General features: G+C 34.8%; 1 protein-coding gene across 1 annotated transcript; it reads right to left on the reverse strand.

Annotated features, from left to right (window-relative positions):
- Positions 1 to 27,079: 27,079 nt before the first annotated feature.
- On the reverse strand, positions 27,080 to 82,594 carry LOC126753235 (mucin-2). Its single transcript, XM_050464493.1, has 6 exons — positions 82,368 to 82,594; positions 31,394 to 31,709; positions 31,094 to 31,331; positions 30,872 to 31,034; positions 28,510 to 30,812; positions 27,080 to 28,230 (listed from the first exon to the last, which is right to left on the reverse strand). Exons 1-6 carry the CDS (start codon positions 82,452 to 82,454, stop codon positions 27,564 to 27,566), a joined length of 3,774 nt encoding a protein of 1,257 aa, XP_050320450.1. The 5' UTR covers positions 82,455 to 82,594; the 3' UTR covers positions 27,080 to 27,563.
- Between the last annotated feature and the right edge of the window lie 35,533 nt (positions 82,595 to 118,127).

The following is a 118,127-nucleotide window of genomic DNA, read 5'->3' on the forward strand; positions in this document are numbered from 1 at the left end:
GCTGCAATCACAACAGACAGCCGAACGATTTTCTACTCGGCTTGCACTTTCTCTGAGAGCACTCGTCAACAACTCGGTATAAGGGAACTGTGGGACGGCATTTCAAATCCCTTACGTACAGCTGCAACCGAAACCATTGGTTTTCGGAAAGTGCAAAAGAACAGCTGGTACGACGAGGAGTGCCGTGTCGCAGCGGAGAGAAAACAGGCTGCCTACCTCGCAACGTTACGATCGACCACTACACGTGCGGGATGGGATAGATACCGAGAGTTGAAGAGGGAAGCGAGACGCATTTATAGACAGAAGAAGAAAGAGGCTGAAATGCGTGAGTACGAAGAGCTTGATAAGCTGGCCGACAGGGGTAATGCTCGAAAATTCTACGAAAAAATGCGGCGGCTTACAGAAGGTTTCAAGACCGGAGCATACTCTTGTAGAACCCCCAAAGGTGATCTAGTCACTGATGCCCAGAGCATACTTAAATTATGGAGGGAACACTTCTCCAGCCTGCTGAATGGCAGTGAACGCACAACACTAGGAGAAGGAGAACCCGATTCCCCAATCGATGACGATGGAGCAGACGTTCCATTACCCGACCATGAAGAAGTTCGAATAGCAATTGCCCGCCTCAAAAACAACAAAGCGGCAGGGGCCGATGGACTACCGGCCGAGCTATTCAAACACGGCGGCGAAGAACTAATAGGGTTGCATCAGCTTCTTTGTAAAATATGGTCGGACGAAAGCATGCCCAACGATTGGAATTTAAGTGTGCTATGCCCAATCCATAAAAAAGGAGACCCCACAATCTGCGCCAACTACCGTGGGATTAGCCTCCTGAATATCGCATATAAGGTTCTATCGAGCGTATCGTGTGAAAGATTAAAGCCCACCGTCAACAAACACCGTCTGGAAAATCAACAACCGACCAGATATTCACCATGCGAAAAAAAAATCGACACACACCACCTCTTTGTCGATTTCAAAGCTGCTTTCGACAGCACGAAAATGCCTTTATGCCGCGAAATTTGGTATCCCCGCAAAACTAATACGGCTGTGTAAATATGACGCTGAGCAACACAAAAGCTCCGTCAGGATCGGGAAGGACCTCTCGATACCAAACGAGGTTTCAGACTGCTTCTGGAGAAAATAGTTCGAGCTGCAGAACTAAACAGAGAAGGTACCATCTTCTATAAGAGTATACAGCTGCTGGCGTATGCCGACGATATTGATATCATCGGCCTCAACACCCGCGCCGTTAGTTCTGCTTTCTCCAGGCTGGACAAGGAAGCACAGAAAATGGGTCTGGCAGTGAACGAGGGCAAAACGAAATATCTCCTGTCATCAAACAAACAGCACTCGCGACTTGGCTCTCACGTCACTGTTGACAGTCATAACTTTGAAGTTGTAGATAATTTCGTCTACTTAGGAACCAGTATTAACACCACGAACAATGTCAGCCTGGAAATCCAACGCAGGATTGCTCTTGCCAACAGGTGCTACTTCGGACTGAGTAGGCAATTGAAAAGTATAAGTCGCTCATAATTCCCGTCCTGCTATATGGTGCAGAGGCTTGGGCGATGACAGCAACCGATGAGTCGACGTTACGAGTTTTCGAGAGAAAAATTCTGCGAAAGATTTATGGTCCTTTGCGCATTGGCACACGGCGAATCGCATTCGATGGAACGATGAGGTGTACGAGATATACGACGACATTGACATAGTTCAGCGAATTAAAAGACAGCGGCTACGCTGGCTAGGTCATGTTGTCCGGATGGATGAAAACACTCCAGCTCTGAAAGTATTCGACGCAGTACCCGCCGGGGGAAGCAGAGGAAGAGGAAGACCTCCACTCAGTGGGAAGGACCAAGTGGAGAAGGACCTGGCTTCGCTTGGAATATCCAATTGGCACCACGTAGCGAAAAGAAGAAACGACTGGCGCGCTGTTGTTAACTCGGCTATAATCGCGTAAGCGGTGTCTACGCCAATTAAGAAGAAGAAGAATATATTTTATTTACCCCATGATGACTCAATTCAAAATAAGCCTATTTCCGCGGGTGCGCGTTCTCAAGAAAAGAGATAGGGGCAAATCTCTTTGTCTCTCTCTCTCACCGCGTTGAAGCTACAGCACTGAGCCAGAGAACATAAAACAATTATATGACATGGTGCTGGTTCGAAGCGAACATTTGTAAAATTTCAACCAGGAAACTTACCTCACAATGATGGAATTAATCCCGTGAAATATCAACATTGTTTTGGTTTTAACAGAAAGGAATCTGTAGAATTACAGTTTTGTTAGCATGATCAACGAAGGAATATGGCTGAAAAATAAGATTTTGAAGTGTAAAAACCCAAAACTTGTGGTCGTTAGAGTCATCGAAACAATCTTCCATCTCAAAGCCGTGGGGACTTCTACACATTTTCTGGATACACTCCGCTCATTGACACGGTCATGCAAAAACGTTTCAATTTGAGTCAGCTGTTACCACAATTTAACCTAAACTTAGAAGACGTTTTGGCAAAATCTTGCCAAGAACCAAAGAACTGCAAAAACGGAAGCTCAAAGCAAAAGCGCTTTGGCAACAACAATGGAAGATGCAAATGACTACGAGAATGCAAGTGCTTTCTGCTTTAGAAACCCTCAACGATATATACACGACGGTTCATACCCTTCTTCACGTACTTTTCACTTTGCCATCCTCAAAAACGTTCAGCGCTAGAACGATTATTTTCTTCTTTGCGCCGAATCACTTGGCTCTTTGCTCTGAACAACGACGCTCCAGAAAAGATTGGATGGCTTAGCACTCCTCAACATAAACTACGACATTGCCGTGGAACCAGAAGAAGTAATAGAAAGATTTAGTAAAATGAGCAAACACCGAACCAATATGCTGTAAAATAAATGTTAAAATATGTATCAAAAATAAAAATATAGTCTACAGCTACACATTTCAAAAATCAAATACAAAATTTTATTACCCAGAAATGTGTCTGCGAATCGCTGCGAAGTTGCAACGAATTCACTTAATTTCTAGAGCGGTAGGTCAAACGTAAACGATGATAATCGAATCGCGCTTAACTGCTGACTGTCACGAAAGTTTTGCTATGTGCATATTTAGTGGGAAAGGTAGCTCGTCTACACGCTACGACCAAGTGCGGGCGTCTGAAGAAAGCAATGGCTCAGAAGCTGTCATCTTTGGCCAATAGGAGAAAATTTTTTTCCATCATAACAAAGCCACGCACACACGCATCGTTAGTGATTCACCAGAAGCTCCATGAGCTTGGCAGGAAGGTTCCTATGCATCCATCTTCTAGTTCGCACTCCATATATAGCACCTGTTCTTGGATGTGATAAATAATTTTGGTAAAAAATTTTCAAGAGGAGCTTGTGAAAATTGACAGTCTCCGTCTTTTGCTAATATGAACGATGATTTCTGTGAAAGTGGCGTTATAAAACTACTTTCAAAAGGACAACAAATCATCGAACAAAACGTGCTTACATTAGGTCATCAAACTAATATATATTGATATTTTTTGTTGGAAGTTATGTCAGAACATATGAAAAATCATTCCTGATTTCTATGCTATTTTAAAGTTGTGAGATAGAGGTTTTTAACCCCTAACTAATGAGCACAGTTTTTTTTTTTTCAAAAACTGATACTATTTGGAAGTCCTCGACTTTAAGGCATTGAAAGGTCTGCTCTAAAGAATTTATGCTATGAAATGATATCGAAAAATATATTATATAAGCCAACTTTTATTTGAGTTAGTATTTCTGTTACATAATTATTATAATTTTTCTTTCAAAAAAGTAAACACAATTTAATGTAAATGATTTTAAAATATAATATATATATTTTTTATTTTAATTTATTTTTCACAATTTGTTTCTAACTTTCCGTCTCATGTCGTCAAACTGTTTAAATATGCGCCTTCATCGCTTTATAATTACTTGTTGCCACAACAAAAATGGCCGGAAGTGAAATTTAATACATTAAAAAACGAAAACAACAACAGCAAACACAACAAAATACCAAACAGAAGCCAAAATTAAAACTTTGCCATAAAACTTATGCCATTAGTGTCATTAGAGTACAACAACAGCAAAAAAATATTCACGCAAACAACGACAAAGACGCGTGTCCCCCCCAAGGGGAAATAAAGAAATTAACATACCACCGAAGACTACGCAAACACGAAAAAACGGTTTCTCCCCACAAAATTTTTTGCACTTTTCCTTGTTGTTGTTGTGAGTCTAGACCAGATCGTTAAACACAAAAACCATACTGAAGGTGTAATCCACCTCACATTCTTCTTTGTCTGCCCAAGCAACGGAAATAAGTGTTGTGGTAGAAGTCAACAGCATTCTGCTCAACTTAACTGCGCTCCTAGCCCACATCAAATATTTAGCTGTCAACGTTTTGCCCTAATTTCCGGTAATCGTGTAAGGGACGCGCGCGCTCAAATAAAATGTGAGAGGGGGACGGGTGAAAAAAGAAATGCGAAAAGTTTATCTTTATTATTATTTCGACATGAACAGCCTATGAGCACAGCAGGGAGGCAGAAAAAAATGTAAATAGCGCAAATGCCACAAAAGAGGCGTGAGAGAGTTGGAATTATACTTGACTTCAGAGTAAGGGAAGATTTTGTTACCTCCTTTTTTAAATTTTAGCTTAAAGTGGTTCGAACTCTTAATTTAGTTTCATTTGTATCTTTCTTTATTGCCTTAAATCTCTGTTATTTACTAGAATTTCCTGATTTTTATCTTCCGTTTTGATTACAAAGTTATTGAGTTCATTTCAATTTAATTTACAGTTTTTTACAGTCCTTTCATAGCTTCTCTCTAGTTAGGTTTTGAATTCAGTAGTTTGAGCTTACGTTCGGTTGGAATTAACGACTTGATCTGATAACCTGAAGATATCGTGCATGCGCATCTTCAGCGGTCAGTGAAGATGACATAAAGTCGGCTGACCGCTATGGCCGTGAACTGTGTGAGAAACAGGTCAGAGTGGCGTTCGTCCCAGAGGTCATCAACAGCTCGCACGTTATTGACAAGGATTACAGTGCTATTAACCTCTCGTTGCTTATGTTGAAAACGCTGGATCCTTAAATCACGGAATACCATGGTACAAGATATTAAAGGTTCAGCATGTCCACAGCAAAGGCAGTTTGGAAGTTTATCGATATTGAACGAAACAATGTGCGGTTGGAGGCAATTATTAGAACTCCTAAGAAATTTGTGATCTTTTTTTGTGACAAAACAGTAACAGAATGATTGAAGTAGTGCGCCTGCACTACAATTGGTTAACACAGATTAACACTTACCAAACCAAATGGGATTAGATCGCCGAAAAAACAGCCCTTGGTCGGATGAAACCCGAATCAATTCCGGTGCGTAGAACCGGCTGTCGTTGGAATTGCACTACAATTAGTCAATATGGGCAACTCACAAAATGGAGTTCTGTCTCTCTTACTCTGTATCTAGATGGTAAATGAAAAATAATTCGAAGAATGTCCAGTAATAGCCAATATGGATGACTTTGCTCTCATAGTTAAAAAAAAATGTACTATATACCGTCTATAAGCTGCGTTCTAGCGCTGGATCTGGGGATCTCGCTCGAGCTTAGCAAGCATTGGTTATCAGCCAACACATATGCGGTTGGGAAATCATAATACCTCAATAATTATATAGATTGGGGTAGGTCGTATATTTGATCCAAAATGGGCCGACCTCACTTGGACAGATATATATGTATGTAGCTCCAACGCCGGAAAATCGAAAAACCGACTCACTTACAATCCGATAAAATTAGGAAAGTGCACTACGGTTTCATAACGTCAGGTCAATTTTGATGAGAGATACCACCTATTCCCAATTGGTCCCTAGCATAAGGCTTCCTTCCTTACTATCTCTTCAATGTTTGGCTTCCATGATATCTTCCAATCAAGAATTAATCCAAGTGCTTCAACATGTCCATCAGTTTGGAAAATAGAGCCTTCCAATTAGAGGAGAGGAATATCCTAGTAAAAAAATATTACTCTTAATAATTAATTAATCTATGAGATTCTATTTTAACTCAAATAATCACTATGTCAATTTATTTTTCTTTATGTGGGCTGATATATTGAGATCCACAAACTAGCTTAATGGACGCATTGACTTCTACTTCTGCCTACTACATACTCAGATCATGCATGAATATAAAGCCACTTTTTAGATTTAATAAAATTTAAAGATTTTTTGTTGCGAGACTTGCCCTAGCATGTTCTTACAGTCTGTCTGTATCGTGTTCATTAAATAGTAAACTTCATTATATTTAGTGCTCATTTAATTTTTTTTTTTAATTAAGCAAAATAAGAAGTGCGTATTGAAAGCTTACACAAAGCTTACAAAATGTGTAAGAATATGTGTGCTTCTTCAAAATTAACAGTGCCTGTATTTTACTAGGGGTGGCTAAAACGTATTTGCATCAATCTCATTTAGTTTTACAGCTATTCAGTGAGTGTGCTAAAGTATAAATTCACTTTACATAGTAAAGAGTTTCAACTCAGATGGAGTTTAATTGAGTTTAATTCCAGGGGCCTGCAAACGGAAGAATTTATTCTATAGCCAATCAGCTGACCATAACCTAAACTAAAATTGACATTTAAAACGTCTTCAGCTAATAAAAGTAAACTATCGACCGGTACTTATTTCCATATAATGAGGCAAATGAAGTCTTCTTGTACTAAAAACTCGAGTTTATTGGTCATTCGGTTATGAACATTAAACATATGGAGTTTATGGAAAAATGTCGATTTAACTATATATAAAATGTTATTCCATAAATTCTCAAATATATTTATAGAAATACTAGAGGACCCGTAGCTTTGTGGCTGATACATAGATAATTACTTACCGTCTATGTATATGATTTCTATTGGTTGGATTATAACTATTAGTTAATGAGATATAGCATTTTTGTGAAGCAACTTGTGTTTGTTTACAAAAAAAGTGGATCATAAAACATTTCGTGTGTTAATAAAGCATTGCCTATTTGGGGAAAATACTGTTGAATTTGGGCTCAGGGAAATCCACCGTTGAAAAGATATTTGCTAAGCTGGAAACAGCCGAAATGAGCAAAGTAGGTGCCTCGCAAGTTCATAATCCAACAAAAACAACGAATAACTGATTCTGAGAAGTGTTTAAGTGCTCTCTATTCGGAATAAAGCCGAAATTGTTCGTCAGTGATAGAAATATAGCTCCATCATTTATCACTGGAGTCCAATCGACAGTCATTCTAGTGGAGTGCCCATGATAAACCGGTTCTCAGGCGTGAAAAAACGAAAAAGGCGGCTGGAAAGGTTATGACATCAGTCTTTTGGAATGCACGTGGAATTTCATATATACGACTGAATACTGAGCACCTATAATCTATATTCATGTATTTGGTTGCAGTTCTTTTCTTTTTTATATTATTTTTGAACAACTCTGTTTAAATTGTACCTATATTCAAACGATCTCCTAATATCAGAATACCAAAACTTATGATTTAAAATACAATTTTTGTATTTATGAGTTGTATTAAATTTTGACATAAAGAGACAAAAGGTATCATATGTCCTTACCCTGGTTCTAAGCTACTTCCCCACCAATTTTCAGCCAAACCGGTTCAGCCGTTCTTGAGCTATAAATGGTGTAACTAACAACAACTTTCTTTTATATAATATATATAGATATTTTCTTAAACAGAAAACTTAAATTAAACTTATGAGCGAAATTCGGTCATAAACTTATCTTACTGCATGGTTTTCTAGGGTTCAATACGTAATATGTAATAGACATTTTGGCATTCTCCATTGAACAGGCGTATGAATCACGTCACTACCAGTGTAACCTTTATAGACACTACATTTTGTAGCAAAAATAACTTTTCGTTTGGATCGCAGATTTGCCATCTGAACAGAGACCAGAAGATGTCGTCCAGCTCAAAAATCAAATAGAAATAGACAATAACAAAATCAAAATTGTGTCTAGCTGTTATGCTATTTTCGTTCAGTTTTGTTTGGCATTTCATTATGAAAAGACAACGTTTGCAAATCGTTGAACTTTATTTCGAAAATTCACGTTCTATAAAGAATGTGTTTCGAGCGCTTCGCTCAACTTACGGTCAATATAATCGACCTATTGAGCATACCATTCGCAATACCATCACCCATTTTGAGACCCAGCATATATTATTTGATAAAATTACCAAACGATTAGACCATGTGTCGCTGTAAAAAAAAAGCAAAAAGCATCAGAGTGACCTTACGAAAACCGGGAGAGTCAATTTTCGCAGCAACTCGGACGAACATATGGAACAATTTGACGCATTTAACTATCTATAATCTTATTATTTAATAAATTCTTAAATATATTAGTAAAAAACTAAGCCGCGCGAAGTAAAAAACGAAACTCGCTTTGGGCTTTTGAAATGTTCCAAGAAAATCCGAAACTTTCGAGCCAAATTTTGTGCAGCGATGAGACAAGTTTCAGTCTTAATTTTGAAGGACACTTCGGTGAGCAGATAACGATTTTGCCATTCGATTTACTACCGTTAGACTTTTTCCTATGGGAATATGAAAAGTCTTAAGTCTATGTATGTCGCTTCTATTCAGGCCTTGGAGCAAAAAATCACGCTTTTCATTTGCCAGTTACAGGATGGACCATCTGAGACGTAGCCGCGACCAACATTTGAAAGAGATAATCTTCACAAAATAAACACCAAAATTTACCATTAAATATGAATTTTCTCTGTTTATTCTTTAAAAAAAAAGTAGAGATACTATAAATATATCACCGTTTATATTATGTGCCTAATTGGGATACCCTCAAATATTTATGATTCCGAGATTCATGTATCTGCTACTTGGAATCTAAGGTAAATGAAATCAAATAATGATGGCTTTGAAATACAGATTCAAAAATAAATGTTTTTTAGAGTTTCTTTAAATTTTCAATGTTTTGATTACTTCAAGCTCTGTCATTATGGCTTGAAAAAAAGCTTTGCTAATAATTTACGAAAATTATTTCAACCCTCCTAAAATAACACATCAATAATATCTGTACTCGAAGCTTTAAAAGATAATACATACCGGCATACATACATATATACAAGTATATACGCTCAGCTCTATATATGCATATATGATATTTTATATAAAATAAACGTAGAGTTTGTACACAAGCCATAAATATGCGCTTCGTTTGCGAGGAGCTCAGAACGTCTTTAATTATACAAGACTTCAGCGTAAAATGTTTTTGATATTTTATGCGACGCTTTTATGTTTCTTTTTCGTGAACTTCCTCCTTGTCGCTATGTCCTTGACCAAAGCTGTGCACGCACAAATTTAAGCTTAACTATTTTTTATTCACTTTTCTTTTTACATTTGTTTCCCTAATTAATGTGTAAATTAGATAAAAGAATTCGCAGCATACTTTAAGACTGCTTGACTGGTGAAAGTGAGACGGAGATAAAATAAAAAAGTTTTTTTTGTAAGAGCGAAGAGTGGTGAGTGGGAATGAAGAAAATAGAAGAAAACCAAAAATAATTTAAAATATAACATAAATAAGAAAAAGAAAATATATACCATAAGAGAAAAATTGAGAGTCCAAAATAATTAAACACGTTAAAGAAGGTCCAGCAGTCAGTCGACGCAGCGAAGCTCCGCTGCCGCAAAGGAAGAAGAGGAAGAACATAGGGAAATGCGAAAAATCTGCACTAATTGCAAATTCAATTGTGTTGAGAAAGCTGTCAACTCTACAACAACAACAACATTACGAGTTAACAATCACTACAACAACAACTGGTTGGGATAAACAGTTACAGGGAAAAAATTATTAAATTACAAAAACATAAATTTAATATGACAACAATTGCAATAATACCAACAACAACAACATTATGAGCCAAACAACGACCACAACAACAACAACCAAAACTAACCTGCTTAGGGAGTACCGTCATAAAAAAAATAATTACATTACTACAACAAAAATTTTATACAACAAAAACTACAATACCAAAAATTTTGACAACAACAACAATAACTATTTCTGAAGTTTTTTTATGAAAAAATATAAAATACAACAATTAGTACATACTTCTAATACAACAACAATAACAACAACTACAAGCAACTGTAACAACAACAAAAACTACAGAAACAGCTTCGAAGCACATTCACAAGGGAAAGAAAAAATAATAAATTACAACAACTTTACAGGAATTTAATATATCAACAACTACAACAACAAGCCAACAACTGTAATTACAACAACAATTCTATTTCTGATGAACAAGTGTATGAAAAACAAAAATATCAACCATTGTACATAATTTCAATACAACAACAACAACAACAAAACCAAGAACTACAACAACCACAGCAACGAACATTGTTTGGAAAATGTAACCATATGGAAAACAAAAAAATTTAATTACAACAAATTTTCTTAAATTTTCTTACAACAACAACAACTCGGTCATACAACAAAAAATAAATAAATAGAAATGAGCAACCGCATGCTTCGCAACAAAATAATAATTAAAGCAAGCTTTAGAACTTTCCACCCAACAACAACATGCTGTATTGTTTCGTTATCAGAAACAACAAACACCGCCAACGACACGTCGTGAATACGTGAAAAATCTGCGGAGAACCGCAGCGCGAGACAACACAAAAACAACAACAATAATTGCAGAGCATACACTGACAAAACCAGCAAACAACAACAACAAATAGCAACAATAGTAACAACAAAAACAACAACAACAAATAACAACCAAACAACAACAATAGCAACTGATTGCATCATTGACAATAGCACTAGCACTTTGGGAGATAACATACTTATTGTCATGTAGCATGCAACACTAAACCGACCAAGCGAAACAAATAACGTTGCAGCAGCAATGTGAAGTGCAAAACCACAACTACTAACAAACAACAGTTAAAACACATATGTACATATATAGCAATAATGATGCAAGTTGCTGTGGCAGCAACAGGAAATGCCACACATAATCTGGGCAGCGTTGCACACATAATCAGTGCAGTTCACAATGCCACGAGGGCCTCCAAATGGCAGACAGACACACAGAGAGAGGCAGCATACTTGTAATTCTATGCTGTGGATAGAATATATGTATATGTACATATGTATTTGTATATGGCTGTGTGTTTGCATGAGGCAGGCTGCCACTGTTGCCAAGCATCAAACTTTGTCACTTCGTCAGTGGTGCGCTCGGTGTCTTGCGCACCAACTTCACTTACTTACCGCACGTACTTAATGCCACATACATATATTGCATGTTGGCGTTGCATGCCACATACACCGGCAATAATGTCGCACCGGCACCGGTATGGTTTTTGAAAAATTTATTGTGAATTATGTGAGTGACAGCGTCATCGACGGTGAACCGTTGCCAAGCAGCTTGCAACAAGAATGAAATGCAGCAACAACAACAACAAGGCACTGGCGACCTGTAACGTGGCAGTCGCGCATACAATAGCGAAGCGCTGTGCAACAATAATATGCATGTATGCAAACTCGCCTTGCATTATGCATCACCTAACTCACACACACACACATGCTTACGTTTGTGCAACGCTAACAAGCAAGCGGTATTTGCATTAAGAATTTATTGTGAAATTTACTATGCGCACACACACACACACTCATATGCATGCTGACTGTCGCTGTGTTGATGACTCACAGCATAGTGCGCCTGCAAATATGCAATGCAAAGTACACTTGCCACATTTTGCCAAACAGCGTAACACCGGCTTTTTAATTTTCTCAAAAGCGGAGTACCTTTGCTGGAACGTCTGACAGTGCTTATGCAACGGCACGCAGGCGATCAGAAGTGTGAGTGTACTCCCGCACACACACACACATCCAAATATATGCACATGCATTATATATGCGCAGCATATATGGTTAGAGGCTGCAGCTCTTAGCCGTCGAGGTAGCATAATTAAAGTGCGGCTTTCTTTCGCACACCTTTACCAGCATCTACTTGTATGTATTTGTGTGTGTGTATATGCCTGTGTTCTACACTCAAACAATGGCGTAGCATATTTTCACTTTGCTTTAGGTTGTCTGCGTTCCCTTCGCATAGTTTCAGTTAAAGTTTGTAGTCTAAAATAATGAATTAAAATTTGCGACAGCGCAAAAGTTTGGTTTGCGTAGAATTTTTATGTTTTTATGAGTTTGTGAAAATAGCAAAGATATATGCGCACGAAAGTATACTATTTTTTGCACACCGCCGAAGCAACGAAATGAAAAGTAATTTTAGAAGTGGCGGAGAACTTCAAAATATGTAGGCCAAGTGCGAGGGAGTAGCGTATAAATTACAAGAAGATCACGTCTAGCTCATGGTTTTTACATTTTAACTGGACAAAAAAGTTTTTGGAACCATTTTGAGACTCATTGCGTTATCATCGGCTTTTTAATCTCAAGTAATATGAAATTTGCCAGTGTAAGTTTTCTCTGAAACCCTCAAGCATGCTTCACAAATCTACTGTCTGTCACTTCATTGTATAATTTTTATGTGGCCTTCTTGCGTTCAAAATTCTCCAAAAATAATCGTTAATAATATGTATGTATATATGAAAATACCGAAGCAATGTTTTCCTTTAGTATATACATATGTATATGTACATATCTTTTACTTCCAAATAATAATTAGTGTTTAGCTACTTATTTTAGGGACTAAATTTTTCGGGATCCCGAAATACATACGAGCAAATATTTCTAAATTTTCAAATTTGGTTTTACAAAATACAATGTTTTCAACAATGAAATTTCAACAAATAAGTGAAATTACATATCGGGATCCCGAAAAAATATTAAAATTTTGTTTGTTTTTGTAATTTTAATGAAAAATTAAAATTACTTTAAATGTTTAATCATTATTTTTTTATTTTAAGAACTAAATTTTTCGGGATCCCGAAGTACATACTAGTACATATTTCTAAATTTTCAAATTTACTTTAGGCGTTTACATATTGTATACGAGTTTTTAACAATAAAACTTCGACAAATCAGCGACACTACATCTCGGGATCCCGAAAATAAATGTTAAATTTTTTTGTTTTTATAATTTTAAAAATGCTCATATCTTCATAAACTAAAAATTATTAATTTGAACCTTTAATTGTTTGAATATTCGACAAATAAGCGACATTACATATCGGGATCCCGAAAAGAAATTTTAAAAGTTTGTATGTTTTTGCAATTTTAAATAAACTCATATCTTTCTAGACTAAAAATTATGAATTTGAACAATTAAGTGTTTGAATATGCGACAAATAAGCTACATTACATATCGGGATCCGAAAATATATTAATATTTTTTTTATAATTTTAAAGGTGCTCAAAGCTTCATAGCCCAAAAATTAATAATTTGAGCCTTTAAGTGTTTGAAAATTCGACAAATAAGCGACATTACATATCGGAATCCCGAAAAGAAATGTTAAATTTTTGTTTGTTTTTGCAATTTTAAAGATACTCATATCTTTCTAGACTAAACATTATGAATTTGAACCATTAATTGTTTGAATATTCGACAAATAAGCGACATTACATATCGGAATCCCGAAAAGAAATGTTAAAATTTTGTTTGTTTTACAAATTAAAGTATGCTCATATCTTTCTAGATTAGAAATTATTACTTTGAGTCCTTAACTGTTTGAATTTTCGACAAACAAACGACATTACATATCGGAATCCCGAAAACAAATGTCAAATTTTTATTTGTTTTTGCAATTTTAAAGATACTTATATCTTTCTAGACTAAAAATTATTAATTTGAGCAGTTAAATGTTTCAATATTCGAAAAATAAGCGACCTTACATATCAGGATCCCGAAAAGAAATATTAAATTTTTGTTTTTCTTTTTGTAATCTTAAAGATTTTCATAACTTCATAAACAAAAAATTATTAATTTGAGCCTTCAAGTTTTTAATATTCAATATTTAAACATATTTAGTTAAGTTTCCACTTTCGGGATCCCGTCAAAAAATTTAAAAATTGTCATATTTCAAATTACGTAATTCAAAATCGCTATAATTATATAATTATTTTTATATTTTGAGAAACAAATGTTTCGGGATCCCGAAATAAATACTTTTAAACAAAATGTTGAAATTTGTTGAAGCCATTTTATAGCACTTATACATACATGTAAGTGTTAAAACACTGAAACTTCTTCACCAACTATATGTCGCTTATTTTCTGGATCCCGAAAAAATTGAAAACTTTTTTTAAATATTTTTTTTAAATAAAATAGTTTTTCTTAACTTTGGTAAATAAAAATTGTTGTGTTTCGCCTTATAATTTTAACTCTTATACAAATCGCTTTTATTTCATAATTCATTATACAAGTACTTATGTTATGTGTTAGTATGTACATATGTATGTATGTGTGTAGGTTAGAATCCCGAAAGATAAATTTAAGAATACCTGCTTTTCTTATGTTTTAATTTTAAAACTGATATTTATTTCAAATACAAATTTCACATTTCTGTTCTCAAGATCAAAAATGTGTAGTCCCGAAAATTTGTAATTTTTTTCGGAATTCTGAAACTCGGATTGAATTTTTTTTATAATTTAGTTTCTAAAATATGTTCTCAAGATCAAAAATATGTAATCCCTAAAATTTGAAATTTTTTCCGGAATTCTGTAACTCGGGAACTGACTTTTTTAGTTTTAGTTTCCAAAAAATATTTTTCTATCAAAGTTTTTATGCACAAGTAGCTAATTTAAATTAAGCCCAACATAGCAAAAAGAAATTTTCTTATTTTAAATTCAAACTGTTTAGCCCAAAATTTTAAATTTTATATCAGCATCCCGAAATCTGATAATTGACTTTTTTCTCTGTTTTATTATTATTAATTTATTATCTAAAGTATCTTTATATCTAGATATAAATATCAAATTTTACCAAAATTGCTGCTTTGGGCATGAGAAATTAGGTTGCACATCTTAATGATCCATTAAAAATTTCACAAACGTACTAATATTTCCATTCACATCATTGCTTCATGCAACACTAATTGCATATTCTTTTGCAATACTTTGATTTCATCCAACATTACATTCAATTAAATACTTAAGCATCTTTTCGACCCCAAAAGTGCACGCACACTCTACTTCACCGGACATTGAAACAGATTTCATAACATTTCAACTGTCATTTGCGCTGTCACATACCTTTCACCTCCCGCACCAATCAGTTCACATTTATTGTAAGTGGCAGTAAGTATATGCTTTTCAAGTGAACCAAGCTAAATGGAGCGCAATTTTCGCAAAGAGAGCGGCAGTGTGTGTGTGTGTGTCTTCCTGACTAAAAGTACATTTTATCATGCTCAATGTGTTGCCACATTTAATAGTGTTGGCAACATTGTTTGCACAGTCATTCATTCATATAAATTTACTTCTACGATGCGGCTAGTACCGTTACAACTAACTTTAACTAACCAATTGCGCAAGCGAAAGCGCTTTGATGGCGTAACTAAGTTGAACGGAGAGTATACATGCATATATACATATGTATATACATATATATATATATATATATATATATATATATGTATATAAAAAACCAAAACGATATATATACTTGCTAGTTGTCAGTTATAAGCAAAATTTTTTCACTGCTTGTTAGTTTGTTGGCTGCCATGTCGTATACGTAACCAACGAACCGACTAAATGTCCATACAATTGTGCGGAAGCTACTTACTACCTGATAATTGGCAAATGTACAATTCTCCACAGAAATAAAATGAACTGTGCACTTCCACATCTATATAAATATATATATACATACATACATATATACAGTGTGTCTCTGTGTATGCCTGTGTATCACTTCCGTGATTTGGTACGAGGTCGCCAAGTGTCAACAGCAGGTGTGGCAAGCGTGCCAGTAAATTGAAAGTAACCACGACAGGTCTCTTAGGACTCTAGATGACGCTATTGCTGCCCATCTGGCCCATCCGGTTGTCTGCGCAAAGTCCCATTTCATATTATCACCACTATTTCGTATGTTCGGAATGGATAATTTATTTGCGAGAGTTCAAGTGTTTATTGCTGTTGAGTGTACTTTCGCATAGTTACAGCCGTACATTCACACAACTTAGTTTGTTCGTGTAGTGTTCTTAGTTTTTGGCAATGCTTTTGCAAGTATTGATATTCTTGCCACAGATTGTTTGAGCGTAAATGGGGCACCAGAGACTTGGCATGATTCAATTATGCGCATAAGGAAGCACTTAATTGATGCTCTAAAGGTAAAAGGAAGGTAGACAAGTTCGTTAAAAGGAAGCATATTGCTATGTAATTTATTTTTACAAGCGAGCTATTAGAAATATCAGTAATGACTCTCTTAATGGACTCTTTGTGGTATTTTTGTGTCTACTTGTATTTGTTGTAATTATATGCTTATTAAAAGCATTGTGAATAGTTTCAAATATAATTTTTTTGAGAACAATATTTAGCATAAATTTCAAAAAATATCGTTAAATTTTTTAAAATCCAGATACGTTCCACAAAGATTAATTTCAGTTCATTGCTTATGACATGCATTGTGAATACTTTCATGATTATTTTTTTCAAAACATGGAAATATTGCATAAAACTAGAATTATTTTTTTTGAATCCACATTCATTCCACAAATAATACTTAGCATTCACTGGAATTTAGTAAAACTGTTCAGTAAAGTAAAATATATTATTAAACATTACGATCCACATACGATCCACAATTTAAAATGTGTGGATTAAGTAAAGAAAGTGATGAAAATATCAAAAATTTAACTATATAACACATTTTCAGTCACACGTTGTATGTTTATTATTTATGTTTCACATAATTCACAAAATATTATATACAAAATATATATGTAGTTTTACTAATTTAAAGTTTTTACAATATCGGAAAAGTTTTCTTTTTATTTAAGAATTATAGTACAGTTCGCATGTTCCGCCGCAATTCTTTATACATAAGTCCATACATATGTACATTCTTTAGAAGAAAAGTAAAAGTCTCAATAATATAAATTTAAATGCACAAAAATATTGTACAAATGTACATTGATATTAACTATTTACTTATTAATACCCATCACCGCGAAGAAGTTGTTATATTAAGTGGAACTTATTGAAAATTTTCAGCTTAGCTCAGAACTTTATATTTCATTATTATATTTATTATTTTTGACATGGCAAGAATTTGTATTTCAATTAAATTTTGCTTTTAAAATATGGCAAATTTCGACAAATAAAAATTAAGAATTACGGCAAAGGATTAAATTTAAAACATATTAATTGAGTTACCAATTTGTACCTATTATAAATATAAAATTTTAAGTTAAGATCCACACACGTTCCACATACTTTCCACATAAAATATTCAATTACAATGTTTATATACTGCGAGAATTATAATTAGGTGAAAAAATTAAGTTCCACATAAATTCCACAAATATGTATATGTAAGTGATTTCACATTGTTGTTCTAATAGTATTTGCTTTTATATGTTCATTTGGTACTATATATTAAACTATAGGTCTCATTTCTATAAGGTGGCCCAAAATGCGTTCCACATAAATTTCACAAATATAAATGACTGCATAAATTTGTTCTAGAAGTTTTTGAAAAAAAATGTAATACAAATATATATATATGTATATGTATTCCACGACTCTTTCCACTACTCACTAGTCAGTCAACAATAGGTTGACACGTTCCATTTTCATCCAATTTGCTGCTCATGCAATCTCATTGCGTGTGCATGCAGAAAATTGCATTCCACACATCTTGCGCAACGAAGCGGCAATTGCAGCAGTGTAACAGAAACCAAAAAACAAACTAGTAGTGCACAACCATGCAAGAAAAGGTGGCAACATATTGTTGGAAGAAAAGAAAAAGAAATGTTGACACTGCACGCTGCTACAGAGAATGGAGCGCCAACGCTTGGCAGAGGAATAGCAGCTACCAGAAGCAACCAGCCACAGTAACCGTTAGCGATGAGTCCTTATGGTGCGTGATGCAATGCAAAAGCAGTAACTACTTGCGACGCCTTGCATTTTTCCTCTTTTTCTTGTTGTGCAATCAGTGCAACCAAGCGCTGGCAAAACGACGCCAAGTTGATATCCGACAATGAAATGAACGCGTGGGACAAGTAGCACATGGGTCGTGTCGTCTAATTAACTTTATTGCTAGCTTACGAGACCGTACTTAACGAAAAGTGGTTTGAAGGAATAAAAATAGTTATTTAACATATGTATTTATGTATATACTTGCGTTTGGAAGTAAGAAATTATATAATACTTGTATATTTATAGAACTGGCAATTTGATTCTTAAGACTGAGGTTCTGGAGGAAAAAACTACAAATAATTATGTTGGAAATAGTATTTACTTTAAGTGCCAAATATGATAAAAACTCTTTACTAATGAAAATAAAAATTCAAAGCTTACGTTCCACACAGGATCCAAGTTTAGAAATTTGAAAATTTTATTGCCATTGGATGTTAAATGCTCAAACTATCATTCAAGTGCGCTAATTTCACTTTGTAACATCATAAAAATCCGTTACCACTTACGTTCCACAAACCAGACTTCTAAGACTTAAAAAGTGTACATATATTTAATACAGAATATAGAAGAGCAATGATAAAATCTAACTTAATCAAAATTTTTATTAAACATTTAAGTCAGGTTCCACAAATAAATATTTACTTTATTTATTTAATATTTATTTTATTTCATTTTGGTGTAGTAAATCTAAATATGTTATTTAATAGCATGCTAATAAATCGGTTGAGTTTTTAATAAATACGGAATAATACGAAGGTGAGATACGTCCCACATTTTTTTTTCGCCCCAGTTGTTAAAAATTAGTGATTTCTCTTACAATTATAAATATTAGTGGGTTGTGTGTACTTTTGTCGAACAATTTTTTACATACGTTCTACAAAGAACTTCACCACTGATTTCTCTCTACCACTAACTCAAAAGTGTTGCTATAGTAATCACTTAATAACAAATATATGAAATTGCTTTTTCCGTTTTCTTATCTACTACGAGTACCATTCATTATGGTGTGCAAAGATCCCAAAGATGCACATCGCTTACTGCTTACATCAACCTTTCACCATCCCACACACAAACTTTTCTAATTAAGTGTATGCCAGTGGAATTTGCGTAGCGAATAAGAAATGCGTTAAACAAAAACAAAAAAATGGCATACACACCACAAACTAGCTGCCACCAGCGCAATTTATTGGCAGTGGAACGTAAGAACTTTTCCACTTTCTTGGGCACAATTACACAAGTACATTTGTGGGTGGGTGTGCATTGCAAGCAGTCACCAATTTAGTGCTTTTTCGTTGGCACTCTAATGCCATTTCATCGTTAATAATATTTACTTGTAGCTACGCGCAAATTTACACATACATATGTATGTAAGTATGTGCGACACGGTGTATGAGCTTGTGGTGGTATGCTTCACCAACACAATTGCAATCGTACTACACGTATGTAAGTGCATTTGTTAGCAAGTATTTGCAACATTACATGCCTTTTTTTATTCAACCTTTTTTCTCGTTGTTGTTACTATTACTGCTTTCCTTCCACAACTCTGTTCACTTTGCTTAGAGCTTTCGCAATTAGACACACCCGAGCACACATGCTCTACATATACTGCCGAACCCCCTCTGAAAGCATATATGTGCACTCCCTGCCTCACATATACATATATATTTGCTATGTAAGTATGTATATGTGGGTCTTAAGTGTTTTGCCAAGTTTGTGGCATAAGTTTGTTAATGTACTTTTTTTGTCCACTCTTACTTACCACAACATTTTCAACTACAAGTGTTGGTAGTTTTTATTTCATTCCAACTTGTGGCACATGTAGTACTTAATAATAATTATTTCGAGTTCTTTGCGGCATTTCTTGCTCACTTAATTGGGGTATCAAATGTCTTGACAACGAGGCGACCTCCATGTAAGTAAGGAATGCTCGGAGAGTATTTAGTGTGTTAGGGCGCGTGGTGAAAGGGGGATAGTACGGGAAATATAATTGAATACTATTGAGAATGTTTTTTATAAAATATTCAAGTTGCACACTATTAAAAATTGTGGAACGTATTTAAAAAGTTACGCATAGCAAAAGAAAGTATTGATTTTTATGCTTTTCTTAGGTTTATTAACTAAAGTAAGGCATTATATTATTTAAAAAATGTGGACCATATGTATGTGGCGTGAAAATAATATCCTCTATAACTATATAGAGATACAGCATGAGAAACAGAGAACTACTTTTTTGAAGACTTTATGATACTTTACTGTATAAAGTAGATGTGGCAAATATGTGGAATGTAATTAATTTACTTATTAAGTGATAAATTAAAATGTAGATTAAGCCTTAATATGTAGTTGAAATTTTACTATATAATGTTATTGTGGAAAGTAAGCTGCTTTTATTAATTCTTAAAAGAAAAACAGTTATATTAAAGAATTAGTTGAGGATATTACTATTTTTTGAAACCTAAATGTATTAATATTTTTTAACAGAATATAGGGCATGACAAAATAAGTAATGCACAATGCTGTTATTAAGACACTATACTATTCATTTTTGATGTGAAATTACGTTATTGGACATTAAGCAAACTTAAAGCGTCAAAATCAAAAAAAAAAAATGTATATTGCTATAGTGAAGGGAATTTATTATATTATATATTTACTATACCAGGATAACCCCGATTTTATACACTAAACTTTATGGTTATGTGGATACTTATGGTACTAAACCAAAACTAGTTCAATTAAGGAGTAATGTTGAATAATGTGGCTATAAGAATATATAGTATTTACTTATACGATATTTATTCTTCAGAAAATCTCAAAAATTTCAAAATAAAGTATAATACTCGACTGCTGGGATAATAAATTCTAATGTTTGTACAATATTATAATTTAAAAATTCACCACTAATTGAGAAAAATTGATTTTCATATGAAAACTCTAGCGGTCCAGTGAGTATTTAAGTGTGGAATGTATTTTCAAAATGTAATGAAAGTTGATATAAAGAGTAGTAAGAAAAATTATAATGAAAATAAAGTTATTTGCGAAAAACTAAAAAAAAAGTTGTGGAACATATGTGGAACTTAAGTATAAAATATTAAATTTGTTTAAATCACATACATATATGAGTAACATTTTAAATAATGTTCACAAAATGTTTGTGTATTAAGCAAGAAAGTGTATGTGGAATCTAATTTCGACTTTTTGAAGTTTAATAAATTTTTAAATATATTTGTAAACTCATACAGGGGGATGGCAATAATATTTGATATACCATATGATATTTAGAATTATTTGATCTTCTGATACCTCTGATAGTTATATGTACATATGTATGTACATATGTATGTATGTTTATCACATCATTATTCAGTGAAGGCTCTGTTTAACGTCCGCTCTCTTAAGGGGACATCATCCGGCCGGTCCCAATGTCTTTTAATATTTATTAAAGATAATCCGTTAACTGGACAGAAATGCTCGTTCCACCAGTTTTAGCCAATAACCGATTTCAATATACTATAATCCAACTTTATATGCTTATTCTTCAAAACAATACATTTACGTTTAGGCATTTTTATTGCAATTACGTACCGTTTGCTCGGGTTCAAAGTCTTTTGAAGCTAGAAAAATATTTATATAATTAAAGAATTACGAAATATTTTCGAAAATTTTAAAGAAAAGGGTGTGGAATGTATGTGGAACTTAAGTACAAATTTTAAATTCTTCGCACTTTTTAATTTTTTAAATGGCTTTGAATATATTATAATAATGTTGCAACATTAAGTGAAACCTTATACTATTTCATTTAATTATAGTGTATGGACTCTCACTTATACTCGTACGTATGTATGTACATATGTAAATATCATTATGCGAAGAGTAATTTCTTACCAAAATACCTTTCAAACTTTAATCCCGCTTAACAATGCATGTTCTCTACGCACAAACAGCAAATATTTTGCAAAATTGTGTGGAACGTATGTGGAACTTAAGTATAAAATTTCAAAATTGTCAAAATCGCGCACAGGTATATCGGTTTTGACAAATTTGGCGAAAAATAATCACTAATCTTCAAGAAAAGTGTATGTGGAACATAACATTTTCGATTATATTCATGTCTGCTGATTTTAAAAATTATTGTACACGGTTGTATGTAATATACGAGTATGTTCCAAGGTTTTATGTCATCAAAATAAAAAAGTATGCTGAATGCTAACAATTTATTAAAATTAAAAAATAATTTCCATTTGCGTAAATTTAGCGCACTTGCGTGACGCACAGCTTATGCTGTCCTCTGAGCTCCTCAAATTTGTTGTATTTATTTTCCCCATGACAAAGTGTTATCTATTATCCCTGTGGTTAGCTCAAAGTTGCAGTGGCAGACATTTAATCGCTTTAATGAATTTCTAGCTACTCTTAAATAATGTCTATTTGAACTTGCAACATTTTGGCAGCAAGTTTCAGTACCAGAAGATGCTTGCACTGTGGCAGTGGAATAAAATTTGCGGTAAATGACAAAATTAAAAATTCATTAAGGTGCAAATGAACGCACACCAGCTTGTGTATATACAAAGTTATCTGTATATTTTATATATATAATGATAAAGTGGAAATGCGTTGCAAGAACCTCTTAAGGAGAACTTGAATTATGAAAGACCGATTTGCATGGCTTATTAGCATAGCAGAAACTGAAATGGTGGCAAGCAGCTAATGAAGAATAAGAAAGTAGTTTACTAAGAAACCGGCGCACAAGGCGACACAGCCGTTGTGGCAGCTGAGTTTCACACAAATATGTGCAACGCCCATTTGCCGGTGAAATATTTCACCTCTTGCACTCGGCGCACCGCGATGTCACATTATTTATGGCAAACCACGCATTTAAATGCAAATCTTACCGCAACCAACTGAGCGTTGTCTCAAACGCGTACTCCAGCGGCCACCGTCTGCGTATTTCCTGCCACACATACAAATACAAGCGCGCACGCAAATAAACTTTGCGGCAAGTATTTTAAAGTCAGCGCGCACTCCAGCGCCACATCCTTGCGACAGACGGCTTTGTCTTGCGCCACAAGGTTAGCGGCGCGCCCAGAATGTCTGCGGTTTCAAAGCATTTGTTGCGCGTATGCACCTGCATACAGTTGTGTGTTTGAATGTGGTTGCGTGCGAGCGCACATTACCGCCCCAAATCGGAAGACAACCGCATGTTGCCACAAGCGTCTAAACTTTTCTTGTTGCAGCTCACCTCAGTAAGCTGCAATCTCCGCGGCGCGCGCTTGTCTCAGCCGCTTAACGACACACCGTGTTTCCTTAATTTTTCTTTAGTTTACGCTTTGCGTTATTAGCCGCCTTGCGGTGTGTGCGCCGTTGCATGAAGTTCATCTTAGTGATTTCCGCTCTCGTGTCGCTGCGTTTAGCTGCGTCATTCATCTCAACTCTTCCTGGCAGTCGCGCAACCCTCACTTCGTTTGCCTGAACTTTTGTTCAGAGTTTACACTTAATTAGCGTTGCAACTTGGCCGCGCGTTGCAATGCAAATGCAAAAGTCCGTCGCGCGGCATAAAATTTGCGAATGCAAAATGCAAATGTAATTGCAATGGAAATGAAGTCGGAAATGGCAAGATTTTCCAATGATGTGCGCACTGTTGCTGTTGTTGTTGTTGCTGCCGCGCTAGTTTGTCGCCTGCGTTGTCCGCTGTGACGCGGCGTGTTTGCTTTTGTTCTTCATTGCTCTGGTCATTTCGTTAGCACAATGCTTTTAAGCTAATTTCCCTTTATGTTATTCGCTTTTAGTTTTCATTCCTCCTCCTCCGCTTCAACTTTTTCCAACATATTCATACAGCTAGCGACATATTTTTAATATTTTTCTTTTTATTGCCTGCAAACTGCACTTTTAATTAGTTCAAGAATTTATTGCGTTGTTCAAACAAATTCTCTAATTAAATATTCACTGTAATTTCGTGGAAAGTTGTGGAAGTGAATGGGTAAAAGAAAAGGCTTTAAAGCAAGAAAAGCGCGTTCGTCTGAGCTTTGAAATTTTAACGTGACGAGCTTGCGAAGACATTAAATTGTATCTCCGAGATGGCTTGAGAGGGCTACATGGAAGCCGGCGTGAAAATTGGACGATGGGTGTGGCACAGCCTACTTTGAAGGTAAAATGACATATCTCGGGACCCGACAAACCGATTTAGTATGATATATTCTTCTTATATTCCTATGCCACAATGTGAAAATGGACGAAATCGGTCAACAACCACGCTACTTTCCATATAGCACAATTTTAAATTCCATTTGATTCTTTGACTTTCTAGCACACAAATCAAGAACCAATTATTATAACGGAATGAAACTTTGCACGAATAATGTCTTTAGGTACCGAATATGTGGACCCCAGTATGTATGGTTGACTTTTGATCGAAAATATCGGTCAATGCGCGAGATACTAGCACATAACTGAAATTCCTTCTCTGTCAAAAGTATGTCTGTGTATCAAAAATGGGTTGAATCGGGTCTATACTTAATTAGCCCCGATATACCAAATACTTATATATAATTTTCGAACTTCCAGGTGACTTTGTGCCTCACAAACCGGCCAATATGTGAGTTATCTCAATGAAAATGAGAGAGCGTATTTTACTCAGTGTATCTCTGTGCCTAAAATAAACAAATTTGAGCGAAAACGTGACCTAGCCCCTAAATATCAATATCAGAATTGTCGAACATCCGGCTGACTTTACTGTATATGATTAGTTTTTTAGTATTTGTTATGTTAATAGTATGTGGTATTAGGGAAAATAGATAAAATCGGGTCGATTCTACCCCAACTCCCATATAATACATATAATGATTTTAGTTTTTCTAACAAGCCGCATGTGTCTGTCTGTATATATAAAATTACTTAAATTCTTCTACATCTTCCCTGGCTTTGGCTTTTGCAAGTTGCGAGAGTATAAAATGTTCGGTTGTACACGAACTTCGAATTTCCTTACTTGTTATGAATAGCTTCGTGCAAACGACGCATACACTCAAATAGTATTCCTTGTTTACAGTATGGTCGGTTGGAAGGTGTTCAGAGAGTACTACACCTCGATAATCGAAGAAAACTGATTTTTTTTTATTTCTACCTGATTTGGCGTGGTTTTTTTGGCTTCGGATCACCTTTCACACGATACTCGGCTGATTGATCGTCTGTTTCCGGGTCGTTAGCATGGATTCAAGACTCATCGCCACTAATAATACGTTTCATGACATCCTAGTAGAAAGCATTGTTTCACAGAAGTTAACGCGACGCTATTTTTCAATAAAATTTAGTGATTTTGGAACCAACTCTATTTTCACTCTTCCAAACAACACACTTACTCGCCACAAATAATTATCACTGAAACCCTTTTCCAACATTCTGAACGCATTGGCGCCAGCAATTTGATTCCGCACACAATATTAAGTGGAACTTCTTTCTTGAATAATTTAACTCATCAATAAAATTAAAAAAATCGCGGAATGCACTTTATGTACATCAGAAAGACAAGCCTTTACTAAACACTAATGATTATTTCGTTGTCAGCTTTTGCACAGATATCGCTGAGAGTCATACTAACCCAGAAAAAAAAAATATTTCGACATATGGGTTTCCGAGCGAAATTTAAATTGAAAAGTCTTACTATTTTTTGCCCACAGAAAAATAATTTTATACTATTATGTTACACTAGTTTACAATAATTTGGAATTTATGATATTGGAGGTTGTTTCTTGATAATTTTGGGTTGCTATAGCGAATACAATAGTAAAAATTTCATAATACATTGTTAATATTCATAATAAATTGTAGTAGCCAAGAGGTGTACGGGTCCAATCACCACCATTTACTAAAATTAAAAAAGTAGCTGTAGGTAATGGGAAGTTTTTGAACTCAAAATTGTAATCAGGACACCACAAATACCGCACAGAGCTTTTAGCACATCTATCTCAAAGCTTTTACTTAAGGTTTGTTGAGTAGTGTTATCATTGAGCGGTCAGAACCAATGCATACAAGTCAACTTATGGAGCTGTTGAACTACAGGAAGTGTTTCGCTGCCTTCTTTACGTAATTAAATTTATTTGAGGTATTCATTTATATAAAACCGGATTACGCGCGTATGGAGGATCTCACATTTTAGACAAAAAATTGTGCCTCTCTTACGTTTTTAGTCTTTTAAAAAATATCGAAAACACTCACAACTTTAAATTTTAAAAGTACTTTTATTTATTAATTTTATTTCAATACAAAATAAAAAATAAACTAATTTCTTTTTACAAAATTCGTAAGTACATTATTCGAAACTATCAAATATAAAAAAAAATACAAAAAATACAATACGACTTAAATCTTCAATATTAATTATAATACATACAAAAAATTAAATATTTTTTCGCTTAAATGGTTCACATTACTTCAGTTATTATAAACATAATCCATAAAGTATTTAAATTTATCAATATAAAAATTTTTTATAATTGTAATTCGTTTTATTTCACACTAAGCGAGCTAAAATTTTTAAAAAGTATTTCTAGTTTAATTTCTAACTTTTTTTTAGTTTTAAAAATATTTCAAATTAATTTAAAATTAAAAATTATTTAAATTTTTTATAAATTGTACAAATTATTTATGCTTTTTCTGCCTAAAACAAATTTTTAGTAGTACATTTAGTGCTTATAAACTTTTCATATTATTGCTATGAATAAACTTAAGCTAAAATTAAATTAGAAATAACTTAAACCGATGTTATTCCTCACTGATTTTATATGTGTATATTTATATAAAATTGAAATTTAAAATAATTTTTTTTTTAATATTTAAATTTACTTTTTTTTAATATTTAAATTATATTTAGTTTTAATATAAAATATTTTCTTTAGTTTTATATTTTTTTTATTAAAAATTATTTCTACTATTTAACTTCAAATATGTATATAAAGATTTGCGGAAGTAATGTCACTGCTTCTCCCTTAATGTGAAAGCAGCTCCTATTAATTGCGTAACCTAATTTTCGTCCTACATTAATTGTTGTCATTCAGAAATTGCTTAAACTGTCAGGCAATTACTCAGTAATGACAGCTAACAACCAATGAACAAGAACTGGTTTGTGGAATAAAATAGAAACATAAACTTAGGTTTTAAACGCCAACGAGGTGAAGATACCTGGTAGCCCGGTTATTAAAACTCACGCAATTAAGATGACTAAATACTTTTGTCTAAATTTCCTAACTAAAACTGTTCCGAGGCAAATTTTTTTCTCCTTCCCTTCCTAGTTTCGTTTTTCTGCTTTTCATTTCTTTGTCTTCCTTTTCTTTTACTTTGTCTCTTTTCCTTTACCTCAAGCTTTGCACAAAGCGCAAAGGCAAACGCAGAAATCTCGCACTAATTGAGTTATGCCATTCGAAGCTTCTTTCTCTTGGTCACCTCACCAATCCACTCACTTGACTTTCACATGTAGTCCACCCTTGACGACCGCTTCGGCTGGCGGAAACCTTCGCGCCTGACTAATGTCGCTCTTTCTACGTATGCCAGCGAAAAAGCCGCCACCACGTCGTGGCGCCGTAACAACACTCGGACGCATGGATGTTGTCGGCACCACCGGGTCGCTTACGGCATCCTCCACAACCTCTGCTAGGCCGGCCACACCAGCCGTACCATGCAGCACTTCTGGCACAACTTCCACCTGACCGGTGCCCTCAGCCAACGGCAATTGATCATTGCCGCTGCTACTACGCGCTTCAGCTTCCTCATCCACGGCCGGACGGTATGTGCGTATGCCCGAGTTGGAACGTACGGGCAGCAATGTGACCAATTGTGGTGCCGTTTCCGTTGTGGTATCCGCCGCAAACTGTGATGACTTCAACATTTCCTCGTATTTATTTGGGTCGATGACCTCCACCTCGGCCTCACCCACAACTGGTATGGCCGCACCGATGCCCTCAGAGGATGTGTCTTCCATGAAACTGGACATGGGCTTGATGAATGGCTCTTGTCGTCGTAGCGGAAGTTCAATGAAATGTTCGTCGGTTGTTGCTGTTGGCATAACTGTTGGTGCTTTTGTTGTTGTCGGCGTCGCAATTGTTGTTGTTGTAGTTATGGCTGGCCTCGTGCGCAATGTTGGCATTGTCGTTGCTGTGCTTGCTGTTGTTGTCGTAGTTGTCATTCGTCTCGTTGTTGTTGCTGTTGATGTCCAAGGCATTTTGGTTGCGGTCGCTGGTACTGCCGTTATTGTGCCTCTTCTAGTTGTGGGCATCCAATACACTGTGGTCATTGTTGCCGGTTTGTCTCTAAACGCTAATGGACGTGCTGTGGAGGTGGTGGTGGTTGCGGTTGTTACTGCCGTTGTGTTTGCCAATTTGCTTCTGTTGTTGCTCGTGACCTGCGTGTGTTTGAGCTTATTCTGTGAGAATGGCGGCACTTTTGTTTGTACCATGGGCGTAATGCCCAACTTGGATGCGAGCGTATCGAAGATAAGCGAAATATCTTGTATGTTGGTCGCATTATTTATGCGTGTCTTGATGTCATTAAGCGTGAAGTTATCCTCCGTATTACCGCCCACATCCTCGGAAATCCACGCCTGCAGCGTCTTATTGAATACTTTACGCATGTTGCCCGTATGGCCGAAGCTATTGGTCGCTGAACTATTCACGAATTCCCATTTCGATTGTGAAGGAAAGAGATTGGAGTCATCAAGTATGGTCGGTGGTTTCTGGTTGTATGTGGGTCTAGGGCGATTCCAATTTGTCACTGGCGGCTTGAGTGTGGGGCTAAAGAGTGTTGGCGGTGTGGTTGGCGTTGTAGTTGTTGGTGTTGTTGTGGGTGTAGGACGCCCAGTTATGCTGTCGATATTACGCGTTTGATTTTTTGCCTGATTGCGCTTCAGTATGAGTTCTTTAATATTTAAGAAAGTGGGTTTTGCTGTTGTTGCAATTTCCTCAATAACGTCCACCCCTGGTTTTTCAACACTATCAGTTTCAACCGAGGCTGGTTCACTCGCCACTGCCGTAACTGGTATGGTGGTTTCTTGTACTTCCTCCTCCTGCACCTCCTCATTCGGCACCACTTTAGATTCAGGCTCGGTCTCCATCTCTTCCACATTTTCCTCTGGTTCAATACGCGACTCGATTGGCTCTACTGCCGGTTTCGTCGTGTTGCGTGCACTTTCTTTTGGTAAGTTCAACAAACCCATAAAGAATTCACCAATTGTGTCGGCCAACTCGGAATTAGCACTCGACTCGATGCGATTAATGTTCGGTGTGCTGACTTTCGGTCTAAATGTCGAGGTTGTGACACCCTCCAAGGCGAATTGCTGCAGCAACGTTGGAATTTCGGTCTCACTCTCATTATCGGCATCACTAGCCACGACCTCGGTGTTAGGTTTCGACTTCTCTTGACCAGTCGCCAACTCCAACTCGTGCTTCTTAACGATCACACCGCCGCCGAGATGCTCAAACTTCTCATTGCTCTCAATCGGCACTTTATCCATGCCCGGTATGAGCGGTTTAAATGGCGGTATGAGGACATCGTCGATTAGTGGCACCGGCAATGGATGTGGCTTCACATGTGCGCCTGCACCTAAACGTTCTATATCTTCAGTGCCAGGCATGAACACCGGATTACCGAAACTGTGATAGAATAACATATCTTGTGGATTCGTAGCTTCTGCGCTGATTTCCGGTTTTCGCACAGCGGTACCAAAGTAACCGGAAGCGTATGGATTGAAGGCGGACGGTGTCGGCGGTGAGGGGTTGTCCGGTATAAACGGCAACTCCATTTCATCATTTCGTCGCATTGGTAGATCAGGTCTGTAGGCCGGTGCGAGTGGTGCCACGGGCATTGGCTTGTCTACATTAGCAAGTGTTTTCGTGGGAAAGGCCGGCGGGGGTCCAGGCAACAGTTCAGGCACTTCACGATGTATCGGACGCCAAGGTTGTGTATCGAGCACAGGCACGGAAGCAAAGAGGTTAGCATCCAACTTCGGCACACTCAAAGCAATGGACGGTGTAGTCATCGGTGGCAAACTGAATTGTTGTTTCGGCGAAAAAGCGGTAGGAGGTGGATATGTTAGCGGTAGAATGGTTGCGGGTTTTGCGGTTGTACTTGTTGTTGTTGTGGTAGACGTAGTAGTTGTAGTGGGTGGTGGAGTTGGTGGTGGTGTAGTTGTAGTTGTGGTAGTCGTGGTGCTGCTGGTGCTTGTTGTAGTCGGTTTTCGTGTCGTAGTTGTTGTTGTGGTAGTCGTACTAGTGGTCGTGGTCGAAGTGGTGCGTGTAGTTTTAACAGTGCTAGTGCCACGCGTAGTACTTGTCGATGTTGCGGCAGAAGTCGTTGGTGAAGGCTGATTCTGTGGTATGATGGTCGTAAGTTTTTCTATCGATGGTTTCTTCGGCTTGACGCGCAATGCAAATGGTGTAACCGCCTTCGGTGGTAAGCTGGTGTATGCCTTGGTCGGCGTCACCTTCTTGCGTGAGATATCGGCATCGGTTTTAGTAATTTCGAATGAACCCTCGAAGGAACCTTGTATAACTGGCGCATTCTCGACATCGACATCGGGTTCATCATCGACTGAGTGTGGACGATGTGTAGTACGTGGTTTAACGGTGGTAGCTGGCTTCGAGAGTAGAGTTGGCGCATTGGGTTTCTTCATTAGACGCTTCTCCAGCTGTGACTGACTAGTGGGCTGCTGCACCTGGTAATTATGAGCTCATGAATTATAAAGTACAGTTTGAGAAATCAAATAATACTTACAGCATCCTTGAAGAGCGACGCAGCACGCACAACTGACTCATCCAGTATACGTTTGATTTCCACCGACTCGGCATCTATACGCAGCGAGCGATAAAGCGACTTAGCTGCGGTGGTTTCCAGAAAGAGTGATTCCTTGATGTAGTCCTCAACGCTATGTATATTTCTACAATAAACTTTGAGTTTTAGTCTTATTCGGTATATGGGTAATAGTTTTCTACTCACTGTGGCAATTTTCTCACATCCAAAAATGTGCGAAAAGACACCTTTATCAGCGGTCCCTCACCAAAGCCCCACGTGTCCACACGCAACGGCTGCAAACCGTTATCCATCAGCGAACGTTCAATGAAACGTTTATAAAATTCGATTTTCTGCTTATAAGTCGTCGTATGATTATACTTTAAACCCGTCGAGAAGAGGTCACCCTTCGCTATGCGAAACGAACCCTCGAAACCCAACACAGCTGTAAGATTGAGAATATATCATTTGTTAACTTTTCGCTTTAATTAAGGCCAAACTACTTACGATCCTCCATATTCGCTTTCACCGAACTAAAGTAGAACGCCAGTCCGGCTATTGAGATCACGGCGAGTAGCACAATAAACACTGCGGTCGTGAGTATGATGGAGAATGAACGCGGCTTCTGGTAGTGTGTATGCGTTTTGGCGGAGAATGTTGAGGGCGCTATATTGCGTCCATCACGCCATATGCCCCACGCATTATAACTGTATTGACTATTTAGACTGTGTTCGTTCGTGTACGAAGGTTGTTTGTTCATATGGTAGTAGGCCCCAAGTGTCGAGCGACGTCCCAATGTGTTTTGGTAGGTGTAATCGTTGGACTGTAAATAGAGAAAGGAAGTTATTATACGGGTTATAGTTATCATATTTATTAAAGAACTGGGTTATAAGAGTCTTTGAAACATCTAATTAAATAATACCTTATAACTTTTTATGGTTTTACCTACAATCTTCAAAATTTAAGTTTTTTCCCTTTTCTAAAATTTTATTTTGTTCTCACTTTTAAGGCTCTCAAACTAAGCCTATTTTCACCTTCCCAAATACTTTCCAACATCTTTAATCCTGCTATCTTCAAAGAACTATGGGTCTCATTGGCAAGCTGAAACGCAAAAGGTGAGCTTTTGAAGATAGTGAAGCTTTTTGTATGCTTCATGTAGTTCATTAGTGTGAAGATTTTGTAGGACGTTAAAAGCTAATTAAGCTTTATAAGATTTAAAAAGTTTAATAAGAAGTTCCTTTACAAACTCTAACTCTTAGGAGAGAGCTTTTTAAGGTCTTCGTAACATAACATTTTTGAAAAAGCTCAGAAGGTGAGCTATAAGAAGATTTATAAGCTTCAAGCTAAAGATTTTTATAAACCTTTAACTTTTGACAGGTGTTTTTTAAGGCCTAAAATAGCTCATTATGGTCGAAGGTGTTCGAGATGTTAACTTTTTGAGAATTATGTACTCTATAGAGGTATTTTTATAACCTTTAAGCTTAAGTTAGAAGCTTTTAAAGTCTTCCTGATCTAAAATTGCTTGGAAAGACTCAGAAAGTGAGTTAAATAAAATTATTGAGCTTAAAACAGAAGCTTTTTCTTTATAATCGGTGTGCAACTTTTTAGGGAAAACAAGCTCCATCTATGGCCGGAACTGATCGGAGAGTACATTTTATATAACTTTTGATTTATGAGCTTTATTTCAGATTGATCTTTTATTTCTTGAAAAACCTCAAAAGCTTAGACATACAAGATGTGTGAGCTTTAAAATGAAGCAGTTTATTTACATTCAGCTTTGCTAAGAAGCTTTTAAAAAGTTAACAATGGCCGGAGCTGCTCAGATAGTAAGCTTTTTAAGTTGTATAACACCATATAAACTTGTTTAAGTTATAAAAGTTTTTAACAACATGAGAAAATACTTGTGATCATAAATTCCCGCAGGATAAGCAGTACGAGATTTCTAAGTTTTATGACGGAGCTTTTCTATACTTTAAGCTTTACTCTGAAGCTTTATCGTTAAGCTTTTCATGATCTTCGGGAGCTAATTATGCTCTAAAAAGCTTTGAACGTGGGCTTTGTAGCTTTTGGGAGTTTTATACCGCAGCTTTTATAAAATTTAAGCCATTAGAGATATAAGTATTCTCTATAGATGTATATACTTTGTCAGCCTTAAACCGCAGCTTTCATAGAATGTAGTTTTTAGTGTGAAGCTTTTTAAGTCATTCATCCTCTGAAAATAAGCGTTATAAAACTTGTGAGCTTTATTCGGGGGCGTATTTGTATACTGTGCCTACATGTACTTCAAAAGCCTTGAAGATCGTTCTTGTATGCTTTATTTGGCTCAAAGTATACTGAAGGGCATTATACCGATGATACTACTCTGGATGATAAATCTCTAAAAAATTACCGGTTTTTAGAATCATCGAAGATGATAGTGCTATTTTCCGAGCTTACATGATCGCGAAAGCTTTTTATACAAGGCAATATCAGAAGCGTCCAATCTTACTTTGTCTCTTCATACAACTACATGACACGAAAAGCAATGAAAGTGATCAAGATGCATCAGCAACAATGAAAATTCCAACCAAAGTCCCTCCTTGCACGCAGCGCTGTTATAGCCTGCGATTTTCTGCATCAACAATTAACAGCAAGCGATTATCAGATACCAGTTATGTGGCAACGCCTAGTTAATTAAAGCTCTACAAGCGGCAAAATTTCAAGTGGGCTTGAACAGCATGCAGCGCCGACGCCGACGCCAACGCCCAAACTACAAAATTAATATCTGACAGGTACTGCAGATGCCAGCGACAGCATGTGATTACACACATATATGTGTGTGTATGTATATAATAGTGCTTATAGTGTATATTGTTAGTGCTTGCAGTTAGTCAGCCAATTTGTAATCCGACACATGCCAATGCCAATGCTAGTCAACTGATTAACAATTAACCAGTTTTCGTCTGGCAGACAATGATGTCCCGGGGGACAGCACGGGCACACACACCCAATTACAGCGAAATGAGCGCAAGATAATGCTGGGTTGAGAGGTAATGGCGGCAAAAATAACTATTCGAGTCGGTGGCACTGTATAGGTAAATATATGTATATATATAGACAGATATAGATATACATATATATGAAAGGCACAAAACTTCATCTCGATTAGCTGCTGCCGACTACACGACTGACTAGCTATTTGATAGACACTGCATACCAACTAAATTGGCAGCATTGTAATTATAGAAATTTGCCTAAAACCCCTCCGTGTGCATTTGTGTATCAACATGTGGCATACAGCTACATGTTCATGTGTTTGTTTGTGCCACTTTGTAGTGAGACCTTCAAAACTGTTTCAAGTGCAGTCAATGCCACAGCCAAACTATACGTTGAATTGGATATGCTTTGCAGCTAAAATGAGCGCATGCTAAAAGGATTCCATTGAACTCGCCGGCCGGAGGCAACAAAAGGCTGGCAAACACCAAAAAAAAAAGCTAAAAGTAACATTAAAATCATCAGTCGTTAATGGTGTTGCCATTAAAATAAATTACTCGCTTCTAACTATATGCTATGGTTGCTAGGCGTACAGCCACACACACACTAATGCAAAATGTAGCTGTGTGCTTTTATAACTGTAGAGATATTGTTGTGTGGCAAGCAGCAAATGCAACAGCTTCCTGCATTTAATGGAATTTAATACTTTGTAATACTTAGCAGCACTTTAGAGCGGGCCCTCAAGTATGTAGAGCATACATGCACAACTACAACTACATACGTGTATATACCATAGAAGTGGCACAAACATTTTTCCCAGCATTTTTATACCCTGAAAAGGTGTATTAAGGTTGCCACGAAATTTGTAACAGACTGAAGAAAACACAGAGGTCCTAAAATGTGTGTTCTATACATAGTTAAATGATCAGCGTGACAAGCTGAGCCGGTATAGTCAAGTCCAATACGTCCAACCGCCTGTATTTACTCGAGTTAGTAGCTACTTTTTTAAGATATCGAGCTGAAATTTTGCACACGTCTACAGATCAGACCACTAAATCATATAGCTGCCATACAAACTGAACGATCAAAATAATGTCTTTATATGGAAAACTGTTTCATTTGATGAGATATATTCACAAGCTTTAGCATATGTTATAGTTTCAAGCAATAATGCAATCTCCGAAAAAATTGTTCAGATCGGTTCACTGTAGCATATAGCTATCATACAAATTGTCCTGTCAAAATCAAGTTCTTGTAAAGAAAACTTTTTATTTGATGAGAGATTTTCATGAAATTTGACACAGATGACATTTCAAGGCAACGCTAAAATTTCCGAAGAAATTGTTCAAATCGGACCACTAAATCATATAGCTGTCATACAAACTGACAGATTATGACAAAGGTTTTGTATGAAAAACTTATTTATTTGACCAGTTATCTCCAATAAATTTGGCACGGATAACTTTCCCAAGCAGCGTTATAATCTATGGATAAATTGTTCAGATGGGATCACTATAACATATAGCTGCCATACAAACTGACAGATTATGACAAAGGTTTTGTATGAAAAACTTATTTATTTGACAAATTATCTACACTAAATTTGGCACAGATTATTCTTCTAGACAGCGCTATAATCTCTGGATAAATTGATCAGATCGGTCTACTATAGCATAGAGCTGCCAAACAAACTGTCCGGTCAAAAACAAGTTTTTGTATGGGAAACTTTTTTACTTGATGAGATATTTTCATAAAATTTGGCATAGATCATTGCCCAAAGCACAGTTATAATCTCCTAATATATTGCTTGAATCGAACTACTATAGCATATGCATAGCTGCCATACAAACTGACCGTTCAAAATCAGGCTCTTGTATGGGAAACTTTTTTATTTGATGATATCTCTTCACGAAATTTGGCGTGTATTAGTTTCGACTTCAATCCTATAATATCCATGAAAAATTATTTATATCGGATCACTATAGCACATAGCTGCCATGCAAACTGACCAGTCAAAATCATCAAAAATATATTTTTATACCCTTTTATGTTTTAAGAAATGCAGCTGTGAAGGGTATTACAGTTTCAGTGTAGCCGTGCAACCAAAGTCAACTTTTTTCATGTTTACATACAATTATATCAGCGCTGTTTAAATGCCACCAACATGTTAGCGCCGTTAATAGCTTCCTTTTAGCCTCTTATAAATATGTTTGTGTGTTCATACATGTGTGTGTGTGTGTGGAGTTCCGCTGCCCGCACAAGGCTGTCATAAAGTATTTGCAGCCATACTTATAAGCTCGTGATATCAGTTGCATAGCTCAACTCAATTAAATTGCTTTCAACTGTAAGCGTACATACCACACATTGTTGCAACAAAGCGCGCGCGACTCACAGCAGGAAATATATAAATGCGCATATTTAACTTCAATTCATGCGCATTCAATAAATGTATTTTTTTTCACATAAATGTCCTTTGAGGCACAGCAATTGCTTGCCACTACTGCAACCTGCACTTTCTGCTAAACATATCAATTCATCGCTTATAACGAAAGTGTTTACTTTGCGCTATAAAACTTTTCTTCAATTTTTTCCTTCGCATATCACATCATCTGCTTAAAACCAAGAGTATGAGTCAGCGCCACACACTGCTTATCTACTGCTCTAGCTCTTAGTCACACTCTCTTATGGTTACCCGCCGCTTCTAAGTGGCTCAAACCATTCTCAAGCAGCTGAAATCTTCTTTTAGCCACACTTCACACAGACCGGTGTTGCTTTCGCTCTTTGTTGCCTTAGTTCATTGAACTGTTTGCCGTCTGCCTGTCAGTTGTCAGATTTATCACTCAAGCAGCCATCAATTCTTTTGCTCCCAGTGTCCAAGTAGACTGCCTGCTTTGTGTGTTATTATTCGCATTGGTATGTGTGTGTGTTTGCCTAAAGGGAGTGAGTGTTAACATCTATATTTGCAGCACTGGTCTTTTTGAGTCATACGAGGGTTACCATGTATTTTAATGAAATGTTTCCAAATATTAAAATTTCGAAGATATGAATTTTATTGCTGCAAAAAAATAACTGCCTTATAATATAAACCTTCATAAATAAATTTAATTCGGCGGCAACCTTTTTCAAAAAAAAAATTCTTAAAGTAAATTTTTTTAATTAAGTGGCAACCCTATCCAAAAAAATTTGTTTTTCATGCAATTGATCATTCCACTGCAAACATGTCTAGCTTCAAATAAAAAATAAACTGTTAAATATGGCAACCCTGCTCAAAGATTTGGTTTATTTACTCTCTTCTCACTTTTTCAGGCTTATAAAATCGTTGTCAAATATTTATAATTTTCGCCTAAAACTAAAAGCTTTTTTAGTGGCAACCCTATCAAAATTTTGTTAATATAGGAAATTCGCACATGTTTGTATATCTGAACAGTATTTTGTAAGCTTCCTATGATATTATAAGAATGCCTAATTTTGAGCATATATTATATACTGATGTCAACCTCTAATAAAATTAATAAAAATTTAAGATTTTAAAATTTGTTTGACAATGACTCAAGAAAAGTTTGATCTTAAATTTTCTATAAGGTTTTATTTTAAGTGCTTATTTTTTATATTTACAACTGGCAACCCTATTTGTAAAAGATTGGCAACAATTGGCAACTCTCTTTTTCGAATTGTTTTGCATTATTATTCATCTTATCCATGGTCGTTTTCCTTTTTTACACTTTTTTATATAATTTAGTTTTTTTATATTGACAGTTGGCAAGCTTTTTTCTATTTTATTGTGCTATGTTGAAAACGTATCACCCATAATTTTCCGCATACCCATAGAACAAATGTTCTGTTTTTTTCTACATTTAGTCTTTTTTATATTACAAATTTTAAACAGTCTGGCAACGCTAAATTAAGTATTATTTTGTTAAAAACTAACCTTTTTATAATACTTTCCAAAATATCCTTCCTTGCATTTAATAAAATAAGAAAATTTGTATTGGTGGCAACCTTATTAGAAATTTCAAACAGTCTGGCAACGCGAAATAAAATATTATTTTCCAAAACTAAAAAATGGTCTACGAAAATTAACCTTTAAAAATATAATTTCTCGTGAATTTTGTGAAAACTTTTCGTAGACCAGGTCACATAAAATACTTTCGAAACATCTTTAATTGCACTTAATAAAATAAGAAAATTTATATTAGTGGCAACCCTATTAGAAATAAGTTTGCTTTAAAACCATAAAGACTCAGCTGAGTTTAGGTATCTTATGTAAATACACATGTTAATATATACAATATTACCGACTGTGTTTGCATATGTACATACATATGTATGTACATATTATGTATGTAATTATTATTCACTATGCTCACATATGGCAACCCTACTCCTTCACATTTCTGGAATTATGAATTTTTAAAAAAGAAAACTTAAAAAGAAAAGTGAATTATAATTATTTTTTTTTAGGAGCAGGTGGCAACGCTAAAAAAAGTTTTTTTAAGGAGTTTTAAATTTTAATTTTGAGCAGGAATTATAAAAACGTTTTTTTATTTACATTCCAAACATGCATTATTTTGAAGATATTTAAATTTTTTAGAAAATATGGCAACTCTATCTCACATTTCTAGAATTCTAAATTTTTAAAACAGAAAACTTGTCTATTTAACAATTTTCTTTTTCGATAGCAAACGGAATTAAATCTTTTTTTTTTGGGAACAGATGGCAACACTAAAATTATTGTTATTTTGTAAGGAATTTTTAATTTTAATTTTGAGCAGGATATATTGAAATATTATTTAGATTTATATTTCAAACAGTCATGATTTTGAAAAGATTTAAATTTTTTTTAGAAAATTTGGCAACTCTAAAAAAATAAGTTTTTATTTTCAAATATTCTTAAGTTCACTTCGGTGCACGCATTGCATTTTTTATTTTTATTTAAGTTTATTTTGAATAGTTTTAATATTTTAGAAAATATGGCAACTCTATAAAAATAAGTTATCTTTCTTCAGAGATTTTTATTCCCTCCGGTTCATTTATTGCAAAAAAAAAATTATTTTTTTTTATATTTTAATTTTATTTTGAAGACAGTCACCCACGTATCTTCAACATACGCCAGCGCCATGCAAATATCGATAGTTCTTAATCTTTGTTTGCTTTGCATCGTTTTCATATTACTTCTCCGTATCTTTTGCATACCGGTCTTTGATTTTCTTTTCGAGACGCTTCACTAATGCCGCAAATCCCAACACACACATGCCTATATGCAAGTGGTCGTTTGTTGCGAGTTCTTCTGTGGCATGCTGCCATGTTTATTTCCCTTCCATTCGGCGTTTTTCACACTTTTTATTCCAAATGTTTGCCGATATTACTTTCATGTCGCCTCATACTCAGCTGTTGACGAAACATCAAACCGCTTGTTGTCAGAACGCTCGCTCCGCTGCACGTTTACTCCGCTTTTTTTCGATTGATGTTTGCTTGAACGTTTTTTCTTTCGTATTTCTGCTTGTTTACACGTTCTATTGTCGGCGGCAACAATTGTGGGCCTTTACCGGTCGTTTTGTAGTTCTTTTCTGCTCTTAATTTTTGTTTGTTTCTGTTTCCATATCGTTTGGTGTGTAGCATGTTGCAGGTGTTTTGATTTCCATTTTCTAATAATATTTACAACTGCATTGCTACAACTCAATATATTTATATTTACTTGAAATCGGCATGAAACGTTTACCTAGGCTGAGTGCAGCAGAAAGGATATGGTGGTTGATCTCTGTTTGTGTGCCTCAAATACTGTCCAATATGACAACATGTTTGCTTAACAAGAATGCACACGGGTATGTTAATGGCTAAATGCACAAACATATTTGTGTTCATATAGTTTTTAATGAACTCAGTTTACGTGTATAATCTTTTGATTTTATTTTTAGTTCAACACAGATAAGATTGGAAGTATGTTGAACTTAATATTTCCATATCTCTTAAGATACAACAATTGCAGCAGAGTGAGATGTTGGGCAAAATGTTCATGAAAATCTCAAAAATATGTTAACAGTTGCAGAAGTTTTGACAATTTGAGTAGCAACGCTGATATTTCAGTGGCATCTCTCATCTTATACCACCAGTATTAACTACCAATAATTTTCTCAAATATTTTTTTAACCGAATCAACATAATAACATTTTAGAAGCTTTCAAAGTTTTTTTCGAAAGCTTATCATGTCCATAACTACTGTGAAATGTAAGGATCATCTGAGCTCATAAGATTATTAAAAAGGTACATATATCAGAGATTCGTCAATGGCTAGTAGACGAATTTAAAAGTTATCGAGTTAAGGTTAGGTTCTAGTGTCTGCTTAACTTTCGAAAGTGCACTAAGTATTTAATACTCTGCTTATGGCTCTTAACCCAGAAGTCACATGCTGCAAAGCATAATAAGTTTACTGATGGTTTATGGTCTGACAACTTTTTTCTTTCAAACAATATCGGCCGTAACTTTGGCGTCAGACTTCAATTACCATTGGAATCGCGGCTACTGAAACGTTGAAATATTGCAGAAGTGTTTAGCGGAGTCTACTATATCACATGAGCAAGTAAGGTACCGCACAGTTATTTAAAAATCAGAATTCATTCAAAAAATCGCGTGAAATCACCGGGAACTTACCTCAGGCACCACCTTTGTTAATGATGATAACATCCAGATAGTTGAAGAAACAGTGGTCATATTGGCATCAGAGAAGTAGCAGCTGGTTAATGTTTTGGGTGGAAAGCGTGTCGGTGCTTGGCCCATACTAAAAGAACTGAATTTTCTACAAACACGACTTCATGTAGAGGTCGCAAAAGATATGCTTGAAATCGTAGCTGAGGAACCTAAGTTTGTCACGCATCATTACTGCTGACGATTCGTAGGTTTAATAATATGATATCAAAACTGTCTAAAAATGTCATTAATGTTGCTAATAAAGTGAGCAGAAACCGTAAAAAACATAATTCGTTGAAGGCTCAGAAGGCCCAGGCTTATAAGAAGTAGATGAAAAATTAAAAATTAAGAAATGAATTAAGCGTTGGCATACTAGTAATGACTAAGAAGCCAACCATGAAAGTGATAATAAAAATTTGTATTCATGAAATGTTTTTCTTTCAGTCCGAAGCAAATTATTCAGTTCAGGTCAGATTGGACATTTCAGAGCTATCTGGCTCTACGCAAATAGATAATGTTATTTGATACTAGTAGAATTCGGAATTTTTTTTTTAAATTATACAAGTAAACATTTATTTTAATAAAGAAGGGATTAGACCTGCTTTTATCAAAAAAATATCCCTCTAAAAACTATAATCATTCCTGAGTAGTGACTTAAAATCAAACTCAATTTAAAATAAAAGATAAACTTTCATCTTTCTCTCAAACTGTCGTTACCTCAAAACCATTTCAATTATATATTTGAGTGTATAATCAACACTGGTAGATTATTGAACTTTGAAACCAGAACACCCATTGTGAAATAAACATTAAAGCTTCCTTTTTATGGCGCGGCAACAAACATTTTATTTTTCTGCCCTACAACCAATAAAGTACAGCGTAGTGCTCAAAAGTCAAATAATAAAGTGACCCCAAAAAAAAAGTGAGTCCAAAGAAGAAGGGAAGGAAAAAATAGGCGAAATATTTTTGGTTAGTCACTCGATAATAATTTTGAATTTTGAGCAAAGTTATTTCAAAATTTCAAAGTACTGAGCCTCTGAGAGTATGTGTATAACAGCGGTGAAAGCACAATAGATCTTGGATCGCAGTGCAAATCTCGATAAAATTTCATTATATTATTTTCCAAAATTAAGTAATCATAATAAAGTTTCGAAGTGTTCAAAGTTAACTTAAAAAACGTACAAGTATTCAAAGAAATAATAACAAATCTTAAAAGTGATTATAGTTTTTTTAATATATTAAAAAATACTTTTATATGAAACAATTCTCTAATTTCCCTTTCTTCTCTTCAATACAATAGCTATAAATTAAACACATAGTCACGCTTATAATATTCTCTTATAGCTCACAGCAATCTCTTAGCCACATATGTATTTGCTAAGAGAGCACTCACACAGATCACTTGCTCCCTCTTACAGAAGCGAAGCGAAAGAGCGAAAGATAATCACTTATTGCCGTAAAGAGCATATAGTTAGCATAGCTTTGCGTTAGCCACCGCTTAGTAACGCAAAGTAAACAATTTCTTCTGACACAAAAAAATCACAAAGACTCTAAAAAATAGAAAAACATAACAGCATCGATGGTTATGTTAATAACTATTTTGCATTAAGCCACTGCTACTAAATTAAGCTAACTGTAACAATAGAACGCTGACAATTAGTAATACAAACCGTGTCAGTAACCTTCATTTTATTTTTTTCGCGTATTTTTGTATGAAGAAGTTGTAAATATCAAATTCCATAATATTTATTGTTATAATAAGAACTTTATGAGGTGTGATTTCAAGAATAAATGAAATAAGCGCTTTATCTACATAAGCGCATAGTAAATATTATGAAATGTGATGTAATTGATTTGGTTAGGTTGTTTCGATCGACATTTTGAGCTGAAATAAGTGATTCTAACTATATAGACTTAATTGATTGTTCTTGCTAGAAAGCTGTAAAAAGCTGTAGTTTTTTTTAGAAATATTTATAGTTTGCATAATTTGTACTTAAATTTAAAATTTCTACTACAATAATCTTTGGATTTCCTGCCACAAAAAGAAAGATTACAATTTTTGAGTTTTAATTCAAGTCTATCAGATAAGATTTTGAAGAAATTTTGGTGTCTTATTTGCAATCATAATGACTGGATTATAGATATCAACTTAGCTAGAAAATTAGTTGCAAGATTTTATACAGTCATCAAAGAAAAGCTGAATTTTGTTCATTTCATCTCCTTCAAAGAAATCCCCTCCCGCTGCAATACACTTATGCCAATGAATTGGCAATTGGAAGAATCCTCCATCGTGATGGCCATCAGAGCCTTCTTCGATTCAGCTTTTATATCATCAATTGAGTCAAAACGGTAACCTCGGAGTGGTCATGTGTATTTGCTGAATAACCAGAAGTTACACGAAGGTAAATCCGGCGAATGCAGTAGTTGCGGCACGATTTTAGTTAAAAATGTGGTGGATTCAGACATAATAAAAAGCGAAGAATTCACTTTTAGAGCCTCCCAAAACGACGCGTATCTCAATAACTAATGAAATTTTGGCGTGGAATTTAGCATTGATGTCACTAACAGTACTACCAATTTACAGAAAAAAAATACCGATTCGAAAAACACGCGAAGTGTAACTTAAAAATTTCTATTTGATCACGGTATTATATCCTCAAAAAACTTCTGTAATTGATAGCAGTATTACCTATGACTTGTAGACAGTCGAACCAAAAAGGGAGGCCACTTAAGCTTTTGCATCCACTTGTGAATTTCAAAATACCGATTTGTTTTGCTTCAGTATCTACATATTAGAATCTTTTTCCCAAAATTTGAAGTTTTTCTGGCAAATTAATAGTTTTGGAGATATGTATGAGGGTATTTGTGAGAACTTTTTACTTTAGTATAATCGGCTTCGAAACTTTAAAAGCGTTGTTCTCGAAACGCGGTTTCAGAGTCGGTGAAGAAAATTTCTCCCAAACGGTTGCACCGCTCAACTCGAATTTTTCGCGTGCCCTTAAAACTCTCTAAAGGCTAAATTTTTTCACAAAAACGGTTTTATAGGAACTCTCCACTTTTCCAAAAATTAAAATGTGACAGTTCCTTCAGCCTTTCCTGAATTCATTCATTGATTTTGTTTTGGGTTTTGGATTTGAGATAATTTTAAATAGAAAAATCTCTCTCATCGCTTGACGCCGTGTTTCGAAGCTCTTTCTTGAGGCCGACTACGTCATCAAATTGTTCGAAATGAGTCAAAAATTAGTATTATTGATCACAGAACAACACAAAGGAGACAATTAGACCATATTTGTCTTCGATTCAACATTTCTGTGCTCGATTAAGTTGCGCTGTGTTCTCCTGTAAAGAAGTACGCAGATGAAAGTAATAACCAAGTTAACGAGGTAAATTAAGTAAGAAAGACTATCTTATAAAAGTGGTATAATCGCTTACCAATATATTGCGAATATCAATATCAACTAAACTAGTGTAGCTAAATTATACCTTTTTTTTGTTCGATAATACCATTTTCCCAAATTTTGGGAGATCCCTTTCTTCTGTTGCTATTTTATACTAGTCCAAGCAATTTTTCCAATTTTTGTTCGATTTTACCAATTTTCAAAATTTAATGAACGGCTTTCTATTTATAATACCAGTTTTACTTGTTTATACCAGTTTTTGGTTGATTCGACTAATTTTTGAAATTTTGGGGGATCGCTTCCTATTATATTATACCATATATTCTTATTGATGCCATTTCTTCGATTCGACTAATATTCTAAGTTTAAATGAGTCGTTTTCGATTTGGTTATGCCAATTTAACTTATACGCGATTATACCAGTCTGAGTTTTATACCAGTTTGGTTCGATTCCACTAAGTTTAATTTTTTTGTTGATTCATTCACTTTTATCTTGCTGTTCAATTATACCAGTCTAGTTATTTTATACCAGTTTTTTGTTTAATTCCACTACTTTTCAAAACTCAGATTATTCACTTAATTTTATGTTGCTATTCGATTATACCAGTCTACCCAATTTATACCAGTTATTTTTCTATTCCACCTAATGCCAATTTTTTCGTTTCGTCTAACATTCAAAGTTTAAATGAGTCGTTTTCGATTTGATTATGCCAGTTTAACCTTTACGCGATTATACCTGTCTGAGTTTTATACCAGTTTTGTTCGATTCCACTAAGTTTAAATTTTTTGTTGATTCATTCACTTTTATGTTGCTGTTCTATTATACCAGTCTAGTTCTTTTATACCAGTTTTTTGTTCAGTTCCACTACTTTTCAAAATTCTAATTATTCACTTAATTTTATGTTGCTATTCGATTATACCAGTCTACCTAATTTATACCAGTTATTTTTCTATTCCACCCATTTTCCAAATTTATGCTTATATACAATTTTGTAAAATAATTTGATGCAACGTAATTTAACCCACCGCTAAGAATCCAGCTTTATATCATGGTTAGTAACTTCCGAATTTTTTTGCTAGAATTCCTAAGTGCAATTTTAACTGACGTTTTAATAAGAAATCGGTAGCTAGTAACCATGCCAGAATAATACATATGTATTTATGTTCTGTTATTTGATTAAAAAAACATTCTATTGTATACCGTTACTTCCAACGCTTTTACAAATATTACCGTAGTAAAATATTTAAATCGCGCTTTTATAACACGCTCAAAATGAGTGACTTTTATTATGCAAATTTATTTTTTGTGTGAAAAAAATGTTAAAATGTTTGTTGCAACTGACTGACAGCTGCAACAATGTTGCCCAAATGTGGCATATAAAATATACGCGCGTGAAGTGAGCAACAATTGCATTGCTGAAGTGTCAAACAAACTTTTATTAATTTCTTGCCAACCTGAGCGAGCAAATCCACACATAGACACATATGTATGTATATACGGAATACAGACACATATACAAAAATACGCACACATAAACACGAAATTTTACCGCTTATGCGTCTTTGCGACAACTTTTGTCAAAATGACGAGCTGCAGCATTTGATACATATCTTTTTTCATTTTACGACTCAATTTTTTGCCAAAAAACCAACAAAAGCCAACAACAAAAACAACAAAAAATGCATGTGTCATAAACGTGTGTATTTTGACAGCAATTCAACTGCATTGCGTTGCACGATTTTTTCGGGACACAAAACTTTTTCCAATAGCACGCTGCCACACACACACACACACACATACATATGCATACATGTACGCTTAAGCGCCACACTGTCGCTTTTGCGCTGCGATTTGCTTATGCAGCTCAGCGCAGCTTGAGATGCGCAACCGTATTTACTTTTTTCTGAACTGCAACAACAACCACACTCATGCATATATGCAACTTGTATGCAAGAGAGTGTGGCAGCAACACACTTGAAAGTCATAAAAAAGAACTTGTTGAGTAAAAACTCAACAACGAGCTGCTTGGCAAGCTGAGTGCCAAAAAAGAACGGCAAAAAAATTTGCCTTTTTAATGCTGCATGCAACACCGACAAATGTTGCACTGGCACTAGCAACATTTTTATGACGTTTTCAATGCAAAAAAAAACGACGCATATTATTTGTTGCATGAATAGAAGTGGTGTGTCAAAAGAAGCTGCATATCACATAAACACACACATATACAACCATAGGTGGACACTTGCATACATTTAGTGCTTTCAAATATGCATGCGCATGCGGTTATGCAGTTTTCTTTGCCTTAAGTTGTGTCTGTTGCAAGCAAAAGTTGACATATCGTTGACATATGAAAAATCGCTTTTCTGTCGACGTCAAACACACACACACTCACGTATATTTTTTCATTGCTAGCTTGAAAAATATAGCAAGACTTGCAGGAAGTACTCATGCAGGCGTGTGTTGCAAGCACAGTTGAAGGAGTTGTTGATGCACAAAATAAGCAAAGCAACACTTTTTGCAGCAATTACTTGCTACACGCACACATATGAACCATTTGAGGCGCTGCAACATATACGCACATATGCAACGACATACATAAAAACTGTAGTTTAGTGCGCCTGTATTGGTTTATCAGCCACAAAATACAATAACAACAACATGCACAACAAAAACAGCATCCATAAAAGCAAAGCCCCAGCACTCAACACGCTCCTGTTGTGGCAGTCTTTTTCAATTTAGCCATGCTACCCTCTTAAACACTATTTGACTTCTGCTTTATTTTCTTGCTACTTTTTATTATTTCTTATCAATTGCGGTAGATGCAAAAAAGACGACAACAACAACAACGCAAACAAATTGCAAATAAACGCAGATACACAGAGATACAGAGAGATAGTGTGTTGCTGCGGGAAAAAATAAAGCAAATACCATTTGCGACGACAAATTTTCACTATGCTGCTTGCTGCCGTCATTTAATAGTTTTTCACACAAATACACACACACACACAAAACTCAAATCACACACTCACATTCCAAAAGAAACAGCCAATGCAAATGCAAAGTGTTGTTTGATTTTCTGTTACCAGCATCTTTCTCATCCTCTGCCTGCACCGCCTCTGCTGCTGCTGCGTATTTTTTGCTGCTTTGCTCTGCCGACAACCTACATAATCTATCTGGCATTTCCGCTATCCGCTTCACTTCACATCACATCACATTACATTGCTTTGGCATTTTTGCAGCAGCAAAAGGACGCAAATATTTTTTGGTTTGCCCGCACCCTACCTCCGGCGCGCCAGCAGCTCGTTGCTGGTAATTTTAATCTGTGACTCCTTCGACTCACTTAGCCATACATGTGTATACACCTATGCTGTGTCGACTCTGCTTTGCTCTTATCCCATTACACTGATGCTGTGACTCTTTAAGTGGTTTTTGCAGATTCGTGTGACCACAAAAAGGCTATAAATGAGTACAGCATGATAGCTAGATGAATAGCAAATGGCAATATTTAGATGGAATATTTGTGCAGGGTGTTCTAATAGCGTTAGTTTACCTCTAGAGCAGTTTACTGAATATACAAGCAGTTATCTGGTCAAATAAAATATTTTGTTTAGTTTTCCATACAAGGACGTGATTTTTTTCCATACAAGGTTGATTTTTTTCGTTTGTATGGCAACCATAGCCTATAGTGATCTAATCTGAACAATTTATTTAAAATTGTACCATTGCTTACGTAACAAACTTTCTGCAGATAACTCATCAAATGAAGAAGCGTTCCATACAAACACTTTATTCCGATCGTTCAGTTTGTATGGCAGCTATATGCTATAGTGGTTAAAAATCGGCAATTCCGTCAAATGAACAGCTCTTTGGAGATAGAAGAGCGTTTGTAAAATTTGAGATCAATATTTTAAAAATTGAGAGACTAATAAGTTACAAAAAATATTATTTGTGTTCCTTATATGTTTCATTCTGTGTGTTACATACTTCGTAATAAGCCTAACACAACCTGTTTAGATTTCTGAAAAAAACGTCAGTGAATTTGACAAAACGTTATTAGCTTAGAAGTTCGGGCGTTTATACCCGTAACTCAAGAGCTTACAATAGATTAACAATTGAAAAGCATATACATTAATATTATTAACATTTTTGTCATTTTGAAACTTTTTGTCAAATCTTAACTGTCAAAAAATCATAAAGTCAAAATAGAAATTAAATTCAATTTTTGAATCTACTTTCGACAAACTTATGAAAGTACTGAAATAGAGACGTTAAAAACATTACACGAAAATGTCAAAAACGACAACTGAAGTGTAGTCCGTCACACATGATTCTCTTTCTATTAGTTAATCAAATTACTCGAATCAATTTCTCAAAAAAAGTAGATAAAACTGTCAAAAAATGGCACTAAATTGTCAAAAACGACATAGTTTCAGTATAGAATATCGCAGATAGCTTATGATACCTATCATCATTTCAAATGCAAAAAAAAGCTTTATTCCATATCAAAATTGCGGGAAAGTCCAGACGAAAAATTAAAAAAAATGCAATAAATTTTCAAAAAACTACATTTTGCGTGACAAAAAATATATGTTTGTCAAAAAAATGGCATCTTCAGAATTGATTGGTATAATGATGGCTACATTATTTTTCATATTTGTTCCAGCCTTAAAATTTTGTCTTTAAGTTTTATTTCCTTTTTTCTTTCATATATGTTCCAAACAAATTGGCAAAGTGGCCAAGAATGTCAAATATGACAATAAATCATTCATTCAATATTGCCAAGAAGGTATCTGGCTTAACACGTTGGCTGCCAGCGTATCACGTAATGACGTAATTGGCACTTGGGAGTAGATTTTTGTCCTAGTCAAAGATGATGCAGTGGCATCCAACGTATTAAGAGCCGTTCTGCAATTTTTCATGTTATAAAAAAAATCGTTAGGTTATGCTTAATTTCTTGTCAAAGAATGTGCCGAACTTTCGCCAATTATTTTTAGATATATAGGGTAATTTTCGAGGTTTTTCTTCAGTTGGAATAAGAAGTTGTTATAAGTATTTACAGTGAGAAACAGTCAACGATAGTTTAGCTGGAGTCCTTTGTTAAAATAACACAATTTTTTAACGTTAAGTTAAGTTGAGTTAAGTTAAGTTTAGTTAAGTTAAGTAAAGTTAAGTTTAGTGAAGTTAAGTCAATTTAAGTTAAGTTAAGTTAAGTTAAGTTCAGTTAAGTTAAGTTAAGTTAAGTTAAGTTAAGTTAAGTTAAGTTAAGTTAAGTTAAGTTAAGTTAAGTTAAGTTAAGTTAAGTTAAGTTAAGTTAAGTTAAGTTAAGTGAAGTTAAGTTAAGTGAAGTTAAGGTAAGTTAAGTTTAGTTTAGTTAAGTTAAGTTAAGTTAAGTTAAGTTAAGTTAAGTTAAGTTAAGTTTAGTTTAGTTTAGTTAAGTTAAGTTAAGTTAAGTTACGTTAAGTTAAGTTAAGTTAAGTTAAGTTAAGTTAAGTTTAGTTAAGTTAAGTTAAGTTAAGTTAAGTAAGTTAAGTTAAGTTAAGTTAAGTTAAGTTAAAGTTAAGTTGAGTTACTAAAGTTAAGTTAAGTTGAATTAATTAAGTTTAGCTCCATATGAGAAGTGACTCCATATACAGTGACTTCGGATGTATAACAGATAGTCAGTACTGCTCCAAGGTCTGCATAGACTGGTGGTAATACTACAAATGTCTGCTATAAATTTGAGACTATATTTGATCAGCTCAAAATATAAATAAGTGTATTGGTTGGGTCTTATGGCAACTCAACTGACTAAGTAGTTATAAAAAATTGAATAAAAAATAGCTGTTCGGCCGATAGATGTCGCTTTTGCTCTCTTTCGAACAAAAGCACAATATTTTGATCACCTTCAGCAATTGTGTAGCCACATTAAACCAAATCACGACTGAGTTTTATATTGCACTAAGTTCCTATTTTAGCATTTTAATACAATAAACTGAAGTCTCTCGTCTAAAAACTTCCCACAGAAGTTGTATACAGAGCTATAAATATCAATTACAAATGTGAGTTTACTTAACAAAAAAATATTTTTCATATATACAAATGTATGTATATTTACCTACGCTAATGCTCTATTTATCTACCCACAGCTGTATATCAATTTATAAATATACACGTGTTAACTTAAAAAAGCATCTACCGTGAGCATCAACACCATAGCTACTCATTAATACCTGGATCTAGAGGCCAATTTGTAGACACTAATGCACGAAGCATTCACACAGCGCCCCAACCATTTGCATACCTTACCTTGTGCTACGCGCCACATCACCACCGACTGCCACTTGCGCGCCCCTCATCACTTCAATACACAACATTTGCAGCACGCTGGTACTTCAGAGAAGCTGCGCGCCTTCATCTTATTTACAATGCTGTAACTGATATGGATCGCATTGCTTTTGTTGCTTAGCATATTTTCACCTTTGGGGCATAACACAACACAGGCGCATGTAAGCAGCGTATAATAAGTGACTCCGCACACAGCTTAGGCAGCTCTATTAAGAACAGAAGTATGTGGGTAAGCAAATAAGTGCGCAAATGAGTGTGTAAGAGGGGAGGCGGGGTGTCGCTTTAACGAAACGGCGGCAGCGTTGGCAGATGAGAAGCCAACAACATCATCAGATATAACTAAAACGTGCCACACGTTTATACCCTGTACACGGGCATACTAAGTTCGTCACAGGTAAAAATCAATAGCGTCGCGAGCTGCGTGGATTTCGCCTGACGGATGACTGTCCATGCCTGTCCATCTATTTATACGCGAAATAATTTCTCAGTTTTTGAGATATCGATTTGAAATTTCCTAAATGTTCTTTTTTTACCAAGGGGCTGCTCATGCAATGAAATCGCCGATATCGAACGACTATAGCGTATAACCGTCACACAAACCGACAATTTCAAATCAAGTCCTTGTAAGGAAAACTTTTGTAGTTGACGAGATACCTGCCATGAAATTTGACACAGATTTTTGATTTAGGCAATGGTACAATACCCGAAGAAATTGTTTTGATCGAACCACTATAGCATATAGCTGCCATACAAAACGATAGTTTAAAATCAAGTCCTTGTAAGGAAAACTTTCGTATTTGACGAGATATCGCCATGAAATTTGACATAGATGATTTTTCTAAGAAATGTTGCAAATTTCCGAAGAAATTTTTTTGATCGGATGACTATAGCATATAGCGGCCATACAAACTGACCAAACAAAATGGAGTTCTTGTATGGAAAACTCTTTTCTTTGAAAGGATATCTTCATGAAAATTGGGACAGATTGGTTTTCCTACGGAGTAGTTCAATCTCCGTAGAAATTGTTATTATCGGATCACTATAGCATATAGCTGACATACAAGCTGACCCATTAAAGTCTGGTAAGGAACATTTTGTATAATATTTGTGAAGGGTATTATAGTTTCGGTGCAGTCGAAGTTAATATATATTTTTTTGTTTTTATTTATTTTTTTTTAAATTGACTTTTCTCCGCATTTCTTTAATTCTGCTTCTTCATATACCTTGTGTTCAGGCGCTGGACCCTCAAGGCTACTTTTCTGTATGCGAAATGCAATGAGTAATTTAGCGTTGTGGCGCGTTCTAGCTGGCGCAAATTGTGTTTTTGTTGCTGCTTTTATTATTTTTTATTGTTGTTATTGTTGTTTTCGTATGATTTTGCCTTTCTATATTTCGTTTTTGCTTTTCGGTGTGCTTTAGGTGGAATCCACTTTTGTAAGCTACTTTTTGGTGTTCGACGTTGTTTTATTTTCAGGTATTTTTTGTTGTTTTTGTAAATTTTTAATGCATTCCTCACACTTCACGCTTGATTTTCGAATTTTTCATGCCACAAAGGCAGCCCTGCGTTGGCTACTTTGTATAGCTCCTCCTATAGATGTGTGTTTATCTGCTTTTGCATGTGTGTTTGTGCTCGCATACACTCACGCTCCGTGTAAAATACGAAAATTAACTTTAATTTGATATTTGCCTTTGGCAATTTTCAATTTGTTTATGCTAGAAATTCACGCCTCAGCGCACTGGCAAGCGGCTGATGAGTATCAACATCAACGGGCGGTTGGAAAACGCACCCTCAACGGCACCGGCGACCAAACAAAGCCGAGTCGGTCCAACCATTTGCCGCCTACCCACCTTGGGCCGCCTTGCCTGCTTTGTTGTGCGCTTGCGGTATCCACATGTCTGTCTGACTGGAGTCGGTTACGTCTGCCTTTACCGCGGTGTATCTGTCTCCGGGTTGATTTGCGTGTGTTGCTGCGTTGGTGTGTCTACCTCAATGTCTGTATGCGTCGATGTGTCTGTCTGCTTGCGGTTTGCTGTGCGACACCATAGCGCCTAGAGTTCGTGGCACCACTTGAATGTCGCCTTTATGTGCGTCACGCCGAGCATAAATAGGAAATTCGCACTGATGTTTAATGCTGATTTGAACGAGTGTGCAAGCTGAGCCAGTCAGGGGAGTTCAGGAGGCGGGCGCACTGGCGGACTGACGGGCATTCTAACAGGCAGACGTGTGTAGCTAACTGCGAGCTGCTCTATCAGTCGTGTGCCGTTGACGCTGCCGCTGCTATCAACGCGCCACTGAAGCACTGAACACGCTCACGCCGCCACCGTCAGCATCTCGACTTCTCTCGGCCTAGCGTTGTGTCACGCTGCGCCGCGGCTTAAGTGTACCTCTTCAGCTTTGCAGCATTACTTCATCTTTCAGCGATTTTCGTGTGATTTTGTGTGGCGTTTGATTTGTGTCGTCCGCTTATAAAGCGATTATGCTGATTTGATGTTGTTGAAAATTTCTAAATACAACTTGCCTCCGTGGATGCCACATAAATCTCTTTATGCGTACAAAAATGTGCGCTTAAATATTTATAAGTGTGCGTGTGCCGGCTACGTGTTGGCAATTTGCATGCAAAATATGCTTAATACTCGCTAACAACAACAACAACACCAATACATATGCACACATACAAAATTGTATACATCCTCCTACCAATACACACTCAACTCGCATTAAGGAGGCACTCGAAATGCATGTACGTTTCATGAGAGGCCACGTTTTTGTATGTCAAATGCGGATTTTCCGTTATCATCTCATGCGAATTTTTTTCTAAGAAAATTAAATTGGATTTTTAGGTATTTTGTGCGCAACTCAAGCGCTTTTGTATCCGAAAAGCTGTGATTTTATGCAGATTTGCACTTGTTGAACAAGATTTCACAGCGAAATCGCAAGCACAATATTTAGCAGCAAAATCTAATCATATATTCGACTATATTATCACATAACTGTGTAAATTTATAATTTGTGAAATGCGTGAAAAGTATGATAATATTTTCAATACGTATCTATATATTCTTCATTTCTAGATTTTTATATTAAAATAATCTAAGGACCTCTGATGAGCTCACAATGAGAAATATGAAAATCCGTTTCTCAAAAAGAGACAAATTATTCCACTACCAGGTTATTAGATTTCTTAAAATTCTATTGCTAGAAGAATATTCGACTCAACAGAGAGTTCGCTGTAAAGAGGAGAAGTGATGCTATGCGCTCTAAGACGACCATCGTTCCGTTCACGAGACGTAGGTTCCTGACCGACCTCAGCAACCTTACCCTTGGGAGCACAGAAGTAGAGATGACCAACATGGTCAAATATCTTGGGGTCACGCTGGATTCCCCTTTGGCGGTGGAAGAAGTATGTTGACCTGCCAATGGTAAATCTTGGGGCTGCAAATCACCTGCATCGTTAGGTGGTTATTCATCATGATCGTGTGGCCGATAATCATGAATGGGGTGGTGGCTTGGGCCTCAAAAGCTGCGCAGACTTCGGTAGGGCTTCAACTATCGAAGCTGCGACGACTCGTGTATCCGCATGTTGGGTGCAATGAGCACTTGTTTGACGGCACCAATTGAAGTCATACTTGAGTTCAAACACACACTGCTACAAATGACAGCAAAAGGGTGTGGCAGAGGTAAAGTAATCTTGTCCCAGCGGAGTATTGTAATACCATTGACCCTTCTTCCAAGGGACAGTATTAACAAAATATTCAATGCATAGAGATAAACCTCCAACGCAACTATCGCAACGAACGTATAACCATATTTAGCGATAGTCAAGCGGCACTTGAAGCAATCTCTGCCTATGAGCTCAAATCGCTACTGATGAAGGAGTGTAGAGAACGGCCGAATAGTCTCTTGCCGTAGAGATGTGAGTTCTTACTAGATATTGTCCAATAGGCGTTCATTCTGTAAAGCTAATAATCCGTGTCGGACGAGATTTCAAGTAAAGTCTTATATGGAGGAAGTTGAGGGAAAAACTTCTTTGCACTTTTCTCGGGTCTACGTAACCAGAAGGGACCCGGAGTTTTCTTCGTCCAAGGACTATCAACTCGGCAAAATTCTGCTGCTAAACCTAAAAATAACATATTAGCCTAACCCTCTCCTAATCATTGAGACATAGTATTACCTTCGAAATTATCAAGTTGTTACATCAAAACAGAACTCCTTCTAAACACCCTGTAGCGATAGACAACATCGCCAGATCTCCTTAGAAGCTATAACTAGCAATAAGCAAAGAGCCAGCGTTTTCTTCGTGATTCAACGAAATCATCAGACTACAATTTTGTTTGTTCTATAGTAATGAATGCCATTCAACTAAAAGAAAATATAAAATATTTCATATTCAATCGTTTGGTTCATTCATAGAAGAGACAATAGTACAAAAATTACGACCGAGGAAGTTATGCATAACAAAATATATATAATTTTTTGACACTGACTTTTTACAACAGCCGCATTGTGTGGTTTCATACACCTTTACTTATAGCTTAAACTACTTGACCTTAGACCGTCATCAGTAGGCAGCCACATCTTTGGATCTTCAACGTCAACATTAAGCGAAAATCCAGCAAATCGCTATATTCAAAATGTAACTAAAAGCTGAGTGCCGTATCATATACTGGAGTCTCTCACGTTACCTAGGGTTTGTTATATGATCGCCGCGACTAAACTACAACTTATTGCCATAAGTAGGTCGCTCACAATCACGAATCTACAAGATAAAAGGTAGCATTCTTAACTACCCCGAAGTCGTTAAGAAAATTTGTATGAAATCAGCATTCCCTTATGCCAAAAATTGAGAAATTGGTGACCACTTTCCTTAGTCACCATAACCAAACATAATTATTTTCCGACCTCCGGTTCACTTTATAGTATATCGCATCTATTGGTTGGTCGTAATGTAAAAAATCTTGAGAAAGTACGGAAAGAATATCTTTTTAACAACAATCTATCCTCTTGCCTAATGGAATCATAGCAATACTTCCCCTAGCTAAAATAAAGTTTTGTAAACACCTGAAAGTATTTCTCCGCGTTTGTTCGTTTACGAGAGTATAAAAGTTCGATTACGCCCGAACTTATGCCTTCTTTACTTGTTTTTATCTTTTTAATAAATTTTCCTTCAAATTTTTTGAGGACCTCAAAGTAACCAACCATATTAAGTTCCAACTTAATTAAAATTAATAGCAGAACCCATCTTCGTTTCCAACTTTCGCTTCTAGTTCTGAAACGATCAACATAGCAGCGGAGATAGCACTTCACCTTGATCTTCCTTGGTCGTTTTAGAGTCGTTTCATTCTGCTCTTATCCGTCTAGAGGTTAAAAGGCTTCTGATCAAGCATTGTACAGCAGGATCAACGCCTATTGACTAGATACAATCCAGAATAGATTCCGTATAGACGTTGTTGAACGCTCCAGAAATGTCCAGGACTGCTCCAAGATCGTATTCCTTATTTTGGAGAGACTTTTCGATATTAAATACCAGTGTATGGAGTGCAGTCTCTACTGATCTGGCCTTCGTATATGCGTTCTGCGTCTTGGACAAAATTCTAGGAGGCGCTGCGGCCCTAATGTCTGCTGGAGGGAAGTTAAGCTTATATGCATCTTTTGAGAAGGTTGGTTGTCCGTACTTGCCTTTGCTATGAAAACTACCCTAGCCTCTCTCCATTGGTATGGCACATAGGTGAGCTTCAACCATCCCTTAAAAATACCCGTTAGCCATGGCATGGATAGATAGAGCGCATTCTGTGGCATTGCTGGAATGATTCCGTCCGTACCGGGGAATTTGTATGGGTCAAATGATTGCCGATTCTATTTTATCCTTCGTAAAGATGTGTTTGGAATGTTTACTGCACCAATATCTTCGTAGCTAAGACTTACCGCGTCCTTGCAGCCTGAAAAGTGCACACTGACTAGGTTTTCCAATGAGTCATGGCAGTTATCCGTCCACTCTCCGCTAATTATGCGAACCAGGCTAGGCGGAGCTTTTGGATAATAGATTCCTCTAAATCTCACCACCTACTGGGTCTTTCCACTACAACACTTTTCCAGGATTCTCGCTTTGTCCTGCGCGCCAAGTAGTGTAATTCCTTAGAAGCTTTTTATATTCGTTCCATCGTAGACTTAAACATTTTAGACTATTCTAAAGCCAGTTGTATTGTATTAAGTATTTACCTTAATCTTTCGCAATTCCTATCATTCCTTTGCGCTGAAAACAACTCTACATCGAGTAATGCAATGAGTGCGGCAACTTCATCGTGTCTCAATTAAAATACTTCACACTTCTTTAAGTAAATTACAACTATAACAAGCGCGCACTTAAAAAATTTCCAACACTAAATAAAAACATGACAGCAGCGCTTAAGCGCTTTTTTGCGCAATTTTCTCAAGCTTTCATTGAGCTTTCATGCATTTCTTTTTTTGTATTTTTTTGTGTGCTTTTGCAATGCCATGCTTCATTAACGCTTGCTGCATTTACTTTTTTCTCAGCTGTTGCTTATCTACAAAGTCAACGCAGTGCCTCAGCGCCACATAACCCGCATATTGTGTGTGTGTGTGTGTAAATGGAAAAAGTGTAAAGTAAAAAAGTGCTAAAAAGCGTCCGACAGCAAAGAAGCCAGTGAAGCGTGTTGCAAACAATGAAAATCCAAAGCATTTGCGCGTTCGCCGCTTAAGACAGACATAATAACAATTAAATTAAAAACGCTTAAAAGGCATTAAATAGCAATTGCAACAAAAACAACAACTGCAGCAACAGCAAGAAGTACAACACAAACGCAACAACAGCAGCAACAACCGAAACAATGACCATAAGCAAGCATAAGCTGCCTGAAACAGCGGCTAAAGCAAGCGTAAGCGTGTAAAAACCAACAATTACAACAACAAAAACACTAAGCATTAATGCAGAAATCTTATCGAAGTTTAGCTGCGGCAAGTGCGCCCTTCATGTGTCTGTGTGTGTGTGTGTGTGTGTACAGCTGCAGCCATCTAAATATGCACACTAAGAAGATAGTGGTGCCACGCTGCAACTTGTTGGCTTCGCTGCCACCCTTAACCACTTCATACACCACTTTTTACACAACGCATACCCACCACTCTCCCCACCCACCATTTTGCTTTGTCTTTAAGTGCAATAGACACAGCGCCTCACGAGCAGAAAAGTTGCAGTTCCTGCACTTAACCAAAGTTATTGAAGCTCTAAAAGCAACTTTAGCACTTCAGCTGTCGTTGTTGTTGTACGAAGCTGCTGCGTGCGTTGCATGCACACAAGTGGCTCTCAGTGCTTTTATGTTTAATATACAATTTTTTTTTCTTCACTTTAACTACACTGTTGCATAGTCATTTTATCTGCCGTCTTCGGTTGCTGCTTGGCTAGAGTTGGTGGCATTTTCTTAATGGTCTATTGGCTGGTTGACTGCTGCTGCTATTGCCGCTCCTTGCTTGCTTACTCCTTTCAGCTGCCGCACCCCGACCACCACTTTGTCGTCCACATTGGCTTTCATACTGTTAGTTGGTGCCTTTATTTGATTTTTATTGCTTTATAATTGAATCTTCGAACGGCAGCTGCATTATGGCGCACTGAGTGCCGGCAGCAGCCGCTTGGGTGTGTGTGCGACGGTCTCTGGGTGCATAAGTCTAAGGGGCTGACTTGCGTATATAGGCAAATTGCACGTACGCTGATTATGAGCGGAAATGGTTTGCAGTTTTCATACTAAATTTTATATGCTACGATGCGGCGCTTCACTTCTGCAGCGCATCGCATCTCACTAGAATATTGCGAGACGGAAGTAAAGCGAAATTATTGTAGAACAAGTCTGCAAGATAGAATCACTTGACCAAGCTAATCGCAGCCTGCTAGCAAATTATATAGAGGAAAGAAATCGACTGTGTGTTTATAAAGTTATTTTCATAGATTTGCTTACAGAGTGAATGAGCTCGAGGATATAGAGCTTTTTGATATGACTTCCAGCTTCTCTTAATACGAAATTTTTTTGAGAAATACCACTCAATAAAGAAATATAGATATATCTAATATGAATATGAATATAGATATATATGAATATGAAAATATGTTGGAAAAGAGTCGTCAAAGACTACACATTTTTGTTGAGATCACTTCGGAAAAGTTAGGAAGAAAGTTTCTTGAAGATATTCTGTATTTTTCATATGTAGAGCCAGTTCCCGCCTTGTTCCATTAGGTTGTAATTCAGAAAATTAAATCTAATGAAAGATTTTTGGTCGAATGTGTCCTCCGATTATATTGAAAGATAGTTTTAGTTCTACGAGATTTTATGGAACTAAATGTTGTTCCACACACCTCTCTAGTTAGTAGAAAAACACGATCTAGGGGAACACTGCAAATTATTGGGATCTATATTCTGCGAAGTACCTATAAGCATATGTACAGTTAACAGAAGGAACATGAAGAGAAGAACATCGAAAAATCTTTAATTCTGTTTGAAAAGCTCTACGGAAGCTCAGAGTCTGGAAAAGCTTAATGTATGGTTATTTTTGGCTTGAAGCTACGACAAGCGGAAATAAATGCAATTATTCGACTACTAAGTTCTTAAAAAGTGAGTTCTCTTAGCTAAAGCTTTTCTAGAACTACGGAAAAGTTAAACAAAATTTTTTATTTATATTATTGAGCTTTTTTGGTATGACTCCGAGCTTTTTTGATAAAAAACTTTTCTTAAAGAACACCTTTCTTTAAATAAAAGGAACTATAATTTTTGGATTATTTTTCGATGAAAACAGAATTTAGTAAATCGAAAACCTTAAACTCCAAAATACTTTAAGAGCTTTTTAAAAGATTTTTTACGGTTTTTAAAAACTCTATTTATTTTTGTTTTTTAAAATTCTTAGGAGGAAAGTGAAAACTTAAAATTTCAAAGGAATTTATTAGCTTTTGCGAGCTCGTTTAGAAATTGTTTGTTTTTTTAAAAGCTTTTTTTCGATCAAGATCGATTTTGATCAAGGGAAAACCTCAAGCTTCAAAATACGTTAAGAGCTTTTTTTTAGGAGCTTCCTTCCAGTTTATGAAAGCTTTATTTTTTTCATGAAGATGGAGTTTGACAAAGCGCAAACTTAAAATTTCAAGAAACTTTAGCAGTTTCTAAGAGCTTTTTTTATAGTTTTCTTTCTTCCATGTAGATCAAGTTTAATAAAGCAAAACTTTAAACATCAGAAAACCTTACAAGCTTTTTAAAAGCTTTAATACAGTTTTTAAGAGATTTCTTTTTTCCATAGAGATCGAGTTTGACAAAGCACAAACATAAAGTTTCGAAATACTTAAGAGCTTTTTAAGAGGTTTTCTCACTTTTTAAAGACTTTATTTTTTCCATGAAGATCATGTTAGACAAATCACAAACTTCAAATTTCAAGGAACTTTACAGGATTTTCAAGAGTTTTTTTTACAGTTTTCAAGATCAAATTTAATAAAGCGAAAACTTAAAACTCCAAAAAAATTTTCGAGCGAGAAAAAGCTTTTTTGCAGTTTTAAAAGCTTTGTTATTTATTTATTTTTTTTTTTTTGAAGAAACTGAAAACTTACAATTTTAAAGAACTTTTCTAGCCTCTGCAGAGCATTTTTACTGTTTTTAAAAGCTTTATTCTTTCTATGAAGATCAAAGTGATAAAATGAATTTATCTGGTTTGATTATATGAGCTTTTATGATGTATTAAAAGCTTTCCTTCACCTACTTGTGCTTAAAGTGAGATGTTTTTCATATTGAATGCATTTTAAAGTATGTTCAAGTTCTGTGTTGATTTTCATTTTTTAAACGATCTAATTTTCGAATAAAACAAAAATCTCAGATACATACACCTAAACGAACTTTTTAACTAACAAAAAGCGTTCTGAATTTCGTAGCATATTCAAATCAAAAACATTATTTTAAGTAACTTTAAACAGCCCAATTTTTGGTTAAATCCGTCACTTCCAATCAATTCTTCAACTCATTTTTATTTCAACACTTTCATTTCTTATTAATATTTTTTCATTTTTTCCAAATAAATAACCCCCTAACAAGCGCAAAGCCACTCGCAAACAGTGATTGCCACTGCCAGCAGCGCCAGCAATCAGTGCAGTCAACCGCCACTGCCACCACCACAAGCACAGGTGACAGGAAACATTAAATGCTACTTGCAATGAAAGCAGTGCCAACGATAGTTGACTCCTGACTGCGGATGCTTACCGCTTGACTTTCATGTGGCGACAAATAGAGCCCGCCACCAACTAGAAATTCAATCAAACGCAAAGCTATGACCCCAAAAGCAACAAAGCGACAGCAGTAAAAGCTCAACAGCAATGCTACAAAAGCGCGATTGTTGCTGTATGTGTGCGAGTATATTTGTATATGTATGTGAGTGCAGGTAACTGTAAGATACGAGTGCTTTGCCGAAAATACGAGCACGGTGCTGCCACGGGCAACATAGCTGCCAGCATTCAGTGCGCATCGCTGGCCCACCAGGTTCATTTCGTGTGCGATTCAGGTTCAATGCAATTTGTGAAGCTGCAGCAAGTAAGCTGGCGTTGTTGTTGGTTTTATTTCGTTCTAGTGGTTACATAGACCAACAGCGAGGCAGACAGAGAGATAGACAGTCGGTTGGTGTGTTGGTGGTATAAACAAATTTTTTAAGCCAAAAAACACTTGGCGACAATTTTTTCCAACAAATGGAAATGTTGCAAAACAACAACAAAATCAGAACAATATTTGTATTTGTATTTGCATTGAGCGACGTTGAATGAAATATAAAAACGCAAATGCGGTAACACATAACGGTAAAATGTGAAAGAGAAGAAGAAAGGCAAAAGCAGACATGTTAGCAGACGTATACAGGCAAGTCAGACTAGCATACAGCGACAGACAGCCGAAACAAATGGTTTAAACTCATACATACAAGCCGCACAAACACTTTCTCACACACACACATATACACCTGCAGCATTAAACCTGCTGCAAACTTGACAAAAATGCATGTGAGAGCGGTAGAAAAGTATTTCAGACAGCTGGCTGCAGCCGAAGTTATCTGCTACACGCTCTTTTGCTAAGCTACTCAACACCTTTTGCATATTAAATGCCAAGCTCAAAGGCAAATACACCCACACATCTCCACATAGCTAGCTACACTTACAAGTGCAAGCACGAAAAACTATTGAGCGAAAGGATTAAGTGAAGCTGCATGTAATTGTGGCAAAAAAGAAATTGAAAACGGACAGCTTTTATGTGCACGAGATTGATATGGCGGCTCAGACAAGCACGTACTGCTTGATAGTTATGTTTGTAAGCGTGTATATATGTATGTATGTATTTTTTGTAAGTGTGCATACATAATAGTTGAGTGGTAGACGTCTGCAGCTCAATTGTCTGCGCTTGAATGGAAAGGAAGTTGAATTCGAATGGTTGAAAGACTGATTTAAGCAGGTACTTATAACTCCTTCAAGCCAGCGAACTTATTAATAAGGTTTGAATGTATTGGAAGCTTTCATAGAAATTATTATAAATATTTAATCAAATTATTTATTATTTAATAAAAATAACGTTTGTACAACTTTAGTGAGTAGGGGTCAAATGAGATTGTTGATTTTTCACCTGCGGACATATTAAAACTGTTTATCTAGCTGAAGTTTTCAATATCTTTAAATACTTTTCTGGAAACTGTTACTACTTTATTTTTCATAATTGATTTATTGCCCAGCCTTCCTCCTATAGAGACGATCATTGACTGTTTGACTGCTATATTGATAGGGACTTCTATAATAAAAGTGAAACCATTGTTTTTGTATTAAATGTAATATTGGAAATTTAGATCCGTTTTGTTCGATAACTTATTGCGATTTTAAAGACAATTTTATAAGAATCTCCCAACCAGCTCCCAGGGTTTCTGGCAAGTCACTATCGATGTGTGTGACCATGCGTTATCCTGACTCCTTTCTTATTTCCGGAATCTGGCCGAATCTATGCAATTTCTTCCTTCTGATGATCCAAATATTGACCATAGAGGACTAGCTCACAGTAGATGGTTCCCTGCCAATCCCGTTGAAAACACAGCAAACCGTTCTTGACGGTCAAACCTGTCTTGTCCACATTTTTGGTCGGCTCACCGTGGTCCTCTTCAAAAATGGATCGATTTTGTTGCGATTTGGCAGCGATCTGCAGATGGAAATTCGGTTCATGAAAGTTCTCGGTGTTAAATCGAGAGCACCCCACATAACAAGAATTCTTTTCTATGCATACTTATAAACTCTTGGCCTATTATTAAAGGTTCCAAGCGACTTTTATGCAACATTTAACTTCTGATTAAGCGGACTGTCGGTCTAGATAATCTTAAATTTTTATCAATATTTTAAAATTACCAAAACTCCTAAGATAACCTTATACCTTCATCAAATCCGATTTACTCTTGTAATTATTCCACCGAAGGATTCATAAACCTTCAACCATTCCTTTTCTAGTTAGAAATTACAATTATTGGTCATTTGATTCACCGAAATAGCGCATTCAATGTTTGAAACTTTTTTTACTTTTATGCGGTTTGAGAGCTTTAGTGCGCTAAAAATCTCTTTTAGAGCACGGTTCGAGATTTCTTTCTAACGAGCACAACATTGTTCTTAGGTCTTTAAGGCATACTCGAGTTACAAGACACAGACAATGAAAATCGTTCATTGACGGTAAGAACGAATAGGTTTTTAGCTACTTGCTGGACAATATACGCAGTAAGTATCAAGAAACATTTAGTTCTTTTAGCTAAAATTAATGCCTAAAATTAATGTCTGCAATTACTTGCTTACCTTGCTTTACTCCTTCATTTTATTTTAATTGCATTTATTTGGAAGGGAAAAGATGCGATTAAGCTTAGCTTTGACAGCTTACAAAGTCTGAAGTAACATCATTTATTATATATATGTATATCGAATATCATAATGTTCATTTTGACAACAAGGCACATACAAATATCAGTAGTGAACTGGAAGTAACATCGGCTATAAGACCGAGTACTTTATTCTGGTAGCATATAAAGCAGGAGCTCTAGGAGTTCACTTCAAACTGCTGATTGCGGTCTCCTTTGTGAAGTATCGTAATCTCTGTGGTTTAAACTCCAATATGGGAAGAAGCTGATCCAAGCAACAAGGTACAGCAGATATTTTAGTCAGCTGTGACACCTTAACAAAGTGCTAAGTGTGTTCATTCCACACTCTCAATCGGTATAAAATAATGCTTAACATTTTTGGGGCGCTGATTAATATACCTATGTTAACATGTTTTGGTCCGCATCGTGGGATTAGGCTGTTAACACGGCAGGTACCTAGATTAAAATCACACTGAATGTTCCTCTAGAACGTGTGAGCTTTCTGGACTCACCTTAAAAATAAATCTGATCAGATTGTTTATGTTTTTTGACTTTGAAATTTTATTTGTTATCTTTATTTTCTTTGAGAAACATCTCTGAATAATGAAATGTAATAGATTTTGTGACTGTCACTTACAGAATAGCTATATAAGCAGATGTTGAATAATCTGGAAGCTTGGCTGCTTTGAAGCAATATCCTCTCAGGGAAAAATTTCATAAAGAAGTAGAGTAGAGTAGTAATTTTGCAATAACTATGTTTAATTATACTGGAAAGCGATTGTCATACTAAAAACAAACTAACTGGAAGAGGTCATTGAGTTACTGTTGACAAATCCTTTGCCCTTAGAGATCAAACTATACAAGTATCGACTCATGCTTCAGTACTCTTTGGTCTAGGACCTCATTTTTTTACCTCGTCCACTGAACATTGTTAAGTATTAAATCAGCTACAGAAAGAACGATCAAATATCATTTTTTCAATGTCCTTAAAAGGTTTTGATGCTTTACCGGAGTAGTAGTAAGTAGTATCTTCTAAATTAAGTTTTTCTTTCATTACCGACAGTTTCAATTCGAGTTTATATTAGACTTGAGTCAATGTATAAAAATTTATAAAAACACACAAGCAACTTCCATGTTACATAACAATAACTAAGCATATAAAATTTACTTGCAGAAAGGAAAATATTTTTCAAATTTAATATGCAATTATGTAATGCAACAAAGCAGAGAAAAAGATATTGCGAAACCAATTAAAAAAAAAAATAAATAGAGAAAAACTTTGCATACACCAAGGCGCTAAACCGCGCCAGCTCACTGAAGAGCTGTCAATGGCAGCAAGCGAAGGCAAATTTACAACTCGCAAAAATAAATAAGTAAATACAAAGCAAAAACCGAAAAGGAAAAAGAAAAGGAGAAAAACGCAAAACGAATAAAGAAATTGTGTAACTACTTGTTATATGATACTCACACATACACACACGCAAAAACACGCAATCTAACACACTTGCTAGCTGCTTGCGTAAGTGGCATATGTTAAGTTGCAAAGTACGCTGTAATAACAACAAAGTGCAATAATGTTGCAACACCAAACTCTTTGCCACACAAAAACACACAAACAAACAACAAAAAACATAGCAAAAAGAAACAGTAAAAACACGAATACACAAAACGCCAAACACTTGTTAGCAGCAGCAAAAACAACTGCAACAAAAGCAACAACAACAACAGCATATCCGCAAGTAAGTAAGTGATATGGAAAAAGTAATAAAGCAAGTTCTATTCAAAAGGCGAAAAAACACAATTTGTTGTCGCTGTTGTTGTTGGCCATGTTAATGTGGCATACACATATATGTGAACTTTGTTTATGTGTGTTTGCAACTACGTGCATATAATGTTGCCGCTTGAAGTGTTGCACATGGAAAAAGGCCAATAAATAAACAGCACTGTTTAGCAGTTTATTGCATAACAACAACAACAACAGCAGCAACATATAAAACGCCAACTGCACAATTTACAATTGACACTGCAGTTTCTAAAGTAACGCAACAACAATATAGTTGCGAAAAATAATAAAACAACAACAATTGTAAAAGTTGCAAATGAAAACATGCGTAAATTGTGAGCGATAACACAGGCAACAACAACAACAAAAATGCCGGTGGCAGTAAAAGGCGTTGCAACAACAAAATAGCTGTCAATATATTGCTGCAACACTTACGTATAAACATATATTTAAGTCTTTTAGGGGAAAAATTGCAGTGATGCTGCACCGTAGTACCGTAATACCGTAATATGTGGCAGGAAGTGGTATTTTTGTTTTACAGTAATTAAAATCAAAATGTATTAATACAAGTAATGTATATGAATATTCAAAAAGTTTATAAATGGTCTAAAAATCAGTAAAATATATTTGGGTTCTATGAGAATACCTTTAAATTCTGTCTCCCTCCCGAAAATAGTGATGTTAGTTATAGTTATCACCGGTCCATAAGGTTTTCTTCACTGTGAGGAGACACAATAGGCAGGTTTGTTGAATTTCGCTCGGAACGAAAGTCACCTTAACGAAAAGTCCACCAACTGCTTGCCTTCCAATTAAAACTTTTTTCGTTGGTCTTACGTGAGGTTTCAAATCCGATTCCCAACTTGCTGAACTTTGCTCAGTATGAAACTCATCCAGCTTGGAAGAAAAGTCTTCCAATTTATTGCCTTCCAATTAAATCTTTTTGCATTGATCATACATGTGGTTTTCGATCCTGGTTCTCAATTTCAACAATATTTATGTGGTTTGCCAAAAGATTGCGCAACTTGATTATTATACCATTCTTCTTATATTCTAAACATATGTTGGAAGTCTACTGTTGATGTTGTTATTCTAATGGTTATCTAGCCCCCGTTAAGGCGGAAAGTTTCACATAAGTTGTCATCGTTGTTATCCAACGGTAGGCCCAGGAAACGTGCTGTTTCGACGGAGTCGTTCCATAGGGAGGTCGACGTCAGATGTGTTGGGTTAGCTGGGCATACAAGGAAGTGGTTAGAGTCATGCGAAGACTTGTCGCCTGCGGGGCATACTGTATATTTGATAAGTCGGGGTCGGTCGGTTAATAAGGCTGCAACAGAATCTAGAACGAGGATGCGCAAGGGTCTCCCTCGATTCTCGCGGTAACTCACGCTTATCGTCCGCAGTGGGTAATGGTTTGACTCCAAATTCATTCACTGAGTAGGAGTGAAGGTGTTTATGGCTCCAATGTAAATGGTGGTCAGTATATATCTGAAGTTAGTAGCGTACGAAATCTGGTCGGCCTTCTGTCTTATGTCGTCGATATTTTTGAGGAGGGACCTCTTGCTGCTTCTAAGAGGCGGTTCCGCTTCAAGCAGGTGACTGCAGGGATGATTTCTATGAAAGCACCCCAGCAGAAACAGCTTGAAGAGGAGTTCACTATGCTGCTTAATTGGGAGCATGCAGGACACACTGTACAAATGTTCGATAAGAGACATCATGACAATTGGCATGTCTGTAACTTCTTGGTCTGCGTTTCACTGCATCCTACTGCATATATTTAAAAGCAGGGAAATTAGTTTTCATATGAATTGATCTGAAGAGATGATGCTTGAGTGCTACGAAAAGGTCGTTGCTGTAACCTATTGTTACTGATTATGAAAAATTTATCAACCACAAAAACCCTAGAAGTCACATGTGAAAACTGACCAAGCAGCCAAATTAACAACAAACCCGAAAATCCATGCGCCAAAGTAATGCTCTATATTTGGTGGAATTCAAAAGGGTGAGTTGTATTATGAGCTTCTAAAACCGGATGAAACCATTAATGACTAAGAAGAACTCATCAAATGGAAGCGTGTGTTTGCCGAGAGACTACCGAAATTCACGAGAATGCACCAGGCAATATTTTTCCGTTATAACAACGCTCGACCTCAAGCAGCAAAAATGGTTAAAAACTATTTGAGAATCGGCGGCTAAAAAATTTTACCTCACCAGCCTCATATCACAGACCACTTCTCTTCTCATTACCATTTCGTACCGGTCGATGCAGAACGCACTTACTGAAATGAAATTCGCATCAAATTAGAGAATCAAAAATTGGCTTGATCCATTCTTAGACGTTCGGAGATGAGGAGAAGATACAACAAATTATATAGCCACAAATGGGCACTACTTTGAGTAATAGTATTGTGCATTTTCAGATTTTATAAGGAAAATGTAGTAACTTCTCTTATCGAAATGTTGACTGTACCATATAATAGTTGATCTGTAAAAGTGGCGTCAAAAATCATTAGTGACTTCCAAGCTCCTTTTTTCTTAACATTGCTCTCAATATATCCATCTCTTCCTCTCTCTCTCTTGCGCAAATTCGCACCTTTTCTTGTTCATCTCTTTCTATCTCTCTCTTTTTTGCAATTTTCACTTTTTCTCTTAATACATATCTATCTATACATATCTCTATCTCCCTGTAATGTGAGTTATGATTATGCTAGGCGCTATTGAGGCAGTGCCCTACATAATCGTATATAGTGATCCAAGGATCTTATTGCATAGTTATATGTATGTACACATAATCGTATATCTGTCTCTCTTTCCATAGTATTTTATCTGTTGCTCTCTTACTCTTTGAATATTATTCTAATTAGATATATGTAAATAACTGTCTATTTTTCAATATTTCTATCTCCCTTTCTGTCTTTATGTAGAATAAATCCATATATATCTGTCTCTGCTCCTCTCAACAAATTCATTCCTATATATAGCTGCATCCGTCTGTCTCTTTCTTTTTCTTAACCCATTAGTTGCCAAGCGGTTTTAACAAAATTCTTCACCGGTCACCAGTTTTGAATAAATTCTTCTAATTTGCAAACCCTATATTTCTCCTTCTCTCTTCCAACATTCGTTTTCTCATTTCATTATACTCCCTCATAGCACCCTGTCTTCCATAAATAATTTAAATACGTATAAATTTCAATACAAAAATTAAAACTTTGTTCAACTGCCATCTGCTTGTAATCCTTTAACTCTTTTTTGAAAAGAGTTTGCACCAACTCTAATCCTAATCGACGCTGTGCTGGTCCCTCTTTTGCGCCAACAAAGTTTTTTCCCACCAAAGCAAGTAAAATAACACGTCTAAAACTACCAGGAAAGAAAGTTGGCAAACTACAACTTTTTGTCAATTGCTTTTATTTGCCACTTTTATTTATTTTTAATTCTTCCGACAGCTGCCAGCTTAAACATAAAAAAATTGCCAATAAAAGACCGTTAGTTGGGGCATCAAAATTGCATATACCCGACGTCTGCATATTTTAAATGGATTGTGTGTGTGCGGCACCCACTTTGTCCGTCACTTTTATCCAGCGCTGCAATTTTTATTTTCTCTATTTCTTGCTGCTTTCATATTTTTCACCAACAAATAACGGTAAAAGGAGCTACTAATGTCGGCGATGTCAGGCTTTGAGCGCGCAGCTGAGTTCTGTCAGAAGCTGGCGGTATTTGTCATAGAAACTGCCGCCCCTGAATAGCCGGGTGAACAGGCTAGGTCGCGTGAAATAAGAGCAAAAGCGGAGCATCAACAGCGAGTACCGTGACGTGCAAAACTACAACAGCACGCTAGCAGACAGCCGCAGGAAACGTACTCGTCTACGGAAACGGTTGAGGAACTGCGACAGCCAACGGCAACGGAATGTCACATTCTCGATGCAGAGAATCGGTGAAGTCGCCTGGCTTTTGCTGACTTTCTTTTTTTACCGCCAATTCATTGCAATTGCACTTCATTCTGCGCATTCGTGCTATTTAACCAATGCTGTCACATTATTTAATATTCGCAAATTCGCGTACGATTTTAAAAGAATTATAGAGACACAAGGAAGAAAAGCATAAAGCTACTCACATTCATAGTTATACTATAAGTGTATGGAAGCAATGCCTTCCAGTGCCTTTTGTGCAATGAGTAAGCCAATGACTATCCTCACTCAGTTATTTTATTCATGAATTTATGAATGAGCTTTTGTCTGGTCGTATTTACTAACGCGAAGTCTGCAAAGTATTATGTATGTTTGCGGTGCTGCTGGCAATATTTTCACGTCTCACTCGCTGACGTCTGCATATTTTTGCTTTATAGAAATATTTTTTAATTTTCTCAAGTACATTTCATTGCGCTTTTCCACACTCTTTCACTAATCCAGGTGCAAATGAAGGCGCGACATGTTGAGCCGCTTAAGTGTTGCTGATGCTTACGGCTTGAAGTGTTTCACAAGTTCAACTGTTTGTACTTGGCTGATGCAACTTTAAAATGGCATTTTTTAGACGCGCAAATGTTGGTGTTTTTGGACTGCTTAACCTTTCGTTCGTTTGGAGGATGAGGAAAGTTCCCTGAGTGTCATTCACTTAACAGTGGCCAGAAACGATTCTTTTACATATGACTTCAGAAGCTCGCGACTTCCGGGCTTAAACCAAGTATAGTCAGGGTATCCACAGAACATCCATTTGAAAGCGTACTAAAGTGAGAAGGCCAACCATCTCGTCCCTGGGCTTGGGACCCGCCACGTAAAAAACCCGCTTCCAATGAAAAGAATAAAAAACCTTTTGTTTGAAGCTATTCCTTTTAATGACAACGTGAATTGATAATGAAATTCATTTTGTTTGCTTTTTAATTGTAATTATTATTTGCAATTTCTTTATAAAAAAAAGTGTTATATCGAAATCCATACATTGAGTTCTGAGTTGTTCGAGTTCTATACTTTAGTACACAATTGCTGTAGCAGTTGAAGTTCGGAAGCCCGGACTCTCAAATAGTACTTCGAATTTTCTTAGTTTGTTGACAAAAATGGTGACGGCATAACCTATGGTATTAATATCTACTCTGTATTCTTTTCTGAAAATATCAAAGAATGTCGCTTAGCGATTCGTAGATGAGAATATAGGTTACTTGCAGTAAAAAACCCAGAAAGATCAGAGTAATTTTCTCTAGACATACATATGCCATGAAATATCCATTATATGGGAAGATTAATACGAATAATCCAAATTTCACCTTTCCAACACAGAAGAAAATGATGACTACTACAAATAATCTAGTAGTTTTGAGCTTGAACTCATTGAAGACTTTCAACGAGAATAATGACATTAAGTATACTCTCCAACTAATTTTTTATCGGTTACAATAACAGTTAAAATAACGTGTAGCAACTTGTATGGATAACTCAGAATGAAAACTGAGTTTCTTTGCAATATAAATATTACTTATCTCGAGCTGCATCTCAGCGGTACAATATCAACGACAGCAGTTTCAGTAAACCTTGTTTGGATTAGATCTATATCACCCATACACCAACAAACGAGTTCATTGGCACTACAAAAAGAAATCGAAAACTGTTAAATTGTACAAACTGAACTGAGGTTTGCGTTAGGTTTGATCGTAGAACTAAGCCTCATCTCAAAGGTAATGCAGGATCACACTGGGAAAGCTTTGAACGGTGGTAGTTTGTGATTCTTAAATCAACTAGATTTCCTTCAACAGACACTTAAGGATCGATGAACTGTTCCCAGCCTACCGAAAATGTGGTGAAACAGCTAATAACAGTTCCCGTCATTTCGCTAAATTTGCTTAAGATGTTTTCGAGATTTTTAAAACTCCGTCTGTCAAAAGAGGGAAAAAATTTTATTGATTACCTTAAAAAAGGAAGAACTATCAACAGCGACTATTTCATAGCGTTATTGAGCCGTTTGAAGAACGAAATTGCCAAAACACAGCCCATTCTGAAAAAAATGAAAGGGCTGTTTCACCAAAAAATTACACCGTGCCTCACAAGTCAGTGAAAACGACGCCGAAGTCCATGAATTGACCTTCGAATTGCTTCCGGAATCTTCAGATATGGCCCCCAGCGACTATTTTATGTTCCCAGACTCCAAATTAATACTGGGGAGAAATTTTCGTTGAATGAAGAGGTGATCGCTCAAACTGAAGCCTATTTTGAGGCAAAGCACAAGTCGTACTACAAAAATGGTATCGAAAAGTTGGAGGGTCGCAATAATCCTAGCAGGGAACTAAGTTGAATGGAAAACCGAATTTGGCTCATAGGCCGGGAGTATGAAATTGATTTTTTGCAATAGAAGAAGACCTCTTACATTCCGCTCTGCGCTTTGCAGCCGTACAAGTTTTAGTTTTTGACAAACTTCCGGAAGGTTTATAGATCCAAAGCTAGTTCTTTAAACTAAATTAGGACGTTGCTACATTCTTACTACTGCCAAACACATATGAGTGTTGAGTGAAGAGCTCCTTGCACTTCCTTCTGTCAGTCGGCTGTATTTTTTCTTTTCTTCGTCGAAGAAAAGCCAAACAAACATCTTTTAATATCTCATATCTAAAAATATTTTAAATCTACTGACAACAACCACAAAAAACCTCATATATTAGCTTTTCGTCATTTTACTCCTCAGCACCAATGCTCTGTGTGTTGTCTGAGAAAGTAAGCTTACATAAAAAATATAAAAAGTTTATAGATTTGACTTACTTACATATATATGCATATGTAATATAGAGATATATAATATAGAGTGTGCTAGCCCTTGTGTCAAGTAGCCAAAATAGTGGCAGCAAAAGCCATTCAAACCGAGAACGCAGGGTTGAGAGTTAATTTTTGCTTTAGCTGCTGTGAATTGGCGTTGCCACACATATCCTTACCCCTACACACATGCATAGTAAAAAGCCAAAAGCTGTAATGTACTATAGGACTTGTTTATTTATTATTTAGTGGGTGAGTGCACCAACATATCATAATGAGGTGAAAAATATATGTAATGTTGTTGGCTGGCGAAAAGTTTTCATGCAAGGGCTTGCTTTTGCAGGTTAATGGTATATGCTTGTGTAAACCTATATAAATGTATGTGTGTGTAGGGCACTTCCTTTACAAGTAATTTCATTTTTATTTGCCTCTCTTACTTTCTTATCTCTTAATCTTGTCTTCTGCTTTTGGTATTTCCTTTAAGCGCTTCCTTAGCTTGCACTACCTTTAGTAGTGTAATCCCTCACAGTGTACTTTAGCAGTTTCTCCTGTTTGGCCGCCAGTTAATTAGACATGCTGTTGTAGTTACTTGAGTGCACTTTTACTCGTAAAGCTAATGATGGTGCAGTGTTGCAATTTAGGGTGCGGAATCACAGTAGAAAGTGGTAGATATCCTATGCGCTGCTCTATATACATATATTCAAAGCTTATTCTCTTAGAAACTATTTTGTTTTTGTTGTTTTTTTTTTTTTTTGAACCCAAATTGAGTTGCGTAATGCGCTTTGATTGATATTTTTAGCTCACTTTCAAGCAAAAAAACATTGGTGTACTATCTATATTTCACATGATTTGTAGAGAAACAATTTTTTTGAAAAAGATTTGATTTGCAGAATGCGATTTTACCACATATTTACGCGTTATATGTGTTCTTGCTGTCCATAGAATTCAACATAGTTTTTAGCAAAATATTTTCTGAGTAGAATTTTTTTTTTTTGTATTTTTTAAAATATACTAACCCATCCAAAAACTTCAAAAACCTATTTTATTTAAACTATTAATGAAAAGAGTTTGCAATTTAAGTTTTTTCAGGCATTATTGTGTTAAAATATGGTGCGACTACTCAGTATGCTCTCAAAAAAATAGTTTTCTTAAATCTTTAATTTTGAAGTGAAAGAATGCGGTTTTATTCATAGTTTTGATAATTTGTAGCACACATCTAGGCAAACAATTGATTTTCCTACCATCAGAGTTTCGTACGGTTTTAAGCAAAATGTTTTCTGAGTGGCTTCCTATTGAATTTTTTTGACACCTATTTTTCAGAATATGTTAACTATACAAAGACTTCAAAAACAGTTTTTATACAGTCTTTTAATGCAAGGTGTTCGAAAATAAATATTAATTTAAAACTGCCCTACATACATATATAAATTCGAAGTTGTATTTTCTTGTTATAAAAGGTGTTTTTGAAGAAGATGTGAGGTGCTGTATTGCTTTTATAATTCTTTTTTTTTTCAATACGTTGCATACATTTAGGCGAAAAACCTATTTTTAGCAGTCTACTTGAGTTTCAATCTAATTTTTGTAAAATGTTTACTTAGTACAATCCTTATGTATTTTTATGGCACGTAGTTTTCTAGTACACCTTAGCCTTCTAATGATCCCAGAAATGTATTTTTTAAAAACTTTCAACGAAAAGGGTTGGAAAATTTACTTTACTTTAGCGCATTAATAGATTAATTACTTGTTAAAATTGTTTTAAAAGCAATATTTTCGTTCAATTTTTGAATGTTCTCAAAACCGATGCTTTTGAAGTTTGCTGCATACATTTAGGCGAAAAATTTTTTTTGCTACCTATAGAGTTTCCAATGGATTTCTGGAATATATTAACCTAGTACAATCCATATATTTTTTTATGGCACAAAACTCTCCATAGGATGTTAACCCTCTAATGAAATGTGATATCAGAAATGTGTTTATTAAAAACATTCCTTGAAAAAGGTTGAAAAATTAACTTCAATTTGGAGCGTTAATATGTTAACTACTTGTTAAGAAATACTTTTGAAGGCAATCTGAGTGGATCAATGTGCTTAAATCGATGATTTTGAGGTTTGTTGCATACATTTAGGCGTTCTATCTATAAAGTTTCTTATTGATTTTTGGAAAATGTTTACTTAGCACAAAGCTTATGTATGTTTATGGCACATATGGCTCACTAGAAGACGTTAACCCTCTAATGATCACAGAAATGTATTTTTTACGAACTTCCAAAGAAAAGGTTTGGAAAATTCAATTTAATTTGGAGCATTAATAAGTTAGTTACTTGTTAAAATTTTGTTTTTTGAAAGGAATCTGAGTTTCCGAATGCCCTTAAGCCAAAGTTTTTGAGGTTTGTTGCATACATTTAGGCATTGTATATGCCTTCACTCTGTGTAGAGTTTCTTAAAAACAATTTTTTCTGAGTATATTCCTAACATATTTGATAATGCACGTTTACTGAAAATAAATTAACTCTCCACCGACCTCCGACATTTTTTTTGAACGGACCTTCATTGTAAAGTGTTTGAAAATTAAAATTTTATTGAGCACATTATTGAACAAATGTGTTAAGGGAATATCTCCATATACACTCGAGCGAGTTATTGCTACTTATGAAAAAATTAAGTCAATTTTAGTAGTACTTTCAACGATTTGTTGAGATTTGTTGCATACATTTAGGCGAATTAATTTTTGTTTTCTGTCTATAATGTTTCGCTTAGTTTGTAGCAGTAGCAATTTATGGTATTTATTAAACTTTTATTAATAAATACAAATTTTATGCTGAATGTGCTTTAATCAATTTTTTGCGATTTGTTGCATACGTTTAGGCGAAAATTAAATTTATACTGTCTGTAGCGTCTCAGATATTGTGTAGTGGTATCCCTTCTAGATAAATTCCTAGCAAATTTTTGTAGACCATAATTCGCTTGAATACTTTAACCCTCTAAAGAGCACATAATATATTTGTTACAGATATTCAATAAAAAGTATTAGAAATTAGTTTTGTTTAGAATATACTTATATTCACAGAGCGCGAAATTAATTTTTTTACAGTTAAACTTTTATTCTTTGTGCTTTCACCTAAACTTTTGAGATTTGTTGCATACACTCAGGCGAAATTATAGTTTCTACAACCTTTAGAGTTTCAGTCATTTTTAGAGAGATTTTTGCTAAAAGCGTCTGTAGTGATTCTTTATAGCGCATCGTTTTAAGAACATTTTAATCCTCTAAAGCACACAAAATTATATTTTTTTTACGGATTTTCAATGAAAATAGCTGAAAATTTAACTCTAATTTAGGGCGTTAATAGGTAAAAATGTTCTTAGAATTCTTTTATTCCCAGAATTCCATAGCAAATAATTCTCAAATACTGAAATTTTCACAAAAATGTAGTTGTTGTTGTAAAAAAATTGGCAACTAGGCCTCTAAATATTCGTTCATATGTACAAAATACAAGAATTTGGTGTTGTTGTAAAAAAATTGTTATAGTTTCAAAAATATGGCAACTATGCTTCTAACACCTCTTTCATAAATACAAAATATTTTTTTATTTTGATTTTTAACTTGCTACTTTCAGTGAAAAATTGCTTGCTTTCCTTAATTCTGAACTTTTCTTAATTTAAGTTCTATTTCCATGCAACCCTGTCGCCCTTCTTCACCCTAACCTCGTTTTCAGCGCGCTATCATTTGCTTATCAGTTTGTCATTTACTTTCAATACACCATTGAGCGCGCCTTTACAACTCATTACATAGTAAAGTATATATGCAACACTTTGTGGCAACAACGCAGCAGTTGCTTAATGTTATTCATAGCAAGCGTGGGCGTTGCCACATTGGCTTTTCAATTTATTTTCAAACACATACTTTACTTATCGGCGCAGCATTGTTGTACAAACAACAAAAGTGCGGGCAAACAATGAGCTACCAACACACAACAACAACAACAATATTAACTTTCAATTCTTTCAAATAATCGTTAACGCCAACGCTTGGCTGTGCGGCACAACCCATCCTTTTTCTATTGTGTCGCGCTTTTTGGCCTGCTGCTGCAGCTTCTTGTTCTTCCTCTTCGTCTTCTTCTTCTTCTTTCCTCTGCTCTCCATGTGTCACATTGTATAAGCGTTTAAGCGCCGCTGTTGCCATATAACTTCTTGGGAACGAGAAATCAAGCATGCAAAATGTTTTGTAAATTCCGCGTACATTGTATGTGTAAGTGAGTTTGTGTGTGAGGTTGTGTGCGTGCCTTTGTGCCGGGTTTCGGCAGCATTAAAAGCGCAGCGCCAACAACAAGTGCAACCTATGCAACACTGGCAACGTCAAAATGTCACACTATATAAAAGGCAACTGTGTTGCATGCAACATGCGTACATTTATATATGTATATGCAGCGTAGCGTTGCAAGTAAAGACATCAGCAGCGGAAGTCCATACAAAGCGTCTGCCACATAAGTGGTTTCCGATGCAACAAACTCATGAAGTGGCAGTAGTGCAAGCACAACAACAACAAATGGAGCAGAAATGCAGCATGCAACACAGACACAGGCAAAATGATAACAATAATAATAATAATCAGAAAGCGAAATGTGAGTAACAACAACAACAACAAAAATAACAATAACAACAAAAGCGCATTTGTTGTAAGTAAAACTTGCGTTGCAACAGTGGAGTGGCAACATCAATGTCACATAACCAGCAGCTACCAGTGACAGCAGTAACTACAATATGAACTCGCTCTACATTCATATGCAAATTATGCGCAGCAGCAGCAGCAACAATAACCACAACAACGCAAGATTTACTTGTGCAACTTGAATGAAAATTGAAAAGGCGCCACATGCAACTGCAACATTAACCGGAGCGGGGCACACAAGCAAGTATATAAGTAACGTTATACATATGTATTTACATATATGTATATGTGTGTGCCGGAAGTCGCCTGCAGATAAAGCAAACAATGCGCTGAAGCTGTGCAACATGCGCATACTAAGTACGCTCCCGATAAGAGCTGGCGACGTGCGGGTTGCTGCCGTCGACTTGTGCTGTGCTCGGCTGTGTGACATTTGCTGGCTTTTTGACTTTTTCCGCATTTTGCCGCTTCAACTGCAGCAGCAGCTAGCGCATGTTGCACGGACGCAAGCTGTGCAACATCTTCAACTTCAACTTCATTTCTTAATTTTCTTGTTGCTTGCTGTTTGCTTGCTTTTTAAATATGTCTTTGCTATTTTTGTTGTTGTTGTTTTTTGTTTCTGTTTTTTTTTGTTGTTTTTTATTTTTGTTGCTTCTGCATACTCTTGCTTGCCTCTCGCTGCATGCAAATAAAGCTGTATGTTGGCTTGTTGTGATCTTATATGATTATCTTTAAGCATTTTTTTTTTGTTTTTGTTGCTGTTTCAATGCCCACATGCTGTTTTGATAACATTTGTTGTTTTATATTTTCGTTTGCTGCTCGTTTGCTATTGCATTTCTTTAGTTGTTTGTGCTGTTTATAAGAAAATCATATTTTTGTTGTTGTTGTTATTTGAAAATTTCATAATAAATATTATTTGTATTTCCTCATTTACTCCAACTCTTGTCTTTACTTGCTTTGATTACGTAAACAATGCGGGAGAGCGTAGACTTAAATGCATAGCATACTTTAAGGCGCATTGATATCATATTTCTAAAATTCGCTAAACATGAAATTAGCTTTAAACTACGTTTGTGAATTAAAAAATATTTTATCTTTGGACTAGAAGTAATTTCAAGCTGAAAATTCTGCCTCACCGCCAGACACCTATTTATCGGAGGTCGTCCAGGAGCTCGACTAGGGGAACAAAGGAATTCAATATGTTTCAAAATGAAACGCTGATTATTGAAGTACATTAAATTTTGTAATTGTGTATATTTTTGTCTATTTATTTTATTAAATGCTTCTTCAAAAAAATTACAACGAAAACCGTTCTTTTGACTTATAAGTGCACATTACCTCTTAATTAAGCCCTAATTGCCGCTCAGTCATCATCGCATCTGCTTTCATACTTGAATAAAATAACGGAAAGAATTTTATTTTACTGCGCTAATAAAATTAGCTTTGATTGTGTGTATAAATATGCCAGATAATGAGCTATTCAACTAACCGTAGCACACTGCAAGGCAATTTCCATAGTTTTACCCTTGTTATGCTTAATTACTGCATCGCTTTTGTTAGCTTTGTTGATTAAAAAATTCTCTATATTGTGTAGTCGAAAAAGTCTTTTCGTTTTTGTCAATAGATGCCGTTGCAGTCGTAAATCTCCAGTGCTATCAATCACATTAAGTTATACCATATAGTGTTGGCAAGGTGAGATCATAAGCTTCATTTAACCAAAAAATAAATAAATTCGGGGAAATTGAAAAAAGTTACAGCTGTTCAAAAATGAAGAAAAATAAAGAAGAAATTCTCTATATTTTGCAATTTTTGTATAAAAAAGAGAAGAATGCCACGCAAGGCACCAATGAAATTTGTGAAATTTACGGAGACGATGCTGTATCAGCAATGGCTCGCTCGCTTCTGTTCTGGAAATTTCGATGTGAGAGAGGCACCTCGTTCTGATCGACCTATCGTAGAAAAAGTCGATGAAATTTTGGAAAAGGTTTGGCTTGTCTCTGAAAAATTTAATGGGCCGAATTAACATCTGCGAATTTTTGCTGAAACGAACCGAAATCGAACGAAAGTGGATCAAATACGACAATAATGTGCGAAAGAGATCATCAAGGTCCAAGCATGCTGAAGCTCAACAAATAGTCGCGAGGCCAGGATTGATGCCCTGAAAGGTTATGCTGAGTGTTTGGTGGGACTGGAAAGGAATCATCCACTATGAGCTGGATCAGTCTGGTCGAACGATTGATTCTACATTTTACTGACAACAACTGATGAGATTGACACAGGCAATCGAAAAAAACGGCCAGAACTGATCAACAGAAAGGGCTTCGTCTTCTTTCAAGACAACGCTAGTCCACACATATCATTGATGACTCGACAAAAACTGGGAGAGCTTGGCTGGGAAGTTTTGATGCATCCACCATATAGTCCTGAGCTTGCACCATCGGACTACTATTTATGGTCAATGCAGATCTCCCTTAATGGATTAAAGTTGGCTTCAAGAGAATCCTGCGAAAATTACTTGCAGCAGTTTTTCGCGGAAAAACCAGAAAAGTTTTACACTGATGGAATAATGTCTTTAGCGGAAAAAAGTGAAAAAGTAGTCAACCAAAATGATAAATATTTGGTTCATTAAAGTTTATTATAAATACAAAAAAAATCAATTGAAGTTTTATTTGAAATACAAAAGGACTTTTTCGACTACCCAATATATGTAAGTATTAATGTTGCTTCGTGACTCTAGATTTAACCGGAAAAGTTAGAGAAATCCAAATTTTTTGATGTTTCAAAAATAAAATAAAAACAGAAAACGGAAGTAAAAATACAAAATGGTGATCGGAAAGTGCTCTCAGTATCCAAATTAAATATATTAAAAAATAGAGTCGACATCGAACTTTAAACTCAGCAAAATATATAATAAAAAAAAATTTGAGCGGAACAGCCTGAAAAAACCCTTTCTGAAATCGGCCTGGATTGCTCTAGTTTATAAATGCATATATTTTATATAAAGAAAAGAAAAAATGGAAAAAAGAAAATATATGAAATATGTATGATAAAGTATTAGTATTCATATGATCTACTAAACCCTTTTCTCAAATTGGTCCTGAAAATATTACAATATCTTTTTAAACTACTCAACATATGCCCGCATGTGGTTACTCATACGCAGTGGCGCCTTCGCTGCCTATAAACAAAAACACCGAAAACGCCTCAATTGTATGAAGCAACAAAATTTTTACGAGCCAAACCATTATTCCGCTTACTTTTGTTTAATAAAAGCTTTCGATATAAAATAGTTTAGCACCCTTGCCAAAGGGGTGGCTTCGAAAACTATTACTGGCATTACTGGGTTTTTTGCTTGCGCCATTATTTCACTCTCACGCTCGGCAAACGCCTTTATTAGCTGATTTATACACTTGCTGGAGTGTTGGTGAAATATGTGAAATGCTTAAGTGGTTATCGGAAAAGTGTTAAGATTGACTTTTATTGGCACTTACGGCGCACGGCGCACCAGCAGCACAGCCCGCTAGGGTAGGAAGTGGTGCGAGCATAGAACAGAGCGAAGCAAATACTCCGGAACTATTATTTAGTGCGAGTGAGATGCGTTGGAGTGAGTGTAGAAATTTATATACATACATACATTTGTATATTTGTATATGCATTACATTGTAGTTGTTGCCTGCTACAGTGTGGATAATAAAAGGAAAGTGCGAGTTATTGAGCTGCTAAGCAGTCGTGAGCTATTAAACAAATGTGCCATGATTGGCGTGGGGTCAATTTTATACGGGAACTAAATATAAATAAGCTGCTGGCGAAAAGTGCACTAAATTTATTTATTGAGTAAGAAGTTAACACATTATTTGGCTCCGGGAGCATTAAAGGCGGCGAGTAGAATATGCATATAGTGCTAATATATTTAGTAGGATATCGCTTATGAGCCTACTATAAGCTTTTATGGCAGTAAATGTGGAGAGAATAATAAAATGAGACGAAGTTACATAGTCCTTCTCTAAAGTGGGAAGAAATGAGTTAAAGGAGGGGAAAGCAGGTTTATACCTCTTTTCGCTTTCATATTTTATAATTTTTCGAAACATTTCAATTCTTTATTAAATTTTTGTTCTAAAAATAACTTTAAAAATATTAATTTACCAACATTCGAATTCAAAAAAATTTAATTTTTGTAATTTAGAAAAAAAAGATATAAAAATAAATATAATTAAAAAACAAAATAAAATTTTAAACATTTGGAATTTGTAGAAACATTTGAATTGAATTAATTTTTTTTATTTAATTTTTAATTTTTTTTAAATTAATTTATTTTAATTAAATGTTTGATTTTTTAAACAAATTTAAATTATTTTTATGTATTATTTTTATGTTATTCTTAATCCTTGTTAATTTTTTTTAAATTTTCGCAGAGTTTAAGTTCTTCATCGAACTTTGGTTTTTGAAAATGTTTAATAAAATATAATTATAACAATAATTAGCAAAATTTTTCATTCTAAAAAATTCTAAAAAAAAGTTTGTATTTTAGAAATAAAAATGTGAAAATAAAAAAGTAAAAACAAAAAAATTTAAACAATTAGAATATGTGCACATATTTTAATTATTTTTTTTTTAATTTCATATATAATTTTTTTTATATACATATACATATAATGTTGATTTTTTAATTTTTTAAATCAATTTGATTGTTTCAATATTTTTATTTTAACCCTTTTTAATGTTTTTTTTTTATTTTTTACAGAATTAAATTTTTTCACTCAGCTTTGAGTTAGAAAATTTTCAATAAAATATAATTATATTTGAAAAAATTTATTTTTGTAATTTAGGAATAGAGAAAAATAAAAATAATTATAATTAAAAAAGAAAAAATTTCAACAATTATAACATGTACAAATATCAAAATTGAATTATTTTTTTTCATTTTTAATTTTTTTTTAATATTTTTATTCTTTATCTTTTGTTAATGTTTTTTAAGTTTTCAAAGAATTTAATATTTTTACTCAGCTTTGGTATTAGAAAATTTTCAATAAAGCATAATTATACTAATAGAAAATTTTTGAAAACCAAAAAATAAAATTTGAGAAAATAAATTAAAAATTTGGAGGAACTTTTTTTAACATTAAAATAATTAAAAAATTAACAAACTTATAATTTTTAACTGTATTAAAGTGTTTATTCAGCTTTGGAAATAACCATATTTCTATGAAAGAATAAAAATTAGAAAATTTATATGTGAAAAATTTTATTATCAAAAAACAAAAACAAATAAACTAAAAAATTATAAATAAAATGTATAGAACTTAGTATTCATAAAAACAAATTTTCCGAATATTTTAATATGAGTATTAATACTAGATTTTAATTTTTTTTAATTTTTGTTTTTTAGTTTCTTATTTATTTTAAAATTTTCTAGCTTATTTATTTATTTTTATTGATTTATTTGTAATTTTTATTCTCATTTCACAAAATGTACAAATACTAAATTTTAATTAATTTTTTTTGGTATTTTTTAGTTTTTTTTATTTATTTTTGTTGTTATTATTATTTTTTAATTACATGTTTCTTAATTTTTGTCCTCATTTTACAAAATGTATAAGTGCCATATTTTCTTAATTTTTTTAGTTTATTAATTAATTTTTTTCTTTAATTATTTTTTTAAATTTGAAATTTCTTAATTTTTGTTCTCATTTCAGAAAATGTATGAATATTTAATTTTATTATTATTTATTTTTTAATTTTTTTTTTATTGCTTTTTGTTTTTTTGTTTTGTTATTATTATTATTTTTTAATTTCATGTTTCTTAATTTTTGTTCTCATCTTAGAAAACGTATAAGGACTACATTTTATAAATTTTATTTTTAATTTTTTTAGATTTTTGTGTGTTTATTTTTGTTTTTTTTTTTTAGTTTATTAATATTTATTCTCATTTTATAGAATATTTATAATTTTCCTGAAGCTTCTGTTTTTGATCTTAAATATTATCCCTCATCCATAAATTAACAGATAAACCAAAATTAACCAATTTAAACTGAATATACTCACCACAGCGCGACCCGCCGGCGTACGATAGATATCACTGGCGCCCGAGAGGCTCTGAAAATATTTCTTTGTGCCGTAAACGGTATCCATTTTCGCGCTCCTTATGTAGTCCGCCGTGTTTGTGAATGATGAGGTGATATATAACAACAACAAAATATAACTCACTCTTGAAATTTCAATACACTAGTGAACACTGAACGCCTCCTTATTATTTTCAAAAAAATTCAATAGTAATCACTTGCAGCACAGTATTTTAAATTCCAAACGGATTTCGAAAATTTTCACATAAATAATATTTGTTTTTGCACTGACAAACAAGATCACATATGCATGTAGATGAGCATCAGCGCTGGCCAGTGGCGGTGAGCGGCATATTGCTAAGTGGATGCCGGCAATTTCATTTTCATAACGTGCGTCACTCACACCGTCTCTCGTGCAACATATCAGCAATGGCGCTGAAGTGACACCTGAGTCGCAGTTGCAAACGTCGCGCAGGTGTATGCGTCACTGTGTGTTCCTCTGTGTGTGTGTGTTATGGCGCGTGGAACTGTATTGATAGCATCAACTAATGAATGCAGCGCAGCAAAAAAATCGAAAAAAGTTGAAAAAGTGCAGCTGCTGCTGTTCACGCTTAATATGCGTAATGAAATTGAGCTGGCAATGGTTGTTGTTATTCTTGTTCTTGTTGTTTTTGTTATCACTTGCACGCGCACGGTTTTGTTGCTGCCACACTGCTCTGGGTTCTGTTGCCAACCGGCAGCGTTTCGGCTTGTAAGTTTGCTTGTTCCGTTGGTTTGTTGTTTGGTGGAGTTGTTACTGTTGTTGTTGTCGTTTTTGCTTGCAGCATTAACATCAGTGTTGGTTGTCGGCGTTATGACGTTCGCTGATGATGAGCGATGAGCTGCCGCCGTTGGCTCTGTTTTTCAGCAACTTGGTGGATTTGCTGTTGCAGGTGAGGGCTTTTCACAAATTTTCTGTAAAAAAAAATTAATAAAGTTTGTTAATTTAAAGTAGTGATAGTGAGTTTAAATTTAATTTAAATTTTTCTTATACATATGTATATTTTGTTGTATGAACTTTTATAATTTTGAATATGAGGAAAGTTCACATTAACCTCACAATTGACAAAATTATAGCGTAACTTATATAAGAGTCGGGAATTGCAATTAATCTCCCATTTAAGCACATTTTTTGGTCAGAAACAGAGAAAGCGAATACTTCTAATCTCTACCTCCTTTAATTTTAAAGAACTTAATTGGCAATTTTTTCCTCATACTACTTATAATCAATTCTAACTCCTCTCCTACAGTCTTGCTCTCCAGAACAGAGCTACTTTTGTTCATATATGAAATATGCATATCAAAATTAAATCATAACGGACTTTAACACAAATCTTTATTATTGACATCAAAATAGTCTAATTGGTATAAGCTCGACAAGAATGGTCTACTTTCTTCTCTTTCGGCAGATATGGCCTTCTTACTTTCAGCGAAAATTTTAAGTTTTCGGTCTGACGCAATTCACTAGCAATGTTTCGCTCATCACCAGCAATGATCCATTTGATGAATCTAACAGTCCTCAGTAGTCCTCAGCTATATTGTCTAGCACCTCTTATGCGACCTCTAATAGACATTTTTGCAAAATATTTAACTCTTTTGATACGTGTCTTCGTATCAGTGATATACAAATAGCAGGGGATCTCAAAAACTCTTGTGAATCGTCTCAACGCCTTTTGGTTAATCATTTTGGTATGGAGGGAATCATTAACCAAAACGCGTTGAATCGGTTCGCAAGAGATTTTGAGATCTCTCGCTATCACCTTGATGCCAACACGAACATATCTATTGAGGTAGCTCTAAATGCCTTATGAACCATATGTATAAGGCATAAAATATGACAACAGCAATATAAAATTGCTTGTCTGAAAAATCGTCACTAAAATGAAAATAATTTAAGTGTCATTAAAAGGAAATTCAGTACTATACTTCATAGACTCCCACAACTTTATTCATTTTAAGGTCATAATATTATTTTGTACAATAGTAATTTTAAGAATTTCTACTTTCATTATCATCAAAGGAAATAAAGCAAAGTTGTAAAGTATATTTAGTATTCATAATATAATGTCCTGTTTTCTTTATTTTCCACGATAATCTAATATTTCTAAATTCAATAAGCCTTAGAGCCATGTACACATGTTCACTCAAGTGAGAAAAATTTTCTGAGCGCCATTCACTTGGAAGTGGCCAGAAGCGATTATTTGTTGAAACAATTTTAACGAATTCTATAACAATAATTAGTGAACCTAATAAGCTTTAGATGAGGTAACATCCAACAACCGACAGGTTCATATAACTCAAACTAGTCCCAGTTCAAATATTTACAAGGAACGTCAGCTGAGCAATATTTCAGCAAGCTAATATTTATGCTAGCAACAGCAATCTGAATTCACACATAAAGGTAACTGAGTTGACTTAAAATCGTGCCCATTTTTCGTGAAATTCTTTTGGTGCATGGTGCTTTGGCTCTTCACAGTTTTTCTGTGGAAAATCAAAAAAGTTAGTGATCTTCTATTGCCTTCTGTACGTATATTTTTCTTAATTTTTCCAATTCTTTGAGGCTTTTTGTACTACAGATTGCACCAAGAATAACTTCTAAAACATACCGAAGAGACTCATCTGACAGAGCTGGATGGCCAATTATCTGATCTGCTGCCAATGTTTTCTTCTTAAATATCATTTGCATGGCGATAAATACCAATTGTCTGCCAAAAATTAGGATTTTCGGTTTTTAGCTCTTCTTAAAGTTCACTGTTGGATTGAGTTCAACTCCAGATATACTACATATATACTACTGTGAGCAATAAATAGAAGGACTTATGTAAAGTAATCTCCCTTGGTCCCAATACACTTGTGCTAACGTTTTATCCAATCCTGGAAGCAATTGTTAAAATCAATTTCCGGAATAGCCTTCAATGTGCGGCACGTAGTTGCGGCACAATATTGGTTGAAAATGAACGGTGCATTATCCTGGTTCAAAAACCAAGAATTGTCGGCCCATAATTTCGGCCTCTTTTTACGAATAACTTTCCACAAACAACGCATATCACTCAAATAGAAATTTTTATTGACACTTTGACCAGTCGGAAGGAATTCGCAGTGCACCACATCTCGATAATCGAAGAAATTTGCCAACATATCCTTAACATTTATGACCTGTTTTGACGTGGTTTTTCCGGCTTCGGCTCACCTTTCCTACGATATTCGGCCGATCATCTTTTTTCGGGTCGTCAACATAAATCCAAGACTCATCGCCAGTAATAATACCTTTCATGACATCCTGGTAGTCGGAAAGCATTGTTTCATCAACGTTAATGCGACACTGTTTTTCGAAAAAATTGAGGGATTTTGGATCGTGCCCTTAATTTTCTTAAGCCTAAATGACCTTTCAAAATGGTTCCTTGCTCATTTCGATATTCCTACCATTCCATAAAGAGCTGTGACTGTTGATCGTCGATTAACATTTTCAACATTTTACATCTGCTGGAAAAGACAATGCACCTTCCCTAACCTTTCTCTTGAAAACACTCAAATCCCTCATACTAATACTTTAAGAATGCTTGTACATAAAGTTTCTAGAGTGTAAAAACTCGATTTAGTTTAATCTATTAAAAACAAATCGTAAAATCAAAAAGCCATCTGCCATCATAAAATGCTTGAATATTATTAATCAACTTCATATGACTTTGACCCTGCAACTCATAAAAGTGAAAAGTCATGCTCACTGGGTGACGTTGAAATCGTCAATAATAGGCACGCTCTTCAAGTTTCAAAAAAAAAAAAAAAACCATCAATGCAGAGCAATATATCCAGCTATTCAATGACGCAGTAGAAAAGTAAAAACCGAAGTGTAAATTATATACACCAACGGATCCAAATCAGACAGCCACACTTCGTTTGCGCAAAAACTGCATATTCATCATTAGTGACCGAATATCTTTTGTGGTGGATTTTAAAAGTCTCAAAATGAACCCGATAATTCTTTGCAAACAATTTTTTTTGAGACTGTTTTAATAAGATCTCGAAGTACTTAGCATAGAACAAGAGTATAATAAATGAAAAATAAATTTTCATAATTATGCGGTCAATATGACCTACGACCACAATCAAAGGGTTAAAAACATTTTCAATGAAAATAAAAATCTTGAAGCTATTCGAAACTACTTTAGAGATAAATAGCGGTACCGTGACCTACAGCTGATTTTTCCATTACATCGTGTTTAAACCATTATTTCTTGCCTTCTTAGACAACTAAATATATAAAAAAAACCGAACTGATTTATTTATTTCAGACATACTATAGATATATTGTATTCGAGTGGCCATGAGTCTACAACAATTTTTCAGCAACAACAACAAATATTGGAAATTAAATTGAACTTAAGCACTTGAGGATTGCCACCCGCTACGTATTATATTTACTTAATTGACAAGTCACTTTATTTAGCCCGCAATTTACGAACAGAGAACTTGTTTCTTTTCTACAACAATTGGAAATACGATATGCGCAACAACAAATGGGAATGGTTAGATAAATTGCAAGTCAGCGGGTCTAAAGGCCAGACAAGTAGTCAAGCCGCGCACAAAGTCAAACTGACTGACAATGCCAATATCACAGCGCCACAGCGAAGAAAAGTGGACAATCCTGTATATGCAACAAACAAGCGGCCGCAAGGAGTGGAGGCAATGAAAAGCTGCATGCGCAAAATGAAATAAAATAAATTAAAAGCAGAAATGCTGCAGGGAAATTCTCACTTTTCGGCGAAAACTTTAGCGGCAACAAAAATAAACAGCAACAACGACAAGCAAACAAGCACAATGCAACGCGCAAAGTCCAAGTCCAAGTCTAAAGCGCACAAACGAACGCGTCACCCGCTTGGCGACAAATAAATGGGCGAAGCAGGAAAAGTGAACAACAAGCCCGTGGAAGCGACCAGCAGCTTGCCAACAAGCAACACGGGGAGTTTTACCAAATTCCGCTGCCACGACGGCCTCTGCCCGCCTTTCTTTGTTGTTTGCAACAAAGTTGAGAACGAGTTTTGTGCGCGACAAGCGCTAGCAACAAAAAGTTGCAAGGAGAATAGTGAAAATTTTCGGTGCAAAAAAAACAGAAAATAAATTGTACATTCAAACAGCCAACAGCTTGCAATGCAATATGGACTATGGACACAATGATAGCAACAAAGATTAGCGCTTCGTAAGACAACTTTACAACAAAGCAGCGCTGCTTAGTTACAAAGACGCCTTTCTTGCCGTTTTCTTAGACGGAGGAAATGCAGCTAACAGCCGCTAGCAACAGACAGTTAGTGGAAATTGGAGCAGAAGAGATGAAGACTACTTAGCAGCGGGCGACAATGAGGCACAACAACAAAAGCAATGTGCGGGCAGTAGAGATAAAGTTGTGTGATTAGCCAGCGGCTAATGGAGTAAAAGGAAATGGAATGTGTTGGCAAAGTGTATAAAAATGTAAGAAATGTGAAAAAAGTGAAAAAAGTGAAAAATAATATACAGCTAGTTAAGCTAATATGAATGTGCATAAAGTTGGCAACACTGTGTTTTGTTGCTGACAAAACTTACATTACACACCGAAACTCCTTGCTTTGAATAAAACTTTAAAGCAGATTCATTACTAATGGTTTGTTACTTGATTTTTCTCGGCTCTCACTTCATTCGTGCTTCTAAATAAAAATCATCGGACGGTAAATACGGTGATGAGACGAATTATGGCAACTCCGCCCTCAACAAATTCTACCACGGCGCCATTGCAGAGTATCATATGATGAGGTGAATTCTTTTTACGTTCACCATGAGCAAAACCAAGCAAATCAAATGATAGCAAAGACACAGCGTCAGCGGCGAGACGACCTATTGCTACAGAATTCAACGTTATCCGGAGACGCTCCTCACGTGCTTTTCAGCGAAACAGCAACTGGCCTTCCTGTCACATCCTGGCAGTCACACAACTCAAATTCCCTGAGTCCAGAGCTCAACGATTCTGAGCTCTGGTGCATTCGAGTGGAGGTACAGCTTGGGTCGCGAAACATCAGAAATGACAACACCATGTACAAGGCAGACGTTGGTGCCTTGAAGCCAGAAGTACAAAAAGAGGGCTACGATAAGTATACCTATGTAAAAACAAATCTCATTCAACGTTGCACCAATTCAGTTTAACACCAATTGTACAAGCTTTTAACAGAGCTTGAACTTGGGCATCGGAAGCCTAGCTAGCTTCGCATCAGAAGAGCTTCTTTGTAGTAAATAGTTGGCGCTGCTGCCTGATATCGTGTGCAGAATCCTCAAGGCTCCGAATAACAGTACGCTTGAGCAGCTAACCGAAGCTGCAGACAGTGACATGGAAAATCAGACCAGCTTTCAAGTCATGTCAACCAGCATCCAGGCTCTTCCAGCACATGTGGCATTCACATCACAGAATTTAAACTCTATGCAACGACCATCTACCAGTTACTCTCAACCTTGGTCTTCGTCGAGCATTCACATGGCCCATCATCATCGCTGACATTTAATCTACGATCATTGGCGCTGACTTCATCGTACACTATGGCCTACTGATAGATCTCAAAGCAGATCAAGTAATCGACGCGCTAACATCACTCACAACGGCTGGAGAACTTGCTAAAATCACAGAATATGGTATTTCGACAGTGGATCAGCAAGCCCTCTTTAACACGCTTACTGATAACAGGTATGACGAGCTTCTAATTTGGTCAAAGTGTAAATAGCTATATCGCTCAGTTCAGCTTGCTTTGTAAGTAAGGTGTATGTATGTGCTTATTGATCTTAAGTTACTGTCAAGAGCTACTGGGTTTTAATTGACATTCATTTAACTGACATTCATAACTTTCCGGTTCTTATATAAGTTTTATAAAGCAAGGGAACATCGAACTCCAGAAATATGTAGTTATTTGTTTCAAATCACGTACATTGAATTATTAAATGGACTAAGTGATTTTCTTTCATAGCTGCATCAGGTATTCAGTTGAAAAATATTATTACTCAATCAAATTAGTACTATTTATTAATCGACTAAATTAATGTAGTCACTTTATTTATTCACAAAATTAATTGAGTAAATTTGTTAATACATTAAATGGATATTGTTAATGCTTTCATTGGCTTCATTAATACTATTTATTAGTCGACTAAATTAATGTAGTCAATTTATTTATTCTCAATATTTATTGAGCAAATTAGTTAATAAATTAAATTGATATTGCTAAAGTTTTAATTGACTAAATTAATATAGTTTACTAATTGACTATTATTGCACTCGATTTATTAATAATCATAATTCATTAAATTAACAATACTAATACGAGGTGTGTGAAGCAACGTTTATCGGTGGTACAAAATGTTCACAGAAGGCCGAGAAGATGTGAACGACGAAGAGCGTGCCGGACGCCCGAGCACTTCAACAACAGACGAAAAAACTAATGAAGTGGAGAAAATGGTATTGGCCAATCGTCGAATCACCGTTAGAGAAGATGCTGAGGACCTAAACATATCGATTGGCAAGATCCGCCAGAAACGCCAGGATTTTTGGAAGAACAAAAATTGGCTTTTGCACCACGATAACGCCCCTGCTCACACATCGTTGCTTGTGCGCGACTTCTTGGCCAAAAACAACACACTAATGATGCCGCAGCCTCCGTATTCCCCAGATCTGGGCTCCTGTGACTTTTTCTTGTTCCCTTAACTGAAGAGGACCATGAAAGGACAACGTTACGCTTCTCTTGACGAGATAAAGACGGCATCCAAGGAAGAACTGAGGAAGTAAAAAAAAAATGATTTTTTGAAGTGCTTCGAAGATTGGAAAAACCGTTGGCACAAGTGTATAATATCTCATGGGGATTACTTTGAAGGGGACAAAATTGATATTCATGAATAAATAAATAATTTTTGAAAAAACACAATATTAGCGATACTTTTTGAACACACCTCGTACATATGTTATAAGACTCATTTAATGTAGTTACCTTGTAAAAAAACAACAGAACTCAGAAAATATCGAATCATTCGTTTCAAATTACAAAGCTAATTGGTTTTCTTTCGTAGTTAAATTAAGTGACCAATAGAAAATATTATTTAGCAATTTACTCAACTAAAAATTAAATCACAAAATTAATATTGTTAATTTGTTATTTGTTAATCGACAAAATTAATATTACTTTTTAATTAATTGAACTAATGTTGTCAACTTACTTATTGACTACATTGAAAATTAAGATTATGTAATATTTTAAATTTTTAATAAAATACGCTATTATTATTTATAAATTGACTCAATTAGTGAACTCAATTTATTAATGGGCTAAATTAAAAATAATATTGTCAATTTTCTTACCCATTAGTTATTATTATCACCTCGCTAATTGACTCAATTAATGTACTCGATTTATTAATTGACTAAATTAAAATTAATATTGTAAAATTGTCAGCTCATTAAGTTAATATTATTAATAAGCAAATTTACTCAATTAAACTAATTAACTTTCTAAATGACTAAATTGAAAATAAAATTTTAAAATTTTTAACTCAATAAGTTAATATTATAAATTTATTAATTGATTCAATTAAGGTAGTTAACTAACTAATTGACTAAATTCATAACTTTCCCTTTTAATTAATGATATTAGCTAATTCGTCTTTAACATTTAACAAAAAAAAAACTTTCTAACTAAACTAATACTCGAAAATTCATATCCAAATTAATTCCGACAAACATTTTTAAATTTCTGAAATTTAATTATGAAGGCAGAAGTTGATTGATTACAACAAGAAATTATCTTTGTAACTTTACACCATTTATGGTAATTTATAAACTCTGTTAATTTTCTAAGCACAATCAACTAAAAAAAGCTTACGGAAATATTATTACCATCACTCCACTTAGTTTTGCAGGCAATTAATGAAAAATTCTTCAATTAATGCGAGAAAATTTATGATTTTATTATTTATTGCCATATTACTCTTGTCAAAGTGGCGCCGCATTTAATTTAACACATATTTGTGTCACTAGCAAGCTGCCAAAAAAGTTCAATGAAAAACAAAGAGTATTACGACAGGTGTGGCAACTAATTTTACTACAACTTTCTAACAAAATTCTTACTCAATCACATTTTATTTATTTATATTATGAGATGAAATTCTAGGAATTGCAAAAAAAATAAATTTTTTTCTTTATTGCAGTTGGCTTCAACTTCTTTTAGCAACATACATAGTTAATAATTGTCAAAACTTTCATCAGGCAGCTTAGCGGCACAGTGGCAAGTTCATAACGCTTTTGAATGTCTTCAAATTTATTGATATTTTACTCAATATATCACTGAGAAGCCAGCGTCAATAATTGGAAATTTTAAACGTTGATAACTCCATTAGTTTGCAGCATAATTGCCTGAGTGCCACGGCGTTGCCGCTTAGCAGACTTGCTGACCACAAAGCGTACACCAAGTGACTGTGGCGTTAATTGTCGCGCTGGCACTTTGATATTTCTTGCAATCGAGCATAAACATATCCAAATATGTTGTTGTGTATTGGTAGCGCCACTGAGGCAAACATTACTGTCAACAACACAATTGTGGCTACATCATTAACAGCAGCGCTTGCCACAACAAACCAAACGCCATATTATCCACTTTGATAGTCAGTCAGCCGATGTTGTTGCCACCAACAGCAGCTTTGTTTTTTGTGCTTAGTTCGTTGTTACTGTTGTTGTTGTTTTCTTTTATGTGTAACAAAATATAAGAATTTAAGACAAACACTTGTCTTTGCAGAATTTGCAATTTATAACAAGTTTTACCACTACCTGCCTCACACCCATAGCCACAAGTAGCCACTCCTTTCGTGGTACTTTGCATTTCCTGCATACCTCCCCCCTTCCATGCACTTCCACCGCTGCTTTCTGTTCGCCGCAAACTTCAATCTTCATTGCTTTTGAGCAATCACTAGCTTTCAGCCAGTTTTCACTCCCTTTTCAGTCTCTCTTTCTCTCTTACTCACTCACACGCACACCCTCCAACTTGCTCTCTCTCAACTGCCCACCTTCTTCGCATCATCAATACTAAATATTTATATATAATCACATATACAATCATACATTTCCAGGTACCATCATCCAGCTGCAGTTGGCATGCGTGCTGCATGCAGCTTTGCAACATGAAATTGATGTCATGTCAGCTCAGCATTGCTTGTGTCAAATGCCAGATTGCTACCGCCACTGTCGCCACCGCCATCTCAGCGCCGGCTACTCGTACTGTGGCCTCCACTGTGTGGCATCTTGCCGATCCCGCTGTTGGCAAAGTGACAACACCAAGCGCACACACACAGACACAAAGGAGCATGCAGACGAACAGCCAGTTGTTGCAAAATAATCAAATACATTTATTGGTGGTATGCATTTGATGACATATATACTACATAGTATATATAATACATATGTATAGAGATGCCTGCCTGCGCGCAAAGCACGTTCTTGGGCATCGCAAATATTCCCTATACTTGAATGCTGGCAACACTCAAACACACAAACATACCGACGCAAGCATTACTGTTTATACTTATTTATTTATTTGTATGTATGTGTGTATGTATGTATTTGTTATATTGCTTGTAATCAAGCAATGCCAATAGTTTGCGTCAAATATTGATTCATCGCTGATCGATTGGCCAGCCAGCATCACACATACATACACACACGCCTTTGGTCTGGTATGCAGCACACAGCAATGAAAGTGATTGAAGAGCTTGTCATCGTTATTATTACAAATATTGCTGCTGAATATCCATGCAGATGTTTTCTTGTTGTTGCACATACATATAAGTACTTTTCCTTGGATTACAGTTCATTCGTGCGGAAGTCTCGTCAACTAGCCACGCACGAGTTGTTGCCAACGAATAGTAGTAAATGTAATAACTTCGTTACCAGAATTGCTACAAATGTGGATATTATTACATTAAATGAAATAATTTCATAAATTATTAAGGATGTAATAAAATTCATATACAACTTCTTAATTGACTAAATTAATAATGCTAAATTGTCAAATTAATCAATTAGAATTATTAATTTCCTAATTGAGTCAATTTATGTAGTCATTAATTCGTTAATCACCTAAATTATTATTATTTGTTAATTGACTTAATTAATGTAGTAGATTTATTAGTTCATATAATTATAAGACCATTAAGTGACTCAATTATTCTAGTCAACTTCTTAATTTACTAAATTAATATTGCCAATTTATTAATTAATTATCTCAATATGGTCATTGGGTTAATTAAATAATTTATTGTCGTCAATTAGCTTATTTACTAAATTAATTTTATCAATTTATTCATTAAATAATTAAAATGTATATTATCACCATGCTAATTAACTCAACTAATGTGGTCAATTCATTTGTTAATCGACTAAATTATTATTATTTATTAATTGACTTAATTGGTAAATATATTTTTCTCGCAATATCGAAATTTTTAAGCGACTCAATTATTTTAGTCAACTTTTTAATTGACTAAATTAATATTGCCAATTTGTTAATTGATGATTATATAATTGAATCATTTAGTGTTGTCAATTAGTTAATTCACTCAATTAATTTTATCAATTTATTAATTAAGTAATTAAAATATATATTATTATTTGTTAATTAACTCAACTAATGTAGTCAACTTCTTGACTGACTAATTTAATAGTGTCAATTAGTTAATTTTCTCAATTAATCTGATCAATTTATTAACAAACTAGTGAAGTATTGCCGATTCGTTAATTATTTCAATTAAAATAACCAATTTGCTAATTGACTCAATTAATAATGTCATTGTTAAAAAAATCATTTTTCCGTTTAATTATTTGTATTAGCCAATTATATCCGATTTTTATATTTAAGAGAAAAGCTTCTCAATTAAACTAGTTCAGACTAATTCATTTCCAAACTAGTTCACCACAAAAAATACAAAATTCCCAAAATTGTATCTTCTTTTTATTATATCCATTATATTACCCATTTTGCTTTATCGGAATTATACAACCCCTACTTCTATTGTTTCAGAATTATCCCCGGACAATCTTTCACCGAGTGAAGGATAGAGTCATGTGTAGAAGGTCACACAAGTGAGGAAAGTTCTCTGATCGCCATTCACTTCGTAGTGGTCAGAAACGATTATTTTACATATGGCTCAAGCAGCTCACGACCAAATATCCTCTGGGTAGCCAAAGAACATAAGTTTGCAGGCAAGCTAAAGTGAGAAGGCGAAACATCCCCTCCACAGGGTTGTGCGCTGGGTTTGGGACCCGCCACATAAAAAACGCCCCAAATGAAAAAGTACAAACAGCCTCGAATTAGAGATCCCCCTCTTGATGACGACCATGGCAAACGAAATAAGGATAACGATTTCAGAGCATGCACCTGGAATGTCCGGTTCCTGAATTGGGAAGGTGCCGCTGCCCAGCTGGTTGATGTCCTCGTGAAAATAAAGGCTGACATCACCTCGTCCAATAAATGCGATGGCCGGGACAAGGACTGGAGAGAGTAGGTCGATGGGGGATTCGTAGTGGGAGAGACACTCCGTCGCCGAGTACTGTCATTCACTCCGCTGGATTAACGCCAATGTGGGCAAAGAAGGTATCTTTGGCAAAATGGTCGGTAAATTTAACCACCATTATGAAACATCGCCAAATGAATTGAAGCTGATCTACTTTGCCTGGGTCCAAAATATGGTTATCCGTGGTACTAGATTCCAGCATAGGAAAACTCAACAAGCTACCTGGCTGTCTCCAGATCGAAAAACCACTAACCATATCGATCATATTGTGGTAGACAGAAGACACGCCTCCAGTGTTTAAGACGTGCGTATGCTCCGAGGACCTGGCATTGTCTCGCACCACTATTTTGTTGCAGCGTCTATAAGTAAGTGTAGGCGGTGTATACGCCAATAAAGAAGAAGACTCAAATATATGGTTAATAAAGCTCGACAAAGAGAAATTCGATTACTTTTCCTTACTCTCGAAAAAAATGACAAAGTCAGGGCATACCTATTCTGTGGTGGCAGTATTTCTCACAAAAATATCCGGTTAAATGATGTCTACGTTATAATATTGATTTTCTTTTTTATATATTAGGGAAGTTGCATGGGAACTTTTAAACAGATGGCAAGACTTCTTTGAAAATAAACATTTTAAACATTTTAGTTTTACCGTATTTATAATTTATTATATGACCAATTTTGTGTGAATATTTTATAAAAGGTGGCAACCCTAGTTTAAAATTAATTTTACCTATAAGGGTTTTAAACATGTTTGATTCGTCGCGTATTTATCAATTTTGTCTACAGATATGACCAATTTTATATTAATATTTTTTTTAAGAGATGGCAATCCTACCATTTTTTTATTTAAGCAATTTTAAACAATCGCAGTAGTTGTTTGATTTTAATATAAATGTTTACAAAATTTAATTCTTTCAAACAAGTGGTAACCATCTAATTTATCGATTTTGTTTATATGACCAATATCAATAATTTTTTGAAAAGGTGGCAACTCTCTGTTAAAATTAATTTTACCTATAATGATTTTAATCATGTTTAATTCGTCACGTTTTTTTGTCTACATACATATATGTATGTACATATGTATGTAAGACAAATTTTATATTTAAAAAAAATGTAAAAAGGTGGAAATCTCCCGTTTTTTTAATTTAAACACTTTAAAACGATTTCAATTAAATATTTCTAAGTTTTTGGTTTTAATATTATTTTCTCAAAATTTTATTCTTTCAAACAAGTGGCAACCACCAAAATGTTATTTAACAGTGTAAGTATTTAAATCCTAGTCATCAGAATTAAACTTGTTTTATGGCGCTTTAGGCCATAAAAATGTATTTTTTTGAAAATTTTCAAAATGGTGGCAACATTGTAGCTTTTTGGTTTGAACTGTTGACTCCAATACTTTTCAATGTAAAGGAATTATTCATAACGGTAGAACCTACAATACATTAGGAAAATATATACAGTTAGCGTGACGGAATTTTGTTGCGTAACGAAATTTCGTTGCGTTTTATAAATACTTGTAGTATAGTATGGTATAAAGTAGTTTCACTACCAACATTTAGAGTAAAAGTAGCTATTTATCTGAATCTAAATCTGTCCGATTGAAATATTTATAAGCCACGCTCGTAGTACAGCGTTTACTATGTACTTACGAGTCGTACTTGGCTCGTGACAACATTTTACTCCAGTTTCGTGGCGTGGCAGGTACAATAGCGGTTTCACTTTGCCGGCGAAATGCTGACCGCGCAAAAGTAAATTTTTGGCACAAACACCAATATATATATGTATGTCTATGTGTGTGTATGTGTATGTATGTGTATATAAGTGAAATAGACGCAAAAGTATCTAGCACATTAGATGAGCCGCTTTGCATGAGATAAACTGATATAGTTGAGTATGTGTATATACACCTCTGTTCCCGCTGCATTGCAAAATACTTGACACCGAACGTGACACACGACTTTAACGACTGTCTCTAACACTTATTTAGACGGCGAAGTGTTTTTATTTACACTTCTCTCTGCCACTCGTGCGATCATTAGAATTGCTACAATTAAATTTGTCAAAATGTCTGGTCAGCACTTAAGCGGTCGTGTGAATCGCAAGCCAGCCAAGAAGTATGACGGCGACCAGTCTCAGAAGTTGCACAAACCAACGCGCCAAAAGGCCGGCGAGCACCTGTCGGTCGCACCTCAACAACTAAAACTCCAACCAGACCAGACGAGCTCCACTTCGGCTACTCACTTTGCTATAATTTTATATGTTTTTGTGCGCTTTTGCTTCGTCGCTATACACTCAATCATTTCAGTGTGCTTTTGTGCCGCATTTCCTGCCTGCTTGCCACATTTCGTTGCCGCCGTTGGCGCAGACTTCCAGCTAAAACGCCAACTCCAATGCCGACTGTCTGTCGCGCAGTGAGAGTTAATTCTTTTCGTTTTCTACATTATTATGGATATTAAGTTTGTACGTGCTAGTATGCCCACACAAACACACATATATACACACACTTATTTACTTGCCGTTTGTTGTCAATATGTAAGTAGAAAGGAAATTGTAAATTTCCGTTATTGATGCGATAATGATTATATTTATTTGCGTTCGTTCGCCAGCGGAAAGCACGATTGGGCGTTTAGTAAAAATGCAAGCGAATGCGCACATGTGTGTGTGTGTGTATGTGCTTAGAGGAGAATTTAGCCTCAATGCTTAAGTGTTTCTTAACCTAAATTGTTGTTGAAAAAATGAAAATTTAATACTGAAGTTAGCAATAACATTTATTTTTTATATTTTTTATTTTGTTTTGTTTTCTCTTTCGTTGCCGCAGCCAAGAAGGTCAGTGAAAACTTTACTTTGGTCCACTTTTGCAGCTTGCGGATTCATAATTGGGTTAATATATCGATTAAATTAACGATTTCGACAATAAAATAATTTTTAAATACAAAAACAAATAAGCAAACCGGTTTGGGTCTGCACAAGTTAATTATGCAGAGAGCGCAGTGAAGCGGAAAAAGAAGTCATAAAATACTTAATTTAGTTGGAATTTTTTGATATTATTGTTGTAGTAAATAAAGAACATTAATTTCACTTTAAAAATATTATAGAGAATTAAGAAATTTTAACTTTACTAGAATAGTTCTTTCTCTCTAACCCACTACCAACCTCAGTCAGCAACTTCCAAGCGGAAGTACAAGGTATAGTGAAGGGTGTTCTATTCGATAACTACAGGAGTATACAGAAAGCAACATTATACAATAATAGGCTAGCCAGCTAGCATTGCTGACCTTGTCGACGCAACTTATAAGTTTCTGCGTAATCAACTATTGCCGAAGGGCTTTCAGCTCACTGGTAAATCAACTCCACTTGTCCATAATTTGAGTTTCCGGCCACCGGAGCATTTTCAACAACGAAAAAGTGGACAAGTTGGCCAAGTTAGCCAAGTTAGCGGCATCTTTGATACCACGCCCGCTGGGAGCAATCAAAGGAGAGATTTATACTCATAGAGCAGATTTAATTCAATAGCCAACTGTAAGATGATTAAGCAGATATGGCTAGGATACTTCCGGAATAGTATTTACATAATTACGGCTACAACAAGAGGATACTGCCCCTTTAGAGAACATACAACATATATTTGCCGCAGCTGCAAGCTGGAAGGTATTAAGGAAACCATTTTCCACTCTCTCTGTAAATGCCCAGCTGTTAGAGAAAACAGCCAGAGAAGACTTGAAACCCCTTATGCACCAAACCTTGAATGGCCGTTCACAAAAATCATAACAGTTAAAAGTAGTGTCATTAAATGCAACAAATGATCTGAGCGCAAAGATAAAACGAGCTAGCAAGATTACGGAGTTTTACCAGAATTTAACCATTTCGACCGCATCTTATGAAAAGCAATTTATGGGTTTGCTATTCTTCTCGACATAACTAGCCTTATCTCCCCAAATAATGCACTAAAATTTAGCAAAGGAAGTGAAAGCAGCCTTAGGAAGCCAATAGGCAAGCCAATACATATTTTTTTTCAATAGATGGCCTTAGTAATTTTTATCTCGGTCGGCGTCGGTAAGTTAATATTTTATACTAAAAACACTACACAGACAATTTTGTGATTGCTTGAGCCAGTGTTGCTTTAGCACGCGCCAAAGATGGACACTATCAAGGTGAAAATACGCCATATCCCATAGCTTTTCTTCAAGTCCAACCGTCATGGCAGCACTGCTTTGGTTGTTTAGGAGAATTCCAGGTGCAGCCAGGTCCTTCTCTATCTGGTCTTTCCAACGGAGTGGAGGTCTTCCTCTTCCTCTGCTTCCCCCGGCGAGTACTGCGTCGAATAATTTCAAAACTGGAGTGTTTTCGTCCATTCAGACGACATGGCCTAACAAACGTAGTCACTGCCTCATAATTCGATGACTATGTTAATGCCGTCGTACAGAACCTTTCCGCAGAACCTTTCTAGTAGCGTCGAGTCATCAGATGTTGTCATCGTCCATGCCTCTGTACCATATAGCCGGACGGGGATGATCAGTGACTTGTAGAGTTTGGTCTTTGTTCGTCGAGAGGGGACTTTATTTCTGGATATAGAACGTCTGCTTCATCGTCCTCTATTGGGGAATCGGGTTCATCAACTCATGGTGTTATGCTTTCACTGCCATTCAGTGTTCATCTATAATTTTAGTATGATCTGGGCTTCAGTCACTAGATCAACTCTGGGGGTTCTATAAGAGTATGATCCGGGCTTGAAACCCGCTGTTAGTTGCCGCATCTTTTCTTAGAACTTTCGAGCATTGTCTGGGAATCATCTACACTAAACAATTGGATCGTCTGAAGGAAGCAATCACCTAGAAGCAGCCAGGGCGCTTGGTTTTAGTGTTTTTATGTAGGTACATATTCACTTGTGATAATTTCCGGTTAAAGTCTATTTCAAATGATTTTGCTGGTAAAATATTGGTCTCAAGTGGCGCTTCTAGTTAGCATGATAGAGGCTGATATCCCTTAGGAAGAAAGAAGATACCGAAACCTTTGCCTGAGAAAGTTACCTATCTTTAAAAAAGTGTGAACCCATAATGCCTATAGGAAGCTTTGAAAGTTTCGTAAAAATTGTAAGCACTCTATTTCGCTTACCCTTATGTCAATAAGGTTAGGTTAGGTTAATCTGGTAGGCCAATAAGCCAAGCATACATCTGTTAGGTCCTTTGCGATACCAGATGGATTTCACTAGCTAAGTCCAAATAAGAGGAGTAGAGGAGACGTCGTTTAGGATGCCTGTGCTTGACGTGAATTTTAACAGATTCTGCGGGCTCACTGTCAATACCTCCTCCATACCCCAATGTTGATCACCATTCCTGGCAATCTCTTCCACTATTTCATTGCCATCGATGCCTTTGTGGCCTGGCAACCAGTAGAAGAGAAGTTGCTTACTTCTGGCAACACTTTCCACCACTGTCCACACTTCTGGCCGATATACGATACGAGGTTACTGCCTTGATTGCTGCTTGGCTGCCTACGTAAATGATGACAATGGAATTGCCTGCAGCTGCTGGCCTCTAATGCTGCTTTCGCAATAGCAAAAACCTCAGCTTGAATATATCGAAATTGAAAAGTCGTAACTTGGACTTAATTTTATGAAGTCTTTTAGAAAAGTTCTCTTTCCAGCAATGTTAAAAATATTGAATACGGATCTCCCTTAAAATTTCCACTAAATTCTCTGATATTTTACGCACCTTAAAGCCAATCATCAATTTAATTTCAATCAAATGAAATCACACACAACACTTTTTAATGTGCCAAACACAAAGAAGCAAATTCTACCTTTTACTTTTTTACAGTTTTGAGGTCTCATACACTTCTCCTTTTAATTTCCAATTACATGTAAGCACTTCAGCATTCGGAACGCTTGGATTAAAACGCCGAACAAAAGGCAGAAGTTCTATGGGCGTAAAGCTCAAAGCGGACACTGTGTGGGAAGGTCCAGAAAATTTGCTGCGCTTTGTTTGCAAAATAAAAGCGGCCTTTGTAAACTCAAAAAACAAGTATGCTCCAAAAATTATTACAACAACAAGAGGGGAGAAGTGTAGGAAACAAAATAAAATAAAATGAGCGCATGGCAAATAGTATGGAAAGCGCAAAACAAACCTAAACTTTTTCCACATATGCCCAAATCAAATAAATAACATAATAAGAGACAGTGGCTAGAAGCACTACGAGAAAAAGGTCAAAACAAAACAAAATAAAATGCAGAAAAAGTCAAATTAATGAAAGATTTACTTAAATGTGGAAAAAGGTTGCCGAACAAAAAGAAGAATTCTTACAAAAGCATGAAGACATGTGACCTACTTTGTTTAAAGTGTTGCGCATGCGCAAGCAGCGTTAGCTAAACGCGCAGTTAAGCGCAGCGAGCAGCAACGCTTGGGCGCTGTGTTGGCGGTAGAATCTTCAAAGCAAAAACAGAACGCAATGGAGAGAAAGAAACTTACAAACATACTTAATGCAACAACAAATTGTTTTCTTCTTTTGTAGGTGCTGCGTTCAAAAATTCTACACATGCCTGTTTTCTTTAAAGGTATTTGTCCGTCTTTGCGCACAAGTAAGCCCATAATTTAAGTTCTTGGCATTGGGCACACTGCGGTTTTATTGTGTTTGCTTTTTACCTCTCTTTTCCCCAAACAGTAAGCAATGACCGCAACACAAAAAAGTAAAATAAAATATAAATGAAGTCACCAAAGCTTAAACGCACAGTGAATTTTTGTTTTCTTTAAGTTGTGCAGAGACAATTGTGAAAATACCCTGTAGGAATGGCCATAGAAATATGCTTTTAGTAAAGAAACTGTGGTTTTTAAGAGAGGAACAGTTCGAAAGTAAGTAGTTATAGGTAGACCAATCAATTGAAAAAATATCTATATATATGTTTGATTTTTAAGACTAATAATAAATTATATTATATTATATTATATATAATTATGCAGTATGATAATTATCAATTCTAAATTTTATGGCTTGTTAGTTTATCGTCAAGTAAGATTCTGTTTTGGGGTCTGCTATATAACCCAGAAATATACAGATATTTTCACCTCAAACTTCAATGAAAGACTTAAATTATCCGTTCTTTTATATTAGGTGAGCTTAGGTTAGTCTGGTAAACTTATGAGCCAAGCATAGGTCAGACTTGATCCTTATAGATGCCAGATGAAGCGCCATTCTGTATTTTATGAGTAGTAGTCCATCTTCGGATGCCAGCTTTTGACGCGAGGTCAAAAGGTTCTGAGGCCTCACTATCGAAACCTCTTCCAGCGTCTCTAACCGAGGAGACCCCAAATGTTTTAAACGATGCCTTGAAGTCATGGTTTAACATTTCCTCTAGTCTTCTTTATGTGTCAGCCCCATTCTGCAGACGTGTGACGCCACTAGTTATACTTATAGTGTATATTTACTACTACGCCAGTAAAGAAGAAGAACATATATTTACTACTACTACTGCATACTATTCGTAACACCATCACCCATCTTGAGACCCAGCATTCATTATTGAATAATATTCAATCGTATAGACCATGTTCAGCACGCAATGAAGAAACTATAGCAGCCGTAGCTTAGAGTGTACACGAAGACTGTGGAGAGTCAATTCGGCGCCATTCACAGCAACTAAGAGTGAAAGAAACGACTTGGCGCATTTTACGTCGAGATCTTAAATTGAAATCGTTCAAAATACATCTTGCGCACGAACTGAAGCCGACAATTTAGTGTGGTTTGTGGACCGGTGGAGTCATCAGCCCATATTTCTTCAAAACTGATGCCGATGAGAACGTAACCGTCAATGGCGACCGTTATCGCCCCATGATAACCGACTATTTGATGCCTGATAGTGAAACTCGTGATCTCTGCGATATTTGGTTACAACAAGACGGCGTCACTCCCACACATCGCATCAGTCAATGGATTTATTGAGAGAACACTTCGGTGAGCAGCAAATTTCACGTTTTCCTAAGGCGATATGTAAAGTCGAAGTCTATGCGGACAAATCCGCTTTGATTCAGGCTTTGAAGCAAAATATCAAACTCCGGATTAACTGAATATAACCTAAACAATAAGTAAGTTGGTTTTAAAGGTCTTGACATAGAGTTTCAAAAAAAACGATTTTTTTTCATTGTCCTAAATTTTCTAATTAATCAGAGTAATATTTTCGGAGAGGCAGCCTTAGGAACTTGTACGCTCGAGGCTAAGTGAGCCGTCTTTAAGCGCGTTTTTCTCGAAACTGTGTTTTTGAAGTCGGTTAGTAAGGTTTCTCCAGATCTACTCAACCGATCCTGATCTAATTTTACACAGGTCTTTAAGATACAATTCTTAAAGACTTAGACGAAATATTTTTTTCGATCACAACTATTAAAAAAAAATGCCTTTTTTCCAAGGGGTCACCGGAAATGGCGACGTAATGGTCTAGTTTAAAATATTTTTTCCAAACATTTCAGAAGAGTATGTTTTAGCAATAAAAAAAACCTATTAACATACATATTGTATTTCATTTTTACATGAGAAAAAAATTTTTGAAAAAAGGCTGTTTTTTCTTCGAGGAAACCCATGTTACCCTTTATCAAAACTACTTGGAGGAAGATGATGCGGAATCTTCTAGATACTTTTTCATCCACCGTCTAGCTTTTGCTATACTAAATTGAAGCATCTCAGTACAAAACAGGCGAAATCACTGGAATTAATACAAATTACTTGCCTCAATAAAATTTAGACATATGTCTCAAGGCGCTTTGCCGATATGATGTGATTTCTACTCGCAGACCCAAGCTTTATCGGGAATGTATTTTGATTGTTTGTAGTATATTATTATTATTTGCCAGAAACGGTTAAAAGCTATCCAAATAGACCGAAGTCGATGTAAAAGCTTTAACACGGCATCTCTCAACCTGGTACTTCAGTCTAGCTGCTATCACAAGAGTTATTGTTATTGCTTTGAATTTTATGAGCTTTTGTATTATCCCAAGTATTTTTCCTCCACAAATTAAGTGTTTTTCTAATAATTTTTTCACCTACTTGAAATCATTTTATTTCTTTCTTCTAATTTCTTCTCTTTCTTATTTTTTTCAACACTTTATACACTACAAATTGATTTTCAACAGTTTTGCCTACCACACTCGAAGATATATCTTCAGTTTCGGTTACTTTTTTCAATCCTCCTTCTTTTAGCTGCCAATAAGTGAAATTAACACGGCCAGTCGACCGATATACCTGGCCGTTGGGAGCGTGAGAAATGCGCTAACACCAAATTCAGTAAGCATATGCCAGCTTGTACGTATTTCTATAAGTATGTCTGTATGTTTATACATATATTTACGTATATGTACGTAGTGTAGCAGCCATTTATTTTAATCAGTGATTTTGATTTATGAACAGCAGTGCACGTTTTGAACTCGGTAGCTTGCTTGTGCTTGTTTGCATATAATTTTATTTATGTGTGTATATATTCAGTACATATTTATATACTTATATCTAGCACATACTTTAAACTTTATTCAAATATCTTAAACTAAAAACCGCGCTGATTCATTTCATCGAACCAAAAGTTCATTGAATTGCTTTGGGAGCCCGCACGTGAGCTTGAAGCACTTGTCTATTTAAAGAGCTAAATTTATGTAGTATGTGTTCAGGCTTACATATTTTCACTTGAACATAAGTCTTGTAAAAATTTCCACTTCAAGTAGAGTTCAATAACTGAACTGCATGCAACAACAAGATTTTGGCTGTGCTTACTTATGAGAAAATGTCGTACGGTGCCTATCAAAGGCACTTCGTTTGCAGTGACGAGACTGTTTGGAGTGCCCTTTTTAGAAGTTTGTCGAATTGATATACACTTGTAAACTATGTAGAAGTGTGGACTTGTATACAAATATATAACTATAATATAAGAATATATGTATATCGCCCGTTACCGATCGTTTAATTTATATAGCAGATATATGCTATAGTGATCCAATCTGAATTTTTGTGTAGCAGCTATATTATATAGTGGTCTGAGCTAAATAATTTTTTCGGAAATTGCATTTCTGCTTAAGACTATAACCTATGCCAAAGTTCATTAAACTATTCCAACAAATGCAACAGTTTTCCATATAAAGACATTATTTTCATCGTTCAGTTTGTATGGCAGATATATGCTATAGTGGTCCGATATCGGCGGTTCCGGCAAATGAGCAGCATCCTGAAGAGGAAAGAACTTGGGCTGATTTCTGATCAATATCTCGAAGGCTTTGGCAACAGCTTGCAAATATACAGACGAACACAGAGAGGCGAACATTTCCATGGTAAATACAAGTAGACTCAGCTCACCATGAACGATCAGCATTTTATATGTATATTTTATAATGTCTTCATCATTTCCATCTGTGTGTCACAAACCTACAAAAGTTAAGGGGTTACATGGGTTAAAATCGAATCCTCCAAAATATTGTCCTATATTTTTAAATTGATCCGAGTAATAGCTACGTAGATACAGCCTAGAGAACTTGTGCGCTGGAGGCTAGCTATGCTAAGTGCACTGTCTTTTAACGAGTTTTTCTGGTAACTGTGTGTTTTTAAGTCGGTGGGCAAGATTTCTCGAGAGCTACCCAACCGATCTTCATCAAATTTTACACAGGTCTTTGAGAAACTTGGACGAAAGTTTTTTTCTATTACAACTATTTGGAAAATAAAAATGTCGCCAAATTTTCTTTTTTTTTTAAATGTCCAACAAAAATCAAATTTTCAGTTTTTTTCCCTTCGTCCAAGTTCTAAGTTAAGATTTTAACTAAAAGACGTATTTTTTTCGTTTTATATGATTCTGTAGGGAGTTATGCTGCCAACGAGAGCGCATCTTTTTTCCGAGGGGTCATCGTAAATGGCGTCGCAATGGCCGAGTTTAAAATATTTTTTTTCCAAAAATTTCAGAATTTCTTTGTTAATGATGTAAGTGTTTTTAACAACAAAAATATCTAATAAAATATTTAATTTTTATATGAGAAAAAATTGTTGAGAAAAGACCCGAGGAAACTCATGTAAGCACTTAAGTGGCTGCGGTTGAGATCCAATAATTCGTCCTCCTTATCCAATGTCATTAACTTTGTTCTAAAACTAAAATCCAGCTTTAAGTAGTACACTCTATTCTATGGCTTGGAGCTACTCTTCTTACATCGCACTATAATCTCCTTTTTCTATACTGCAGATTTATCAGCTTAGATACGATAAGTTGGAACAAAATATTTATGAATAAAAGGAAGCACATCAAAAGTAGAACTGACTAATTTTGGTGAATATATTTTAAATTGAACTGACAAAAAAGTTACGCAGACAAAGTTCTATAAGGGAATGTTGCCAAGACTCTTAAAGTTGACAGTTCTTAAACAAGTCGAAATAAAAATAATTGTATATGACTAAAACCATATCAGTTTTGTTGTCTTCAGTTTAATCAATAATTTAGCAAATTTTTCCCCACATTATACTTTATATTGTCGCCTATAATGCAAAACAGCGTAACATACATATATTACAAAAAAAACAAAAATCGCTGTCAGGTGTAATAACCAATATATAACCATATTATAACCAAAGCTAAAATTTTGTTTCAGTGTATGATAGCCAATATATAACTATAACCAAACCTCAAATTTTATTTCAATGTGTGTGGTTTCTATTATATCTTCTTCTCTTCGCCTCTAAACTTATGAAAAGTAATGTTACGTTATTTTACATTTTTGATGATGATTGTCTTATAAATCTTTCGTAAAAGAACGTATGTCCAGAAATATGAATCAGATTAGACTAAATAATGTCCATACCCCAAAGCAAGCGCAGCAAGCAATGCGACTACCCTCAACTTAAGGCCGACGTGGTGAAGTTCATCGATGGTTTGTGAAATTTGGAAACAATTTTTAGCGTTAAAAGCTTTTTAAAAAAATTTAATGAAAATTATCCTCTTACTCCATGCATTTTTAAAAATATGATTGGAATGACTTTTGATATTAACTTTGTGAATGATATTCTAAATTTAGTCAGTAATTGCTTCAACTGTTAAATTTCTCATTATCACACAATTCGTATTTTCAAAATAGATTGCTTTTGTACAGAGTTTAATAGATAATATTGGCATATTTTCCAGCAAAAGATATTCCTTGAAATTTATTTTCATAAAATCAATTGCGTTCTGTTGATTGACACAAAAATTCACGCCTGAAGAAATACAAATTTGAAATTCTTCATTATTAATATTTTTAGTAGTACATAGATACATATATGTTACATATGTACAGATGTGCTTTGGTAAAAATTGCTCATTGGAAAAGCAGCAAATATTTTTGTACAGTACATATTTATTCGTTTTTTTTTTTTTAGAAAAGTTTAGAAAAAAAAATATTTATTATTTTTTGTATATTTGAAAAGAAATTGAACTAGTGCTAAAAGGTGGGTGGTCAACGGGAAGAAAGAAGATTGTTTTACTGAATATTTGTAAACTTATCGACCAATATAAATTGTTTTTGCCTCCAAAATATATTACATATACGGATATATGTTCCCATACTTTCATTAAAATACTTTACATAATGGCCAATATAGGCTGTATGAATTGAATCAGAAAAAGCACGAACTTTGTATATATTTCGAAACTACTTGGCGGATTTAAAAAATTCTTGCAGTGTTTGGATTATCGCCGGTGAAAAGTTAGGGATCCTTACTTAACCGTCAGTAATGGAAACCCCTCAGCTAGGTTGTCACATAATATGCGATGTAGGCGTCATTGGAGCACGGGAGAGGAGTCAGTGTTAAGAAATAAAGTGCAGCGGGCACAATTGGCTCCCGACGAAGCAAGTAGTCATAAGTTTACTTCCAGAGGAAAAATGTTATAGTAGAAACATAATTTGAGTGTGGTTATAAAATGGTTATATATTGGTTTTTATATCTGACAGCGATTTTCGGTTTTTTTTCTTTGTTTTTTTGAGAATACACTGCTTTGCATTTTGGTGACAATAGTAGGTAGGGATGTATGTATGATATATGAATTCCTTTTCTCCCAATTGGGATGGAAAATCGAGTTATCTGCTAATATGTAATGTATATGATATATGGAAGCTATAAATCTTCAAAGAAATGTTTTTACCAGGGTTGCAACATGCTATTAGCACTAGCACAGAGCACTTTTATTCAAAATCTTAATATTTCCATTGTTAGGGTCAATAAGCCGCTGTAACTTGTTGAAAATATTGTTATTTTGAAAGTAAGCTTGGTTGTGATCCATTTGTGTCTATTTTTAACTACAAAAGGACAATACTGTCAGAACGTCACAAGTCAAATTTATGACAAACTCAAAAAATATTTGTACATCACGATTATGTTGTAGAATAGTAGAGCTATGATTACTTAACCGTTAAGCTAACCGATAATTTAACTATTTAGTTGACAGTTAAGTTAACCGTTTAGTTAACTTTTAAATATTTAGTTAACTGTTAAGTTAACCGTTAACCATTAAGTAATCAAAACTGTACTACTCTACAACATGTTAGGACCACATAAATTCCTTTGGACTTACAAAAGCTACTTAATAAATATTTTTTATAAATTTGAGGCAACAAAAACATACGCACACACATATACAATTTACACACATATTCACACATACATAAAGATGTTCAATTAAATAAATGTTTAGCCAAAATCACAGATAGTGACCACAAAAAAGCGAAAGCGTAACAATATACTCGCAAAAATATGGAAGTTATAAAAAGCATTTGTAGTTTGCATTTATATTTTGTAAAAAAATGTATTTTTAACAACCATTGTTGCTATTGAATGAATCACTACAACGCTTTGTGTTTACTATGCAAAATAATTGCTCAAATATTTAAATGTTTTGTTTTTATTTACAGGTATGTATTATACTTTTTATCGATATCTGAAATATTTATACCCAAAACAGGGTATAATATACCCGACTGTTGGTATGTAAATACACCTCAGTTGTTAAAATTTTGAGCAGAAATTTTGCACACGCCATTTTCTCACCAAAACGCGACTCACTTGTCCGAATCACAAATATCAGACCACTATACCATATATTTATCATACAAACTGGCCGGTCAAAACAACGGTCAAACATCTTCTTGTATGCAAAACTTTTTTATTTTAGAATATATCTTCACAAAAATTTGCATAGATTATTCTGCAGCACCACACTATGATCTCCTAAGATATTGTTCAGTTCGGAGAACTATAACATGGAGCTGCCTTACAAACCGACTGATCCAAATTAAGTTTTTGTATTGAAAACTTTTTTATTTGCCAAAATATCTTCACGAAATTTAACACGGATTCTTTTGCATAAAAATTCTACAAATGCCGAAAAAATTGTTCAGATCGGCTCAATATAGCATATAGCTGCCATACAAACTTACCAATCAAAATCAAAGTAAAGATTTTTCTTATTATTATATGCACCTGAGAAGGGTGTTATAGTTTCAATGCGGTGAAGTTCATGTTTTTTATTGTTTCTTTACAAATCTGAAATATTTTTATTTTATATTTATTTATTTGCTATGGTTTCAATTTTGACTGCGCAGCCAAAGTTTTTTTCTGCTGACTAATATTTTTCTCGCTAATGATTTGCAAAGTTCATGTTTTATATGCATTTTATTGTTTAATTTTTACATTACGAATTTTTTAAAGATTTTCCATGTTTTTATATCACGTTGCAGTTGTTGTTTTTTGTTAATATCACTGCTTTGTATTTTCTCTGCCTTATCACTTTATATTTGTTATTGTAATTGCTAACGCAAAAGCGGCTCTTTACTTGGGTTGTTGTTGTTATAATGTTATTTTGTTGTTTTTTGTTATTATATGTTTATTATTATTATTATGTCTTTTTTTTATTAATTATTGTTGTTTTTGGTATTAACATTATTGCTATTATTGTTGTTTTTGTTATGTATTGTTGCATCGTCTGCGTTTGACAGCTTCATTTGCTCAATTTGTTTTTGCCCACTCATGCGGTTTTTGTTGTTGTCATTGTTTTGGTACATTCCGTTGGTATGATTGCATTTTTCCAGCTGAGTTATTTAATAAAGCCAATTAAGCAATCTCAATTAGTGTAATGCTGACACTTTTTCCCAATCTTTCCTATATTTAATACGTAAGTACATATGTACTATATGTTGTATAATATATACTTCATGTTATCTAACGGTCATTCGTGCTTGCGGTTTGAATTCTCAAAATATTTTATTATTATACAAAATACTTTTTTCTTTGATTTTTTCAAAACTATTTCAAAAAGTATATTTATTTAAAATATATGTAAATATACAACATTGGTTTTAAAAAACAAAAAGACAAAAATAAAATAACTAACAAAACTCTTAAGCTGCTATTTATTTTTTCGAAACAATTTTCGAATTTTTCAAAAAATTTTATAGTTGAAAAAATATTTTTTTTTATTGTTTTCGAGCCGTTTTTGAATTTTTCAAAAATATTTAAAATTTAAAAACAAAAAAAAATTATTTTTGTTGATTTCAAACCCTTTCGGAAATCTCAATAGTTTATAAAATTTTAAATTTTTCATAAAAATTTTTAAGTTAAAAAAAAAACATTTTATTTTTATTGATTTGAAACCGCTTCGGAATTCTCAATAGTTTATAAAGTTAAAACCCAAAAATGATATACTTTTGTTTTTATTTTGTTTTGAAACCGTTTCTGCATTTTTCAAAAAGTTTTAAAGTTGAGAAATATTTAATATTTTTTTCTTTTTTTTGAAACCGTTTCTGAATTTTGCAAAAAAAAATTTTTAAGCTAAAAAACAAAAAAAAAATGTTTGTTTTCAATTGCTTTGAAAGCATTTGTGAATTTTTCAAAAAAAATTTTAAGTTGAAAAACAAAAAAAAAATATTTTTTAGTGTTTTGAAACCGTTTCTGAATTTTTCAAAAAAAAAATTTTTAAGCTAAAAAACAAAAAAAAATATTTTTTTTAAATTGCTTTGAAAGCATTTGTGAATTTTTCAAAAAAAATTTTAAGTTGAAAAACAAAAAAAAAATATTTTTTAGTGTTTTGAAACCGTTTCTGAATTTTTAAAATGTTTATAAAGTTAAAAAAAAACATATAAAGTTTTTAAATTTTTTTGAAACCATTTCTGAATTTTTCAAAATTTTTTATAGTTTTGAAACCAATTTTGAATTTTTCAAAAATTTTTTAAGTTAAAACATAAAAAAAATATTTTTGAGACAAGAATACTTATATCTTTTTCAAATGTTTCTTTTTTTTTAAATATCTCTTTCTATTCTGAACAAAAAAATCTATTAATTTTGAAATAAAATAATTTGTTTATGATTTCATTAGCCTTTTTTTGCGTTTGCTTAATTCGCTTTATCTAAAGAAAAGTAAAAACAATTATTATAATACTTTATCATATAATTTTTTTTTTCAAAACCATTTTTGAGTTTTTCTCCAAAAAATTCGAATTTATTAAAAAATTTTCAAATAATGAAAAATTAAAAGAAATCCATTTTAATTTTCACAAGAATTTCTCGTTTTGGGTAAACTTTAAATTTTCGAAAATTACAAAAGTTATTTGCTTAAATTTTAACATTTTGAAAACGTTTAATAATTATAAACCCCGTAACCAAATAACGAAAAACTTATAAAAACGCTAAATTTTCTTCAAGACATATTTGTATTAAAAAAATACTTAATTTGAAAAGCAAAATTATAAAAAATATTCATTTTTTATTGAAATTTACAATTCTTTTAATAAAAATTAGTTTTTTTTATTTTTATTTTTGTAATTATTTTTTATAATTTTCATTAAAAAATTTTATTAATTTTTAATAATTAAAATTAATTTTTTTTTAATTTTAAATGAAAATTAATTTTTTCCACGTTTTGTAATTGGCAATAAAATTTTCAACATTTTTCGAAAACTAGAAATATTATTTTTTAAAATCAAAAATTTTGGAAAAGCTTAATTTTTTTTCAAATCGTTTATAACTTGTTTTCAAAAAGTTTAGAATTCAATTTCTTTGTTTTTCTTAATTTCAAGTTCAATATCATTTTATTTTAAACAAATCTACTAATTTAAGAAAAAATGTTTAAAAATATTTTTTTTTTCAATTTCAAATTAATTTTCAAGTTATACTAAAAATATCAGCTAATTAGAAAATACAAATTTTTAGGTTTTTGCCACCTTTTTTTGAGAATTTGTATTTTTTTAATTATGTACTTAAGTTTCCACAATAAAAAATTACTTTCTGAAAAAGTTAGAGCATATTGATATAATAGAACATTTTTTCAAAAAAATTTTTTCTCAAAGAATAAATTTCAATGCATTTTTAATGTGATATACTTTTAGTAGAAATATAAATTGTAAAAAAGCAGCCATTAAATTGTCTGTCCCACTCGTAAAATGTCAAAATGCTTTCAAGTACCGGTTACATAAGCCCGTGTGAATTTTATGCATCACCACTTTCTATTGAAAAACACTTGTAATTGAAAACTATAAAAAATTGTATGAAAAAACTAGTAAAAAATTACTTAAAAGCATGAAAAATTATTATTTTCACTACAGATTCGATTGAAATTATTTAATTGCTATTTTTTCGTGTCTATTTTGCATTCACTGTACGTCTTTGTTATTACATTCGACTTTGTTTTCACTACAAACACAGTCAAAGCATGCAATTGTTCTCTCGGTTTTTAACGGTTCATTATGCGACACTCATCAGTTCAAGCATCCAAGTAATTCATTGAAAATATATATGTGTGTATGTACTTATGTATGTAAATATATATGTATGTATGTAAATATGTGTATGTATGTGTCATTCGTACTCTCGCTTTCGCCGCTTTGGGTCCATTGAAATCGCATTGTGAATCACGAAATTCACTTGAAATGCGTCCGTCCGTTAGGCCATATACTTAGTGTACTTTCAAAAGATTTGTGACAGTATTTGTAGATCGCTTCTGAAAGTCAATTCACCGGCATTTAAATTTGTTTCCATGTGGTTTTCCATTTTATTATTTGTTTATGACAATTTCACTTTCATTGCCGTCTATTCGACAGTTAGCCATTGAAAGTTGTTTGGCCGTTTTTGTTGTTGCTCAGATACAGTATTTCAAATTTTATGAATGGAAATATTACAAATTACAGCTGCTTGGAAAATAGCTAATGAAAAAGTGTAAAAAGAAGAAGCACTATAAGACTTAAACTGCCGCTATTTAGTTAAATGCTCATCGCTTTTAAGCTTCGTGTGACGCTCAATTTCTAACTGAAGCCCACAAGCGTCTTATTAACTTATGGCGACTATTTTTTCTTGTTGTTGCTTTTATGTTTGTGTTTACAGCTAGCCACCAGCTGCTGTTCCAGCCGTGGCTGCGTGCTTTCGTTGCCGTAAAATTAAATCGTCTCTCTATAATATCGCTGTTGCTGCTGTGCTGTAGTTACTCGTCAACGATTTGTTTTGATCTTTCACCTCGATTTCCGCCTTAATCTGTTTATTTACATATCTAATTTTATGTTTTCTTTTCAGCGTTTTACAGTTTACTTTTCTCGGAAAGAATTCCCTGTCAGCGCTCGACCCAGTTTTGGCACGAAGACTGCCCTTGAGGTGATTGTAACTTGTGAAGGTGCGAAATACGAAAACAAAAGAGTTCATGAAATATAAATAGTCAGTGGAATTTGATGTGAGTCATGACTCACTTTTTATAAAATACGAATTGTATTGAAATTTTTGGAGAAAAAATGTTTGGAAAATACTTTGGGCAAATTTTTTGGCTACTTTGAACTCACAATTAACGGGTAAATTTTCAAAAAATTTATAGATTTTATAGAAACAAAATTATATACTGGTGATAACTAAGCATATAGCAGTTGATTTCTACAAAAAATGGTTATACCACTTAAGTACTTTTCAATTCATCTCCTTTCCGCTTTTTGATTAGGAAAAAATCACTTCAAAATCATATAAATCATCATAAATACTACAACCAAATTCCGATGGTGCAAGACACAGCTTAGTGGAGACAACAACCGTCAAAATATAAACGATATCTCAAACAATTTTTAAAAATTTGTTTGCTTTTGTTATAAAAGCTGTGAGCACATCGAAACGTCTCACAATCGTGTCGATATCTTAAATTGTGTTGTTGTTGTAGCAGCGGAATTCTGCCGAGTAGACAGTTCTTGTTCCGTTCCGGTTACGGGTTCTGGTTACGTAGATCCGACTATCGTTGGAACGGATATCTTAAATTATAAAGCAATTATACCTCATACGACTACGATCAAGTAAAGAATAAGTGGAATTTAGACGACTATATGTGACCTGGTATACGAAAAGGGAGCTAACGTGCGAAAACTAGTTTTCTGGGAAACAGCTGTTAAAAATAAACAACTCGTTTCGTCAGTTTCAAAAGTGAAAATTGATTTTTTGACACCTAAGCCCCTTTCCGTAGACCAGGTCACATATATTGATTTACTTTGTAACTTTATCAAGTTAGCCTTCAAATCAATCTTAACCGGCAAAGAACATGAATTAAGCCGCCTGCCAACGGGAGGTGTACTTTCAGCTATATTTGAAATGATATGTGATTACCACAACCTTTATCAACTACAATTTTTTATAGTCTTTCCTTTACTAAAAATGCTTGCAAACTAAAATTGAACTTACCTACATAAAATATAATACATACAGACTGTAATGTAATTAATTAGCAAATTATATTTAAATTACCTTTACGAAAAAAAACAAAAAATTCATTGAATTGCAAGGCTGACTAAAATTTAAGTAATATATTTGCACATTATTCGATTTTCATTTAATTAGATATTAATTGTGCTATTAGGAGTTGAATTTTTACACATTAAATTGCACTCAATTAATGCCATGATTTAGGAACTGTTAATTGAACTCTATTGATGTCATAATTTGAAAACTTTTAATTGTTCAATTAATGGTATTAATATATAATATTTAATTATAAGTTGAAGTTGGTGTTAGACAGCTCAATTAATGTCCTACTTCATAAACATCTTGTTGCTCAACTAGTGGTTATTTCATACTTAATATGAAATCATTATACTATATAAATATAAATATCTTGAAATTTTACGGTACAAATTGTGACAAATTGTGACATACAAAGTTGAAACTAGATAACTACAAAATTTGACTAGAATAACTGATATGTGCTCAATTGAGTAAATTGGCAATTTCAGGTTTTCCTATGACCTCAAATAATTTACACATTCATTTCATTAAGCGACTATATGAAGGTTAAATTAACAGTATGCTCAATTGAGTCAAAAATAATCATAAATTTTGCTAATTGACTTAATTAAATGACTGTAACTATTAAATATATTTTATTACACATTTATTTATATTAAACCTATATTGTTGATGTAATCAATCTAAAATATTTTGTACTGTATTGATTGAGCAAATTTTTTTTTTAAATTGAACACTATTAGGTGTGCACACAATTGAGTCAATTAATAATTATTTCAGTGTATATTGAAAAGAATTTAAAAGTAAATTGAGTTCAATTAATGAAAAAATTTGTTCAATTAATTAAATTGAGCTTAGTTAGTGAAATTGAGTTTAATTAAGGAACTGTTAATTGCCCAATTGCTACTAATACAATACTATTATGAGTGCTCATGTTACAAACAGTAAGAAAACTAAAATTATTTGGAAAGGCGGAGTCAGTTGATTAATTGCTAGAAAATTAGTTAAGAAATCATAAACATGATGGACATAACTGAAAGAACATAAGGGAAGACGAGCTGATTTCAAATCAGTCTTTGAGAAATGCTGCTAAGCTTATAGTACTGAAATCTTTACTCCATAATCCAAGTCCATGCCGTTGATCAATGGTATCAAATGCAACTTTGTAATAATATATCACACATTAAATTATAAATTACTTATTATAAATCACTTCTAAAGTTCCTCCTAACATACAAAATTAATTGCATTGCCTGTTTACAATTTTCTACATCCAACTCTGTCTCAAACTTCTTGCTCTATTTTGTAATTGCTAATACACAGCATGACAATTGTTGCAACTTAATCTCCATGAAAATCCAGCATTTCAGATTCAGCTCAATACAATGTAGGAGTATTTCAAAATCTGCAAACGATTAAATGTGTCACGCCCCAATTGCGTGACCACTCAACGCTGATTGTCGAGCAGATTAATTAAAGTGAGGCAAGCAGCGTCACTAATTGATGTAAATTAAATTAAATTTTATTCTCGGCAACACTCTATGTGGCACAAAGACAATACAAAAATCTTTCAAAGGTATATACATATATTACATATGTATGTATTAGGGTGGGACCAGAAAATATATATTTTTCACTTTATGCTCGGAAAATTTGGTCGGAAGACACCACCAAATATAAAAATCCTATAATATATGCCATAAGTAAATTGCGGTGGTGCAAGACACGGCTTAGTGGAGACAACAACCTTCACAATATGAAAAAATGTTCTCTTAGTGTTCTAAGTATGAGCTTATAATTTTAATAGTCTTCAGTTTTCTGTTTTCAATTTGTGATTGAAAAGAAAAATTCATATCTCCTTATTAAGTAATCAAAAATATCTCGACTTTTATATTTGTAGAAAATCAAATTTTCTATAAATTTTATTTTTTTTTTTTAATTTTTTCGTAAATTTTACCCTTCAAAAGTTTATTAAGTTTGTTCTTTATACTACCCTCTAAAGAATAGGAAACTGAAACGCGTAGGACCTTCCTATTAATTTTGGGAGTACATCCGTGGAGAGAGCTTCTTTGAGGTGCCTATCGACCAATTTTTCAAAATATAAAAAAAATGGAATATTTTGACACACCCTAGTACATATATAACACCGTTAGCCAATTTGTTTGCAATTTCTTGCAAGAATTTATCCGTCTTTATTTTTTTTTTTTTTATTTTGTTGTAGCTAATTAAAATTCGAAAAATGTCTTCGCCTACATTTGCTTAGTGTCGGCGGCGCTTCTGCTACGCTACTCTCTTATTTCACAAATGCACAGTTATTCATTACGTGCATTTTTTCGACCGTTTATTGCGCGCCGTTTTGGCGCACGCTGCGACTTAATTCCGTCAAGACGTTGTGCCATTTTTTCCATTCTCATTCTTCACCGCATTCGCGCGCTGCAGACACGTACCATTTCTGCTATTTTTTTGCTGCAAATAAGGTGGCTCATTTGTATGGCCGTGTGTATGTATGTCTGTCTGTTACGCAGACCGCAAAAAGTCACTCAACCCCGGACGGTGTGTAAACAGTAGGCCAACAGTCAACCAACAGCTGATTAATATTTTTAGCCGACTTGACTTGCATTTGGCTTTGTCGTCTGTTGTCGTTGTCGCAGTTGGCTGTCACCGCCGTCGCAACCTATAAAACTTGACATTAGCCAAAGTCGGCGGTAAGCCATAAGCGTCGCTAAGTCGGGCTGCACTGTAATAGAAAAGGCTGTGCAATTTAGGCGCTTGCATAGCCTGGCAATTATTCGCATTTGCCAAGTAAACAAGCAATTAAAGTGTCTACATTTTCGGCTGTCCGATGCAGTTTTTGGTGAGCAATAAATAGCTTAGCATTACAAATGGCATGCAATTTTGTGGTACACTATGTCAAAATGCAACAAGGAAACAAGAAAATGATGACCGAAATGGCTGAGATATTTGGTCAACTGAAACTCCTTATATGCTGTATGCTTAATTGAGTCAATTAGCAATATCAGGTTTGCCTATGAGCTCAAACAATTTACTAATTGACTTAATTTAATGATATTAAGATTTTTTCTGTTACAAAGACTTACGTAACTTTGTAAATAATTAAAAATAAAACATTTTGTTTGAAGACACAACAGTTAAGCCTATAATCGAGAGAGAATACATACAGTTGATACAAACCAAAATTCTTCGTACCAGGTTACTTAACAAGCGCTGGTCACCTTGTCACAGCGAAGGGGCTTAAGTAATAATAATGCGAGCAATCCGAATAGGAGCCAACATACCTTTTACTGAACTAAGAGGATTACCTTATACTTCCCACAATGGGGATTTGGATAAATAAACCTTTGGGTTTACGCCCATCCCTTATTGTGGAGGTTTGAAGATATCCTCGGGA

Source organism: Bactrocera neohumeralis, chromosome 3 (genome assembly GCF_024586455.1).
Source record: "Bactrocera neohumeralis isolate Rockhampton chromosome 3, APGP_CSIRO_Bneo_wtdbg2-racon-allhic-juicebox.fasta_v2, whole genome shotgun sequence".
NCBI lineage: Eukaryota > Metazoa > Arthropoda > Insecta > Diptera > Tephritidae > Bactrocera > Bactrocera neohumeralis.

Bases quoted from the DNA above. Each gene is read 5' to 3' on its own strand.
- LOC126753235 (XM_050464493.1), bottom strand. From the start codon at position 82,454: ATGGATACCGTTTACGGCACAAAGAAATATTTTCAGAGCCTCTCGGGC. The intron at 31,332-31,393 runs GTAAGTAGTTTG...TCAATCTTACAG, and splicing joins GAAAGCGAATATGGAGGATC to CTGTGTTGGGTTTCGAGGGT. The intron at 30,813-30,871 runs GTAAGTATTATT...CATAATTACCAG, and splicing joins CGTCGCTCTTCAAGGATGCT to GTGCAGCAGCCCACTAGTCA.